At 43.4% G+C, this 144179-nt stretch overlaps 1 protein-coding gene across 1 annotated transcript; it reads left to right on the forward strand.

Annotated features, from left to right (window-relative positions):
* The first annotated feature begins 7094 nt into the window (after positions 1-7094).
* On the forward strand, positions 7095-70662 carry TACR3 (tachykinin receptor 3). The gene is made up of 5 exons (XM_074991985.1): positions 7095-7570; positions 37389-37577; positions 38580-38730; positions 68738-68934; positions 70347-70662. Exons 1-5 carry the CDS (start codon positions 7095-7097, stop codon positions 70660-70662), a joined length of 1329 nt encoding a protein of 442 aa, XP_074848086.1.
* Positions 70663-144179: the final 73517 nt, after the last annotated feature.

Here is a 144179-nt window from a genome sequence, read left to right on the forward strand (position 1 = left end):
AAGTTACTTTCTCATCCCACTGCCCCACACAAATTGAAGACCCATTTTTTAATATATGTTGTCATTGGAATTCCCATCAGGGAACATTTAAAATAGATAAAGTTGTATAGCAAGCAATCTGCACTGCTTATGGTCTTACTCACTAACTTCATTGGACTTTGGCCATATTTTGCACTCATTTGCTCTCAGTAAAAATAGATGTAAATAACGACAACAATGTACAAAGAAGGAAAGAATCAGGCACAGCTGTGAATGATGCTATGAACATAATAATGATTATTGGTTCTTAATTCTGTGTTGATTCTTAATTCTGCCAACCTGATGCAACTCTGCTCATGAACATATCTTAAGAATTAATTTAGGACTCAGTTCCACTTCTATTGGGAAAGGCACTTCCTAGGTAAATGCTTGCATACTTCATGCTATTTGCTATCCAGCATCACAACTGTGTTCTTATATATATTATTAATAGGTTTGACAGATGTGTAACGTCTGAAGCAGAGACTGATCCTTTTGTGGAGCCTGTTCTACCTGCAAAAGAGGCATGGGACCTGCTGGGTGGTCATGTAGTTCAAAGAGCAATTAAGAAGGATAAGGTCATTACAGAGTAGATATACAATTTCTTTGTGGAATATTAGAGGACTACTTCCAACAAATGCATTTGCCCAATTCTCCCCAAAGGGAAATGGTGGGGAAATTTTATCAAATACCTTCTACCTTATGCCCCTCTAAAATACCATCTTCTGAAATAGAGAAAAGACTGAAAATAAGCAGCAGAAAATTGAACAGTTGTAAACTAGTTGAACTGGGATTATGTGTTAAGGCTGACTTCAGGCCCCTAAAATGCCATCATTCTGCCAACAACAAACAAATTCTTCTTTATGATGCCTCGGCTATTATTCCCCTGAACTCTCCACATCATGTCACATAAATAAATAACGTATTTTACATTGACAAGGACATGAAACAAACTTGAACTTCTTAAGCTCCAGATACAGCCAACTGCCAGATTAATTCATATGTCCTACATTATTTTTATCAAAAAGTGGAATATTAATAGTTTACAGGGGGAGATATTGGCAGCTTCTTGAGACTGCAGTTTTATCTGTCCAATTGAAAGCACCGAAGCAGATTTAATGTCCTGGGACAATTTCCATTCCCAATTACGCTCAGGAAAAGCACATTAAAATCAATGAGCTTGTAGCATGTGCTAAATTACAGAATCCCAAGGCTATGACCATTCTGTGCTGAGGATTTTATTTCATGCACAAAATAGTGTCACATATTTAAAATATTATCCAATAAATGTAAATAAATCTGTTGCAGAAACCCAGGTTTTAGCCCACACTGCAATGTCCACACAGCTATTTTTAGCATGATAGCATGAGTCCTATGATCACAAATCGTGAACGCAGGCTCCGAGACTCACAACCCCAGGCTGTCACATGCTGTGCAGATGTACCTTCTTGTAGTAGGGCTTGATCCAAAGTCCACTGAAGTCAGAGGAATGATTCCCACAGGGAAAGATTTCAGCTGGCTTTGGATTAAGCTCACGATGCTGATCTATTTTTGAGAACTCTGAATGAAAATCCTAGTCATTTGAAATGTATTACATTGAGTAAACACCTAAGCTAGAAAGACAGAGGTGTTGCTCGAAGTCTACGTTTATCACAATGGATTTAGTAAACAGCACTGTGATGTAAAGTAGGAATGTCTCTCTCAAACTCTTTGCTGCGTTTGTTCCTTTATCTGTGGCATCAATCCTACATATCTATTATGAAGACTTAGGATGGAAGCATGCTATAGGCAAGTACTAAAATTAATAGAGTATACAAAAGTATCAACACATTTTCATATCAAAACCCTGCTATCATAGTATTTCCTGCATCATATTAAGACTGTCAACTTGAGCCACATCCAAAAATATTGCCAGTTTTGATCTCATTTGTATAGACATATTATAAAACCAACAGAAATGAGTATAGTTAAGCATCATTTTTACAACATCATGCCCTTCCTCACTGGACACTGAGCAAACATTGCTGCTGCCGGACAACACTCAGTAGTATTCTGTGGTGAAGCACAAATCCGGCCATTTTCTGTGCCATTGTACAGGAACCCTTCCAGAAAAACTAGCCAGCTGCTTCATAAATTAGAAGGGATATAGGTGGAAATGGGGAGAGGGAGCACACAGGGAACTTATACCTCTGTGAGACAAAGAAGGGTTGCAGGAAATAAGGCACATCTGGAACCAGATGATCTGTTGCTACATGTTCCCTTGGTCCACTCTGTGCTGCGGAGCCCAGGTACTGGGGCTGGTGCGGCTATTCTGGCCATTAGATAAAGTATCATCTGCAGAGAAGCTATGCTGCTGCTCTGAGGCTTGGACAGAATGATTCCTGTCACTCTCCCTCTTCTGGCCCCCTCTCATGCAGATGCTCCCACATACACCCTTGTGGAGTTCCCTTCTCCCCAACAACATCCTGCGAAGTTACTAAGGCTTGGCACAGAGAAGAGAATTTCAACGTAGGTGGACAAAACCCAGGCCTCAGCACCCAAACAGTTTTCCAGCTGCTTTACAAGAACAGCTCCAGAAATAAAAGCAATTGAAGTATTTGGTCATAACGCGTGCAGGCAGCCAGGCTTATGACAACAGTGTAATGCACACAAGCTGCCAGAACAAATCGGACAGTGCTGAACATTTCTGAGGGACGGCAATTCTTCCACTGTAAATATCTGAATGATAGACTGATAAACAGTGAATTCAAAGTAGTCAAGAAGAAACCCAGTAGAGGAAGACTTCTGAAGGATCCAACAGCCACCAAAAAGTTCATTCCTTGAAGCCGTACTCTGCAGCCCACCCAGTGAGTCAGATGAAAGAAGAGAATGAAATTGTAAAACTGGGTCCACATTAGAGAATGAAATCACAAACAACTGATCGGGTGGGAGATCCCCAAAGTAAATAGCAATAGTGGAGTTTATCCACCGCACATAGCTATGCTGTCTCGGAATACATCCATATGGTTGCAGTCTACCATTTTTCCTAGTACAGGTCTCTGTAGCAGTTATTTGTGAGAGATTTTGCAAGGACTTTTGTGGTGCCCAGCATGAACGTGAAGGATGAAATCAAACTCCCAGTACTCCCAAAACACCAGCATAACTTGTAAGACTTTTTCACAAAATGGAGGTAAGGATGAATGCTGAAGTTTCCACTGTATGCTCATTATGGAAGGTTTCTGCTGGAGCTTTAAGCTACAAGATGTATACAATAGCTATAATGAAGTGCTGAAGGATGTTCCAGCAGCATATGAAAAAATATAATCACGATCCATCTCAATGTTTCTTTCCCATTCACAAATGCATAGGAAGCCTTGGGAATATGAAAGCTTAAGTATATTTCAATTTGTGAAAAAATGAAATGTTTGCTTAAAATAAAAGTAACAAATCAAAGAGTGTATAAGGAATGCATGATCAGCGAATCCCACCGTCTTAATTAATTGTCCTGCTAGTTGGGGCCAAGCACTCAGTCCTTATTCATTATCCTGATTAAATCTAGTGGTCGTCAAGTGAGGGTTAGGAAACAGCTTTACTCACCTGTCTGCTTCAGTCCATTGAAGGCAACAGCACCAGTTCTGCTCCACTCTCTTGCTGGTTCCATAGGGTCACGCTCACTTCCCTCAGGATTCTAAAGCTCTGGCTGTGTGAAACTCCAAGCACAGAAGGATGTAAGACAGTACCCCTAGCATTTCAAGCAGACTCTCTCAGTAAATCCCCAAAGCAATCCTAAATCCCAAGCCCATGCATACTTGATCTGGCTACCAAGCTCAGACCCTTGCTGTCCAGATTAGAGTGGTCCACTTCCCTCATTGGACAGACATTCTCTTAGTCGTCTCCCTTTTCAGGTATCTGCCGACACACCACAAATATGTCAGCTTTGGGATGTGGGGAAAGAGGAAAGTCCAAACTGTCCTATATGGATAACTGTATGGAACTCCTGAGGAATATGTAAATTATAACGGTCAGCAGTCACAGATTGCCTCAGCTTTCCCATTTGTCCAGAGGGGGCTCCAGCAGAAAGTGTATAGGAGTCAACACATAGCCGGCAGAACACTTCCTGAGTTCAAAGACCTGTGGCTCCCACACGGTGCAACTGAAGCTTATGGTGACCCTAGCCTTGATGGTGCGCATGATGCTTAACATATATAGAAGACATCAAGTAACCTGTCCTGTTGAATTTAAAGTTTAAGGATTCAGTTTACCAATGGCACTTTTTGTATAGCATGAGACTGGGGCTAGCTCTGCACTGACTACCCAAACTGGGGGTAGTAGCACCTTGTGGAGAGTAATCTCTATAGGGCCACTTCACTCCCTTCCAAACTGGTGGCTGGGCAGCCATGAAGGAGTCTGGTTTGGCCCATCCGCAAGCACCAGTTGGTACAGTTGAACCAATGTGACGGAGGAATTAATCTGTTCAGTAAACAGGAATGTGGTTGAATTCTTCCCTGTGAGAGCAAAGAGGGAACCAGAAAACAGATGTGTACCCTGAGTCATAATCCGGTTTCCAATTTGCTTCTGGAACCACGCTCTTCTCCTTCTTCGGGGCTTGTGGCAAAGCCACACTGAGCCCATTATTCTTTAATATTAACATGAGTCAGGACAACAGAATTTGGGTATGCAGAAACAGATTGCAAGAGGCCTTGAAAAGGAAAGACTGTAGGTATCCAAATTACAGATATATGACAAAAATCACAAAAAACAGACCAAAGAATTTAAAGACAGTGCACTTGAATTAGGCCTTTTTACTCAACCATTTACACCACTAACTCTCAATACAGTGAAAACTGCAAAAATTGTCACAGCTGGTCAATTCTGCACTCCTTAATTACTGAAATCAGCACCTGAACACTCCTGAAACAGAGTCAGACTCTCACAGGGCTTGTCTTTACTGCCACATTGACTTGGACTAGCCAGGCTCCCATTCACGAACATAAATCTACCCCATGAGTGCACTGGTACTTTCAACCTGAGATAGCCTATCTCTCACGGGGGAAGAGGCGTAAACTTTGGTAATAGTCGCATACAGGCAGCCCTCACATTTGCAATGAGGACACAAGATGAATCACTCCCGTGCTGATTGTCCTTCAGTGATTTCCTACAATTCCCAACAGATGCCCAAAAGATCAAATAAATTGTCCCCCAGTGCATTGGCAAAGAATCAGAGTTGCTCAATTAACTGCAGTGCACTGAGTAAATACATCAGCCAGGAGACGGCACAAAATAACACTTCAACTCTGAGAGCCTAAAGAAAATATATTCTGATAGCAAGTATTCATTCTTAACTGTTACAGTATAGACTAGACTGGCACCAAAATGCACCCACTGCCTGCAGAGTACAATGCCTCCCATAATTGGTGTTCAATAGATATCAGAGTTTCTTGCAATCAACATCTGTACAAATCATAATCACTGTGCCAACTGCAGTTTAAGAATGAAGAAATGTGGTTTTAGAAATTACATCAGGTTATAAACCCATATAAGTTACCTTGTCCAGGTTAGAAATTAACATTGATCAATGAACATAACTATATTGATTGCTCAAAATAATAAATTGTTGCAAGAAATTCAGGTAAACTAAAAATGTTTACATCTGCCCAATGAATTCAGAGAAAGTAGATTTTGTACAAAATAAAAAAAAATGATGAACCTGGACTACTGGATCTTTTTTTGGTACAAAGAAATTGAAAGCCTGCTGATTTCCCCAGGTTTAGGAAAGTCTTACTTTACTGTCAATTCTCCACAAAGAGCTATATCATCTGATCAATGGAAATCAAGAGCTGCTGAATAAACTGGTGACTTTATTAAAACAAGAGAAGTCCTGTGGCACCTTATACACTAGCAGATTTTTTGGAGCATAAGCTTTTGTGGGCAAAGACCCACTTCGTCAGACGCATCTGATGCCTCTGATGCATCTAATGAAGTGGGTCTTTGTCCACAAAAGCTTATGCTCCAAAAATCAATTAGTCTATAAGGTGCCATAGGACTTCTCGTTGTTTTTCCAGACACAGACTAACACGGCTACCCCTCTGATACTGGTGGTGTTATAAGATTCAGAGATTATTCTATAAGGAAAGACTAATTACTTTAAATGTTTCCTGACAGAGTCAGTTATTACATATCAAGTGCAAATAGAAAGCAGCAAGATTTGTCATTCATTTATCTCATGACAAATGGCAGTCCTTTAGATCTGTAGCAACAGCAGGAATAAGCAGCGTGCAGTCAAATGAAAACTCGGTTGAGGAGAAACATAAAAGAGGAGCATAAGAAGAGAGTCCTAATAAACTGCTCTAAAGAATGTGTTAATACAAATCAGGGCTATATCTGATGGCCCACAATACTGCCAGCTGGATGGGCTGCTGCCCTTTACAGAATGCCCAGTGTGTTTCATAGGAAGTTCGGACAGGACGCAGAATGGAAGTGACAAATGTTGGGTTTTTATTAGCATCTGAGACGTGGAGAGTTCAACAGATTCCAATAACACAGAACCCCGCAAAGCTGAGGAAAGGAGTCTTAAAAACAGGAGGCATGAGCATGAAAGGGTAAAGAGGGAGGTGAAGCCGGGAGTGGGGGAGGAGAGAGAGAGGATTCATTCTCCTTGTGCCTTTTTTCAAAGCTACTGAGAGTGCATGCTGCTCACAGTGAATGAAAGCTGGGCAGAGGAGGAGGGAGGACCAAGAGAAAAAAGTGTCCTCGCCCCACTCCCTTTATGACGCCGGGGAACACACAATCCTATGAAAGGTGCCTCAGCTCCTGATCCCCGTCTCCTTAGCAAAGCGGAGTGAGAGCTGGCTGCACAGAAAGGGAAGGGGACAGCGTTTACTACTCACAAGCAGCAGCTCTCCTTGTCCACCTTGTGTCGCATCCTTCATGGTTCAAGCAGCATAACTGCAGGTGGCTCAAACCTGCTCTGATAACCTCTCTTGCTGCCACTAAGCTGTTCTTATTTTGTTGATCAACTTTCTTTCTTTTTATTTTCCTGGGGAGGGGAAGCAGCGGGAGAGACTTTCCTATTGCTGGGACGAGGGGGGACACTCAGGATGACTTCTATACCTTCACCCAGCTGGAGGGCGAATGAGAGCATCGGCTGGAACGCAAGCTTTGCTGGATCAGGAGGCAACTGGGGGCAGCCTCTGGAAGCTCAGGCTGGTAATGTTTCCTCCCCTATAGCTCCCTCGACAGCCAACTTCTCCAACCAATTTGTGCAGCCCTCCTGGCGCATTGCCCTGTGGTCTCTGGCTTATGGCGGGGTGGTGACCGTGGCTGTCTTTGGCAACCTGATTGTCATCTGGATCATCTTGGCTCACAAGCATATGAGGACAGTGACTAACTATTTCCTGGTAAACCTGGCCTTTTCGGATGCCTCCATGGCTGCTTTCAACACCCTCATCAACTTCATCTATGCCCTGCACAGCGAGTGGTACTTCGGGGAGGCATACTGCCGCTTCCACAACTTCTTCCCCATCACGGCGGTCTTCGCCAGCATCTACTCCATGACGGCAATTGCTGTGGACAGGTGAGTGAAGGGGAGGAGTGGGAGGGAGGAGATAGAACCTCTCTACTGAAAAGTTCCTGTGTGAGAAAGCCAAATAGGTGAGGGGATGAGTGATGAACGCTGAGCGGGCTGTGAAGACAAACCATGGCGGCCCTTCTGCCTGTGTGAGAGATCAGCCGTGAATCTTCACAGTATCTTTTCCAGATCCCTTCCTCATGCTCATTTTAACTCCTTTTCCCTTCTGTCTGATATACCTCTCAGTCTCTCTCCTCATCATCTTTTCCCTCCTCTCCTTTAGTCTCTCTTTTTCACTTGCTTTTCCTGTGTGACGACTTCAGCAGCCGGCCTCTGCTCCCGTCCTTTCAGCTTCAGTTGTACTGCACCTGCTCTGCTCTGTGCCCAAGAAGATGCTCTGCCCACACAGTCCATGCCATTGTGTTGGACAATCTATACTCCTGAGGTGATTAGGAGAAGCATTTCAAATTTCCCTCTTTATATTTCTGTAGTGGCAGTCACTGAGAAGGATTCATCCCTGCAAAGCATCTGCTTCTTCTTTGCTTCCTCAGCAGAGAAATAGCAACTTCAAACTCGGCTGGCAGTAACTCTCCCAAAAGAAAACTGCTTTTTGCTTTGCCCTTCCTGATCTGAGCTAATGAAGCTATTCACGTTGCTGTTTCTCTGTGCCAGTAGGTGTGGCTACAGGAGGTATGATGTTTTTAATCAAGCATATGATTTCCTGCTGAACAGTCAGCCCAAGAAAGGCTATAATCATGCAAGATAACAGGACAGGAACAAAGCTTCACCCTGTTCCTATTGACAAGAGAGAGAGAGAGATGACCGCCAAAATGCTCGCAAAAATGTTTCACTAGAAAGACCGTGCAAGAGGATGGGAACAGCCTGTGGCTCTCCCTTAGGAAGCACTCCTGTTTGTTTCTGAAGTGCACTTATAATTATTTCAATACCAGAGAATACGTAAGCTATTTGCTCCCATAATTAGCTAGAAAATACAAAACTTTGGGGTGATAATTTTTTTAAAATGTTCAGTCAATCATATGAAGATTTAAAAACTTTGTATAAATGAGTGCAAAGACAGCAGCAATATTCTTTGTACAGAGCAGGGCATAATATTTCCTTGTGAATTGCACCAAACTGTAAGTCTGAAGGCTGACTTCTCAGCCACATGCACTCTTGCTCAGTACAGCTGACAGAGCAGAGAGAAGAGTGGTTCTAAGCCAGCTTTGTACTTCCTCTGCTCCTGGGGCCAAAGGGGGCTCTTCTGCCAGCCCATTATTGTAAGAGCACGCTGCTCTGGCTTTGCTCTTGCTGTCAACTCACTTTACCTTCAGCTCCAACCCACACCCCTCTGCTGAAGGGGAGAGAGAACATACAGAATAAAGCCAGTTATGTCCACCCACTAATGTAATGTCCTCAGATTGCAACGCATCTTTAGTGGTTACCGGGGATCTGGCCCTAAGATTTCATTCATATCTAGCCTGATGCCTTGTGTGCTTTTAGAGAAAAAATTGAGATCTTCCATTACACCACTTATTGCTAATTATCCTAAGAGACTGGAATCAAAGACGAAGGTGTCAGGGGGTACAAAGTCCCCAGGGAGGCAAGATTGGGGTGTCTCTGAACTAAGCTAAGAGCCATTTCTCCCACTCCCTGTGCTCCACCTGATGGATCTAAAACTTGCCTGAAATGTTTGGCTTGGTTTTAACAGGTTGAAAGGCACATAAGTGTTGGAAATTCATTAAGTGCCATTATTCCTTCTGATTTATTTATGAGAACAAGGACTGGGCTCGGAGAGCTGGACATGGCCTGTCATCAGAAAACATCTCCCTCCCCCATAGACGACTGCGCCCAGAGAGAAAAGCACATGCACACGATCTACCCACGGAGGGGGTCACAATCAATTGTGCAATGGGTCTTTTTCTTGCTAGGAGATAAACAAATACACAGCTCCCTTCAGTATTTATCTCCCCGCTTCTTAATCGCAAGCAAGAGAACAGCAGCCACTGCTGCTTTCTTTTATACTGAAACATCTGGGCCAGACCCCCAAATGCACATGCTCTGTATCTTTTGACCCTTCCCCACCCACTTCTACAGTACGTCCCTGCAAATTCATAAAGAAACAGTTTGGCTGGGAACCCCAAGGAAGATCCAAGGCCCAGCCCCTCAGGAACCTCATGGGACACATATTCATCATAGGACACTGTTCTCAAAGATGCCACTTCTTGGAGAAGAGGCAAAATGTTGGGTTCCTGGCTGCTTTCATTAAAGATCTCATGTCATATTTATATTGCTTCTGGTATCCTGGTCAAGTTTTAACTCCAATCTAGATTACTCCAACTTTATCAACTGGACATATTTCATTTGTCACTTCCTGTCTTAAACTGATGTCTAACTGCTGTTAAATGAGTGTGACATTCCACAGCACAGACACGTTCATTTTAGAAGTGGGCCAAGTGATCGGTTTGTCATGCTTACTTCACAGAGGTGCTATGAATCTTAGTTCATTGCTGTCTGTTACATGCTGGATGTCCCCACAACAAAGGCACTATCAAAATGCAAAGGTTACTTTACTATCATTTTATTTATAAATCACTTCTATGTAGTCTGCTGGGGCACTTAGGAAACAACACCAAATTAAAATACAATATAATTAGCATGTCCAGAAAACAATGTTAAGAAAAAATAGTTAAAAACCATGCACACACAGAAACAAATTTAAAACACTGGGGGGAATGCTACCAAAGGACTGGCATTAAACAAACAGCTCCTCTTGTGCAGATGTGTAAGTCCCACACTACAAGAAGCTTTTAAAATCAAGGTTCTCAGACTCAAAAAATGGATAGCTGTTAGCAAGTTTTATTGACTGTGTATATTAGCATTCACACTGTGCTGGTTATTCTTCACTGCCCCAGGTGCTGTCAACTGTCAAGAAGGGCATTGATCAAAATCTCAAGTGATGTGGATTTCCTTCCAGATTCTAGGACTCTCCTTCTAGGACTCTCTGCTGCGTGACAGGTCAAGTTCCTGAAGGGATATGGTTTGTCCACTCTGTGCGCAGTCTGAAGTGACTGGATCCACACAGGCCTTTCCAGAGTAAGGTGGACTCGTCTGTGAAGCTGATAGTCTATTGCAGTAAGAAGTGCTGAGGGATGTAGACAGTTGAGGTTAATGAAATTATTCACAGTCTAAATTAATTCACTGTGTAAATTTAGCTGCCACTCTAACAGAGAAGTAAAATATCTAGTTTTCTTCCACAGCCACTCTGTGGGCTTGTAAGAATGCTTCGTATTGAAGTCTGATTTTTTTGATGTTTTCCAATATCAGTTTTCATTTCTATTTGCCCTTTTTCAGGTTCCTTGGGGAAAAATTCAGAAATACCAAGAGTAAAGCTTTATGAGGAGGCTTTGATACCAAGCCTAGCAAACAATTGTCATACTTCTACTCTTTGGGTCCAATTCAATTGCTGACACATTTTCCTTTTCCACCAGCCGTCATAACTGTTTCATAGTACAAAAAAAAGAAAAAAGAAACATTGAACGTGTTAAAATGCAGTGCTTCAGTCATGCACGAATATGTGTGTTATAATTAACTTCCACTCAGATGATTATCAGTATGAAATTCACATTTTAATTCAAATTAAAAATTGATCTTATCCCAACATCCTGATAAGATTTCCATAAGAGGTTTTCCCCAGAATGTACTTTTTTCTGACAAGGCAAAACAAGGCCTCCAGAGAAATAAATACACAAGATTTAAAATAAGCATCTTAGCATGCATTCTGAATTTCCTAGTCTGGAGATTCGGGTATCTACTCCAAATTTCACTCACATGATCATTCATCTCGCCACAGGATCACCTCCTCATGGGCAGGGGTGGCATAGCAGCTCTCTCCCCAGGTGGTGGCATCCCCGCTGCAGTTGTCCCTTTGCCACAGTCACCTCTCCCCAAAAGTAAGCTCTGTGGCCAAGGCAGGATTTAATCCACCCTTGGTGGGGTTACCAAATCCAGCAGTCCAGAGGCTATCTCCAGACAGTGTCCAGTCCCAGCTCCAGGTACAATGCCACTATACAAGTGGCTAGAAGAGGAAGCCAGCTCCCTCATTACACTGCGCGCTCCCCCAGGGAACCTATAACCAGCAATCCAAATCCTTAGTCCTCATCCCTGTTTCTATGCTCCTTCCTGACAAGCCTCCCGCTCTCCTTTTACCTCAGGAGCTTACTCAACTTCCCATGGCTATTTTACCTCTCCTACATTCTTACCAGGCTGCTTATTCCAGAATGGGCACTCAGGACTTCCTCTCCCCATAAACTTCCTTGTCACTGAACCACACTCATCTCAGGACTAGCGTCTCCTTCCTTGGCAATCCCCTCTCTTTTTTTGCTTCCCAGTTTTTGCACTGCATCCCACTCCTTCCATAGCTGGCCTTCATTCTCAATTAACTCTGCCCCTCCTTCTCTCAGGTTAAGCAGTATAACCTTATTGGCCTCTCATGCCCTTGTTAACCTTATTAGGGTTAGCATGGGATGCACACCCATTCACCCTAGGACTATACTCTTTCATGTGGAGTCAGGCAGTTGTAACTAGAGCTATGTGAAATACTTGTGCTGAGCCTCAAACTAGACACAGCCTGTAACTATAAAGGAGTAAAGGCAGTGAACCTCGTTCCCTGAATTACACTCCCTTGCTGCCACTCCCTGTAACTAGCCACCTAACCTATTTCTTAAGACCTTTAGAATGCTGTAGGGCTTAATACAAAGAAACAGCAGGAATCTTTTTGCTGATTTCGAAAGGTGCTTTTGGTGCAAGGGTTCAGCCTAGGATAGAAAGGGGCATTTTGTCAGAGCTTCAAATAAACCTGCAGGGGTGATTTGTGTTCAAGCAGCAAGAACCACACTCCAGGGTACAGTAGATGCCAGTAACCTCTTTGCAAAGCAAAATGTACGGGGATCCAACTGTCCTAATTACCACTGCTTTCTTAAACGAAGAGGAAACAATAAATCCAATCTATTTTCTACAATACAAAAATTACTGATCTACTCCATTCATTTTAACACAAGAAACTCTTAAAAGTGCAGCTCTGTGCCTGTGTCTTGTGTTCTTTGTATTCAAGTCAATATTTTCTTTTTCCTCTAGTGATCCACCCTTCCCTTGCTAAGCAAAATTATCTAAACACTGTTTTTGAACACATTAATATTCCATATTTCACTGCCTTTGTTTATGACCTAATTGCACAGTGTTAGAGCTCTTTTTCGCTCTATGCTTAGTGTTGCTCTTGGAAACTGGAAATCTTGTTTCTTTCCAGTAAATCCAAACTCCCCTTTGGATCAGGCCCATCCTGCAGCCTTCATTTAAGCAAAACTGCTATTACCTTCCTTAGAGAGACAAGGTGAGCGAGATAATATCGTCTGCTGGGCTAATTTCTGTTGGTGAGCAAGGCAAACTTTCAAGCTACCCAGGCACCTCAACTGGGTGGTTTCTGAAATATCGTCCTCCCAAACAATGCGTTCATGATAACTGATTGCTCTGGGGGAAAACACATTCAAAAATCCTTAATTTCATATTTTTTATATTTTAAGATTAATCATCTTGATCTCTGCAGCCCAAAAGCCCACTATTTTCAGTGGTGGTTCCTTTGCTAGTTATGTTTGGAAATATCCATGCAAGAGTTTACTCCTGAAGTGAATACATGATTGATTTTATATGGAACTTTAATGCAATATGTTTCTTTCCATGTGCAATCATTTTTATCCTTGCTAAAAAAAAAGGTACAGGTTGAACCTCTCTAATTTGGAACTCTCTTCTCTAGCAACATCTGTTATCTGGCATGATTTTAGTTAGCTGGGTGACCACTTATCATGGGTGTTGCAAAGTTCCCCGTGGTCCTATAACGTTTGTTTCCAGCCACCAGTCCTGGCTCTCCATGGTCTGTGTTGTTATTTAGCTGCAACTTACCCTCAAATGTCTTCTAACAGCTGAGTAAGCAGTGGAACTGTTGGTAATGATGCTAGATAATATTGAACTTCCATGGTCCAGTAAATTTTCTCATCCAGCACCGGTCAGGTTCTAAGGGTGCTGGATGAGAGAGCTTCAACCTGTAGTATCTTAATACGCATATCCTGGCCAGATGAGCTAATACAGTGCATACTAAAATGAGTCATTTATTGTAGCAGCATCATAGCCAGAAATTAGTGAATTAGTCCTGGAACCATAGATACTAAAATCTTCTCGGAGTCCAGACTTGAAAAAGGGGTAGCTGCATACCTACCCCCAAAAAAATTAATCTACTGAAAGTGAAATTCTTTATATCAGGAATGTTTTGCATTTGGTGAGTTGTGCTCTCTCCAGTGACAGCAATAATGTATAAAGAGGGTTTCTCAGGGGTTCTCAGTCCCTTATCTTCATTTTCCTGACTGATAACACTGGATTCATCACACGGGCCCAACATGTAACATGACCAACCTGTTGCCACATTAGCACATACAAAGCATTCAGTTTCAGTTTTTATCTTAAGTCTAATTACAGGATATTACACACATATATTTCCATGTTTTACTCACTGTACTTATTTTTTCACTCTATCTGTTCAAAGAGCTCAGACCCGAAATGGAGCCTAAACAAAATAATTGTTTATTCTGAAAGGCAGTCTGCTAACTAACCTGGGATGCAAATTCTATTTGTGATTGTTAGCAATACCTTTCCCCATTCCTCTCATTACACGTACATATTAATTATCCTTTCGCTCATGTCTGCCTGTTTGACTTATTCCTGTGAGCTGGTAAAAGCTGTGCACTTTGGCTATGTCTACACTAGGAAGTTTTGTTGACAGGCCACAGCTGAGTGTTCTGTCTCCTGACTGCAGGGGTGAGCCAGGTATAGGAAAAGGTGTTCTTCCATGTGCAGAAGTTCTGGAGCCACTGCTGGTCATCCCACTGCCCCGTGACCAGTCCCACCAGTCGGAATATGTGCTGTGCCTCCAGATCAGCCTGAGCACCTGGAGGCAGCGAGCAGAGGTGGGCCTGTGTGGCAGCAATGGCATGCTCCTTGAATGTGGTGTCAGGCTTACCCTCCCTGAGGAAGAGGAGGGCAGCCATAATGAGGTACAGCAGATGCTCATGCACCTCTGGGTGGGGCCAGTGCAAGCCTGGGGGCTGCTCTGGCACCATGGCTAGCTGGCCAGCACTGTGCCTCTCTCCAAGCATCGAAGCCCTGCTGTAGCAGCTGTGCTGTCCCACATGTAGGGAGGCAAGTTTCAGCATGGGCAGGGAATGGGGATCAGGGAGGTGGGGGGTCCATTTAAAGCCACGCCTCGCTAAGGCTCCCAGAAGGGATTGCCAGCCATGAGACCATATCTGACAGAGTTCTCGGGACTATTCTGTCAAGAGAGTGGCAGGCAGTTTGGCCTACTCTCTGTCAACAGAGTGGGTCATTTTCTCAATCCGCTTTGCTGTCTGGCCACCACCTGTCAACAGAAGTTTTGTCAGAAGATATCTTCTGACATTAGCTTCAGTCAACAGATCGCTCTAGTGCAGACATAGCCTTTGAAATCTGTACTAGAGAATATCTGAGTACCCAGACAGTTAATTTCCTCAGCTGGGTCAAAGTTAGGTTTCTTGCTCTGAATGTCACTTTAATATATTCCTTTCATAGGACTTTTATCACAGCAACACAAACATTCACATAATAAAAATTTACTTGTACACTGCCATTCCATCTGAATAGCTCTAGCCCAAGGGTCAGCAACCCCTGACATGGAGGCCAAGAGCCGCATGTGAACTGATTTTCATCACGAGACAGGAGCTCAGCCTCCTCCCCCATGAAGCTGGGAGCTTGCTCAAAACCATGCCACCTGTGGAGTAACAAAAGACCAGCTTACACTACCAACTAAACAGTAAAGGTCCTCATCTTGGTGTATTTATTAATGTGGCCGTTGTAAGTAGTACTATATGTGACATTAGAAAGTATCACTGGCACTCAGACCACACATAGAGATCAAAAGGTCAAATTTGAGCCCTGCACCTCAGAAAGATTGCTGACCCCCTGATCTAGCCACTTTGCAAGTATTAAAAGTTTTTGATTGGACCTCCGAGCTTGATTAGTTTGCATTCTTCCCCATAGAGCAATCAAGGCTGTTTTTTTCCAACATGCCCTCTACTTTCGACTGTCTCAGTTTTTCAGTGCGCAATTTGAGATGCACAGGCCTCTGAGACACTGTTGACTATCTACATAACCAATTGACTGAATGGTGGACTGTTGTCTTACGTTAAGTCTACGCTAGCACGCAAGGGTTTGGAAAAAAATACCCCTGACCAAAGTAAGTGACACCAGCAGAAGCACCAGTGTGGTAGCACTACGTCAGCAAAGGACGCTTTCCTGCCAGTCCAGCTACTGCCACTCATCGAGGATGGTTCTCCCTTTGGCATGGAGCAGCTACCTGGGAGACCTTAGAGTGACACGGCCTGTCTGCCATCCCCTGGAGAAGTTGGTCATCTCGTCAGCCTATTAGTTAGAATACTCATTATACATACATTCAAAATTAGCAGCCATTTTTCTAACTGGGACTTAAAGGAACTGCCCAAAGTCACCAAGGAAGTATGTGGCAGTGTCAGAAATACAATGTAGAGCTCACGGATCCCATTTTCTGGTTTAAATAAAAAGACTATCTTTGATTTTTGCGCCTCTCTTTTTTCATTCTTCACATTCCTCCTTCATCCTCTGAATACATTGCACCAGATAGTTAACTCAGATATGTTGGAATAACTTTATTGAAGCCCTTGGAGCTACAGCAATTTACAGCTGCTGAGATCTAGCTGTGTTAACAGGAAAATGACTGAAGGATAATAGCTAATTGTTCCACTTTTAGCTCCTGGTTTCAGTAACTTCTGTTCCACCTCTAGGTCTTACAATTTATAATTTAACACTCATAATTTCTGATGCTCTATCAAATTAAAAACTCCATTAGCCTTCACCCACAAAATTCAGATAAATTGTTATTAGATAATTAGATTGTTTTTTGTCCTCCAATCTTCATTAGCTTTTGACAGAGTATATAATTTACAGGAAGAATAGTTTAGTATTATTAATATATTAGATCTTCTAAAAATAGAAAATATTTCTTTTTTACAAGCCTACACTGCAGTAGGAAAATATTGTCACATATTTTCCCTCTCCCCAAACACAATATGGCTATTTTTCATACATTCTAGCCTTGACTCAGCAGAGGTGAAATACTGATGAACACCTATAGCTATCTAATTTTTCAGTTTTACATAATTTAAATAAGATGTAAGTGGGCTTAATGTTGAAGGGTCTGGTCCAACTTCCAATGTCGCCAATGGAAATTCAATCAACTTTAATGGGAATTGGGTTTCCTGGAATTATTAATGAATTTTAAAATCATTAAGATCAATATGAAAACCACCACTTATTTAACTCTAAATTACTTTCTAGGCCAAGTGGTACTTATAGAATTGGTCTAAACATGACTAAAATGCCTAAATAAAAAGCAATGACTACATCCAAACAATAACAAAACATTTATAAACATTTGCTCAAGGTACTTACCAATAGGCTAAAACCAGGGAATCTTAATTCATATTGCTCAATTTCACTGTGATCAGGTGGGTACTAGCAATGAACTGTTTATAAGTTTCCTTTCTGTACTCTTTAATAAACAAGCAATGTCATTTCCCATTACTGATGTTTGCTAAAAATCAATCTCAGACTACTAATACTACTACTTAACCCTTGTACTCCCAGTGGAGCATAGCTCATCTACAAGTCTTCACTTCACTCTGGCTTGAGACAAAACTTCTTGCTGACTCCAGGAGTGCCCCAGTTTATGTCCTTCAGTCTCAGTAGATCTTCTCCATGTTGTCCAAGGTCTTCCTCTTTTGCATTTTCCTTTTGGGTTCCATTTGAGAGCTTGGTTGGATTATACTGGGTGATGGTTTTCTGAGAGTGTGGCCCAGTAATCCCCACTTTCTTCTCTTGATTTGAACATCAAGTAGTTTTTGTCCTGCTCTGTTTAAATCTGAGACAGTTCACACTTACTTCTAGTCTTAATCCAGATAAGATTTAAAACCTCCTCTCTTCTCAAGGTCTTTTTTCTCCTTTTTCTTGCTTCCCAACCCAACAGTTTTTCTTTTGCATGTGTATTCACATAGGACTGAAAACTAGTGCGTGGGTTGGGAAGGGTTCTGATGGCTAAGTTTAAGTCAGATTCTTTATTTTAATTTAAATTATCTGCAGTTATACTTCTCAGTCATAGGCCATCTTTTTAGAAACCTCCTCTTATCTCATTAGCTACTTTTGAACCAGATATCCTTCCTACGTCATTTCTTCTGGCCTTATAACTTATTATTTACAAAGCCTCCCTTCTATTTGCTAATCAGGGCCTTTCTTCATGACATACATATTCCCTTAACCAACGTTTTAAAAAATCCTAATTATTTAATTTCATAATTAGCCTAAAAGCTGGGATATAAATTACACAATTTTGGTATTCTGCTCCCAGTAAAACCATTCACAGTTGAGTTAGGTTTGCTTTTATGTGATGAGTCTGAAAATAAATAAGTAAATAAATAAATAAATAACCATTTTCCTGGAATAAATTATTCTTATTAGCAATTTGCCAAAGTAGCAAATTTCAGGTCTTAACTACCCCCAAAGTAGTTCAAGGAGTGATACGTTTATACCCATCTCTGCCATACATAGCTAATAAAATGCGAACAACATATTAAGCAGAATGGGATCAGTAGGATCAGAAGGAGGAAGAGTGCTCCTCAGCTCTTTCAGAGCTGGGAAGGCTGATTCTGCTGGACTTCTTCAACAGTATCATGTTGGGGACAGGGAGGGGGGCATTTGTATTTAAAAATAAATCTCTTTAATCCAAGGAATACTCATATTTAAGACTAAGTAAATGCATTACCAGGGACATATTGCAAATCAGAATAACCCAAAATGAAAGTAAATGCCACAAGGGAAAGTGTGGCTCGTTTGTGAAAAAAATTGACATTTTTTCATTACTAGCTTCAATTTTCTCTCATTTTTGAGAATGGCGGGAAAGAGAAAGATCACTTTTTGTATCTGTGAGGAAATCTGCTTTACCTATCAAGGTCCCTGAAAGGTCAAAATTTTGATCCAATTCCAATGTTGCCTACAATTGCATTTTTAAGACTTTTTTGAACTTCTCTTCAATGATTCTGAGAGAAGCAAAGACAGTCTTCTTCCCTGCCACCGTAGTGCCTGCAAAGTATAAGTGAATGGATTTGATTTGTTTAAAGAAGTAAATAGACTGATTATTCCAGCTTTCCCTCATGGGGGCACAGGAAGGCACCTGTGGACATTTCTAGAATCTTTACATATACAACACAGAAACTGAAGCCATAGGCAAGTGGGGTGAACTGTGACAGTCTGTTGCTGAGGTGATATGTCCAGGTAAAACAGGCTTAAGATCACCCTGGTTTAGAAACTGCCGTATTCTCCATGCCACACGACATTACCTATAACCCACAGAGGTACTCCAGCTGCAACCCCTTTAGCACAAAAGAAAGAACTGCCAGTAGAATAGCCCAGGAGGTGCTTAAATACTGACTATTCCACATGAGTCAGAACAACTGGGATTTTCTGATCTTAAGAGCAAGCCCATCTATTTCTTCAGGAACGTGGGGAAGGAGAGAGACACAATAGGGGCTGGTCTGTGTGTAAGGAAAGGGAATATTATTGGGCTTCTAATTTTGTTGGGTTTGAGGATGTGGAAGAGATGCTGTCCTTACTTTTGACTGTATTTTTAAATTTGACAAGTGACCAGTCCCAAGCCAAATCCCACCGAAGCCAGAGGGAGACTTCCTACTGACTCGAGTGGGTATTGGCACAGTGGCCCCACAATACGGACCAGATTTTCAATGGATTTAAATGGTAGCACTCCATTGATATTAATGAAACACTGAACAGATACATCACCTGAAGATTTTACCTGCTTGTTTTTAGGCGAAAATTTGAAAAAATATTTTTTAATGTGTTTTAGCACACACATTTCATATGTTTCCGACCTACTGTAAAATGCTATACACCATTCATGAGTTACATTGGGCAGATTAAATGTTTATATTAGTATGACTCACATGTGACCAAATATAACTCTAAACAACTGTTGCTATAAAAACCTGACACATTTTCACAGTCAAAAAAACAAGCTGCCTTGTATTTGTAACACGTTATTGTACTGTTCTAGCAAGTACTTCTGGAGAGAATGTGCAGTGGAGAAATAGAAGGAGCCTGTGGTCAGTCTCTGTAAAGAAAAGTATGTTGGGGACAAAATTAATCGCAGGGAAGAATTCAAGCTAGAGTCTTTGGCCTGGGGATGGACAATTCAGAATCCATGTTATAATCCCACTTTCCCAAAGCTGTAACTGTAGAAACCATCTTGAGGCAGATGGTTTCTAATGTGGTGGGTGCTCAATGGAAATGTTCACACTGAAGCAGCATTATCCTTTCTTCTACTTTACCGATGGTGAAAAAGGAAGATGGCCCTGCCCTGCCTAGTTTCTGGTCTGTTTGTTTGCTCTTCGAATACATAGAGCTACCAGGCCAGATAACATGATGCTACTGAAGTAGCAAACACCTCTACCATATATCCAGAGGTTCTGTGCATAGAACCTCAGTCTCAAATTATAACATGGTTTTGTGGGTTGAAATCAGATCCTTCAAGCTAGTTAAACATACAGTGTTAAAACTTCAGTTGTTATAACGGATTATCACTTAATCCTCTTACAAGGTATTAGTTATTAAACATTAAAAATTCTGAGACTAGCTGTTTTGCATACAGAAGAGAGCTTTTCCTTTTTAAGAGACTCCATATTGGCACCTATCTCTTTCTCAATTCTACTCCAGACAAACCATTTGAGGCATGTGTATGCAATGAACTCCTGCCAGCTATTGCTGGCTCTGGCCAAACTCACCTCCACAAGCTTTCCAGTTGTACAACGTTACAGGAAATTGGGAAATAGATTTCTAAATTATCACCTATTCCTTACAAACACTTGTTCCTTTTATTTCACAGTATGGTGAAGTGAGGTCCAAAGGAAGGGTCTATGGACCACAGCTACATGCAAATACGTAAAAATCCTCAGCCATGGAAAGTTTCTAGAGGCTATGGATGGTTGCAGAAGAGATATGGTAGTATTAGAAAAATGAAGGAGCTGTAAAGATAGGTATTCATGTTCATCACCTATATAGCTACTGCATTTGCCTGGATATGATTGGTTTTGAGTCAGGGTGGTGAAGGACATGATGTCATTGTCTAAGCATGGCAGTCATTGTCAGGGGGAGCTTCAGAAATAGGCGATGGACATGGCGGAGAAAGTGAGGGCCATAGAAGACGTGGAAGGGCAGTTGAGGAAGAGCTCCTTTTACTGAACAGGTGGTTCCTAGTGTTGCAGGACCACCATGGTTCTGTTGCACAAAGATGATACCACTTATACTAACTAGAGTGCTTCAGGGCAGTACATTTTATACAGCAATCATTATATTATATATATATATATATATATATATGCACACACACACACACCCCTATCTCATAGAGTTGTAAGGGGCATTTAGAGGTCATTAAGTTCATTCTGCTGCTCTTCCCTCACAACAGGGCCTATTCACCATCCCTGACAGATGTGAGTTTTTTTCTTTTATTTGCCCCAAATCCTTAAATGGCCCCCTCGAGAACTGAGCTCATGCCCATGGCTTTAGTAGGCTAATGCTGAAACCACAGAGCTAGCCTTCTCTCCCTAAATCTGGGACGTTTGAGCAGCATCAAGAGAAAAGGCGAAGTGTGGGTAATAGGTCCACAACTATGCAAACCTATTGGCCAAGACCCCTGCGTAAGGTGAGGGTGGAGGTTGCTCCAATATTCAGCAGCATAACAACTAGGTGGAGAGGAAAAGATTCTTTCATATCTACTATGGTATTAATTCTCTATCCCATTTACTTGCAGCTGGTTTGTGGAAATAGGCTTTGGCCCTAATATAGCATTCTTTCAGAGGGATAAGGCTATATCCTTGGGACCTGTTCCCACACCACTGTCAAAATAGCCCAGCCTACTGTCACTTTAGACAATGCAAAATGTGTGTCTAAAACAGCTGAAAACAAATTAAACTGGGAGCCTGGGTCCCCTTGCTGACATCTTTCAAATAGTAAAATGAAATACCAGATGTCTCTGATTCAAAAACTTGTAAAAACACTTTTTTGTTTATTTAAACCAAGTGTCATATGCTCTTTCTCCCATCTGCCAGTAAAGTTTATATGAAGAAAGAAAGAGGCATATAAAAATCTTCTTAAACAATAAATATGGATTGTACTAGGAATCAAATTTTAATTACCTTTCTTCCTAATTGTATGAGTACACAGTATATTATATGAGTACATAGAAGCAGTACTGTGACTTCCATTATATCTTGTATTCAAGTATGTTGTATGTAGAGAAGTTGTGGGGATGGGACATTGTAGTCAGAGATTTGTTGTTGTGGTTGTTTTAAAACTGTCAGAAATATGCATTTAACTCTACTGGGATTTTATAGGAAGAAATTTTCTTCGAGAGTCCTCTAAAGTGACATTTCCAAATAAATGGATTGGGTGGAAGAAGCTGCTCTATCTGAACATGTTATTTTCAAAATTCAGTTAATGAGGTTAGATAAGTATGTAGCAGAGATGATGTAGATGGTGCTTGGTCCTGCCATGAGAGGAGAAGATTAGACTTGTTAACATCCTGAGGTCCCTTCCAGTTCTAGTGTTCTATGATTATCCCTGCCTATGTAACAATTTTATTGTGAGTCTCATGAGAGTTGATGCTTTCTTATAGCCTCTGTCTTAAGATTCGATGATGGGACAAACTCAGACCCGTGGGATACCAAAGTCTAATCCTATTGGGATCAGAGTAGTGGTTGGGTGCAATCCTACAGGGTGGATCCACTAGTCTCGGGAACCGAAGTAATTTGGGGAACAACTGAAAAGAAAACAGGAACAGGCATGGAGGTCATAAGGTTTAAATCAGGGAGCCAGAAGGGGACATCAAGCAAAGAATCCCAGACAGCACTCCCTGGTTAGTGAAGGCGTCAAGGGAGCTGGTGGACACTGCCCAGAGGAACTCTGCCCAGATGCATTAAAGGATAGAGAAGCAAAAGGAGGACCATAGTCGCAGTCTCCACCCTCCACAACTCCCTCCCCACCTCTGCCAGGCTTCTCTTCACTGAAGTCTAATTTAAGATATATTTACTGGCCACTGGGTGACCAGGGCGGGGCTGCTTCAACTCAGTTAAGTCAGGAAGTTAAGAACTCACCAGAAGGTGCAAACTGATCAGAACACCTGCAGCCCATGAGGTACCTGCTAGTTTAAAAAGGTCTCGCTTCAGAGAGGGCAAGAAAGCCAAGTAGTGGGCATGGAGAGGTGTGCTGGGGAAGAATGGAAGACTGAGGCCAGGTACCAGGAAAAAGGAGGAGTTGGTTGAGGAAGTGGCCCGGGGCAAAACTGCGGCTCTGGTGCTGGAGGAATAACTAACTTCTGCCACTGCCAATGGGGATTCTGGGCCAGAGTCTGGAGCAGATGCAGGGTCCAGGTTCCCCACAAGCCTCCCTGCACCACTATGGAGGCCACACCTGAAGGGGGAGTTTGGTACTAAAGAATGGTTCACTCCAGACTGGCCTATGTGAGGATGGCTCAGTAGGTTGGGACCCCTGCCTCTAAAGGGTGAGATGGTATGTTGAGGGACATAGCAAACTTCTGAGGCAAACACTATCTGGCTAGAAGTGCACTACCCCCAGGGCAAAGCTGGAGCTTTTCCACAATGAATATCTCAGGTTTCATTTAAAAGTCAATTTCTAGCTCCAATAGTTGCAGAGAAAAACAAAAATGCGAGTCCAAGTATCAAATGGAAAAAAACCAAAAACAAAAGAAAGCTGAGCATGGGTCAGCCATGTGTCTGTACACTAGCGCAAGTGTCTGTGGTAAAAACTTTGAGATCTGTGGTAATTTAAAAAAAAATGACATAGCACCCCCACCACCACCACCACTCAGATCCAATACTTTTGTGAAGTATCTGTTGCACAGTATGGTTGTATTGACCTCTGATACCAAATGTAATATTTTTAATACAAATCTCATTATTTTGGAGGGCTGGTTATAGTGCTCTCTCCCTCTGAAAACAAATGAAATAAGTTTCTATAGGTGGCATTAGGGTCAGCCAATCTAAGACACAGGACTAAAACTGTGTGTCTTTATTTATATGAACTTTGTGAACTCAGAATATGCCTGTGAACAGAATCATTGATAATTAGCTAGTTTGGGCACAAACAACATCCTTTTTTTTTCTTCCATGTTCTGCACTGAACAAGATTTTTTTCCTTTCTTCTGTTTCACTGAGTGTCATCTGTCTACTTTCTTCCATGTAGTGAAGAAAAGAAAGGTTGCCCCAATGGTCTTTCCAGACACTTAGGCCATTTCTACACATGCCACTTTCTCCAAAAGTGGCATGCTAATAAACGGCCCAGAATATGCTAATGAGGAACAGATGTAAATTCCCAGCACCTCATTAGCATAAGATCACATGATTTGGAGTCCAGAAGAAGCTCTTCTGGACTCCAAAACAGCGTATAGAAGCACGGCCCCTGGGGGATCTTCTGGAAGGAACTCCTCTTTCTGGAGGCTCCTTCTTCAGTAAATTTTCAGGGAGGAGAACTTCCTCCCGGAAGATCCCCCAGGGACCATGCTTCTTCATGCTGTTTTGGAGTCCAAAAGAGCTTCTTCCGGACTCCAAATCATGTGGCCCTATGCTCTCCAAAAGTAGCATGGGTAGAAATGTCCATAGACATTTACAATAATCTTACAATAATCTCTCCTCCCAAATTCCACTAACTGAAGCAGGAAACATCTGACAAGTTCAAATCAAAGGCTGAAGTTCGGTCTAACAGCACTGCAGTCTCCAAGTCCATTTTCTCAGTGATTTCGCTTACAGTATAATGGTAATAATTACAAGTCTTAGTTTGGATTTACCACATATTTCAGTCTAGTCTTGGACTTTCTAGTCTAGTCTGAACTTTCAAAAAAGAGGACACCCCTGAAAGGGAGTGTATCTGTGTCAGTATCTACCAACTTACGTTGTATGAATGTTTTATAGAATATCTAGTATGGTAACCCTAGTCTAGTCCAATACATTTCTGTCTTCTTGGAGCAAGCATGCAGAATAATGGGGCTTTTCTTCCTGAATACTTTTTTCCAGTTCAGTTGAGGTCAAGTACTTCTCAAGGATCTGCCTGCCAGAAACAGATGCTAGGCCACTTTTCTACAGAACACACACGTGTGCGTGATATTTTTGTTTTAAGAAAAGGATATTCTTTCAAATGTGAGCATTTCCAGTCTTCCTGAAGAAATAAAAACACACACACATGCTGTATTTATCTCCTGGTCTATGGTTCATGTATTAAACTTACTTCCGCTTTTGGATCTTTGTGTCTATGCATCTAACATTGTGGGTACTTCCCTCAAAAGTTTATGTCCGAATAAATCTTCTTTGTCTTTAAGGTGCCATAGGACTCCTCATTGTTCATCTGCCATTATACTACATGGTTTCACAAGTGAGGAACCACTCTCTCTGCAGAAAGGGTAAAGGAAAAAATAAGACCCCTGCCCACCAACTCGCAGCATAGTGAATATGTAAATAAGGAAGGAGGCAGAGCCTCATCTCAGCGCAGCAATGGAGCCCGTAGTGAAAAAGGCCCTGTGAGAGAAGTCTGATTTTTGGCAATTCAGGCAGCTGAGACCAAAAAATTGAGCATTTCTAGATGACCTCTGCTTTAACAGAGAAAGCACAAGAATACCAGGTAAATACTCTGGTATTAGCCATGGTTGATGCTCAGGGGCTGATACCACCACGTTACATGACATACAATTGACTAAGTTCCTGTAATTAGTGTTGGACCTGGCAGGACAGGGGTTATGTCATTCAATCATTCATTTTTTGAAAAATTACGTGAGGACTCAAAATTTTTACCATGGACACGTCTGTCCACGTACAGATGTTTTGCTGAACTCTGGGAAAGCTGTTGCTGATACACCTTGCATACCTCAATGGAGGCTCATAATGGCAGCGTATAAAGCCATAGTATGCCCACACCTTGAAAACTGCATGCAACTCTGGGTGCCCAATCTCAAAAAAGGCCTATCAGAATTGGAAAAACTGTAGAGAAATGCAACAGAAATTACGGCAGCTATGGGACAACTTTTATATGAAGAGAGATTAAAAAGACTAGGACAGCTCAACTTAGAAAAGAGAAAACTAATGGAGGAATGTAGCAGAGGTTTATAAAATCCTGAGTGGAAAGGAGACAATAAAGAAGGAAGTGTTATATCACTTCACATAACAAAAGAACCAGGGGGTCACCCAACTGAAATTAATAGGCAGAAGAAACAAAACAAACATTGGAAAGTACTTCACACAACACACAGTCAACCTGTGGAACTAATTGGCCCAGGAATGTCGTGAAGGTCAAAAATATGACTGGGCTCACCAACATGCTCTGCATGTCCCTAAGTTCCAGACTGTCAAAAACTGGGACTGGAAAACAGAGGATGGATCATGAAGTCAATTGCCCTGTTCTGCTAATTCCCTCTGAAGCATCAGACTCCAGTCACTGTCAAAAGTTAGGATTCTGGGCTTGATGGGCCATTGGTCTGATCAAGTGTGATCATTCCTCTGTTCTTTTCTTATGAGGGAAAGTGAAAGAGGCTTTTGATGCCCGTTTCTTAGGCAGAGAGAATATTATATACATAAGGGACAAATTTAGTAGGAGGTGCCAGGCACAAAGGAAAAGTTTCAGACTTTTATTATTGCACTTCATAGTCTTGTTGATCATCCCAAGTATGGAATAGAAGGAGACCAAATAAGAGGCATCAGTTTGTCAGTGCATCTTCAGTTAGACCCATACTTCCATTACATTCACACTAGCTAGTATACAGAAAGCCAGAAGGAAACAGCTTTGTGACTTGCATGCTAACAGTACATAAGAAACAGTTGCTTCAGACAAAATTTGCATGGTAATGAGGAAAAACCCAAATGTGAAAGGAGCAGACAGACCAAATGTACATCATAAGAACAACGCATAATGGGAAAATGAGACCAAAAAAAACTTAATCGGAGGGAAGATTGGGAAAGTTATAGAAGACTTCGCAAGACAGAGCTTGTTGGTAGAAAGGCAGAAAGTAGATGTCCCAAAATGGGACTCATGGCAAGAGCGTGCAGATCATGAAGAATATTGAAATCAACCCAATCAGATAATGAGCCCATACTTCTGGGGACTGTATCCAACTACAGAGAACAACTGGAATCCTTAGGGTGAATATAAATGGTTGAAACCATACATTTAAAACTGATAGGGGGAGGCAGTCCGTTCATTGCCAGAACATATGCTAAACCTTCTCAGGACAGAGATTTGCAAAGGTGAACTAAGATTCTAGGTGGGACTATGTATTTAAAGCACATTCTGCATCAGATGAATGACTCCATCTCCAGTGATTGTGTAGCCACGTAGTGCTATTATGTTCCACGAATGCCACATAGTGCTATTGCTTATGTTCCACGAATGCCTTTATGGGCCTGTGCAGCAATGCTATGTAGTGTTCCCTATGTTTGCAGCCCTTTCCCCGGGGCCTGAGAGGAGCAGAAATCTCCCTTCTCTGAGATCTCAGCCAGACTAGGCTCAGCCCACCTGGTTCTTGTCTTCATCACTTCCTTCCTGGGCCCTTCTTATCAGTCTTAAATTGATAGGCTAATAGGCGCTTTAGCACACCCAGCCTCCTCACCTAATTAGATAATTAACTCTAATTACCTCAGTCAGCCTTCTTCAAGGGGACTAATTGTCAGACTGCAATCTCACTTAAGCTGTGTCTACACGTGCACGCTACTTCGAAGTAGCGGCACTAACTTCGAAATAGCGCCCGTCGCGGCTACACGCGTCGGGCGCTATTTCGAAGTTAACTTCGATGTTAGGCGGTGAGACGTCGAAGTCGCTAACCTCATGAGGGGATCGGAATAGCCCTACTTCGACGTTCAACGTCGAAGTAGGGACCGTGTAGACGATCCGCGTCCCGCAACGTCGAAATTGCTGGGTCCTCCATGGCAGCCATCAGCTGGGGGGTTGAGAGATGCTTTCTCTCCAGCCCCTGCGGGGCTCTATGGTCACCGTGGGCAGCAGCCCTTAGCCCAGGGCTTCTGGCTGCTGCTGCGGCAGCTGGGGATCCATGCTGCAGGCACGGGGTCTGCAACCAGTTGTCGGCTCTGTGGATCTTGTGTTGTTTAGTGCAACTGTGTCTGGAAGGGGCCCTTTAAGGGAGCGGCTTGCTGTTGAGTCCGCCCTGTGACCTTGTCTGCAGCTGTGCCTGGCACCCTTATTTCGATGTGTGCTACTTTGGCGTGTAGACGTTCCCTCGCAGCGCCTATTTCGATGTGGTGCCGCGCAACATTGAAGTTGAACATCGACGTTGCCAGCCCTGGAGGACGTGTAGACGTTATTCATCGAAATAGCCTATTTCGATGTTGCTACGTCAAAATAAGCTGTTTCGATGTTGGCTTCACGTGTAGACGTAGCCTTACTGTCACATGCTAGCAACATTACATTGACTTTTGGGAAACTGGAGAAAGGATGGAAAGTTCTTCAACAAGTCATATATAATATGAAGTTAGATAACTCCTCTGCTGGGATTATCACCAGCATAAGAACTACAACTAGCAGAGAAAGTGGAATGCATTTCTAGCAAAAAGCAAGCTACACAGGAGATGTATTCCTATATCTTCACAGGGCTCAAAATGCAGTCAAGGGAATACAAAATAAAACTGCTGCCATCAGCAACTCTCTTTGCTTTTATAGCCCCATTGCACATTCCTATATACCCTTGCTGGGCAATGTCAAAAGAAGAATTAGAGAGTGGAGGGCATGGGGTTATTTCCCAGATAGAAGAGCCCACTGACTGGTGTTCAGGGATGGTTGTTGATCAAAACTCGCAATAAAATCCAGATTTGTGTAGACCTGGCAAAAGTTAGTAAAGACTGTACAGAGAAACACACATACTTATCGGAGCTGACCAAACATTAGCTCAGTCATCAGAAGCCAAAGCCTTCTCAAGGTTAGACGTTACAGCACACGTCTAGCACATCTCGTTTGCTAAAGAACCTATACCGTTAGCTACATTCATTATCACCATTTTGGAAGCACTGTTTCATAGTACATATGGCATATCTTCAGAACAGAGGAAAAGCACTACCTGATCTGAGACCAAGGCATTATTGACACTTAACAAACACTCTCAGTTCCTACCTCGTAGAGACTCCAAAGAGGACTTCTCCAGTAAAATCAGGTTAATCTTCAATATTTTTGAACACAAGAAAGAGAAGATCTGGGTCCACAAAAACTTGATCAGGGAGTGAACACCATGTACACAGAACATCATGTATAAACTCAGCAGAAGTGAGACCAGACTCTGGAAGACGGATCAAATCTCCTCCAAAACCTGATCTACAAAGTATTGCTCAGGACTATCTAAAAAAGGAGAACTGATAAGGGGACCTAATCATGTAAATAAGTTTAAAGAATCTGTAGTATATTTAGAACTGTTGTGTATATACATAACTTTATAATTATATTTTAATCTTTTATTATAAATGAAGATGAGGGGTGTTTAAAGATTTCTTGACACTCCAGAATTACCCAAGAGGATCAGGATGTGTCACAGCAGAGAACTTAATAAACACAGGAATTCCAACATCCTCTAGTTGCTGTTTAAAACCTAGCTTTTTTGTGTTTAAGTCCCCCCACCACTCCAGGTACTCATCATCTTTGAAACACAGGCTGCTTGTAATTTGTACTATGCAACTTGTCTGACACATTCACCTTATTTTAGGACTTCACATGGAAGATCCTTGACTGCAGTGGTTTTAATTACTTCCACCCAGAAGTAGGATTCTTGCCCCTTTATCTTTGATTTTCCTAATTACCAGCCAGGTCAAAATACAAATGCAGTGGACAATATTGGGTAACTAATAACAGCTTTGAGAAAAGCAAGCATGTGTATAGTGAAGTACTGTACCAGAAGACCCTCTCTTTACGCTGCTCTCTCAATGGGACGGCCAACCAGAAGCACAACAAATAGAGCTGCCTGGTGACCCAGAAGCCCTGTCTGTCGACAGAGGGTCCCTAGAGCCTCCACACATCTTTTTGTTGACAGATTCTGTCAAGAGAGGTGCTCTGCCTCATGGGGAGAGACAGAAGGCTGTTGACAAAAGTGCCCCATTCTGTTGACAGTATGTCGACAAAATGTGTTTTTAGTGTGGACTCTGCAAGTTTTGTTGACAAGACTCTTTAGTGTAGACATAGCTTTAATGATTCCTGAGGAGTCAAAGGCTATGTCTACATTACAGAGTTATTTTGAAAAAAGATATTTTGAGGCAGCTGTTCTGCAATATTTCTAAATACACACAAAATGTATTTTGAAATAGCACTCAGCTATTCCGAAATAGCATGTCCGGACACATAAGCCATGTCTACACACAACCTCCCTTTTGGAGGGGGTATGTAAATCCACAGGATCGAAATTACAGATGAGGTGGGGATTTAAATATCCTGTTAATCATTTACATATTCCTACAAGCTGTGGCCTTAAAAGTGGATTTAATTCAAAATGAAAAAAATTAGGAGGAAGGGTGCTTTCAAAAGTGGTTTTCTTTCAAAGGAACCCCATGTACATGGCTATTTTGACTTTCAACTTTCTGAAGGGGAGCTCCAGAGAGGATGGTGAGAAACTGTTCTCAGGGGTGTCAGATAGCAGAACAAGGAGCAATGATCTGAAGTTACAGAAGGAGAGGAGTAGGTTCAATATTAGGAAAAATTACTTCACAAGTAGGGTGGTGAAGTACTGGAATGCATTGCCTAGAGAGGTGGTGGATTCTCCATCTCTGGAGGTTTTTAAGTCCCAGCTTAACAAGGTCCTAGTTGGGGTTAATCCTGCTTGAAGCAGGGGGCTGGACTAGATGACCTCCGGAGGTCCCTTCCAGCCATATAATCCTATGATTCTTCCAGAATCGAGATCCCACGCAACTATGCAAATGAGGTGTGAGATATTTAAATCTGCACCTAATTTTCATTTCCAATTGGCTGCATTTGCATGCTCCTTCTGAAAGGGAGGAGCAGTGTAGCCACCACCCTCCTGAAATGAGGTTTACCAATTTCAGAATAATGCACCCACTATTTCATTTCCAAATAATATGTGTGTAGTGTAGATAACAGCAAAATTATTTCAAAATAAGGGCTGTTATTTCAAAATGGCCGTGTCTACACTAGCACAAATCTTTGAAATGGCCATGCAAATGGCCATTTCAAAAATTACTAATGAGGAGCTGAAATGCATATTCAGCACCTCATTAGCATGCCACTGGCCACGGCTCTTCGAAATTGCCGCATTTCGCTCCCGTGCAGCTCGTCCAGATTGGGGTCCTTTTCGAAAGGACCCTGCCAACTTCGAAGTCCCCTTATTCCTATCAGCAGAACAAGGGGATTTCGAAGTTGGTGGGGTCCTTTCGAAAAGGACCCGCATCTGGGCAAGCCACGTGGGAGCAAAAAGAGGCAATTTTGAAGAGCTGTGGCTGGCGGCATGCTGATGAGGCACTGAATATACATTTCAGCACCTCATTAGTAATCTTCAAAATGGCCATTTGCATGGCCATTGCAAAGATTTGAGCTAGTGTAGACATACCAAATAACTCTGTGGTGTAGACATAGCCAAGCAGATTTTCCTGATTTAGGGGACTAACAAACAAATACAATTCAGTAAATCCTGGACCTTGGCTGGACCAACTGATCTGATCTGAAGAAAACAATATTTGTCTCTCTTTACCAGAGCAGATAAGATCAGTCCTGAAGAAAATGGAGGCCAAAGTGTCTGAAAACAATTACATTACAGCTTTTTATTCTGAGACCTGATCCAACTGATAAAATCAGTGAAATGACTCCTATTGAATTAATAGGCACTGGGACAGGCCCCATGACGATGACTGGGACAGGCCCAATGACATCAAGATTACCATCCTATACCTAGGATAATTTTCAGAAGGCTTCTGATTATTCAATACAGTCATAACAATCCAAGTAGCAAAGTTTAATGATGAAAGTTAAATATTAACTGCTGCTGAAAGGTTCTTAAAAGCAGATAGTTATATTCGAAACTCACTTCAGGGGATGAATAATTCACAGGTCATTCTTGTAGATGCTGGCAACTGAATTTTTTGAATACACATATTTACTTGTCATTGATTATTAGGTGTATTTAGCTATATCCTTTCTAATGTATGGACATCCTATCTTGTAATTACCTTCCATGTGTTGATTGGTATTTATGCTGGATGGGATAATAACAGTTGTTACCATGGTTGTCACGATGAACAAGCATAGAGGTTAATTTTTTTCACTAAATCTTTCTGGTTGATTTGCATTTTTGATTCACAGACATATACATCCCATTTATTTTTGTTGAAACAGTCATCTGCGGCTTGGCTTTTCAGACACACAGCGTATCGGTTTATTCCCACCACTACCAAAATCTTTCTGAGGTCCAAATGACACCAGTGAGAACTTTTTGCCTTTGGCCTCAGTGGAAGCAAGATTGGACACTTTGTGGCTCTAATCCTATACTCACTACGTATCAACTGGACTGTTGCTTGGTGCTCTATGGAAGTAAATTGGCCTCTGTGGGGGCACAGCACTACTCATGCAGCACCAAGGCTTAGACGTGTGTGACGGCATTACATTCTGTCGCCTGATTGCAGCTTTGACACACAGTAAGAATCCTCCTGTTGTTGATAAGTGACATACTTCTTCCCGTAGGTCAAAATGTCAGAGCTCTTTACAGAGTTTGCAGGCTTCACACGCACATCCGCCCCAGATCTGCAGGTGTGTGGTTCATATCTTTTGCAGTGCTAGACACTACTGCAAATTTATAACTGTCTGATTCATTGGTGCACTGAGCACCTGCTACTCTCACTGACTTCAGTGCGATTTGCTAGCACTCAGTAAATCTGAAAACTGGGTTGGGACAATACAGAGGGTGGAAAGAGAGAACGAAAGAAAGAAAGAAAGAAAGAAAGAAAGGTGAGTAGGCAGATGTTCAGGTTGTTCACTGGAGGAGCGAGTGGGTATAGAATGCCATAATAAATCCCTATCGTAAATTTGCTGCTGATTTAGTGTGATGGGTTGGATGACAGAAGTCTTCTTGCTGATCAGAACAATGATGTATGCCTTCGTGCCCTCTGGGACTCCCCACCGTCCTCTCTTGCTGGGACAGAAGCTCTTGTCTTTCCCAGACAAGGCAAAGAGTTGAGGTTACTCCCCACCTGCAGAGCAACACAGATGTTGAACCAGTTCAGCTCTGGGAGGGCTCATCTACAAGGGTTTAGCACCCAGGAAACCAACCCCCATATAAATCCCTCTTAGCCTGTGTAAAAGTTTACACAGAGAAAGCTCATAAAAATGTCCACCCCTTTTATCAACAAAAGAGGGATATTCACAGTGGTTGCTCCCCTCATGTAACAATTATTTACATTGGGCTTGATAATAAATAGAAGTGGTACATTAAGTATAAAAGGTAGGATTTAAGTGGTTGCAAGTGAAAACCATCCAACCACATTAAGTTACAAAGTTAAAATAAACAAAAATGTCAACTGATGCTAATACACTAAGAAACTTGGTTCATGAGAATTCTTACCCCAATATTCTCTCAGGCAATGTTTTGGTCAGAGCTGATCTTTATTCTGGCTTGAGTTTAAAGGGTTGTTTTTGGTTTTTTATTTTCCCAGAGTTCTTTTGTTGCTATGTTTCTTTATATGTATCCTTTTAACCTGGGCAAAGAGTTCCAAAGGCCAGCTTCAGACAATAACTGATTGTTTTCCATTCCTTAAATAGCCTCCCTCCTCCCCCACCGCCCCAGGGCAAGAACCCTTTGTTTAGCATGCTCCAACCCCATGAGAAAATACCAGGTTCAAGATGAATTCCAGTAACAGGTGGCATGGGACCAACCACAGTTTGGGCTTTCAGGAAGAATAAAAACTTACAGGGCTCATTGTTTTGACTACTGAGCCATTAAGATACTAAAGCATCCCTGGTGGCTCTCATTAACACATTTATTAGAGTCATACACTGTATTTCTAACTTCACATACAAGAATTTCACGCACCAAAATAGGATATACAGATTCAGTAGATTGTAACTTTAAAATTGACACGTTACATGAGGCATTGTGCATAAACCATCTTCAAGTTATGTATATTCATATTCATAACCCAATTTTCATACAGCATGGAGGGGCATGGTATTTAGTATTTCACTATATGGCTACGTCTACACGTGCACGCTACATCAAAATAGTCTATTTCAATGAATAACGTCTACACGTCCTCCAGGGCTGGCATCGTCGACGTTCAACTTTGAAGTTGCGCAGCACCACATCGAAATAGGCTCTGCGAGGGAACGTCTACATGTCAAAGTAGCACACATCGAAATAAGGGTGCCAGGAACAGCTGCAGACAGGGTCACAGGGCAGACTCAACAGCAAGCCGCTCCCTTAAAGGGCCCCTCCCAGACACAGTTGCACTAAACAACACAAGATCCACAGAGCCGACAACTGGTTGCAGACCCTGTGCATGCAGCATGGATCCCCAGCTGCCGCAGCAGCAACCAGAAGCCCTGGGCTAAGGGCTGCTGCACACGATGACCATAGAGCCCCGCAGGGGCTGGAGAGAGAGCGTCTCTCAACCCCTCAGCTGATGGCCACCATGGCGGACCCCGCTATTTCGATGGTGCGGGACGCAGATTGTCTACACGTGCCCTACTTCGACGTTCAACTTCGAAGTAGGGTGCTATTCCCATCCCCTCATGGGGTTAGCGACGTCGATGTCTCGCCACCTAATGATGATTTCAACTTCGAAATAGCGCCCAACACGTGTAGCCGTGACAGGCGCTATTTCGAAGTTGGCGCCGCTACTTCGAAGTAGCGTGCACGTGTAGACACGGCCTATGAGTGATAATCCAGTGAAACTTGAACATACATTAATTCTTCCTAAGAGTTCAAAAATAGCTTATCATAAATCATCCAAGTTCATGTTCATATTCATCTAGGTTTTCTTTATCCCTTAAGAGGCAGTGTTTAATATGTTCATAACAGGTACATACTATGTGGAAGTAAGCACGACAATTTAACCTTTTATGTTCTTAGACTCCTTAGCCCTGTCTACACTACAGAGTTTTTTTGACAAAACTGGGGTTTTCTAGACCAAACTCATGGCGCATCGACAGGGGGAGCCTCTGTTACGTGTGGATGTATTCTGTCTACAGTAAATTCTGTCAACAAAACTTTGTTGGGTAGACCCAGCCCTTGTTTGCAACTCAGACAACTGCAGTTGTTGAAAGGGAAAAAGCAACAGTTTAGGAAACAGAATATAGAACATTGGTATAGGGATCAGAGTTGGCCAAAAGTACTGATTTTCAGTTCTGGGACATTTTGAAACTGGGCTTTGTTCTGGTTTGGACTGAAGCAAAAATAAATAAATAAATTTCACATGTACTTGTAAAGTTTCATTTCAGGAACTCTGACACATGGTATTTCTAAAACAAAATATGCTCCCTGAGCTCATGGGAGCTGCTGACTCAAATAGATAAGATTGTCTATTTTAGATAGCTTCTTCTGGAGCTCTAGGCAACCCTACTATGCAGACTGCCCTGTGCCACAGACTCCAGGGCTTCCAGAATCGCAGGGATGCCTGTTTAAGATTCATGCTGTATAGGGAACCCATTGGCTTAGGAATTTCAATTGTTGCAGTAAGGGGGTGGTGGCAAGTTGACCAAAGCCATAGATCTGGATGCATATCCCAGGACTTCCAGGGTCCTGGCTCCATGGCAGGGAGTTTGGAATTCAGGAGGACTCTGGTTCCAGGCTTCCAGTTTCATGACTTTGAAAACTTTAGGAGGTAAACGTGCTTAGTTATTCTGTGACCTATTGTGCTTTTCACAAAAAATAATTTTTTAAAAGACAGTTTTGGTCCAGATCTTGCAATGTGCTAATTAATCATGAAAGCCAACCCTTTGTGAATCAGTCTTTTAATCAAGTGTTGGTAAATGAAGGGTGATCCAGGAAATTAGTGGAGAAAGTGTTAATTTGGAACTCAGTTTAGAGATCAAAGCAGAGCTATGCAGAAACATGTAAAAAGCATGTTAAATACAGACAGATGAGGACCAGAGATCCCGCTTCTAATTTGCTTTTTTTTCCTAACAAGAGAGAAATCAAAAGGCAGAAAGACTAGCTTGATTTTCACTTTTTAATTCACACCTCTGCCCAGAGCTCCTGCTCCTTCCACCATGCCCTTTATCCTGTGTCCTCCTGAAGAGGCTGTAGTCACTGAAATTTGGTAGTTTTCTATGAAGTACCAACATAAATGTGCAGCCAGTACCATAACAGGAGAGCTGGATGGATGCTATTCTGCCTCAAACATCAACAAAATTTTCCAGTCATAGCCACAGATTTCTGTTAGAACCTTCATCTTGTGCATTGTTTGCACAGGGGTGGAAGAAGGAAATAAAGTTCCTCTGGCCATTTTCCCACCTTGCATGCCTAAGCAGGGGTAGTCACAATCTGACCTGGTTTGTACTGCAGATTGCTTGAAATTAAATGCCTGTCTAATAAAATGCATGGGTATGTGTCAGTTTCTCTAGTTACAGAGCTGCTCTTAAATTAGACTGTAGCCATACGCTGGTCTTGGACACCAATGCAACTTTTAAAATTTGGTTGTGAGTTTTAATATTAACAACATATCTGTTGTCTGATGCAAAAAGTTATTGACACCTCCTATCTTAATCATGAGCTAAAAGTGCTTTGTCATACTCCTGCAGGTAGTTCTATGACATCACTGTTGTATTAATGTTGGTGAATATAGAGGTCAAAATGTTAGTGTGACCCAATCACTGTCCAACATTAACCAGTATATTTGGAGTTTGATATAAGGAATCATCAGCCTTATTATCATGGGAGATATACTGTTAACTCCCCTTTTCACCTTTTATGAGAGAGACAGAAACAGTAGGGAGAACAGTTCAAGTATTTGGTACATAAAATATTCATTCTAACAATATTCCTCATTTCCTTTAGCTGGAGAAAAAATCAGAAACAAAAACAAAGCCTTCTTTGCCATTGTTAGACACCCTCCTCCCCGTAGTTACAGAACATACGTCCTTGTAGTCTATGTCTATACTGCAGTTAGATACCCACACTTGACCATGCCAGATGGTTCATGACTGGGGGACTCAGACTATTCAATTGCAGTGTAGACTTTTGGGCTCGGGCTGCAGCCCAAGCCCTGGGACATTCGCACCTCACAGGATCTATAGCCTGGCTTTTGCCCAAGCGCAAACATTTCACTGCAATTAAACAGGTGTTTTGTCCAAGCCTTATGAGTCTGAATCAGTTAGCATGGGTCAGCAATGAATGTTCAACAACAGTGTAGGCACACAGGAAGAGCCTGGAGCAACTTCCATTAAAACAAATGGAAGAAAAATTCCAGCTGACTTTAATGGTAGCTGGGTCAGATCACTGATCATCTGAAACATATAATGTAATACCATTGGATGTTATCCAGACAAGAAAAAAGAAAAGCCATTCTTTTCACTTCTTTGCACAAGCTGGTGTGATACAGGAACACAGTAATCCCTGAAGATGTCTCATGTGAAGGACTTTGGTTTGTTTTTTATACAGATACATGGCCATTATCGATCCCCTGAAGCCAAGACTGTCTGCAACTGTAACTAAGGTGGTCGTTGGGAGTATATGGATTTTGGCTTTCCTGCTTGCGTTTCCCCAGTGCCTCTATTCCAGAACTAGAGTGATGCCTGGAAGAACTCTTTGCTATGTAGCATGGCCAGGTGGCCCAAAACAGCACTTTACGTAAGCATTTTCTCTTGTAAATGCATGCATGGCTATCTCTAAGCTGTAAGAGTGTTTCAATTTTGCAGAGGGATTAGCAAATATAACTTGTAGGCTAGGAAACCAAACCCTGATATTTTAAAGACATAAAACAAGCTTTCTAATATATAAAGCTAATATAAATAAATTATATCTAGAATGCATCTATTTTCTGAATTCTACAAAAATGTTAAAATGTGTTTCATAGTTCGTATCCCCCACTCATGGGATGGTATGAAGAGTTTTTCAGTCATTTCCTCATCTCGTGTAAATTGACATTGCTCTATTGAATCTACTACACCAATTTATGTCAAATAAAGACCTAGCCCTGAATCCACATGAATTAGGGATTGAGTGACAAATGTGTATGGAAGAAGATTGTCTTTCATATGCCTTCTCAAGACCAAATTAAAATTCTGTGTTTACTCTTCAGTACCATTTTGCAGAACTGCCACCAAGCTATAACTTTTGTTATATAGGATTTTGAGGCAACCCCATACATTGTTGTTTGAATGAGGAAGCCTATACTCTGATCTGAATAGCTGAAGATGCCAATGTTTCAACTATTTTGATTTAAAAGTTGTTTATGCATATTTTATTGTGCAATATTTAAGCCTACCCAGAAAACTGGTCATACTGACACTATGTTACAGTGCTGTAACTCCACTGACAATGAGTTACTCCTCATTAACAACAGTAGAGATCAGAATCAGAACTATATGTTTTGATAATGATTTCAGATCTTAAACCATTTTCTGTCTCCTCTTAGTGCAGTTTACTTACGACCTCCGTGACAAACAGTAAAAGAATAAACAAATAATGCTTGGCCAAATCCACAGCTGGTAGAAATGGGCATCCATTTACTCTGTCTGAGATTCTAACCCCTTAGAAAGAAAAAGCGTCTTGTGTACTTCTTACACTTTCAAAAAAAAAAAACCTAGTTCCTTTCAAATCATTTATCAGCTCAGTGCTTTTTCATTGCAGGTATCACGTCATTGTGATCGTATTAGTATATTGTTTTCCACTGCTTGTCATGGGTATCACTTATACCATAGTTGGAATTACCCTTTGGGGAGGAGAGATTCCAGGTGACACATCTGACAAATACCATGAGCATCTCAAAGCTAAGAGAAAGGTACCGTTCCATTAAACCTTGCTAAGTAAATTTGTATTGATTTTTTTGCTGCTGAAATCACTAGCAATTATGTTGTAAAGTATTGGAAGTGTTTTATTCCAAACAGAATGGCAGTTGTGACAGTTGCTAAAGGATTCTCAATTAAAACTACAATTAATTTTGGCAGGGTGGTGGGGTTTTTTTCAGTTTAGTTGTTGTTCAGACAGATGGAGTAAATGTTTGGAATTTACCTCTTCACTCCAATTCTAAGGGCCTGAGCAACATTGACCAAGGAATATAATTGTGTCCATGAGATCTGGTAGCTGAAGAGCTGCCGCATTACAGAATTAAAGTAATATTTCTGGAACTTTCTCTGTTCTCTGAACAATAAGGCCACATCTAGATGGCTCATTAGCACAGAGCTGCTGCCAGAAGTGCTATGCTAATCACAGTTCACGAAATTGCAAAAGGAGGACTACTTGCAAACTCGCGCGGCTAATTAGCATAGCAGTGTGAGATTTTGCTCTCAACAGAGCAGGGAGGTGGCAGGATAGAGCCCTTGTGGACATGCCTCTGCTGGCTTAAGCCTCTTCTTCAGCCAGTCCCTTATGCAACATGGTCCCTGTTCTGCCAGCACCTCCCTCTGGCGAGAGTGAAATCTTGCACAGCTATGCTACTTAGCCATGCATGTTTGCAAATGGTCCTCCATTTGCAATTTCATGAAATGTCATTAGCATAGCACTGACAGCAGCAGAACTGCGCTAATGGGTTGTCTAGATGTGGCCCAAGTCCTCAATGCCTTGATTCAAAGTCAACTGAAGTCAATGGGAATATTTCTACTGACTTAATAAACTTGGGGTCTGGCCTACTTCTGTACATAAATAAGAGCTGATTCACCTATTAAGTAATGAATGCTATACATTAGAAATTAGCACCTTTTACAGTGAGAATCAACAAACTGGTCCTTTCAATTTTTGATGTATTTCATTAGTTGTAACTATCAGTCTAATTAATATTTCAGTTTTTAGCTCATTAATGAACCTTTACACTGACAATTCACTCAGAAGTCTTGCAGCTGGTCACATGGTTCTGATTGTATTGTTTCTGCTTCCGAAGTGGAAGACAGAACTTTTTAAGTGTGATGGTAACAAGATAAATCAGCCCTTATGTCATTCATTTTCAGATAAATAATTACCTGTGCTTAAAGTCTTTAAAGTGGACAAATTTTCAAATCTGGGGCCCAAAAATGGAATGCTAGCTTGCTTTGAGGAGCACATATTCAATTTATCTGACTGAAGTCATCCCAACATTATACAAACATTTGTGAATAATGAACATAATCCTATAAGCCATAACAAACTGAATGGAACACTTTGTGAAATACTCGTGTGTATCAGATATTCCAACTCTCCCACCAGCTCTCCATCACAATGAAAAATTCACATAGAAGGATAGCAATACATTCTGCTTGCTAACAGTGCTGCAGTGTTGTGTCTTACACAGCTGTGATCCTGGAATATAAAAAGTATGTTAAGGTAAATAACTATCAGCCCTAATTAAATTAATGAATACTTGCTGGCCATCTACCTATAAAATTCTAGCGTGCTATCGCTCCACAATAAGAGGGAAAAAAGTCTTCCAAAGTCCTGATGCAGTATGCATTAAACCATATTCCTTCGTACGTCCATTGTTTCAACACCGTACAAAAGAACATAGAAGAGGTTCTCCTGGACAATACAAATAATCACACCCTTAGAATAGAGCATGATGTAGGAATGGAAAGGTCATGGCTACCAAAAGTGTTTCTGAGCCCAGAAATCACTCTTCACATTCAGGCATGGGTAGCACAGCCATGTTTCGGGGGGGCAAATGCAATATCTTCTATGTATAGGTTGCAGTCAGTTTCACTCACCCAAGTCCTGAATCAAAACAAAAAGCAGTCAAGTAGCACTTTAAAGACTAGCAAAATAATTTATTAGGTGAGCTTTCGTGGGACAGACCCACTTCTTCAGACCATAGCTATACCAGAACAGACTCAACATTTAAGACACAGAGAACAAAAAACAGAAATCAAGGACAAATCAGAAAAAAAAAATCAAGGAGAGCAAATCAGAGAGTGGAGGGGTGGGGGAGGAAGGTCCCCCAACTCAAACCACTGCAACGTATTATTAAAGACCTACAACCTATCCTTGATCAGGATGCCACACTCCAGAAGGCCCTGGGTGACAGGCCTGTTCTCTCCTACAGACAACCTCCCAACCTCATGAGGATCCTCACAAACAGCCACAGTCTATACCCCAGGAATACCAGTCCTGGAACCTTTCCCTGCAACCAAGCCCGCTGCCAGCTTTGTCCACATATCTTCTCTGGAAATACCATCACTGGACCTAACCGGGTTACTCATAGAATCACAGGCATCTTCTCATGCTCCTCTTCTAACATCATATATGCCATCATGTGCCAACAATGCCCAGATGCTTTGTATATTGGACAGACTTCTAACTCCCTTAGACAAAGGGTTAATGGGCACAAAACAGACATCAAAACACTCCAGATCCACAAACCAGTTATTCGACATTTTAATGGAATGGGGCATTCTGTCAATGACCTAAAGGTATGTGTGTTACTGAAAAAAACTTTCGCACCACTATTCAAAGAGAAGCAGCCAAGCTGGCTTTTATATTCAAATTCAGCACACTAATGCGTGGTTTGAACTGGGATGTGAACTTTCTGAGTCACTACAGGGGCTTGTCTGCATACTTGGCTTAATCTAATTCTTGACCTTCCTCCCCCACCTCTCCACGCTCTGATTTGCTCACCTTGATTTTTTTTTTCTGATTTGTCCTCCTCGATTACTGTTTTTGGTTCTCTGTGCCTTAAATATTGAGTCCATTCTGGTATAGCTATGATCTGAAGAAGTGGGTCTGTCCCACGAAAGCTCACCTAATAAACTATTTTGCTAGTCTTTAAAGTGCTACTTGACTGCTTTTTGCTTTGAGTATATAGACTAGCACGGCTCCCTCTCTGTTTCTCAGACAGCTAGCAGAGGAGAAGCAAGTGCACAGAAAGCACAATAAGGGCTTGCCAGACACCCACTACCTCTGCAAGAGATGCAGCAAGGACTGCCGCTATCATGTGGGTCTTCATAGTCACCATAGACACTGTAAATGAAGTCCTCAATTGAAACTTTAAAGGGCGCGATCCATAGTCTATGCAGACTGAAGGATGCCTACTAGGCTACCACCTGCAAGTTGGATCCATGTGATTAATAGCTAGTAAAACTCAGTGGGGAAAACATTGGAAATGACATTAAACAGCCTTTTTCTGGAAGGCAAGGCACCAGCAGCTCTTAGGCTACATCTACACTACCAGATAAATTTGATTTTATTAAATTCAATTTTATAAGTCTGGGTTTTATAAATTCGATTTTGAGTATCCTTTCATCTCACAAAGTCCACACAAAGTCAAGTTAGTGCTGCTGCACTAGAGTGGCCAAACATTGACTGTTGCAGCCGTGCACTGTGGGAACCTATCCCACAGTTTTCTCAGCCCCACAGTCGGTGCCCTCCCTCTGGACCCTCCTGCACCTCTGCTGCTGGCAGCATTCATCCTGCTGCCTGGTTCCCAGGTCCCCACAGGTTGCAGAAACCAGGAAATTGACCAGTGCTGCTGCACCTGGCTCACAGGAGCTGGGACCCAGGTGCTGCTCTGGTCAGTTTCCTGGCTCCTGAGAGTGGCAGGGAGCTGGGAGCTAGATGCAGCAGTGCTGTGAGTTTCCCAGCTCCATGCCACTTGGAGGAGCTGGAAAACTGACCAGGTACAACAACTCCAGTCAGCCTCTGGAGGCTAATGAATTCACCTCAAAGACATGGAGATTCCACACCAGCCAAACTTGATGCTACACCCACCGGCCGTGTCTACACAAGCCCCAAACTTCGAAATGGCCATGCAAATGGCCATTTCGAAGTTTACTAATGAAGCGCTGAAATGCATATTCAGCGCTTCATTAGCATGTGGGTAGCCACGGCACTTCGAAATTGATGCACTTCACCGCCGCACGGCTCATCCCGACGGGGCTCCTTTTCGAAAGGACCCCGCCTGCTTCGAAGTCCCCTTATTCTCATCAGCTCATGGGAATAAGGGGACTTCGGAGCAGGCGGGGTCCTTTCAAAAAGGAGCACCGTTGGGACGAGACATTCGGCGAAGCACATCAATTTCGAAGTGCCGCGACCGCCCACATGCTAATGAAGCGCTGAATATGCATTTCAGCGCTTCATTAGTAAACTTCGAAACGGCCATTTGCATGGCCATTTTGAAGTTTGGGGCTCGTGTAGATGTAGCCTCCCAGTTGCAACTTTATTATGATATTGATATTAGCGCTCCCTAAACTGAGCATTATTACAGTGAAGACAGTAACTTGGCATAATCGAGCTAACCACTTTAAATTTGAATTTATATCATCGTGTAGATGTTGCTTTAAAGAAGCAGTCATTCAGGTCTGCTCAAGAAACCGTCTTTTAACAGACTTTCTTACTAGTCATTGCTCAGCTCTCTTCTCGTTTGAAGAGATTATTTGAAATGAATTTTAAACCAAGTGAAAACTGACATGCAATCCGTGAGGAAATCTGGAAAATGTACTTAATTGTGTTTTTTTCCCCAGTAGCTAAATGCTTTAGATTCTTTTCAAGCAAAATTAAAGGTTTCCACAGTTCTCTATTTAGGTCTTTAATAGGGTATTCAGCTAGCAAATTAATCTGTCATCACAATATCACCCATCCAATAAAAAAATAAATAAATAACCTTGCCTGTATTTGTAACAGGGACATTATTACAGAACCCTACAGTGATATCTCTTCACTGGGCATTTATCTTGCTCATTACCTGCACCTCCTCAGTAGGTCACAAAACGTAGCAGTGAATGAAGCCCAGGATTTGACAGTGAAGTTAAACTGAGAAATGACTGTGTGACAAATGCAGTTTGCAAAAGGGAGTTTGGAAGGAAACATTAAGTGCAAGCTGCTGAGTGAGGAGAGCCAAACCTTCCTACTTGCACAAAGAAATTCAGCACATTGGATAGTAGTGGCTAAAATAAATCAAGAATGTGTGAGGAAAGCTAGGGCTGTGAAGAGAATAACGGCCTTTTTCTTTTTTTTTTTTTTTTTGCTAATAGTCTACTAAATTCATTAAGACCATAACCGTTTAGGACTTTAAATATATACAAGATATTAGAAATGGCTACTTTAACATGATGGTAAGCCCCTGTTTTCCTCATGCCTCTTCACATTCTCTCTCTGCCTGAAGTGAGCGCGTACTGGAATTCATGCATTGCAAATGTACAATGAGAGGATTCATAGTGCATGAAGCGTACAACAACTGCATCAGCAGTGTTAGTCGTGGAGCCCTTGGATAGCTCTTCAGTTACACTTTTGCAATCTCACATATGATTTGTGAAGCGACTGGTATTTGGAAACTCAAAAAGGCAAATTGATAGACCAGGTTCCAAGTTAGGTTCTCCTTTGTTCTTCCTGCAAACCTTAATTAAAAGCTACCATTCTGCCTTTATTCAAATGGAGAGAATTTTGGCTAGTTACTTAACACATGGAGGGCCTGCAATGATTACATTTTATTATGAAGGAGCAGTGCTTTTTCTGTGATGGTACTTGCCCAGTACTAAGTACAAGCACCTTGGCAGCCCCAGCCACGGGATTGGCTGTGGGGGGAGTAGCAGGCAGCCGGCTTAGTACCAGCTCCTCTTTTTTCACAAAAAAAAAAGGCATTGCAAAGGGGTAAATATACAACAGCACTGGGGGGTTGACGTTTGCAGTGAGGTGCAGCTAAAGGGTACAGATTGTTGGGAATGCTGGTTAATGCTAGTAGTTGATGAACAGCACATGTAAGACATAAGTTGGTAAGCAACTTCGCAGTTGAGTGTCTACACACACCCTACTTCGAAGTTAACTTCAAAGAAAGGGAAAGTGTGTGTAGACTCTCTGCTGGCTACTTCGAAGTAGTGCCTAACTTCAAAGTTAACTTCAAAGTTCATTCCTAGCATAAACACAGCCATAAAGAAGGCATTGGAAGTTTGCAAAGAAAGTGGCTAAGACCTAACAAACAAATTAAATTATCAACAGCTTTGAAGACATTCCCATTTTGTCTGTCTATACTTATCTCCCACATCGTCACATTCTTCTCAAATTAACATTGAGATCTTGAGGGAGGAGCACCTTACAACTTGAGATGAGTAAAACCATTTCTGATGTTTTGGAGGGCCCCAGTCTTGCAGCATTTCAAAAGCTTGGGACAATATGGCAGAAGTTTAGAGAGTATCAGTTTCCCAGGTAGTGGGGCTACAGTTACACTACAACAATCTGTCAATAGAAGTCACTGTCGGACAAGATTTCCTGACAAAACTTCTGTTGATAGAGTGTGGCCACACACAAAAGCCGATTGGAAGAGTGCTCTGGTTTGTCAACAGAGCAGTCGGACTGCCCAGCTGCTCTCTCAACAAAACAGGCACTCAGAAGCACAGCAGACAAGGCTGCACATTGTTCTTGATGCCTATCTGTTGAGAGAAGGCCCCGCACAGAGTATCAATACCGCGTTTGTGTCAACAGAATCCGCCAACAATAGTGTTATGCTTCATGACTGAGAGGCAGAACGCTGCCAGTGAAAATGCTGAGTTTTGTTGACAAACTGTCCACAAAACTCATTTAGTGTATGGAGGTTCCGCCAGTTTTGTCGGCAAAACTAGGGTTTTGTCAGCAAAACTCGCTAGTGTAACCATAGCCAGAGAGAAGAGGATCTGCCACGCATAGGATGCCCTAGCTCAGGGCCAGATTAACCTGTAGACCAGTGATCTTGGTTCCCACCCCAGCTGCAGTAGCACCTCCACCAATTTGTGCTCAAAGCTTGAACTCAGTCATGTCCTGATATTCAGAAATTATTTTTGTCTTAGATTTCCCCCACTTTCCATTTCTGAGTCTCTCAGCTTTCTGTTTCAGCCAGGACTAGGCGGAAAGGATAAAAGTATTCCAACAGAGGCTATTGTTGCATCACTGCTGGTCAAGCCAAGACCAGAATTTAGTGGAAATGGAGTGAGAGATTTTTTGCTAACTTACACAAGTCTGCAGGATACAGCTGGACACACATTTGAACTTGCATGTGTCCCATCTGTTTCATTGATCTACCTCTTTGAGGTTTACCCAACACCAGTCTGAGCTTTAGAACAAGACCAAGATGGAGGCTGCTTCCACACTATCATTCTCCCGTAGGAGGTGCCATGGTAATGAGGCAATTGGAGCAAGGCTAATGAGGTGGCTGATGTGCATATTGAGTGCCTCATTAGCATAATGGTGGCTGCATGAATGTCAAAGTGCAAACTTCGAATTGCAGATTGATAGTGAAGATGGCAGCAGGTTCAAAATAAATGCCCCACTTCGACATTCCCTTACTCCCACAGAACTAGATCAAAGTAAGGGAATGTTGAAGTGGAGCACTTATTTCAAAGCTGCCCCCATCTTCACTGTCAATCTGCAATTCGAAGTCTGCACTTCAAAATCCGTGCAGCTGTCTTTATGCTAGTGTGGTGCTGAATATGCATGTTAGTGCCTCTTTAGCCTGCTTCATATTGCCTCATCACCACGACACCTCCAATAGGAGAGTGATAGTGTAGAAGAAACCTGAGAATCAGCAGATACTTTTCCTTCTTATTAAACCTTTGCCATGAGACCTGACTTGTGTTTCTGTGCTTCGGTCTCATTCTATAACCATATTCACAATGAAACAATTTCCATGGCCAATTTTCTATAGATGGGAAGCTTTCAATAATAAATACGGGAAACTCTTCAGTGTCAGTGTCACAATCCCCCTGACATTTTTAATGCACATTCATCCCTAGCTTTTCAACCACTCTGTTTTATTTGGTCATCAATTCCAATTCCCTTTATAAATTTACAGAGGCTGTAAAAAGGGATTATCCAATGTACATTTTAAAGATCAAAATACAGATAGAAAGTAATAGCTTCCCATCATTTCTCAAAGAATAGATGAAAGCAATACATTTCTGGTATAACATTTTTGTGACAAAGATTGTTTTGATAAAATAGGAGTTTTGGATCAACGATTAGACCATGAATAGAAAGTTCTATATTTCAACCCTATTCATTTTTAATCTTTCCTCTAACTTTACCTTTGCCAGTTAATTTTATGCTAATCATATTCCACTGTGTATGTCTTTTTTATGACTCCAACATTTGCTTCTGCACCCTCACATCAACTTCCTTCTTCATTGCAATATGTATAAAAGCTACACATGGCCTGTCCCAGGTCCAATCAGCCTGGAAGTACAGGTAGAGTTTCCTACTATGTCATACGGTTCGTCTCCCTTACATCAGGGATTGATGCTGGAGCAATTGATCCACTGCCCCTTTATTTATTGCATCTTCTTACACACAATAAGTCAATCTCCAAGTGTTCTCCTGTCAATGATGGTACCCCACCAGGATTAGAAGAGTAGCCAGCATTGGTGGGAGAGCAGTCATCTCCAATCTTACGACACACAGGAAGCCACAGTAAGTGTGTTGACTTCAGCTATGCTATTTGCTGAAATCACATAGATTAGATTGACTGTGGGGGATTGGTATAGACAAGACCATAGAATCCCAGGAAGTAAATTGGTAAGCAGACAGGTGCCATAGTGTCAATTATGTGAACAAATTTGGAAAGCTAGATACTAAAATAGTGATTCCAAGAGGAAGGATGCATAACCAGTGAGATGAGACACCTCTATTTAATTGGTTAATTTAATTGGCACTATGCATGAGATAATGATGACCAGAGAGATATCTCAGATCTTCTTCTTTAGATGTAAAACATTTCAAATAGCTTGTTGATTGTTTGGATGTAACAAAGTCAAGATTTGGATCTCTGATGTGAATTTGAGAAGCAACTCTCTGTGGGAAGCAAATGCAAAAAGAGCACAGAATTACATGTGTCTGAGGCAGGGTTACAATCTAATGTGAAAGTTCAAAAATTTGCACAGAATAAAAGGGTGACAAGTTGCTCTTGGTAAACAAAAACTTTTATTTTTTTCAGGTGAACCTCTAAAGGGTCAACACAATCTTAGATTAAGACACCCCAAATCAACACTTTACAGTAATGTGCTGAAAACAATATTTAATATAAATTTTACAAAATATCAATAAAGCACAGGAAAAAATAGCCATTTCTCCACACTCCACATGTAGACAGACAAGCAGAACTCTGCTGGGCTCCTCACATGTAGAACTGAGCCCTCTCTCCATCACAGGTAGAATATTAAGATTGTGATCCTTAACAAATTAATGAATGAGATGGTATTTCCAAATCAGGAACTAGTGTTGGCTTGTCTCTGGCAGTCCTCACAACCCCTACAGGAAAAAGATGTTGTCCAGATTATCAGAACATGCAGACAGCTGAAATAATGCCATGTCCAGGCACCATATCTACAGCCGCAGGCTTGTGTATATGGCATTATTGCTCCTCAGTCCGGAAGCCTCAGGACATGACCAGTCCTGAATCAGGGGGGGTTTCTGGACCACAGAAGTCAATTCCAGCCACTCTCTTGTGGGCCTCTGGATTTTGCTCCTGTCTGTCAGTTTCTGCTCCTGGCTGCCAGCCCCCGGCCCCTCAGCCTGGCCTCCAGCTTCCAGCCCTCCAGCCCAGCCCCTGAGCTCCAGCTCTGGCTGTCAGGCTCTGTTCCTGGCTACCAACCCAAACCCTTGCCACTACCAGCCTGTTCCCATCCACCAGGCTCTGCTGCCAGACCAGAGAGATGGGCCACCAGCCCCCAGTCTGGGACTCCACTCCCAGCTGCCAGCCAGCTCTCTGGTCTGACAACAACTGTGATCCTGATGCCCCAGAGTATCCATGGGGTCCCTGATGATGCTTCACCATCCATGTTACTGGACCAGAGAGCCCCAGATTAGAGAGGTCCAACCTGTATGCACCCACTCCATCCTGCATGAAATACAGAAGAATACTAAAGAAGTGGTGGTGTTGTGGTCTGACATTAGACAGTAGTCTCAATAGGTTTCATACGCTTGAGCTCTCATACATTTTACTTCAGGGTCTCATCACTGGTAACCTTAAATAATGTTGTCTTTCATGCTCTCACAGTGTGTTATCAGAAGAGGACCCTTTACCTTCATCCAGCTACTGTTCCTGTGCTCCAAATAATTGACATACTATTTAAATTAGATTGCAGACATTCTCAGTACATTTTTCTTCTGAAAGCTTTAGATCCTACCTTCAGTTAATAGCCATTCCATACACCATTCATGTTTTTCTGTCGGTGTTTCTCAACACTGACTTAGAACCCTGACTTAGAACTGACTGTAACCCAAGTTTTTTTTATAAAGTACCCTGTTTCAAAAATAATTTGAAGTACCCCCAGACTTTGCTTGCTTACCCCTAAGGGTACGTGTACCACCAGTTGAGAAACATGGTCCTAACATAATCTGAGGTCTTGAAACGAGTGCCATTTAACCATTCCAGATTACTGTACCCTTTTCAGGAATGAGATTTGTTTTGCATACCACCAAGTTACACCTCATTTAAAAACTACTTACTTACAAAAACTTGCAAAAAATATCACAGAAGACTACCACTGAAAACTTGCTGACTTTCTGCCATTTTATTATCAAATAAATGCATTGGAATAGAAATATTCTTCTTACATTTCAGCATAAGGCATATGAAGCAGTAGAAACAAGTCACTTTCTGAATGAACTTTTAGACAGTACTGACTTTACTGGTGTTTGTTTTTGTTGTATTTTTTATGTAGACTGTTGTAAAACTAGGCAAATATCTAGACGAGCTGATGAACGCCGGAAGACCTCAGTGTACCCCCAAGAGTACACAGCTCCTTGGTTGAGAAACACTGGGCTAAGTGCATCGGAGATTAAAAATTACCTTCTTTTTGGAAGTACAGGTTGATCCTCTCTAGTCTGGCACTCTCTCACCCAGCAGCACCCATAATCCAGCATGATTTTAGTTCACCAGATGACCACTTATCATGGGTGTGGCCATATTTCGTGCAGTCCCATAAAGTTTATTTGCAGCCACCAGTCCTGGCTTTCAATGTTCTGGACTGTTATCTAGCTCTAATTTACCCCTAAATGTCTTCTAAGAGCTCAGTAAGTAGTGGAAGTGTTGGTAAGGCTGCTAGAAAATGTTGAGCTCCCGTGGTCTGGCAAATTCTCTCATTCAGCACCCATCAGGACCCAAGGGTGCTGGAATAGAAAAGTTTAACCTGTGCATTAAATTATGTTTTTATGGCACATCATTACCAAGTTTCATAACCCAAGTGACTGTCACCTGCCTTGACCTGTGTTTTTCTTTTTTATCTGCTACTACAGTACTGTAACCCAGATGTTCTTTCTGGAACTACTAGCCTCAAAAGTTACGTGCAGTGTTGTTGTAACCATGTTTTCCCCTGAATATTAGAGACCGAAGGTGGGTGAGATTGTATCTTTTATTGCACCAGCTCCAATTGGTGAGAAAGACAAGTTTCAAAGCCATGATCCTCTGCATTTGCCACTTTTTCGTTAAACATAAAGCAAGATACTCCTCAGGGAGCAGTTAAATCACTTTTGGAGCTTTGTTCTCCTGTGCTTCGTCTCAGACAGACACAAGCCCTTTTTTATTCAGGAAAGGGCATTAAAAATGTTTTCTCTAAATAAAAGCTTGTTTATCTGTAAGGTAATTCCTAATCTTTATAGGAAAAGATAAGAGATGCGTCCGCTACTAAAATATGTCAAGGACAGAGAATGGTCTCGAGGGTGCCGGATGAAGTAGAATGTGTTCAGATTTGTTGACAGAGAGCATATCTCAGAACATGAAATTATTTAGCCAGTTCATGAAGCCACCAATTATGTCCATCAGAATTAATTATGAGATGAATTACACCATTAAACTTCAATGCTTGGTTTGCTAAATGCAAACAAGCAGGAGATGTGGCTAGGGTAATGAAGCTATATGAATGGACTTTGGACTTAATGAAAATTAATTTCAGATTTAAGGTAAATGAAATTAGCGTCGAGGATGGATGAACACAAAAGCCATGGAGTAAGTCAACACATTCAGTCCTTTTGAACTGCCCTTTTAAACCATTATCAACACTAGAGAGACATAGGTAATTAAATTGGCAGGATAGCCCCATTGTAGGCAATGATGTAGCATATTCTCCATGATCAAGCTACACCTAGTGCAGACTGCTTGCAGTTTTCTGCCCAAAATAGGCTCTCATTGACATTAAAAACAAGAAAATAATAAACACAAATACAGTATCGAGGTATATAACTTTATTGAGGCATTTTTTGGGATACCATTAACTTGAACTTTATTAAGGTTCCATGAATAATTTTAGTACCCATAACGATTCCATGGTCCACAGCCTACAATGACAGAACCAGTCAGGTTTCTACTCTGAGAAAATTCTTATAAAGTGTTTCAAATAACTTATTAAATCCTTTCCATGATCTTGTATATAAAGTTTAAATGGACTGTTTAGTCACTGAAAAAACAGCTCACTGTCATGCATCATAGTTTGGATTTTATTGTTTCACTCTTCAAGCACTCATGAATCGCCCTGGTCAAAAATTGAGACATGAAAGAATGAAAAATAATTTCCTTAAAATGTGTTAAAAGAAACCAAAACTAGTTACCCATACCAAAATATTCTAGGCTGACCATACAAGTTTTGATTTTTTTAAAATGGGATTACTCCTTTCAGGCATCATTTGCCTTTTCCTAATATATCTGTCCATTGGTCCGGAAGATTTTTTGGTGGTTAATTTTAGAATTTATTAAATAACTATTGGAGGGGTCAGCAACCAAAAGAGCAAGAAGAGCTATATTTTTCTGAATTCAGTTAAAAACTCAATAATTCAAGAATCACAATACATGTGAATACGAGACTGTCCTGAATAAATAATGTCAAGCCATACTATTTTTAACCCCTATTTTAAGAACAGCACACACACATATCCCACAATGCACTCTATTAAAGAGGCAGTTATCCAATGTTGAAGATCACATATTATTTCCTATTTAGATAGGAGCTGTTCATTGTTGGTCTTTTAGGTGTTCACCAAAATATCAAAAATAATTGGGAGGATTTTTTACTTTGCAATTATAGTGTCAGGAACAACAATAGTCCTTAAAGAGCCACATGTGGCTCTGGAGCCACAGGTTGCAGACCCTTGAACTATGGCCTTCCTGCAGCAGATGTAAATGAAGTAAGGTTTGCTGGTCCTTTCCTTTCTGGTGTGATATTAAGGTTTCTTTCAGCCAACCATTTCAGACAGTCTTCCCTGGCACTGCCTTCAGTGGCTAGTAGGAGAACCCAGGCTTACCATGTACTCTGGCGTCCAATCCAAGGACCTATTAGTCGGCAACCAAGGTCTATTCCCTACTGAATCTTGCTACCTTTCTCTGAGCATCTTCTACACTTTCCAACTCTCTCCTTCCAGGGAGAAACCAGAGGCTGCCTGCCTCTGTAGTTCTACACCTTCTTCTCCCAGAGATGGACAAAAGCCCCATCCATGTAGCTCTTCCCCTACCTCCTTCCAATTTTCTCCCTTTATAATCCCAGCTCAGGTTGGTCCTTCTCAGTTGAGCTCCCCCCTCCAATCAAGGTATTGCCTAATCACCAGAGTCCCAGCAGCTGTGGCCCATTGATTTAAATAGTCTTCTTCTCACTCCACATTAACCCTTTCCAGACAAGTGCCTGATCACCCCATCACAACCTCATCACCTTAGAAACATAATTGGCAGAGAAAGAGGGGGAAAGCAGGGTGCTGAAATGACTGTTATACTGTTTCCACAGTAGCCAGCAAAGCTGAGCAGGCACAACCGATACTCAATACACTCTATTAAAAGTTGTGACAATGGTCATTCCCAAAGGCCATGTCTATACTAGAGTGATCTTTCAAAAGATGATCTTCTGGTAGATTTTCTTTTGAATGAGCCTGTCCAAGCACAAAAAAAGCAGATCAAAAGATCAATCCACTCTTTTGATAGAGAACGTACGCACAGCCCCAACTCTCTCAAAAGAAAGGGGCAGGGATCAAAAAATCCATCACCGTGAGGACTGCTTTTTTTTTAAAAAAAAGGGCCCACAGAGCATCTGCACGTGATTTTTTTCTGAAAGAAGCTTTCAAAAGTAGGTGCTCCTTATAATCCAGCAGCGGAAGAGGGCTTCTGAAAGAAGGGACACATTCTTTTCATTTCATATAGAAAGAGCGCATTTTGTGTGTTGGCTCTCCATGTGATCTTTCAAAAAAGGGCTGGATTTTCTGAAAGAACTTGCTAGTGTAGACGTGGCCGAAGTGTCCTCAGAAGTGCTGTTCCCCAGTTTGGATACAATTCTACTGTACTTAACAAAATGGATACTCTTGTACAGTCCCTTTCTAACTGAGAAGTCAAGCACTTAAAATATGGAAAGTAAAACCTGAACAACATTGCCATTAATTTACTTCTAATTCAATTTAGATGAAATAATCAACACATGTTTCATAAGTGTGGTTTTTTGGTTTTGTTTTTCTTTTTTGTCTCTGAGGTAATAACATCTTCAGCCTTTTGAAGAAAGATGCTACTACCTTCTGAAATGCATGATTATAATGGAAATAAAATAATAGGTCTAACAACTGCTTTGCAAGCTGAATTGAGCCATGTATTTTGAAAAAAAGTGCTGTTAAGAGACTAGTACCATCTTTATGTTCAGGCAACACAGTTTTGTTCACATCAAAGGGTTAAAAAATAAGTGGCTCTTCTATTCAATGTTTAGCACTTTCCCCCCAGGACACTTTCATATAATGAATGTTAAAGAAATGTGATAATCATCTTACATGGTCTCTTATTATACAGATTTACTGGGAAAAGGGCTTACTTATAAAGGCAAGCATTTAACTGAACTTGTGAATATATGAAGAAGACCTTTAAGGTCACTCCCCAGTCATAGCACGTGCTGGTCTCCAAGGATACTAAGCTATGCAAGCTACTTTAAATTTTAAGGGAGTACTTCTCATTTTTAGAGGTCACATGTTGAGATCCCCATTTCTAGAGCTGAAATGTGCTTTCTGCCTTTCCTGTATGCCCTAAATAAATAAATCACTCAGTCTGTTCATACTTATTTCCATTTGTGCCCATCACACATGAAATTCCCGCCTGTGCTAACAGCCAGACTAAGGCTCATGCACCATTTTTAGTTTCCACTGTAGTTCTATGCTAAGAACGTAAGAGAAGAACAAGCCTTGTGCTGGCCAATTACACAGGCATAAATTTCAACCTAGTAAAGTACAAAATTTAGAATCACAATAGTAAGTCAAAACCAGAAAAGAAAAGTTGTGATCAAGATCACTTTAATAGCATAGGCCTGAATTATGGTTTTTACAGCTGTAGCACATTGCAGGAAATAATAAAGCACCTCCTGCTCCCTCTTGGTGGAAGGAAGACGGATTAGGAGCCTATCATGGGTGCTGTGGAAACTGGCTGAACAGTGAATAAACTGTTGACCCCATCTTGCTACAATGTTTTAGTAGTGGAATTGGAGCTTGCATAGACACACCCAAGCTAGCTTTTATCTAGCTGGCTCCGGTACTGAAACAGTGAATCTGCACAGACTTATGTGTGGCCTGCAGAAGATTCTTGATTGACTAGCATGTGCTGAAGCCCATGCTGTCACAGTGTCACTGCTTTGGTACCTAAGCTAGCTAGAATAACCCTGGTTTGGTATGTATACAGAACTGTGATCACAGCATCTGATTGCAGAGTAGAAATACACTTAGACATGAGCCCTCTGACCTAACATGCACTATCAGCAATGCTAGAGTTCACTCCGATTCTCCCTTGTCCAAATAGCAAAATTATGGCGGGTGCAGTAGAGAAAAATGGAGTCCTTGTGCTTTCTCCCACCTGTAGGACGCAGGTGCTGAGCCATTCAAAACTTGGTACTTATAGAATCACAGAATCATAGAGTTAGAAGAGACCTCAGGAGAGCACCAAGTCCAACCCCCTGCTCAAAGCAGGAAGAATCCCAACTAAACAATCCCAGTCAGGGCTTTGTCAAACAGGGACTTAACAAGCTCTAGGGACAGATCATACTTATGTATGATTAGATAAATGCTATAAGATCATCTTCCTCTATTTTCTTCTGCTACCTTATGAAAATGAAGGCTCTGCCCCTTCGTAGAGTTCCTTGATCTTCTAAAGCTGAGCAATTTTGTTGCATTAAGCCCATCTTCCAGGTCACGAATACTGCACTCTCCTCCAAAATGACTCCTCTGAAAGCCTCTGCATTTCTTCCACCACTGCTCTAATGATTTCTCATTTAATTTCAGCCAACAACCTATTCAAGTGTAATTTTTTTCCTCGAGAACAGCAACCTTTTGCCATCTGTGAAATAGCAAGTATAAATTATGTGAGCTGGGTAAAAAGTGATTTCCTCTTCGGTGATGCAGAAGAATGTTTTGGCCTCTTGCTTCCAGTTACTTTATCTGTTGAACTTTCTATCTAAAGTACTTGAAAGAGGCCTCTACATTCACTTTCACACTATGCATCACTTTCAGCACATTGGCTTAGAGAGAGACTCATGTGACCCAAAATCCAGGGTTAAATAGGAAAGTTAATGGAAGATAACTATTACATTCTTAATGTAAAAGGCACGCAAGTCTAACGGATCTAGATGGAGATGCAGCCACCTTAGTGCAGAATCACTCAGTTCCCACTTAAGCCTTTTGAAAACAGGAAAAGCTCTGAATGCACTACATTCCTGCACTGGCAGGGGATGAACTAGATTTCCTAAGAAACATTTCACGTCTCTAGTTTCTGATTCCTTCTTTCTTTTTTTTACTCCATACCACACCAGGCGCCCCATTTGGAGTTCCTCCTTCTCCCTCCTTATACTGTGGATTAACCCAGGTTTGTGACAGTTAAGCAAAATCCAACCGCAAATTATGAAGACTGGAGGAAATTCCACATTCATTTTGTACTTGACAGAACTGCAGAGAAACTGGATAATTTTCTTTCCACAAAACTCAAAGCTGCCACCACAAAGGAACAAGCAACAACTGTGAAATGTGGTATAACAATGCCCGCAATCAAATCTATTTCTAAAAAAGGTCAGAATGGCTTTAATTTCGTAAGCAAAGGTCAGAGTTTATAGGAGATGGTGGCAAATTTAGGAAGCTAAGAAACAGAGGCGTTGCATAGCTGAAAGTGAAACCAGTCAGCATGAAGTCCCTATCTTTTCTAATGCTTCCTATTTAAATAACAAAACAAGATTGTGAACTTTTATTTTTGGATTATGCAAATAGAATGCAGAAGCAGATATTTTTTTTAAATTGCCAGAAAGTGGTTCATAAACCAGAAGAACAAAATAACTTATGAAGTGCTGAAATTGTCACCTGTCTCATCTGATTGAAAGACTATCTGTGCCTTCAAACCACATGATTCTTTACTGTTCCCATCCTGTGTGCACTATTATCTCGCAAGTATTGTTGGTATAGACTGAAAAGGTAACAAAATCACTAGGTTTGTGAAAATGATGTAAAAAGCTTCCATGTTTATAGGAATATAGGCCCACACTAATTTAGAGCAATTTGTAGATTTTAAACTGAGTTTAGATTTTCACATGGCTGATGGGCCCAAAGCATATGTCCAAAAGAATGAGATCATAAGACAGAGGCTTTTTGTTTTTTGTTTTTCGTGATTATGAAAATACCTGTACACGAAAGCCCCAGCTTATGAATGGGCTGTGTTCCAAATGTTTGTTTATAAGACAATTGTTTAGAACCCTGATAGACATAAGGATAGTTATGTTGCCAGGCTAGCCCACAAAAAGCCTATTTAATCCATAATATAGCTGAAATACTCTATAGTTGCAATGAAAAATAGTAGAAATGGGTTTTTTATTTAACCTTGAATGCTGGCGCTTGAGGAAAGACAGGTTTAATTAGAGGAGGGAGAGTTCAGAAGGGGACTTCTGGGCATCCCCCAGCCTCCTCCATGGTCTCTGCACTGGCTCCTGTGGCCACCCCCATCCTCAACCACCCCCCACCAGGCTGTACTCAACTCCCTGTTCACCGGGCGGCAGAGAGTGTTGGGAATGTAGCCTAGAGGACTCAAAATTGAAAGATTTTTAGGTGTTGATATTTCATCAACATGTTGAAAATTTTCAGCAGAAATGTTTGACAACAGAGGAAAAAATAATTTTCATTGACATTTTGCAAAAATTTGGGAAGAAGGGTGCTTTCGGAATCAAGGCACCCTTTTGAAGGAACCCGGCTACATGGGGTATTTTGAAATCAGCACTTTCAAAGGTCCATGGGGCCACCATTATGCAAATGAGGTGCTGAATATCAGCACCTCCTTTTGTATTTTCAGACCTCCATAACTTACATGCCCCTTCCAGAAGGGCGAAGTAGTGTAGCCACTGCTTATTACAAAATAGCACCCAGCTATTTTAAAATGCATTTTGTGCATAGCTGTGCTATTTCAAAATAAGATATTTCTAAATGGATGTTTTGAAATATCTCATTTCCAAATACCTCTCTAGTGTAGCTGTAGCCTACAAGTCCAGTAGTAGGCATCCTTCAGTCTGCATAGACTATGGATCACGCCCTTTATAGTTTCAATTGAGGACTTCATTTACAGCGTCTACTGTGACTATGAAGACCCACACAAGAGTGACAGTCCTTGCTGCATCTCTTGCAGATGTGGTGGGTGTCTGGCAAGTCCTTAGTGTGCTTTCTGTGCGCTCACTTCTCCTCTGCTAGCCGTCTGATCCTCATCTAGCCCTTCTGAAGGTCCTTGTGTAACCCCTGCCTCCATCTGCTGCGGTCGTCTGCTAGCTCTTCCCAGTTGTCCAGCTCGATGTCTACCTCTCTGTGGTCTCTCTTGCAGACAACTTTGTAGCACAACTGGGGGCGTCTGGGAGGTCTTTTGCCAGAGGCTAGCTCACCATACAGGATGTCTTTTGGAATCCTTCCATCATTCATCCTGTGGACGTGGCCAAGCCAGCGGAGCCGACGCTGCCTGAGGAGGGTGTGCATGGTTGGGATTCTAGCTTGCTCGAGGACAGCGGTGTTGGTCACTCTGTCCTTGCATGATATTCCAAGGATGCACCTGAGGCAGCGCAAGTGGAAGACGTTCAGCCTCTTTTCCTGGCGGGCATACAGGGTCCAAGTCTCACTGCCATAAAGGAGGGTGCTGAGGATGCAGGCTCTGTAGACTTGCATTTTGGTGTGAGTGTACAGCTTGTTGTTATTCCACACTCTCTTGCTGAGTCTGGACAGAGATGTGGCCGCTTTTCCGATCCTTCTATTTAGCTCGGTGTCCAACGACAGGGTGTCGGTGATGGTGGACGCGAGGTAAAAGAACTCATGGATGACCTCTAACGTATAGTTGTCAATGCTGATTGATGGGGATTCAGCAACATCCTGACCGAGTATGTTTGTCTTCTTTAGGCTGATGGTAAGCCCAAAGTCCTTGCACGCTTTGGAGAACTGATGCAGCAGTTTTTGAAGCTGGTCTTCTGCGTGAGACACTACAGCAGCATCATCTGCGAACAGCATGTCTCTGATGAGGACTTCCCGCTCCGTAGACTTAGCTTTCAGCCTTGCAAGATTAAAGAGCTTCCCATCAGATCTTGTGTGCAGCAAGATGCCCTCTGTTGAAGATCCAAAGGCATGCTTCAGGAGGAGTGCGAAGAAGATCCCAAACAATGTCAGAGCAAGCACGCATCCTTGTTTGACGCCGCTCCTGATTCTGAAAGCATCCGATAATGCGCAGTCATATTGGATTGTTCCTCTCATGTCTATGTGGAATGACTGGATCATCTTGAGTAACCGTGGGGGACAGCCTATCTTGTGGAGCAGTTTGAACAGGCCATACCTGCTGACCAGGTCAAAGGCCTTGGTCAGGTCGATGAAGGCTATGTAGAGTGGCTTCTTCTGCTCCCTGTACTTCTCCTGCAGCTGCCTTAGAGAGAAGACCATGTCAACGGTAGACCTCTCTGCACGGAATCCACACTGAGATTCAGGGTACACTCTCTCTGCAATCTTCTGGAGTCTGCCAAGGATGATGCGAGCGAACAGTTTACCAGTGACGCTTAGGAGGGAGATTCCACGGTAGTTGTTGCAGTCACTTCTGTCTCCTTTGTTCTTATACAACATTACAATGTTAGCGTCGTGCATATCCTGTGGAACCTCACCCTCTTTCCAGCACAGGCATAGTAGCTCATGTAGGGGTTCCAGGAGTGTGTCCATGGCACCCTTGATTACCTCTGGTGGTATACCATTCTGGCCAGGGGCCTTTCCTGCTGCAATGCTGTCGATGGCTCTCTTCAGTTCATCCACAGTCGGTTCTTGATCCAGTTCATCCATTACTGGTAGGAGCTCGACAGCATCGAGGGCTGCATCAACCACAACGTTCTCACGTGAGTACAGCTTGGAGTAGTGCTCAACCCAGCGCTCCATCTGTTTGGCTTTGTCAGCGATGACTTCACCAGATTTGGATTTCAGAGGTGCCATCTTGTTCTGGGTGGGTCCTAATGCCTTCTTCATACTCTCGTACATTCCTCTGAGATTACCAAAGTCAGCACAGGTCTGGATGCTGCTGCATAGCTGGAGCCAGTGGTTGTTGGCACAGCACCTGGCTGTCTGCTGTACTGTTCTTCTGGCTGCTCTAAGTGCTTGCTGGGTACTCTGGTTCGGCGAGTGTTTGTACTCTAGGAGTGCAGCGCGCTTCTTTTCAATGACTGGAATCATCTCATCGGAGTTAGCTTTGAACCAGTTGTTTGTGTTTCTAGCTCTTCTTCCAAACACTGACAAGGCCGTGTTGTAAACTGTATCCCTCAGATGTTGCCATTTGGATGTCACATCGGCGCCCCCAGGGCCACTGCGCAGATTTTCCTGGAGGGTCTCTCTGAACTTTTCAGCTTTCTCCGAGTTTGCCGTCTTTCTGGTGTCAATGCGGGGCCTTCCAGCAGGTTTAGAGCGGTACAGCTTCTTGGGTCTCAGCTTGAGCTTGGAGCAAACTAGCGAGTGATCTGTATCACAGTCAGCACTATGACAGCTGCGTGTCAGAAGGACATTTTTGAGATTATTATGCCTAGTGATGACCACGTCTAGATGATGCCAGTGCTTCGAGCGTGGGTGTCTCCACGACACTCTGTGCTGTGGCTTCATTTGGAAGAATGTGTTTGTGATGCACAGATTGTGGTACGTGCACAGTTCAAGGAGATGCTGTCCATTGTCATTCATTTTTCCCACACCGAAGTGTCCTAAACAGGAAGGCCATGAGGCCCAATCAGCTCCAACTCTTGCATTGAAGTCACTCAAGATGTACAGTTGTTCACGAGCAGGTATTTGCGCTACAGCAGCATTAAGCACGCCATAGAACTTGTGTTTTACTTCTGGTGTGACGTATAGGGTTGGAGCATAAGCGCTGATCAGGTGGACGGGATCGGCGCAAGTTTGAAGCGTGATCCGAAGAAGTCTTTCTGATCCACCCATGACTAATTCCACCATTTGTAGAAGGGTGTTTCTGACAGCAAAGCCAACACCATGCTCTCTGGGTTCTTCTTGGGCTTTACCCTGCCAGAAAAAGGTGTAGTCCTTTTCCTTTAGAAATCCCAAATCTGTGAGTCGCGTCTCTTGCAGTGCAGTGATATCAACTCGGAGGCTCTTCAGTTCCTCGTTGATGACAGCGGTCTTTCGGGTGTCACTGATGGCCTGAAGATCTTCAGTCAAGCTGGTCAGCATGGTCCGCACATTCCAGCAAGCAAACTTAAATTGCTGATGTGTCTCATTTCTTGTTGATTTTCTTATTGGTTTGCCTGGTGCCCAAATTTCAGTCACTTGTCAGGTTCAGGAACCTTAAGCCTCACGCACCCAGCGAGGCAGGTGAACTTTGGTGGGACAGTACCCTATTGGCTGGGGGCTGCCCAGCTTGAGGTGGGCGGTGACTGTCCAGTGAGATGCGAGGATCTCTCCCACTGTCGAAGGCAACCCCAGGCGCTCCTTCTCTACGCCAATCGAGCAAGGGCTTATAACTGGTATCTGTTGCCTCCCGTGTTGATGCAACGCTGTTCAGTGACGCCGGAGTACCTCTTCAGGCGCGAGCCTGGACACTTATTATGGAGACTCTGGGCTGCCCAGACACCAGTGTCCCCCTCTTGGCTTTACTGATATAGTCTGAAGGAGAGGATAACCTCCACGTCTGGTACCAGCTCAGCTGCAGGAGTTGCCGGGACAGTGCCAGAAGTTGACACCGAACCGCCTTCGGACTCCACTCCGGATTTTCTGTCAGGTTTACTCCCTTAGCCTTTCTCCTTCCCAGGATGACCCACAAGGCAGTGGGGTGTGGAGAATGTGGTTAAGGATCCCACTACTTCATACCTCCCTGTCACCATGAGTCACCATAGCTCCCTGTGGAGCAATGACCTAATATCCCCGGAACCCTCCTCCCCACCTTTCACACCCCCCCCAGCTACCATCACCATAGGACCCTCCCCAACCCACTACCCCCATCTGCTCCCATGTCCACCCTCCTCACTGCACTGGCCCCTCTCCCCCCAGCTGCTCTCAGTGCCCCCAGGTCCACCTTCCCCCATCGCTCTTCAGGCTCTTCTCTTCAGAGACTCCTTTTCCTGATAGTGCTGCCTTGCAGGGCACAGGTGGAACACCATACCTGAAAAGGACAACAAACACGGGGCTCCTCCCTCGGTGAACTCCCAGAGGCAAACTCCCTTCCCTGTTAGCTGCTGCCCCTGTTCGCTGCTCACAGTGTGAGCAGCAAACAAGTCCAGTATGACTATGGAAAAAATTTGCTTCAATAATTTCTCCTCTACAACAATGCTTGTGTAATATTTCCATACGCTGAATTCAACACAGAGACAGCAACAGGTTTGTAAGCTGACCCCACATTCAACTGGCTTATTTCTACTTATTCAGGAGACCTTCAAATGATCTTTTAAATTGGCAACTTCTGTAGAGTGCCTTGTACTTACTCGTCCTTTATGTACTTACACATTTAGCTGCCTTTGTAACAGTTTAAGTGTTAGAAACAGAAAGGCGACCTTCTCAGGAAACTGTGGGGCTAACACATTTTTGTGATGCCAGGACTGGTAACTTGTAATGTCACTGTTGTAGCTCCAGGGTATGAAAATCACGATGTGCAGCCAGTTTAAACCAAATACAATATTGAAAGATTCTGCTGCTTCAGTTCCTCAAGCACTGTATAGGTGGATGGTTTGCATATAGACTGACCTGACTTTTTAGAAGGTAAAGAATTGTGGTCTGGTTTTCTTTAGCTGCCTTCCCTTTTCCACCTATTTTCTCCCCCACTGGTAAATTAACATCTGTAGAGCCCTGCAAATCCACAGATAGTCACAAGTATCAGCAGCCACTGATGGATATGGATGCAAATAGTCACAGCTCATTTCTGCAGAGAGGGACACAAATACAAATTTTGTACAACTCTGCAAATTGGCAGATATCTGTTTTTTATCCATGGGTAGCCACATCCTTGGATATGAATGTGGCTATCCGTAGCTCAATTTTGCATATATTCATGAAAATACAAATTTTGCGTCTGCACAGAGCTCTAATTATATGAATTCATAGTTCCGTGCAGGTATAAAAATGTGGCCGCAGAACTAGAGACCAAGTACACACCCATCTGAAAATCAGGGGTTTACATACTAAAATGTGATGAAAGTATGCACCAAGACTTCTAGCAGTACAGTTTATAACTGCAGGAGTAATTTCATCACAAATGAACACCTGGAAAGTATGTCCAAAAGACTGAAATACAACCTAATCCAAATCACGGTGTGTTTCAACACTGTATTTCTGGCTTTGTTTCAGATGTGTGCAACAAATTTGCCTGGCAAATTCTACTCATGAAAGATCACAATGTATTATTATATGTTCAGAAAAGTAGAGGCAGAGATCCATATTCAGGAAATGGATGGATACTCTCTCTTTCTCTGTACAGTGTGTGTATCTATATCTATATCTATCTGTCTGGATAGACAGATATCCCAAGCAAATGGTGGAAACAGATACTTATGGATGCAGAGTGCTGTTAATGTGGACAGTATGTGATATACATAGACAAATACACGTTAGCTGCGTCTACACGTGCACGCTACTTCGAAATAGCGCCAGTCACGGCTACACGTGTTGGGCGCTATTTCAAAGTCAACATCGACGTTAGGCAGCGAGACGTCAAAGTCGCTAACCCCATGAGGGGATGGGAATAGCGCCCTACTTTGACGTTCAACGTCGAAGTAGGGAACGTGTAGTCGTTGCGCGTCCCACAACATCAAAATTGCGGGGTCCTCCATGGCGGCCATCAGCTGAGGGGTTGAGAGACGCTCTCTCCAGCCCCTGAGCTCGATGGTGGCCGCGTGGAGCGGCTCCTTTAAGCTGCCCTCCCCCTTCCTTCCTGTGCAGGAAGCTGAGAGAACGTGAAGGTGGCAGCCTAGACACACGGCCAGCCTGCACATCTCTGAGTGCCACAGACACCCACCCCAGCTGCGATGGCCACACACCAGCCCCCCAAGCGCCCCCAGGTGACCACCCCTCAAGGGGAGCCAAGGCTCACAGCCCAGCAGCCAGGCGGGGAAGCGGCAGCGGGGCCCCTCCTGGACGGAGGCTGAGCTTCAGGACCTGCTGGGGCTCTGGAGCGAGGAGGAGGTGCTCCAGGTAATGGGGAGCAAGAGGTGGAACACAGATGCGTTCGCTCAGCTGGCCGAGGGCCTGGCTGCCCAGGGTCACCCTGCCCGCACTCCGGATCATGTCCGGAGTAAAATGAAGGAGCTGCAGCAGGGTTACACCCAGGCCCGGGATGCGGCCGGCCAATCTGGGGCCACCCCCATCACTTGCCTCTTTTACAGGGAGCTCAGGGACATCCTGGGCCCCCGGCACACCTCCTCCCCTCCAGCCACTCTTGACATCTTGGCCGAGGAGCCCCAGCAGGCCCCTGAGGCGGAGTCCGCCCCAGAGGCAAGCCCCGCACCACGGGGGCCCCCCCAGGAGCCCACCCCAGGGGCACCGGAGGAGGAGGAGGAGGAGGAGAGGGACTCCTCCTCGAGTGACGCCGGCCTCCAGATCATACTCCCATCCAGGAGCTCCAGCCGGGCGTCCGCCCCCCCCGGGTGTCCCCCGACCGTGGGAGTGGACCGTCAGGTATGTACCCCCCCCGGTGCACACCTCCCAGGGTTGAGGGCCGGGGGTAATAGATATGACCAGGGCCCTCCACATGCCCAGATGACCATGGCCCCAAGGACAGCAGTGGCAAGTCCCTCAGAAGAGTGCATCAGCCCCTGCCCCCCGCCCAGCACGACAGTGCCATGCCCCATCCCCAGGGCTGGGGGGAGCGGAACCTCTAGGGTCCCCCGGGGGGAGGGGGTGGGACACCCAGCAGCAGCAGCAGCAGCATGTGATGGAGTGGGGGGAGTGCAAATGCGAGACTCAGGCTACATATGAGAAACAAGAAGCAGAATAGCTCCCAGTGGCTAAGGATGATCTTGGGGCTACAACTGGCAGGTTACACCTCTGCCCTGAACAAAGAGGAGGGAGGAGCCAAGCTGGGTTTGAATCAAGGGTGGCAGTTAGAGGCTAGGGGAAGGGAGAGCTAGAAGGCAGCCAGCCTGAGGAGGGGGACAGCTACACCCCAGAGGGGCACCCCTTGGGGTCTTCTCCCCAGGACGGGTTGGAAGGACTGTCTCTGACTGCTGTACTGTTGCTTCTGTGAGAAACTGGGCATCTGTTGCCTAATAAACCTCCTGTTGTACCTGCTGAGTGAGCGTCACTCCTGCCAGCGGATGGGGTGCAGTGCAGGGGGACCCCTGAACCCCATCACAGCAGCATCTCCTGGGGACGGGGACGGGGAACCTGCAGCAGAGGGGTCGGGGGACAAGGACCACGGCTCAGGGCACACACTAATGGCTGTCTCCACTCTTCTTCCCCTCCTCCTGTGTTCCGCAGCTGCACCATTGGAAGGACTGGAGAGCGCCAGCGAGGCGTCAGTGGTCCTGGACAGCCCTCTGGGGCCATCACTCCAGGCCAGCCCCTCGGCGGAGGACTGACCAGCGCCACGGCGGGGAAGACGGCGGACTGAGCACCACCAGCCAACGGCGACAGACCCCCAGCTGCTGGCCCTCCACCATCAGCTGCTGGAGGTCGCCGAGCAGCGGCTGCGGGTGGAGGAACGCCACCTCCAGCTGCAGGAGCAGGCGCTGGCCTGGCGCCAGGAGGCATGGGGGGCCTACATGGGGACCCTCAACTGTATCACGGACTCCCTGGCCCCCCATGCCGTGCCGGCCGCCGCAGCACCCGCCCTGCCTGCTCCACCTGCTGCTCCACCCACTACTTCAGCCGTTGCGCCGTCCACCGTCACACCGCCACCCGCCACCAAGGGCCATTCCGCTGAGGGGGACCTGGGGCCAGCTGACACTCGCCGGCCGTATATCCCAGTCCGCCCGTCCCCCAGCCAGCCCCAGCCAGGGCTGAGTCCGAGGCAGGGATCCTTGCTGCCCACTCCCAGCACTGGACTTTAGGGGTGTCGGGCCCAGGACGTGCCCCCCCCTTTGTATATATTCCCCCCAGGTTTAAGTTAGTTTGTTGTAAATAGCTTGTATATTTGACCCCTGTTACAATGCTGATCCTTACCCCCCCATATAAATAGTTCTCCCCTTCCTTGTCTTCCCCTTTCATGTTATCCCTATTTTTATAATGTATATACATTTCTAAGTTAGATTTCCCCTGTACATAGTTAGTTAGTCTTGTTGATAATAATAATAAGAGTTCTAAAGATATTTGAGTTGACAAACAACTGTCTGCTTTTATTTTTACAAGAAAGGTTCGGGGGGGGCTCTTGGGTGCGCTGTGGTGTGGGCGTAGGGGCAGGGAGTGTTGTGGAGGATGGGGGGGGCAGTGGGGGCCTGCCAGTGTTCACCCTGCGGCCTCATCGAACTGGGCCCGCAGGTCCTCCCGGACCCGGGTCCCTTCGGTGTCCACCTGGCAACTAGGGGCAGCAGGTGGCTGCACATCGGCCCTGCTGGCCTCCACAGCCCAGCCCTGAAAGAAAGCCTACCCCTTGCTCTCCACCAGGTTGTGGAGGGCGCTGCACGTGCCCACAATCTGGGGGATGTTGGTGGGGCCCGCATCAAGGCGGGTGAGGAGACACCTCCAGCGCCCTTTGAGGCGGCCAAATGTGCGCTCCACCACCTGGCGCGCGTGGTTCAGGTGCTGGTTGAAGCATTCCTGGCTGGCAGACAGATGGCCCGTGTAAGGGTGCATGAGCCAGGGCTGGAGGGGGTATGCCGCATCTGCGATGACGCAGAGGGGCATGGTGGTGTCCCCCACAGGGATCTCCCACTGGAGGATGTAGGTCCCCGTCTCCAGCCAGCGGCACAGGCCCAAGTTCCGAAAAACCCGGGCGTCGTGGGTGCTGCCAGGCCAGCCCACATAAATGTCCAGGAAACGGCCCCGGCTTTCCAGCAAGGCCTGGAGGACCACTGAGTGGTAGCCCCTGTTTAGGTAGCATCCTCCACTGTGCTCCGGGGCGCGGATGTGGATGTGAGTCCCATCCAGAGCCCTGAAGCAATTGGGGAAGCCCAGGGTGGCAAAGCCCGCGATGGCAGCATCTGGGTCCCCAAGCCTCATGAGCCTGTGGATGAGCAGGGCATTGATGGCGCGGACGACTTGCAGGGGAAGCACATGGGAGAGCACCAATGAGGGGTGTGCAGGGTGTGTGTGGCCCTTCCCTGCCAGGGCCCCCCTCCCCTCCCCTCCTGTCCCCTGCCAGGGCCCCCTTCCACCCCCCCAGCCACAGCTGCCTCCCCCTCCCCCCGTGGGTCCTCTTACCTCCATGAGGACAGCCCCGACGGTGGCCTTGCCGACACCAAACTGCTGGCCCACAGATCGATAGCTGTCTGGAGTGGCCAGCTTCCAGACAGCGATGCCAACCCATTTCTCCACACTGAGGGCACGCCACATGGTGGTGTCCTGGTGCCTCAGTGCAGGGGTGAGCCACTGGCAGAGCTCCAGAAATGTCTGCCGGCTCATCTGAAAGTTCTGGAGCCAGCAGTCGTCGTCCCACTCTCCGAGCACCAGCCGCTCCCGCCAGTCGGTGCTCGTGGGGTAGCTCCACAGGTGGTGGCGTGTGTGGCGGGGGGGGGGGCGACAGGGTGCTGCAGGGTTGGGGGCTGCATCCTCCTCCCCTGCAGGCAGCTCCTCCTCTGTGGCAAGGAGGTGCTCAGCTGCCTCCTGCATGGCATCGAGCAGGGCGAGCACTGCTCCTGCAGGGGCAGCTGGGTGGACCTCTGACTGATGCTGCTGCTGCTGCTGCTGCTGCTGCTGCTGCTGCTGCTGCTGGGGGTCCATGACTGCGTCACTCAAGGTGTGCGTGCCTATGGCTCTGCAGACCACGTGCTGTGCAGGCTGAGTGTGCCTGGGAGGGGCCCTTTAAGGGAGCAGCTAGCTGTTGCCCCGGAAGCGCTAGTCCACCCTGTGACCCTATCTGCAGCTGTTCCTGGCACCCTTATTTCAATGTGTGCTACTTTAGCGTGTAGACATTCCCTCGCAGCACCTATTTCGATGTGGTGCTGCACAACGTCGACGTTGAACGTTGACGTTGCCAGCCCTGGAGGATGTGTAGACGTTATTCATTGAAATAGCCTATTTCGATGTTGCTACATCAAAATAAGCTACTTCGATGTACTGTTCACGTGTAGACGTAGCCGTTGTGCGTGCAACTGAGGGTGACTGTGTATCGTGTAGACTAAGTGATCTGAACTTCTAAAATCTTTTATACAACTGTTCCACATCGTAGATAGCCCAGTGAATTGGGTAGCAAAATGTAATGAAAAGTAATTTGAGTGTGAAAAGCATGACCATGTGTTCGTGTAGTTGAAGACTATACAAGTTGAACAGGTTTAGACGAAGTGTTGAAAAAATCAGCGTGAGATAGAGACTTGACAGGGCTTAAAGTCCGGTGAAGTTGAAGCAACCTGAAACAGGGGCTTGATCACTGGAAGAGACAGGTAACTTTACTCAGAGATGGCGTTGCAATACCAGTTCTGCTTGTCATATACATCCACAGAGACAGCCAACAGACTTCCAGTGTAAGCCTAGTCAGGCTAGTTTTCATTTTACAAGCACAAAATAAAATCTAGCATGCTTATTGCTGACATTTTGTGATGAGAATGACTGGCCTAGCAATTTCTGTAGCTGATGAGGGCAAGATGGCAGCTAGAAATACTCTTCTTTAAGACTTACTTCATCTGCCTTGCTTGACTTTCTCTCCATGCCTTTCATACTGACCAAAGCTTCTCTTTATTTGTCTTTTATTGCGATTTGGGGGCTGTGATGCCACGCAAAGCCAGGGAAGATGTAGACGATGAACAAATTGTCCAACAACTGGGTGTACACCCTCTGAAACTACATTAAGGAAGGAGGTTGATGCTGGTGGGCATTCTTGGCTGGTCACTGCTCACTCAAGTCCTATTTACTAGCAAGGGCCTAGTGATATAATTATTTAGCTGCTGGAGAGGCGGCTTATCTCTATTATAGACTTTGGAGCAATAAAAACCACGCAGGGGTGGCTACCTGGAAAATATGGTAACCTTATTCTGTGGTTAATGACCTAGGAAAATGGTAATATTGAAAAAATCCAGACAGTGTCAATTTTTGGTGCAATGTTCAATGCAGATAATGTTATAAGAGTCCCTCATACTATTACAGAAGAGTATGCTGTTCTCCAGAGAAAAATGGAAATAGAAAAGATTCAAATTCAAAACAAAAGATGCTGTAAAAAGGTGCATCTCTGCTTCAACTTCCTTGACTTTAATAGGGAGACTACCAAGAGGAGGTCCCAGGGGGGCTGCCTACAATGGTACTGTGGTGTGGACAGCTTTGTGCTCAGTCAAAAACATAATAGCATATTATAAGATGGCCTTGTTACTTCCTTCTTTCAGATAGTAAAAATGATGATTGTCGTTGTATTGACATTTGCAATCTGCTGGCTGCCCTACCACATATATTTCATAGTTACTGGGATCTACCAACACTTAAATCGGTGGAAATACATTCAGCAAATCTATCTAGCAAGCTTTTGGCTGGCCATGAGCTCCACAATGTATAATCCCATTATCTACTGCTGCCTGAATAAGAGGTAAGTGAAAACTATGAAGTGATGGGGGGAAGTGAGTTTAGCCAGAATATAATGATTTGCATGTGAAAAAAGAGTTAATTTTCACTTCAATAGTAAAGATTCCCAATGAAAGAAAAAAACATGTATCCTGTGATTAGCACCCACCCTCCTTCAAATTAGTACTCCATGCTAATGTTGTTCTCCCAGGCTACGTCTACACTTGCATTCCTCTTTTGAAATGAGGGAAATCAAATAAGGGAAATCAAAAATGCAAATGAAGTGCTGATTTACATATCTGATGCTTCATTTGAATAATCTCTTTTCAAAAGAGATTCTTTCGAAAGAAAAAAAGCAGTGTAGATGGGGCATTTTCAAAAATAAACCCTGTCTTCGAAAGAACCCTCCTTCCTGAAACAAAATAGGAAGTTCCACTTGTCAGGCTTGAAAAACCAAGCCCTAATTGTTTAAAATGCCCCAAATGTAAAGTTACTGTTGCTGGTGTATGTGCAATCTATAAGTATGCTAATTAATCATTGCTCCAAAAATAGCATGACTTTATGGGGTAGGCAGTCAGGATGCAATTTAAAATAAAGCTTTCATTGTAGTGTTATTGATTGTATCATAACATTTCCATTATATGTCAGTCTGAATCAGATGATAAAATGAATGTTCATAGCCTTTTAACTTAGTACTAACGTATGTGGAGTTTGAGATTCTGAAAAAAGTTACACATAATTCTAAGTTCTTATTTTCATGGGGACTGCATTTGCAATTGCCTTCTTTGGGATTTGTGAATGCTAATCATTTTGAACAATCTAGTCATGATTATTTAAGGCTTGTCTGGATCAGATTGCAGGATCAGGGGCTAAATAATTACGATTCAGAATACGTGCCTTTACCTCTCCACAGATGATGCTGCCCCTACCTTCACATATCTGCCCCTTTTTCAGTCTTTCCATGAGCAGCACTGGAATAAAGCCACCAAGAGCTTGAGAAATAAACTGGCCGGGGAGGCAGCCCCCTCTTCTACTACCCATCCAACCAGGCTGCCAGACACAGGAGCTGAACCAGCCACAAACATGCTGAGCCAAGGCAGGGACCAGAAGGAGCAGACAGCTGGTACCTCATCAACCAGCCTGTCTTGCAGGCCGCAGCCTTGCCACACAGAGGCAGCAACCCAAAGCAACCACACTCCACATGAGAAGTGGTGGTTCTGTCCCATCCTTTCTGGTCCCTGCCTAGACCCAGCTACCAGGGACAGGGAACAAATGTGGCCAGTAGGGAGGTGCAGTAGGAGAAGTTCAGAGCCCCTCTCCCTTCCCTCTAGGAAGCTGAGCAGAAATGTAGGTGGAAATGCACTTGACCCTGCACTTCTTCCCTCCCTCAGTGCCCCACATTGCCTGTGCAGCTTCACCCAGTGTCTTTCTTCTCAGATTCCGAGCTGGTTTCAAGAGAGCATTCCGCTGGTGCCCATTTATCCAGATGTCCAGCTATGATGAGCTGGAGCTCAAGGCAGCCAGGTTTCATCCCACCCGACAAAGCAGTGTGTACACTGTCTCCAGAATGGAGCCCAGCACAACAGTGGTGTATGACTCCAGTGAGGGAGATCATTCCAAGTCCACCCATAAGAAAACACCTGCTTCGCGGGACACAAGCTTCAACGGCTGTTCACCCAGGAATTCCAAAACCACCTCCACTACCTCAAGTTTTATCAACTCCCCCTATACGTCAGCAGCTGAGTATTCCTAAGGCCCTGGGTAAATTTTTGATGTGTGTGAAAAGGGCATATTATATACGAAACAGACAGTGCTGTTCTACCATAGAACCAATATACAAGCTCTGGGATGGCAGGTAAAATTTAGTCAATGAACCCTGGTTGTAAATACCATTTAACTTACTGGCCCTGCTTACATTTGTGATTTGGGGCTGGGGGAGCGGGGCAGGGGGAGGAACTCTAAGATATCTGTTTTGTTCACATGAGTATGAAAACACAATGACATGTACATAGAAATGTTTGTAAGGGTTATTTAAAACGAACACATGAAACTCTTGCTTCTGCTTGAGGATCAAATGCTGACCTATAGCTGACTTGCTCATTTTAAGTTTCACTGACTAATATGTAACCAGGCAGCTCCAATCTAGCCACAATTCAACTGTACTAGATTTTTATATTATTTATTAATTCTACAGGTTAAAAATCCTTTTGCATCAAGCCCTCCTAAGTTCCAAATCCAGGTCACTGTTGTACAAACACAGAGCCCAGTCCTGCTTGCCTTACTCATGTGAGTGGTCCTACTCAAGTCAGCGTGAAGGTATAACACTGACAGACCCGGGTTGCTGGCACCAGGAAGAGAGCCTGCAAGTATAGGGTCTAAAGCCCTGCACTCTACCACATGAGCTAAAGGCCAGCTAGCTCTCAGCCAAGGCTGTAGAGCAGAGACTTCACTCACTCCAGATGAGGTCTCAGTGCCTCTGGGTACTACAAATGGAACTGAGCCCGATGGAGAGGCCAAACTGTCCACCGCTTAACTCCCATTTAAGATTATCTCAGACCTTTAAATTAGGGCTTCAGTGGTTCATAGGACTCAGTCTGACTCCTGCACATGTAGCAATACCACCCTGTATGAGCAAATTAGGATGGTTTTGCCCTACAGTTGGAATGTCTTTCAGTAGGGCTACAAGCTCAGAGACAAGGTCATGAAACATAGAGAAAGCTGTGTTAGTCTGTATACTATCAAAACAAAAAAGCAATCAAGTAGAACTTTAAAGACTAACAAAAAAATTTATTAGGTGAACTTTCATGGGACAGACCCACTTCTTCAGATGATAGCCACACCAAACAGACTCAGTATGTAAGGCACAGAGAACCAAAAAGAGTAGTAATCAAGGTTGACAGATCAGAAAAAAAATTATCAAGGTGAGCAAATCAGAAAGTAGAGGGGCCGGGCGGGGGGAGTCAAGAATTAACTTAAGCCAAGTTTGCAAAAGAGCCCCTATAATGACCCAGAAAATTTGGATCCTGGTTCAAACCACATGTTTATTGTGTCGAATTTAAATATAAAAGAGAGTTCAGCAGCCTCTCTTTCCAAAGTAGTGTGAAAATTCCTCTTCAATAAGACGCAGACTCTTAAGTCATTAACAGCATGGCCCACTCCATTAAAATGTCGGCTGACCGGTTTGTGGATCAGGAGTGTTTTTATGTCTGTTTTGTGCCCATTAACTCTTTGTCTAAGAGATTTTGAAGTCTGTCCAATATACAAAGCATCTGGGCATTGTTGGCACATGATGGCATATATGATGTTACTTGAGGAACATGAGTATGTGCCCATGATTCTGTGACTAACCTGGGTAGGTCCAGTGATGGTAACCCCAGAATAGATATGTGGACAAAGCTGGCAGCAGGCTTTGTTGCAAGGAAAAGTCCCAGGACTGGTGTTCCTGCGATATAGACTGTGGCTGTTGGTGAGAATCCTCATAAGGTTGGGAGGTTGTCTGTAGGAGAGAACAGGCCTGTCACCTAGGGCCTTCTGGAGTGTGGCATCCTGATTAAGGATAGGTTGTAGGTCTTCCCCCCTCCCCCTGCCTCTTTACTCTCTGATTTGCTCACCTTGATAACATTTTTTCAGATTTGTCAACCTTGATCACTATTTTTGGTCCTCTGTGCCTTAAATATTGAGTCTGTTCTGGTATGACTATGGTCTGAAGAAGTGGCTCTGTCCCACAAAAGCTCACCTAATAAATTATTTTGTTAGTCTTTAAAGTGCTACTTGACTGCTTTTTTGTTTTGGTCATAAAACATAGTCTTGTACCACCAAATCTTTGTTTAACATGGATCAGTGTTTTCCTGCTGAATAACGAAGAGCTGCTTCCTGAGTAATATATTTCTAAAATAATGTGGACAGACATAAAAAATTACATAGCTACAATTGTATTCATTTTGACTGTCACCCAACTTGTATTCATAATTAAATTCAAACAAGTGAACCTGATGGTCAAATACCTACGAAAGAGTGATTATGATAAACACTGTTCGCTTTCTCTGTCCCCAGATACAAATTCAGTTTTGGTTTTCGTTGAATTCCACACCTTAAAGGGTAAATTTTTCAGTGCAGGTTAAGATATGGCCAATCTCTCTCTCAAGCAGCTTTTTCTTGAAAAACTTTGGACTGAAATATTGTGAGGTTTTGACTCAAGAAAAAAAAAAGAACTCATGAGATCCCATCATCATGCCTCTTTTCCATCTTTTTGTGGTAAAAACAGTTCATGGGATTTTGGCACAACAGACTCCAGACCCATAACTTGAACTCCATCCCTTTATTTTGAACTGTAGGTTTTGGTACTGACACCACTACTTGGGTATGACTCTGTTAGAATCATGTTCCCAGTGCAAAGTCATTTGCAAGATGTATGTGCTGTTTATGGAATATAAAAAAATTATCCATCATCAAGATCTCCATAGTGCTTCAGAGAACAGCAGTGCTGTTCAATTAACTCTGAGGGCTTACTTTGGAATCTTAACTGGAGCACTGTTTCTGTATCTACAAAACAGAATAAATCATTCATTTAAATGCCTAAGTACCTGGTAGCATAAAATTTGTGGGTACAATCTAACCTGAGCTTTCTACAGGGAGCTGCAACTACTTGCACTTGCAAATTTTATATGTCAAAACCATGTCTAAGTATTTAGAAATTTGTCCTCGTAGGCCATAGTTTTCCCAATATACATTTCCTCCGCTAATGTGTGTTCCTATGGACATGTAGAGAAACCTTGTGATCCCATTTTTAGAAGCTTTTAGGTAAATATGAAACAAAAATCTAAAATTTTAGTGTCCTATCTCTTCATATTAGATGACAAGTATTTGTTTTAAAATTACCTCTTGTAGTAAAAGCCCAAGGTGTTGAGCACCCCCTTGAGAGCTTCTGCATACTCCTGTTTTCCACTGAAGGCACTGAACCAAATTTTGAAATTGGTTTCCCATTTTTACACTGCCCATACTCAGGCAGATTGCCACTGAAGATTACTAAATCTCATTGTTTGAATCAGAATTTAATAGAAGTTTCAGGATTTTGCCCCACATGGGTTGAGGGCATTCAGCAGGATTTAAAAGACATTCTGAACTTTGGAGGTGAGACCATAAATTTGTCAATCCTGCACCTTTAATGTCTCAGTCCTATTGCTGATAGACAGCAAGGGAAATTTCTAAGATTTCTGATGCGTAGACAGGGTGGATGAGATAATAGCATTTGATGAAATAATTAGAAAATCCAGCATTATCACTGTTTAAGCTAGGCTACCGAAAGGCTTAACCATGAAATACCCCTTTGTGGCTACAGTATCAGATTTTTCCCCTTTTCCTTTAACAAGAACTATTGTATAGTTCAGAAGTATTAGTGTGTGATGGACTTTAGAGCCATATCCACTTAATTCACATTAGGTGTTAACTGGAACAACAAACAAATCTTTTCTATAATATATATATATTATACAGTATATATATTATACAGTATCTTTTCTATAATATATATAGAAATATGGTTAAAATACTTATCATATGACTGTTTAGTCTTTATGCACATTAAAAACAAGTGCATAAAGGCTAAGTGTATTTTGTGAGATAGATTTCTGATTAAAAATAGGTATTGTCCTACCTTATAGCAAAGCAGAATACAGTAATTCAGGCCAATGACAGAATAGACATTACATTTCAGAAAACTTTGGGGTTTGTTTATGTACATGGATATGGGTACTTTATCAGAAAGCTTATTCTTATTTTCAATATTTTTATTTGTAAAGTATGGCATAGAACTTTTAAAATATATTATTTGTTTTCAATAGTGTAATTATATGAGAAAATGCAGAAGTCAGTAAAAGTCTACAGTTAATGTCTTTTTAAAAGCAGCTTAAATTATAATGGAACCATCAGCTTCTTAAAAGATTACATTATATTATATTTAATTAAAATTAAAATATTGCTACTTGCTATAAAGAGAATCAGTAGCCACAAAGATATTTTTGAGGTGTATTTTTGGGATTTCCTGAGATGAGTATAGTGTAGCTCACTCTTCTGGTACCTAAGGGAGAAATCCTAGCTCTAGTGAAATCAATGAAAGCTTTAACACTGATTTCAACAGAGTCAGGATTTCTCCCAAGGATTTTTAGCTGAAAAACACAATTAAACACAATTAAAGAAGAAAACAATCAAAGTAGAAAGGTTGGTATGCATTGTTGTAATGATTGCTTTCACTTAAAACAGATTAAAACCTATTTCTGAACACGACTATGAACACCAATAGTTGTGCCATTTTTCCTAGTTTTTCCTAGGATAAAAAAGAGATAATTGCTGTAGTGGATACAAATAACCACCAAGATATCACTTAAGAATAGAGAACTAAATTCTGATCTCAGTTATATCACTGAGGTTTAGGATAATCACACTAACCACAGTGGCATTATTCAGGATTTAAATTGGAATAACTGACATAAGAATCTGACTCAAAGGTTCTTTAGGAGCAAAATATGCCACAGCTGTTTGATACATGCTTGACATCTGTCAGTTATTCACATACCCTGGAAATTCAGGATTTAAAACATAAAATTAATTTCCAAAATGCATCTAATTCTCTCACAGTCTCTCTTTAAATGAAAACAATATTGCTATGAAATTTGAAGGAGTTTGATGGATGGTCTCTGGAAGAGATCTTTTACCAAATCTCAGAATTGCCGCAGCTCTGCATATTTGTCAACTTTCCAGACCCACTGCAATGTTTACTTCTTTCTGCAGGCATTAGGGGAGAAGGGGAGCTGATGTGTGGCTTTACTGAACATAAGAGATTAGTTCAGGGTATTTTATGGCCATAGTTAAAATTTGTGCAATGAATGTTACTATTTGCAAAATGTCTAGGACATGGGAGCTGACTTTATAAAAATCTCAGTAAGTGTGAGTGGCTTGATCTGGCAGTGCTGCAACTAAGTTTAAAAGAAATAATATTTCAAGATACATGAAAATATGCACATTACAATGACAGTTTATTTTCATGAATTTGTAACCCATTTGTCAAAACATCAGCTAAAACCTTTTGTGACAGATGAGAAATTAGGTAACTTGAATACAAAATGGAGAATGATTGCCTTGGAAGGAATACTGCAGACATGTAACATCTTTTCAATTACCCTCAATAACTCCATTCCAAAGATGAATACAGAAATCAGCTAAAGAAACATTTTTTTGACATTAGACAATTATAAAAATACAGTTATTTGCAAATCCAGTGTCAATGACCTGATCCAGTGCCCTTTGCAGGCAAAGAAAAAGTCCCATTGATTTCTGGACCAGACTCATGCATGCTGAGTGCCTATATTTTTGAACCACGGGCTCTGTTTTTCAGTAAAATATTTATAATTCTTTAAAAACTCTCTCATAGTTCAGTGTATGTAATGCGATGCACATAAAATGTCTGTTTACATCTTTGCTTCAAATATCCAGGTTTTAAATGCACACAAGTATGAAGATATATTAACATATTCTGCTGGGAGAGTTCAGACAGTCTACAAAAAGCTAAGCATAGTAACTTTGCGGTTGTATATTGTGTGGGTGTATTGTAGAATCTTGCCAGTTGTTCCTGTACAATTTCCGTTTAAGAAATTTATGCACAGAAAATTTATAGTCCTTGAATAAACTGTCTTTTTTAAGTGTGGCTATTACAAAAGAGGCATTGTATTGATAAAAATCAGTATATTAATATACATTGTATTCCTTAAGCCATGTGACTCTGAGCTTTTTTTGGTTTTCCACTCTCTTACTTCAAGCTTTAAAAAAAAAAAGACATATGTAGAATTATAGAAGTAGCTTGTCACAATCCAATGTCAGAAATGTGCTAGGTTTCCTTTTACTCTATGTATACTTTTCAAATGCTGATGATAGTGCCAACAATACAAACACTTCAGAAGACAGGCAATGTGATAAATAAGCCTTGTGGACACAGGGAAGCAGTAGATGTGGTATAACCTGACTTTAATAAAGCTTTGGATACTACCTCAAATAATCTTCTAATAAACAAGCTGAGGAAATATAGCCAGATGAACCAACTACAAGGAGTTGCACTACTAGTTGGAAAACCATACTCATTTCCATAATGATAGAGTTGTTATCTATGGTTCACAAGCAAGCTGATAAGGCATATTGAATGGGGTCACACAAGGATCCAGTTCTATTCAATATTTTCATAAATGAGTTGGAAAATAGCATAGAAAGTACACCAAAATATGCTGCAGATGATACCAAGGTGGGAGGGGTTGCAAGCTCTTAGGATGACAGGATTAGAATTTAAAAGCATCATGAAAAACTGGAGAAATGATCTGGAATAAACAGGATAAAATTCAATAAAGAAGAGATTTAAAGTACTCCACTTAGGAAGGACTAATCTATTGTACAAGTACAGGATGGCATACAACTACCTTTGAGAGAATACTGCAGAAAAAGAATGTGGCATTACAGTGAATCACAAACTAAATGAGTCACAAAATAAAACTGTTGCAGAAAAAGAGACTATCAGTCTGGGATGCATTAGCAAGACACAAGAAATAATTCTTCCACTCTACTCACAGTGACAATGCCTTAAATGGAGCACTGTGTACATTTCTGTGCATCATACTTTGGGAAAGACGTGGACACATTGAACAAAGTCCAGAGGAGAACAATAAAAATTATTAAAAGTCTAGAAAACATGACCTACAGGAAAAGTTGGAAAAAATGGTCTGCTTAGTCTGGCATAGAGAACACTAAAAGGGTCATAATAAGTCATTAAGTACATACACATTTGTTATAAAGAGTAGGACAATAAATATGTCTCCTTACTCAATGAGGACAGGAGAAAAAGTAAAGGACTTTAATTGAAACAAGTGAGTCTGAGGTTAGATGTTAAGAAATATTTCCTTTCAGGGTAGTTAAATACTGGAACAAATTACTTAGGGAGGTTGTGGAATCTCCTTCATGGGAGATTTTAAAGAGCAGGTTAAACAAGCGCCTGGCAGAGTGGATCTAGATAATATTGAGGGGGGCTGAACTAGATGATCAACTGAGATTCCTTCCACTTCCACATTTCTGTGATTCTATTAATGGAAGCAGTGTTAAGTAACTAGTTAATTTTGAGGCTGACTATTATATGCTTCTCATGGTTAGGAAAGGTATGGACTGAAGACCTTGTTGCTCTGTAGATGCCCATGTTAGGAACATTACCCATAAATGCCATAAAGTTTGAGTGTGCTCTTGTTGAATGTCCTTGATTTTGTAGTAATGGTAATACAGATAGTGATCTACTTGGAAAGTTGTTACCTTGTTATAAAGTGCACTCTCGTTTGTTCCATGCAGGTAATAAACAACTGGAAAGAGATCCAACAGGTCTTTGTTCTTACCAGATTAAAAACTAGTGCGCAGTGAACATCCAAAGCAAGGAGCTTTTGGATATCTTTATGCTCATGGGGTTCTGAAAAAAAGGCTGTTTTTTAGATAGGTTAGCTGACGTGGACATCAGATACTTCTTTGAAGAGAAACTTATAGTGCACATTGTCCTTATTTAAAAAAAAAGTATATGTAAGATCTCTAACTAAAGTATGTAGAGAAATGCAAGCCAACTCTTCTCCACCATCTTCTGATTCAGGGCTTTGTGAAGCTGGTTCAGCTTTTTGTCTGTCTCCATATGGGATTAGCCTCCAGCCACCTTCCCTGGACCACTTCCTACTCCAATCCATATCCCATTCAGCTGCTGCCCATCTCTGGGGAACATCACTTTCTGGGCTTCCAGTCCTTATCCCAACCACTTGGTATTGTAGCTCAGTTGCTCACCAGTTCACTGTAGGTTCATCTCTGATCATCCCTGAATGCTACCAAGGTATGTCATCTTCCCCACCTTGCCAGTCCCAGACTGATGGGTATTATTAAGGGTTAAAAGCGAAAGAAAGCAGGAGGGTGGGCGACTAAACCACATTTTTAGATTTATTCACCACTGTATAAAAGCAAGAGCTGATGCCCGAGTCCTCCAGCTAGGTAGCATTAATAAGAGCATATGGTTATTCCAAATCCCATAGAACACGGTAATCTTGAACGAGTGTAAAAGAAAATGAGCCTGGGGCTGAAAGACCAGAAGGAGAAACAAATGGTGAAGGGCTGGAAGGAAGTCAAGGGAAAAGAGCAAGTAAGAAAGATGCATGAAAGAGATGAAGAAGCACAGAAGTAAGGGGACAGGACAGGGATTCAAAGCCCTATTCTATAAGAATACCCAGCCCAGTAGCAGGATGCAGAAGAGGTAAGAAGATCTGCTGCTGCATGGATGCTCCAGACCATTTCTGAGGTTAGCATTTCGCCACAAGGTCAAAATGAAAAATTTCACAAATACCAAACATTTCTGGGTTTTTCCCAAAAGATTTTGAATTTTTTTCTAAAAAAATGAAATTATTTTTAACTTTTTATTAAATCTCTTTTTCAATACACAGACTAATAACAAACAAGTGTATCTGATGTGTTGGCATTGTTATGTTATATGGTAGATTCCTTTCTCTGTTCCTAGTACACATATATTTAGCACTTGACCCGGCTACTTAAAAAGGGTTGTGGCTCCATGTTATCATCCAGCCAATCCTCAAACAGCTGTCAGGGAGCAGATATCCACCTGATGCTCTGCTGCACAGTTGAGCCACAGCCCCATCCAAATGTAAGGTCCATGTCTAAAGGATCTAGACAATGAGCCATGACATCTCCCTTCAGAAAGTGAAGGAGAGAACCAACATTTGGAACCAATTGTGTTTTCTTCCTTGAGGTGTCTGAAAGAGTGCCAAAAATCTCCAGTGTAATTCAGCTGAAGCGTTTGCCTCATTACCTCAATGGAGAGAGAAAAAGCCATCATCTGCACAAGTGGTGTCCTAACAAATGCAAGATTAAAATCCCAGTAAGAGTTGTTTTAGTCACACAGTTATGTGTCTCCTTCTTCTAAGAACATGAGTTAAAAACGTGAGTTAAAAAACAATAACTCAGAGGAAAGTAAATACATATTAGTAGGTATTTTTAGATATGCTCTGGTGGAAAGTACTCTGTACTTAAATTTAATCATAACAGTGAGAGGACATATTAAGAAAAGAGGATCATGGAGCAGTGCTGCTTTTTTCCTGAAGCTTCTTACCCCAAGGTTCTGTTACAAATGATTTTTTTTTATTCAGGCAAATTAAACACCTTCTCAAGGCTAGATTTGGGTTGATGTTAGTCAGCCCATGCAGTAACTAGAAGCAATTGTTGATTAGGTGAAACGTAGGAATAATTATGTGGGACATACTTTGACACGGAGACTCTTGGCTCTGTCAAGCAATAGAGGGAGTGATTGATTACACAGCTAGACTTGTAGCAAAAGAAAAGCTCTGGTTGGCACAGGCCTGAGTTTTCATTGGCAGGTTTTGAACAAATATTTTTCAACAACAATGAAAAAAGTTTCTGCTAAATTGTATGCCAACTACTACCCATTTTCTCTCACTGGAAGTATGAACACAGCTTGTCCAGTACAAATACGCAAGACCTCTGCCTTCCACCACTTGTGCAGTCATGTGGGACCCTCTTAGATTCGTATTCAGCCTGTGTTCACTGGGTTTGAGCTGCTGACTAGTGTCTCCACTCCCTGCTGTAAGCACAACAGCTGTCTGGACTCCAGGGTGTGGCTCTCCCTGCCAGAATGAGAAGTCCTGATCAGCTGCCCCCACTCCAGTCCCCACTGGGAGTATGAAGGCCAGAAATTCTGTTAGGCTACTGGGTTCCCAGGGGAGAACCTCATGGAGCTGACCCGCCCTGGTTCTCAATCCCACACAATGCCCCTCTTCAGTTGGTGGAAGTGCTTTTGGTGAGGACATGCACCAAGAACAGATGGAGGGTAATGTGGACATCAGTCACCACAGTAATTATCACAAGGGCTGTAAGTCAACCTGACATAGGTCAGTTTAAGATTGTAGTGTAGGTATAGCCTGAGTTGAACATTCAGCCACTGGATTTTGTTATGTCTTTGTATGCTAGATTATAAAGCTCTCTAGTACCAGATATAAATCCTGCCACCTTCCTTCCGGCTTTATTCAAGCAAAACTCCCACTGACACCATTGCATTTCAAATTCAAACAAGTGGTTGCAGAAAACAGTTCCCATTATGACTCAGCAGGTACCATCCACCTGCAAATTATTGCTCACCTTCAGCTGTCAAAACTGTAAAGGTCATTTTTTGTCTGTGCCTTGCCCTTTAAGCTAGAAATCAAATTTCCACCTCATCATTAATTTCCCTTGATGGGATAATAAAACTAATTAGTTTCCATAGCAATAATTTTGCATCTTTAAAATTATTAACTTCAGTTTTTATATCATCCGTGGATGATAAAATGCTGCTCTTTGAGCTAAGCCACTGGTAACTTTAGTCTCACTGGTTTACTTTTTCCTTTAAGTGTTATGCAATAAACATTTCATATCCAGTAGCTCTGGGACTGGGAGATTGCCAGATATTCAAATATTCAGGGTAACAGAGAGGTATACCTAGCAATGCAAAACACTAAATAAAAACAAGATTAGATATTAAGAAACAAAACAAAAATGTAGGCAGAGTACTTTATTTACCAGCAACAGTAGTACTGTACACTGAAAAATTACACTGTATTTGCTGTATTTATTTGTGTTTACTTTCACTATACTGTACTTATGGAAAATGTAACTAAAATTTACTTACGGTTGAAGTGCCAGCTATATGAGAGTTCCAGGTGATAGAATTCTGGATATGAAAGAGTTTACTGTGTGCCTTACGTATCAGAGAGATAGCAGAGTTAGTCTGTCTATTCAAAAACAACGAGAAGTCCTGTGGCACCTTATAGACTAACAGATACTTTGGAGCATAAACTTTTGTGGGCAAAGACCCGCTTCATCAGATGCATCTGACTTTTGGGAAGTCTGATGCATCCAAAAGTCAGATGCATCCATCTGGTTTTGGTAAGAAGGGGCTTTTGAAATCAGGGGAGTTGTTTCCAAGGCCCCCTGGCTATATGGGCGGTGTGCATTTCGAAACTGTCAGTTTCGAAGCGTGCAAGGCTGCCATTATGCTAATGAAGCACTGCATATTCATGGAAGAGCTTCATTAACATATTCTGAAGCACCACCTTACCATAGCCCTTAGGCTTGTGCAAATAGATTTTAGGTTCCTCTGATAATTCTGACAATACATTTAGGGTTGCACCAAAACAAACTTTTTCTGAAATTCTTGGCATGTTAAAAAGTGTTTTAAAAGACTTGTTTTGCCTTGAACAAAAGGTTTCTTTTTAGCTATAACACTTAATGTGGTTTTTTTTCAATAAAATTTAGGAGTTTCAAATTTTAAACTGTAAGACCTGCTAGGTAACGTTTACATGTAACCCCAGAGTCACTGAGATCGCTGACAGGAGAGAGCGAAATCTCTGCTCTCAGCTGAAAGTTGTGCTCCAGGACTTCTTGTTTGTGAAGCTAGAGACTAACACAGCTACCTGTCTGAGTCTTTTATGTCATGCAAGAGAGTGCCTGGCTTTAGCCCCTATGATTACAGGTTCATTCCCTTCTAACGTAAACCCAGGCCTGTCAGCTTTACAGCTGGGTGCTCAGCTAGGTGAACTGCTGGAAGGTCTCAAAAGCTTGGGATCCACATCCTCAGCTGAGAAAAGTATGTAACCCCAGATGCACTGAGACCATTGACAAGAAAGGGTGAGGTCTGTGTTCTATTACCTTGACTGAGAGTCAGTGAGCTTTTGGCTCATGCAGTAGTGCATATGGCCTGAGGTGACAGGTTCTATCCCTCCTGTATCTAAAACAACAAGAAGTCTTGTGACACTTTATAGAATAACAGATTTTTTTGGAGTGTAAGCTTTCGTGGTCAAAGACCCACTTCGTCAGATGCATGAGTGGGAGGTACCAGAAGAGGGTTTAAATCCTCCACTCATGCATCTGATGAAGTGGGTGTTTGCCCATGAAAGCTTATGCTCCAAAAATCTGTTAGTCTATAAGGTGCCACAGGACTGCTAGATGTTTTGGAAGATATAGACTAACTTGGCTACCCATCTGATATTAATCCTACACCTAAAAGTCCATTGGCCTTACACGTGGAAAGATTTAGAGGAAACTATGCAGATAATCTTTAAAGATGTTATTTACAGGGTTAGATTTATAGTTCACTATCCAGTTTCAAAGTGCCTTGAGCCTGTTGTTCAATAGATTAAAATGCTCTAGAATCTGGTACAGCCACTTGCAGATACCTATAGGTATACAACTGTGGGGCATGGGACAAAAGTTCCATAAAAGTGGCACTGCATTTTGAATGTCTAGCCATATAAAATTAAGCAAAATTAACTTATGATTTGGACCCATGGTACAGAGGCTCTAGAAGAATTCCACAGAGACTTTAACAATCTACACCCCACCATCAACTTATGCCTCGATTACAACATGCAAGAAATACATTTCCTGGACGCTACAGTACTAATCAAGGATGGCCTGATCAGTATCATACTGTACCGAAAACTTACTAATCACTATACTTATCTACACCCTTCTAGTTTCCATCCTGCACACGTGACTAGATCCATTGTTTACAGTCAAGTTCTTAGGTACAATCGCACTTGCTCTGATCCAACTGACAGAGACCAAAAACTACAAGAACTTTACCAAATATTCATAAACCTGAATTACCCAGCTAGAGAAGTAAAAAAACAAATCACCAGGGCCACACGAATACCCAGAGACCAGCTACTCCAAGATCGGCCCAAAAAAGCCAAGAACAGAACACCACTGGTCATCACCTACAGCCCCCAACTCAGACCACTGCAACGAATTATTGAAGACCTACAACCTATCCTTAATCAGGATGCCACACTCCAGAAGGCCCTAGGTGACAGGCCTGTTCTCTCCTACAGACAACCTCCCAACCTCATGAGGATCCTCACTAACAGCCACAGTCTATGCCCCGGGAATACCAGTCCTGGAACCTTTACCTGCAACCAAGCCCACTGCCAGCTTTGTCCACATATCTTCTCTGGAAATACCATCACTGGACCTAACCAGGTTACTCACAGAATCACGGGCACTTTCTCATGCTCCTCTACTAACATCATATATGCCATCATGTGCCAGCAATGCCCAGATGCTTTGTATATTGGACAGACTTCTAACTCCCTTAGACAAAGGGTCAATGGGCACAAAACAGACATCAAAACACTCCAGATCCACAAACCAGTTAATCAACATTTTAATGGAATAGGGCATTCTGTCAATGACCTAAAGGTATGTGTGTTACTGAAGAAGAATTATCACACTGTTCTGGAAAGGGAAACAGCCGAGCTGGCTTTTATATTCAAATTCAGCACATTAATGCATGGTTTAAACCGGGACGGGAACTTTCTGAGTCACTATAGGGGCTCGTCTGCATACTTGGCTCAATTTAATTCTTGACGTTCCCCCCCACCCCTCCACTCTCTGATTTGCTCACCTTGATTATCTTTTTTCTGATTTGTCCTCCTTGCTTACTGTTTTTGGTTCTCTGTGCCTTAAATATTGAATCCATTCTGGTCTGGCTATGGTCTGAAGAAGTGGGTCTGTCCCACGAAAGCTCACCTAATAAACTATTTTGCTAGTCTTTAAAGTGCTACTTGACTGCTTTTTGTTTTGATAGTGCATAGACTAGCACAGCTTCCTCTCTGTTAATATTCTGCAATTATATTCACTTCAGACAGGCTGCTTTTGGGTGACATAGTTGGCAGTGAACTCATTTTCTAGAATATTTGCAGAAAGTGAATGCAAACATGATGCAAACACAGCCAGAGAACCATTCACTTTGCAATTCTAGTACCCTTCTGATCATAGAAACTTTCAGGGCTGGAGAGCTGCTCTAACAGGAGTTCATAGATGGCATAAACTGGGACAGGCAGCTCGACGTGCCCTGCTTTCCTCTCCAGGGGCTTGTCTACACTAGCTCCCTGCTTCAAAGGGAGCATGGTAAGTAGGGATGTCAGGAGATTATTAATGAAGTGCTGCGCTGCATATGCAGCACTTCATTAAGCTAATTCTCCCCCGTGGCAACTTCGAAGTGTTAAACTTAAAGGGCTTGTCTACATTAGCTCCCTACTTCGAAGGGAGGATGGTAATTAGGGTGTCGGAAGTTTATTAATGAAGTGCTGCAGTACATATGCAGCACTTCATTAAGCAAATTCCCCCCTGCGGCAACTTTGAAGTGTTCAACTTCAAAGTGCCAGCACACGTCTAGCCATGGCTCACCTTCCAGTACTTCAAAGTGACTGGACAACTTTGAACTACACTATGTTCTTATATTATGGGAACAAGTAAGTAACTTTTCTGTATTCACTTTCTCCACACCATTTGTGATTTTATATACCTCTATCATATTGCCCCTCAGTCTCCTCTTTTCTAGACTGAAAATTTCCAGTCTCTCTAGCCTCTCCTCATACGGGACCTGTTCCAAACCCCTAATCATTTTAGTTGCCCTTTTCTGAACCTTTTCTAATGGCAATATATCTTTTTTGAGGTGAGGAGACCACATCTGCACGCAGTACGCAAGATGTGGGTGTACCATAGTTTTATATAGGGGAAATAAGATATTCTTAGTCTTATTTTCTATCCCTTTTTTAATTATTCCTAACATACTATTTGCTTTACTGACTGCCACTGCACACTGTGTGGATGTTTTCAGAGAACTATCCACTATAATTCCAAGATCCCTTTCCTGATCTGTTGTAGCTAAATTTGCCCCCCTCATATTGTATGTATAATTGGAGTTATTTTTCCCAATGTGCATTATCTTACACTTACCCCCATTAAATTTCATCTGCCAAAATAAAAGTCACAGACTCCAGTCCCCTGAACTCACTGCAGGGCCTATCACCATAGGTCACAATTTATTTTTTTAAATCTCTTTGCCCCAAGACCCCTAAATGGCCTCCTCAAGGATTGAGTTCACAACCCTGGGTTCAGTAGGTCAATGCTCAAACCACTGAGCTGTCCCTCACCATTGAGATAAGAGGGCTTTTTCCTGGAAATAACACCTCTAGGTCTGCAAATGATTTTCATTGACCCACCCCCCCACACACACACTTTGAGGTTGAATATGAAAAATGCACAGCTATTATCAGCTTTATTGGCTGCCAAGGAGGGTTCCCATCATGCCCAGGTAGATAGTAGCTGTAGCTGGCACTGGGAGTTCTGTTGCTTTTTTCCCAGGAAAGCACGTGTTTCGGACTGGGGCCCTTTAAATATGTGCACTCCATTCCACAATATTGTGGCTGTGTGAATGCAATTTTTTGACTTTACTTATTTTGACTTTGGGACATCAAAAAAAGTATTATAAAAAAAACATGGAGTGTAGACACAGCCTTATTCCCCTGCTCAGATTGTGATTCAAATTGTGCCGAAGAGCACAGCAATTACCCAACACTTCCTGTGAAGGAAAGTGCAGATAAGGGTGAGAAGTGGTAAAATCCCTCGTCTATCCCCAGCCATACGCACCAGCAGGGAAGTAAGCTACTCCCATGAAGATGAACGACTTACGTCCTTCTAAGGAAGAGAAGTTTGGGGTCCTAAAGTGGTTGAGAATATCTACTGAGGGACAAAAGCATTCTAAACACGATGTCCTGCAAATCCCACATTCATCCCTACTGTTTTGGTAAGATCACCCCAGCATCAGAGTTACCTACTTACCTCCATGCTCGTTTGATCAAAGGAATGTTTCTTTCCTCTTACTGTAATGCTTCAGGAGAAGTGCTCAGTTCAAGTGTCATACCAGATCTTCCACAAAGTTTTAGGTACCTAGACAATTATAGCCTAATTTATAAATTATAGCCCAGTTTTCTAGAGAACCCAAGTATGGTCATGCAAAACATTTCTTTAAAATGGGTGAAAGGAACAGCAACAACAACAACAAAAGAGTAGAAACAATACACAGTAATAAAACTGAAAAGAGACTGGCCTTCATTCTAAAAACAGATGTATTGACTGGCAACATATTTTGTGTCTACTATTGAGTAACCACCTTTTTTTGTTAAGATGACATCAGCTGCAGACTAAGTGCTTCTTAAACCATAAATATGAAGTCCCCTCCATTATTTAAGGGTTTGCTCCCTGTTAAGTACAAAAATAGTGTGAATAAAATGTGTATGTTTCCCTTAACAGCTTTGGCTTTTCCATCTTTCTTACCTCCCTGAACAAGATGTATTGTGGTCCCTCCCTTTCCATCAAAAGAGCTACATGTAGTGGAAGAGACAAATGAGTGGGCCTGGCTGTGGGATGAAGAGACAGAGTCATAAATATAGCAAGTTGCACACAACTTTTAGTTCGTAGCACTGATCTCAGCTTGCCACTTGCTTAGCTGTTGTAGGGGGTTTTCTGTATGTATCTTTGGAGACGTAAGAGTTTGAGGTGAGTCTAAGAGGATAAAATGGTTGTTCCATTGATTTTGACAGGGGGGACTTTCCTGCTTCTGATGGGCAGAATGGGAGGAATGCAACCTGCTTGTTGGAGAAGTCAATTTACGATACTGTAGGAGTCCTGGGACGCCCAGTCCTGGGCCTAGGGTGGGCGGTAACCAAAAGAGGGTTATAACACCGGCCCAGCCCTCAGTTCGGGGTGGGGCAGCAGTTCACCGTTGCAATACAATACAGGCCCAGCCCTCAGTCTAGGGCAAGGCAGCAGTTCACAATAATAATACAGTCCAGGCCCAGCCCTCAGTTCAGGGTGGGGCAGCCGCACCAGGGTTTGAGCACAGGCCCAGCCCTCAGTTCAGGGTGGGGCAGCAGCCCAAGGGTTTGAGCACAGGCCCAGCTCTCAGTTCAGGGCGGGGCAGCAGCACCAGGGTTTGAGCACAGGCCCAGCCCTCAGTTTGGGGCGGGGCAACAGCACGAGGGTTTGAGGACAGGCCCAGCGTGGGCTGACCCTGTCAAGGAGGGGGGGTAGGGGGTCGCAGGCCCTCCCACTCCACTGTGACCCGGCCCGGGGCCCTGGGGGTCGCTCACACACGACCACGGCAGTGGGGATCCAGGCCACAACACACTGCCATGGGTTCGGGAGCGTCGTTCCCTGGGCCACTTCCTACCTCTACCTCCAGTGGGGGAAGGTCCCAGTCCATCTGGTCAGGGGGTCCCGCGGGGTCGGTCTCCTCCAAATCATCCACCTTCGGGGGCTCTGGCCAGTCGCTCATGTCGATGTCATTGGGATAGTTTGGCGGCGGTAGCACGGTGGGCCCGAGGCGATCCTGGACCTGGGGGTTGCAGGGGTCCACCGGGACTCTGGGGCAGGCCGCTCCTGGGGTCTCGGAGTCGCTCACCCTCGCTGGTCTGGCCACGTCCGGGGCTTCCTCCAAGGCGGGGGGTCTCTGTTGGCGTGAGGGTCCTGACAGGTCTGGGAAGTCCGAGTAGTCCCCCTGGGGCATCTGGATCCGGGGTGTTCGGGGCCGCTGGGGGCTTGCTCTTCTGGCCTGGCCAGGCGGTGACAGGCCCTCTGCCCTTGGCGCTGGGGAGCTCATGCAGGCGCCTCCTCCCTGCTCGGAGGCCCGGGTTTTAATGGGTCCCGAGCCCTGCCCTTGGCCCTTCTAGCCCTGGTCCCCTCCCTCTGAGGGGCGGGCCACTGGTGTTCTGGCTCCGGGCCCATCCACCAGGGCCTCTGCACAGCCTCCTCTGCCTCTGAGTCAGCACGAGGCCATACTGACTCACTACAGATACATTAGCAAAGAGAACAGTCAAAACAAACGTTTGTTGATGACATCTCCCAGAGATAGGCTGTGGAGGGAGAAAAGGAGTTCCCTCACTCCTGCCTCAAAGGGCACCTGGAAGGATCCTCACTGAAAGAGGGAAGAGGAGGTGTGGATGACCTTTCATGGCTGGATGTAATATAACAGGCTGACAACACTCCAGTCCCACAGACCCATCTCTTTACTCACCCCCTTGTCAGGTCACTTTACAGTTTCTTGCCTTCCAGACTAATGGAAAGTCCAATAACTAACAGTGTAATGTATTCACAAATCTCTTTGGCCCTGACTTTCCACCCCTCTTTCAGGGCTTATCTTCTTATGGCTCTATGTTGTCCTTATCCATGTTATGATAAGAGGCTTCTTCTCAGGGACACGTTTCACCTTACCAGTGACTACCAAGGAAACTCAGGTCCTTCCTCTCCTCTGGGTTTCAGTTCAGGGACCCCAAAACAGATGGTTAAGATTCCCTACACTGGACTCTGTGCTGCTACTTCTCTGGACTTCTTTCTACTCAACCTGTCTCAGGCCTTGTCCCCCACATACTTTCTACTTTCACCCTTCGTTCGGGGAAGGACTCCCTAGACCCTCCCACACAGTCTCCAAACAGTATCCCAAGCCATGAAATATAAACAAAAACCTTCATGGGTTGCCTTTACAACCCTCCCTGCTCTGTTCCCTAAAGGAGAGTGCTGCTCCAGAGTCTATCACTGGAGTTGCAGTTACTTCACTTTTGTTAAGTTTCTCACCACAGCCTGCTCCATTCCAGGGGCTGCCTCTTGGCCTCCTGCCAGATTTCTCTGTTCAGACGAGAATCTCAGGCCCAATTCTTGGCTTGGACTTCCTCCTTGAGCTGACTACTGTCTCCTCTCCTAGTGCCAGACAGCGCCTACGCAGTTCTTCACCACCTCCACATGCTACACTTCTTTGTCTGTGTACTATTTTGGCACAGCAACCTCAACATGTGAGGCTACAACTGCCACTTCATTCATTTTCAGTCACTTTTTAAAAAAACTATGTTCTTTCACTCAGCCTAGTATCCTTAAGAAAATATGGCAAGGCTTTTATCTTTTTTTTAAAAAAAAAAAAAAAAACTATTCCACTTTCCTGATATTGTCATGACAGGTTGCACCTCCCTGGTCTGACATGGTTGGGACCTGACAAATCCCAAACAAGAATCTGCCTGACCCGGGAGGACCCCTGTATGGAACCCCAAGATCACAACAGGCACCCTGCCTCCCACCTCCCACCCCAGGCTGTTTGCCCAAGTTTCCCATGGTCCTATGAAGTTTGTTTAAAGGCACCAGTCCTGGTTCTCAGTGTTCTTTGCTGTTATTTTGCTCTAATTTGCCCCCACATGTCTTCCAAGAGCCCAGTAAGCAGTGGAAGTGTTGGTAATGTTCAAGGAATTATTGACATCCCATCATCCAGCAAATTCTTTTGTCCAGCATCAGTCAGGTCCCGAGGGTGCCAGATGAGAAAGTTTAAGCCTGTAACAAAAGTAACGTTAAAGCCATGTCTTAAATGGTTGGAAAACTTCTGGCAAGTTGCTATTAATTTATATTATGTTCCCTTTTCTTTTGGGCTCTATATAGGCTCTGCTATTGAAGCAAAATCAGAAAGAAATCTCCTCTGATACGAAACAAGACCCAGAAAGTTTCTCCCTGTAGTTAACATTTTCAGAGAATGGGGCATGTGTGTTGTGACATCTATCTTGGCAGACCAACCCCCTGCAGAAATTATACGGTCTGAATTCTGCACCCGGAACTTCCAGTTACATTTGGGTGGCTCAAAATTCAAGCCAGTCTGCTGCAGCAAGCTGAACATGAACTCCAATCAACTTTAATCCTCTTGGATATTCCTCACCAAAACAATTCCATCCAGAAAAACTAAATACATGGCCTCCTGAATTCAGACAAATTCAGTCCATTAACTTCTGAAGCCTTTGGGGGAATTAAAGACCCAAGCCATCACACTGAATTCTTAAAGTCCCTTCTTCCGAGAAACATAGGCTTTTGTGGTCCTCTGAGTGCATCTCCACTTTCTAGAAATTGCTGACTATAATTATCCAGTGTAGGGTCACTGGACCTGTAGAATTTCAACTATAGTCAAATGTGAACTGTTGAAAAGGCCCCTGTATTGAATACAAATTTGTGATTCAAGGGCCGCGTCTACACGTGCATGCTACTTCAAAGTAGCGGCGCCAACTTCGAAATAGCACCCGTCACGGCTACACGTGTTGGGCGCTATTTCGAAGTTAAAATCGATGTTAGGCGGCGAGATGTCGAAGTCACTAACCCCATGAGGGGATGGGAATAGCGCCCTACTTCGAAGCTGAACGTCGAAGTAGGTCACGTGTAGACAATCCGCGTCCCGCAACATCGAAATAGTGGGGTCCGCCATGGCAGCCATCAGCTGAGGGGTTGAGAGACGCTCTCTCTCCAGCCCCTGCGGGGCTCTATGGTCACCGTGGGCAGCAGCCCTTAGCCCAGGGCTTCTGGCTGCTGCTGCGGCAGCTGGGGATCCATGCTGCATGCACAGGGTCTGCAACCAGTTGTCGGCTCTGTGGATCTTGTGTTGTTTAGTGCAGCTGTGTCTGGGAGGGGCCCTTTAAGGGAGCAGCTTGCTGTTGAGTCCACCCTGTGACCCTGTCTGCAGCTGTTCCTGGCACCCTTATTTCGATGTGTGCTACTTTGGCGTGTAGACGTTCCCTCGCAGCGCCTATTTCAATGTGGTGCTGCCCAACGTCGAAGTTGAACGTCGACGTTGCCAGCCCTGGAGGATGTGTAGATGTTATTCATCGAAATAGACTATTTCGATGTCGCTACATCAAAATAAGCTATTTCGATGTAGCGTGCACGTGTAGACGTAGCCAAGAAGTGCTTAATTTCTGCCAGAGCTTTCCAGGTCTGAGCCCCCTCACTTTTGGCCTTGTTTCTTCCATTGTGGACATAAAAAAGTTGATTTAACCATAGCACCTCTTTTAATACAAATTAAGCACTAGCTACAAATGTAAATGCTCCAGCTAGAGAATCTGGATTTGTTTTATTTTTATTCTATTTTCAGAGGAAGTGATTCTTGATATAAGTACCACAGATGCTTGGAGCCTGTAAGTATGAACCACCTGAGTTCAAGTACTTAGTAAAAATCAGTCCTCATTAACTAAATTATACTTATTAAAAAACTTGGGGTGGTTAACCCAACATCCAGTGCAACCCAATCTGTCTTTCTTGGCCTATTGGCTGCTTTTGACACTTTGAGACATACCCTTCTTCTTCATCCTGTCAGACCAAGGCTTTTATGGCTATATTGTCTACTGTTTCTCTTAACTGTTATTCCATTCCTTCAGTGCCTTGTTTGGTGGGATTCAGATTACTGCGATTTGGCATATTCCCCAAACAGGTCACAAAAGGATAAACGAGCTGGAGAGCTCAATTCAGGCTGCACCAATGGGTGTGTATTTGGGGGCTGGCTTAATTAATAACAAAACACAGCTGGGGAGTTGCTGAGTGGTGAGATAAAACAGGGGATGTTTGGAGCAGCAGGGAGTTTTATACTATGCCCTGGGTCTGGCTGAGCTGGTGGGAGATGGAGGGTTTCCTGATCATAAGTAAGATCACTATGGAAACTGAAGAAGACTCGATTAGAGAGGCACAGTAGACAGAAAGTTGGGGACGAAGAAAGAGTAGAAGCAGATAATGGTATTAGCAGAGAGCAAAGCTGAGAGGAGGAAATAAACTAAAATGATGCAGTTGTAAAATCCCTTGTTAAAGAAATAAAATCAGGTGATACTAACGCTATTCAAGTAGCAGGCTGGGTTTATAAAGCCTTAGGGAATATTGTAGCGCCTGGAGCCCTTCAGTTGACCATAAAAACAAAGAGAACACTATCAGAGTCCCAAAAGCTAAAATGCTAGGGAAACTTAATATAATTTGTCAACAAACAAAGTTTGTGACTGAAATAAAGGGGGTAATATGGGGTGTACCTTTAGAACTGAGCAATGATGAGGTCACCAAAAGCACAGAAGGAGATAAAGTGACTAAACTAATTAGTAAGTGAGGAGAAGAAATCACACTATCACCAGCTGTACTGGTTGCTTTTAAGGAAAGGAGTCTACCTAAGAAAGTAACTGTAGCATTTCAGACAATCATGCCACATCCCTTTTTCCTTGAGTGTTTTAAATGCCAACTGTAGGTGCATATACCAGCTGTTTGTAATGGGAGAACAAGGTGCAGTTAATGTAGGGAAGAGTAAACTGTACAGAAGACAGAGAGGTCAAATGTAATAACCAGGGTGGTAATCCAGGGTCATCTTACAGAGGGCAAGCTAAAGAGATATGAAAGACAATTTGGATGCTGTAAGAAGACAATCTGCTCAGAAAAATATCAGAGTAGCTGCTGTGTTAGTCTGTTTCAACAAAAACAACAAAGTGCCACAGACTCCTTGAAGACTAACAAATGTATTGGAATATACAAATCTGCAAGGTGCTGTGGGATTCCTTGTTGTTGTAGCTCAGAAAAAGGAGAACTGTCAAGGGACTATTCAAAATGAAGTGGCTTAGTTAACACTTCTCCAGTCATAGCCAGCCTAAGTGAGAGGGGAAGGTAGGGGAGGGGGGGAAGGCTTCTGGGCAACAGGTTAAGGTATCTGCTAAAGCAGAGATGGACTTGCTTTTCACTCTGGCCCTGTCTACATATGCCCCTCCTTTTTAGAAAGGGCATGTAAATGGCATGGATTGGAACTGGTTAATGAGGTGCTGATATGAATATTCAGTGCCTCATTAGCATAACAACAGGCAGTTGCGCTTTGAACATGCTACTTTCGAAACTCAAACTGCCTGTGTAGATGCAGGCACTTCATAATAAACCCCAGACTTCAATATTCACTTTTTCCCCAATTCATTTTGGGAATAAGGGAATTTCAAAGTCTGGGGTTTATTTCAAAGCATCTGCATCTACGTGACCAGTTTGCATTTCAAAAGCAGAACTTTCAAAGCATGACTGGCTACTGTTATGCTAATGAGGCATTGAATATTCATATCAGTGCCTCATTAACCAGTTCCAATCCATGTCATCTACATGCCTCTTCTGAAAGGGAAGGGCATGTGTAGACCCAGCCACTAAGGATGCAGAGTGGATCTAAACTACCAAATAAATCCCAGAACATCAAAAGTGTAATTTTGTCAGCCCAGGAGGAATTCTGCAATTTTACTGTGGCTCCAAATGCAACAATTGCAGAATTCCCCCAGGACTATTTTGTCTGCTTCACGACTTGTCTACACTTGAAAAATTACAGGGGCACAGATGAGCTGTGGTAGTACTTCAGTGTAGGCTTTATTTAGGCCAATGGGTAGCAGTTTATCCATCCTGCCAAAAGTCTGGAGCTAATTTGGAGGAAGAATTCTTCCATTAGCCTAGCACTCCCTACGCTGTGATTTTAGGTCAGTTTAATGCCATCACCCAGGAGGTAATTATTTTCCACAGCCCAAATGACATAGTTGAACTGACCTAATTTTTGGTGCAGACCAGGCCTTAATGTTTGGATACCCAACCTGAAGCAAGGTAAAGGGGCCTGATTCTTAATGTTGGGCACCCAAAAACTGAGGTGTCCAAAATTAAATAAATACCATTTTTTCAGTTGTGGAACCCTACCAAATTCATGGCTATGAAAACTGCATTACAGACCATGAAATCTGATTCCCCACACACCGTGAAACCCGCTCTTTTGTGTGCTTTCACTCTACTGGATACGGATTTCACAGGGAGATGGTGTTGCTTGCAACTTCCCTCTCCCCACAACTCCCTTTTTGAGTCAGACCCCTACAATTACAACACCACAACATATTAGATTTAAATAGCTAAAGTCATTAAATTTATTTTTAAAATCCCGTGAGAGTGAAATTAACCAAAATGGACTGTAAATTTGGTAGGGCCCTAGTCACTTGCAATCCTTATCAAGTGTGCTCTTAATGCACGACAGATATGTCCTAAGAAATTATTTTGTCACCTCATAGTTCACTAGTAAACAGGATACAGAATATGCATCTCTTTTAGAAGGTAGAGTTTTCTCTAAAACTTTCCCCTCAAGCTAGTTGAACAGATTTGGAAAATTGCTGGAAGACTAAAAAATGCTGTTGCTGTGCAGTGAGGAGGCAGAGAAAGATTACAGCATGCTTGAGAGAGAGAATAGTGCTCAATATGGCAAAAATGGTGCCTCACATCCCCAGAAGGGAACAAGTACTCGCTGCTGGTTTTCATTGCTGAGCATGAATTTTCAATATCTCTGAACAAGCAGCTGGTATTGTGGTAAATGTCCTGTTTGAGGATTTTATTTATGGTAGTATTGTACCAAGGGCATAACTTCAAAGAGATTTTTGTCTGACTCAAAATAACTACAACCAACTACCCCTTACCATGCACAATCAGATGAACTTGTACAGAAGTAGAACAGGAGTTTATTTTCCATGCTATCCGTGATACGTAAGCCCTCACCCTATGTCAGTCCACTGGGGAGCTGAACAGTCTTTCCAGCAGCTACATATTTGGCACACCAATAGATCACTACCACTTCCAGTTAAACTGGCTCCTCACGTGCATCCCTCCTCATTGCCACCAAAAAATGTCTGGAAAATAAATTCCTGTAAATAAATATATCTGATCTGCAAATCTACTTCACAGGCCCACCAGACACCAGAACTTTAGCCTCCTGAGAGTTTATCGCTAATTAATTAATTGAACCAGCGAGCCTCACAGATATCTGATGGGCTGATTCTGCAGAGTTGGTTTTATCTCCTGCACACTGCTACTTGTAGATGCTGGCACTAGAGATGCTGCAACACCTTCAGGCTTGAAGTAATTTCCATCATACGCAGGTTTTACAGTTTGGTTCAAAGTCTCTCAGCACCTACGCTGTACAAATTGCTCCAGCACCCCTGTTCCTACTACTCCCTAAGCTCAATTCACCACAAACACAAGCCTAGAGAGGAAAAATCTGGAGGAACAGTAGCTATTCTACTGCCTTTCGAGTCTCAAACACAGGAAAAATGCATTCAATTCAAAATCCTTAGAATGAATCCACTTAATCTGTAAATCCAAAAATAAGGATAACTCGAGCATCCTGTGAACTTTTGACACCAAAGATTTCCTAGAGGAGCTGATAGAGATAGTGTCTGAAGTTTAGACAACTTACATTTTTAGGCAACTCCAGAAGCCACTCAAGTGATGCTGCTAATACCATATAGTCCAAAACTGTCTTCTGTGTTTCTCATAAAGTAATTTGCTGACTCAGACATTCTGCTACCCAGTCTATGGACTGGATCCTCTGGCTGAAAATTGGACAGAAGAAAAAAACTTTACCTCCAAAAATAACTCTCATTATTTCAAAACTACAACCATGATCTGCCCCTGAAAACTGTTGGACTCTGACAAACTTCATAATTTACATATAGAAAACTCTTCCAAACTAAGAGGGTAAAGAGTAGAAGAATTAGTGGTGCAGTGTAACCATATCCTGACTCCTGCTATAGACACCTGTGACTGACAATAGGCTTAGATACAATGAATTTCTAAAAAACTAATGAAAAGGAGACAAAGAAAATCTACCTCTCCGCTGTCTCAGAGTCTGTGTCCAGACTGCCAAGAACTGTAGGCAACAGATATGCAAACTGTGCAATGTATTTGCATATCTTTTGCCAACAGTTCTGTCAAGAGAGGCTTTTCTCACATTTGCCCCATTCATATGGGGTCTAATGTCAGAAAAAAAGCCTGTCAAGACATCCCTTCTTCCTCATGGAACAAGGTGTACAGGATGTTGACAGAGTGCTCCTGACTGGCAGATCTTTGCCAACAGATCTGCAGTCTGGACACATGCTCTGTCAACAACTTTTCTGTTGACTGAAGCCTTCAGTTCAGGCATAGCCAGAGATAGCAGAGTTGTATCTGGCAGAACATCTAGCCTATAAGTCATTTTTGCCTCCATTTAACTCAAGAACCCAGCACTACTCACTGCAAAGAATTACCATCTTCACAGAGATGGTCACCAACATTTAGGGTGACAGTCATCTCCAAGAAGCCAAGAGTGGCACAATCAACCCTGTACTTCTTAGTGTGATCTAGGAATCAAGCAAAACTAAAGAATGTTGGTTTTTGTCTTCAGCTCCCTGAAACAAATCCCTTCACCAAGAGGAGCTTTTTGCCTTATGCTGTTTGGTTTAAATCCCCACTGCTGCACTTTATAACAATATTTCCTCAATTGTAACCACCTTGTCAGACCTCCCCCAACATTATGCACTCAATTCACCAATTTTCTTTCATGTAACCTGATGGGGAAATCACCCACGCTTGCTTCACAGTTTTGAGTCTTTCACACAGCTGTTAGAAGTGGCATTTCTTAGTTCTATGCTAACAGGTCACTGACTAGCTGACAACTTTGGATCTGTTTTTAATAGAAAGTGCAGTATCTGATGTAGTGCATAAACACAGATGACCTAATTCCTTCTCCAGTTCAAGGTAACAGCCTTTCAAACACAAGTCTAAAAAGCTGTATTTAAAAGCAGTTGGAAAAGTCGTACCCGAATGAATGCCATTTATTCATTATATTCTTTAAACGGGATTTTTATTAGTTTACAAAAACTTTGTTTGTTACCATAGAGTTGTTGCATTTGCAATACTGAGCACTGAAGACAGGCCTGAGCTATTAAACTTTACGTTTAAAATTACACATCCTATACTGTGTGGCAAGGGTCAGCAAACTTTCTGAGGCAGAGTGCCAAAATTTGACCCTTTGAATTCTCGTTATGATCCAAGCGCTGGTGATACTTTTTAAAATCACCAATAGTCCTACTTACAACAGCTTCATTAATAAATAAATTAAGATGCAGCGCATTACCATTTAGCTCATGGTTGGTAGCACTAGCTGGTCTTTGTTAATTCACAAACAGCATGGCTTCAAGCAAGCTCCCAGCTGCTTAGAGGAGGAGGGGAGGGGCTGAGCTCCCACCTTGCATGCCAGTGAAAATTGGCTCACGTGCCACTTTTGGCATGCATGCTGGAGGTTGCTGACCCCTGCTGTATAGCGTCTTCCGTAGCATAAGATCTACCTTCCTTTAACGTCACCCTAATGTCACCTAATGTCCCTGATGTCACCACAGCCAATCTGACGTCTGGCTTCTGTAACTTTGTTCTCACCCACAATTATTGCCGATTTGGGGACAATTACACCTCCAGATTAGTGGAACTGCTGTGGGCACCCACATGGCCCCACAATATACTAATATATTTATGGCTGACCTGGAACAATGATTCCTCAGCTCTCGCCCTTTTTACCCCTCCTCTACTTAAGATACATTGAGGACATCTTTATGGTTTGGACCCATGGTACAGAGACTCTAGAAGAATTCCACAGAGACTTTAACAATCTGCACCCCATCATCAACTTATACCTCGATTACTCCATGCAAGAGAGACATTTCCCGGACACTACAGTATGAATCAATGGTGGCCTGATCAGTACCGCACTCTACCGGAAACCCTCTGACCACTATACTTACCTACATTCTTCTAGCTTCCATCCTGCTCACACAACCAGATCCATCCAGTCAAGCCCTTAGGTACAATCACATTTGCTCTGATCCTTCTGACAGAGACTGAAAACTACAAGATCTTTACCAAATTTATAAACCTATATTACCCACCAGAAGGAATAAAAAAACAAATTGACAGGGTCAGATGAGTACCCAGAGACCAGCCACTCCAAGATAGGCCCAAAAAAGCAAAGAACAGAACACCACTGGTCATTACCTACATCCCCCAGCTCAAACCACTGCAACTCATTATTAAAGACCCATAACCTATCCTTAATCAGGAGCCACACTCCAGAAGGCCCTAGGTGACAGGCCTGTTCTCTCCTACAGACAACCTCCCGACCTTATGAGGATTCTCACCAACAACCGCAGACTATACCACAGGAATACCAATCCTGGAACTGTTCGTTGCAACAAGGCCCATTGCCAACTTTGTCCACATATCTATTCTGCGGATACCATCACTGGACTTAGCCAGGTTATTCACAGAATCACAGGCACATTCTCATGTTACTCAGCTAACATCATATATGCCATCATGTGCCAACAATGTCCACACGGTTTGTATAGTGGACAGACTTCAAACTCTTTTAGACAAAGAATTAATAGGCATAAAACAGACATAAAAACACTCCTGATTCACAGACCTGTCAGCCAGCACTTTAATGGAGTGGGCCATTTTGTTAATGACCCGAAAGTCTGTGTTTTACTGAAAAGGAACTTTAACAGCCATTTGGAAAGAGAGGCTGTGAACTCTATTTTATATTCAAATTCAACAAATTAATGCGTGGTTAGAACGGGATGGCAGTTTTCTAGCTCATTATAAGGATTCTTTTACATACTTTGCTTTATCTAATTCTTGACTCCCCTCCCACTTGTGTCCCTCTGCTCTCTGATTTGCTCACCTTGATTATTTTTTTTCTGATTTGTCAACCTTGATTACTAATTTTGGTTCTCTGTGCCTTAAATATTGAGTCTGTTCTGGTATGGCTATGATCTGAAGCAGTGGGTCTGTCCCACGAAAGCTCATTGCCTAATAAATTACTTTTTTAGTCTTTAAAGGGCTACTGGACTGCTTTTTTTGGTTTGAGACCTTCCTTTGAGGGCCAGTTGACACAGAAGTTACACTGGCATAACTTGTCTCCCCAGGGTTTGGAAGAATTCTTCTGTCAACCTCACTACCTAGCTAAGGGTGCCCAAATACCTTTCCCTTTGCCCTCAAACAACAAAAGGTTCACTGCAGCAAGTACTAGGTCTCCTGCCAACAAATCAAACTCAGTTCATAGAGGGTGGAAAGTTTTTGGTCGGCAAAAGTGCCAACAAATCATGTTTATACCACCTGACTTTTAGCGACGTGGCTTTGGGTACTGAGTGGTGTCACTAAAAGCTGTGTAGTGTAGACATACCCCAAAAATAGCTGTATGGACAATTTAGGTTAGCTGGAGCTCAGGCTCTAGAGCCAAACCACTGTGTTCAGAGCTATCTTTGGGGTTCCATAGTGAGTCCCAGAAGCAATGTCAACCTAACCTTCCTCCTAGAGAAGGTACCTACAATGACTCAACAACTTACACATAGTTTCATTTTTAATATAAAGTACCACAAAGTTATTAAAACTGAATCACTATGGTTCAATTTAATTCAGTAACACTTATCTTTATTGCATAAGGGTTGTTCAAGACATTACAGGTGTCACCATACAATTGTCACCATACAATTTATTATTTTCTAGCAAGTCAAGGACTTTGCGTTTGTGAATGTGAAGAGTAGGCTATCTGTGACCATAATAGCTCTTCTTATTCATTCATGTCACAGCTAATTAGATCAGTAATCAAGCAGCTCTTATTAGCTTGCAAAAGATGGACCAAATGTTAGTTCATCTGGCACTCGTTTAGCATGTGGGGTGTGTGTTTATGATTAACATGGCATATTTCAGGATGTCATTGACAGTTCGTGAAATATTATTATTCATGAATCGCATTCTATTAAATTTCAGAACCATTACTGCAGTTTAGTGGCTACCATGTCTGAAAATCTTTTCGTTTTAAATACCCATTTGTTGCCAAATTTGACATGACTTGCAGCCATTGAAGGTCCTGCTTGAGCTCACTCATCTCATTAAGGCTACGTCTACACATGAAGCCAACATCGAAATAAGGGTGCCAGGCACAGCTGCAGACAGGGTCACAGGGCGGACTCAACAGCAAGCCGCTCCCTTAAAGGGCCCCTCCCAGACACAGTTGCACTAAACAACACAAGATACACAGAGCTGACAACTGGTTGCAGACCCTGTGCCTGCAGCATGGATCCCCAGCTGCCGCAGCAGCAGCCAGAAGCCCTGGGCTAAGGGCTGCTGCACACGGTGACCATAGAGCCCCGCAGGGGCTGGAGAGAGAGCATCTCTCAACCCCCCAGCTGATGGCCGCCATGGAGGACCCGGCAATTTCGACGTTGCGGGACGCGGATTGTCTACACGGTCCCTACTTCGACGTTGAACGTCGAAGTAGGGCGCTATTCCGATCCCCTCATGAGGTTAGCGACTTCGACGTCTCGCCGCCTAACGTCGAAGTTAACTTCGAAATAGCGCCCAACGCGTGTAGCCGCAACGGGCGCTATTTCGAAGTTAGTGCCACTACTTCGAAGTAGCGTGCACGTGTAGACACAGCTTAACTGGGAAGACGGGGACTATAGGAAACATACATTCACCCAAATAATAACCCAGCATATAAAAATCTGAGTGTGGGAGTGCCCTTATGATGAAATCATGAAACTCACCATAAATCATTTGAGCCCTACCTATATAACTGCAGTCTGCATATTGAGATCAAAGTGTGTGAAGTGACACAGCATGTCATGTGGGCCATAAGAAAATATTAATAGTTGTGAGTTATAAACATTTCAAATTGTACATTACATTGATTACCCTGTGCTTACAGACAGTAAAATCACAGCCAGAGGAGGAATTCACACCAAGAACGGGCTTTGGCATTTTGTTGAATGGCTCTGACACAATAATTTAATGCTAAAGTGAAAGAAAACACGTTCTTTGACCATGGGGGAGGGCTTAGTGATCTAAGCCCCTAAGCTTTTCAAACAGCTAGAATAAAATACCAAGCTGTCTCTTTGATCTGACTTCCATAGGTTTTCCTTTTATCCTAGCTATGCTTTTTTCTACTTTCACCCATTACATGTCTCGAAACAGATTATTGGATGGGGGAGGGTGTCTAAGCTCTCTCCTGCTGGAGGGTTAAGAGCTTGGGGTACCCACAGAGAACCATCCCAAGTGTGTGTTCCTGAGTTAAAGGAGTTTTTTTTCTCACTTAGGTGGCAGCATCCTCCAGGATCAGGGAATCTGTGTCCCTGGGGAGGTTCTTACAGCAAAGCCTTTTAAAGGCAAGGTGTTTTAAGTTTTTGTGTGACCTCACTTTCTGCACTCACTTTCTGCACTTGGAGTGTGGAGTGGGGAACAGCCCAGACAGGGTGGCAGTGGTGGGATTCAGTTTAGAGGTTACAGGGGAAAGAATCAAGTCATTACCAAAGCCACTGAAAAAAGGTAGTCCACACCAAATTTCAAAATAACCATAACCTGATCACATCTAACTACACATTTCCTTTCTACTTACACAATTTCCAAACAGAAGATAAAAAATATGAAGGACAGTATACATAAAGGGAACAGAATGAAGATCCACAGTTTATGTGGACAAAAATCTTTAACTTCCATCAGATATTCTTCCTCTATTAGAAAAATGTGTTGTCTACTTATAATTCTGTATCTTCTTCTCAAGTCCTGGTCCAAAGCCAGAGATAAAGTTTTCTATTTACTTTCAGGGATTGGGATCAATCCCATAGAAATGCTATTCTGTTTGGCTACGGCTATGCTAGAAGCATCTGTCGACAGACGTTTGTCGGAAGAGATTTTCTGACAAAATGTCTGTCAACAGAGTGCGGCCGTACGCTAAAACAGATAGAAAGAGCAATCTGCTCTGTTGACAGAGTGGCCGGACCGCTTGACTGCTCTCTCGACAAAACAGCCAACCAGAAGCACAGCAGACAGGGCTGCCCAGTGTCCTGGAAGCCCTGTCTGTTGACAGAAGGCCCCTCAGAGTGTCCACTCAGCTTTTGTCGACAGATTCTGTCTACAAGGGCACTCTTCCTCATCTGGGAGAGGCAGAAGGTTGTCTGCAGAAGTGCCAAGTTTTGTTGACAGACTGTCGACAAAAAGCATTTTGTGTGTAGATGTGAAACAAGTTTTGTCAACAAACCTTACTAGTGTGGCCATGGCCTGTGTGTGGAAAAATAGATAGCAATATTCCAAGGTCAAAGAATACGTCTTTCTAGTTTTTGCAAAAGACCAGTTTAAATTATACACACTGTTGTCTTGAAGGAAAAGACTCAGACTATGTAGCCACTGTTATGTACTCAGCTAAATTGAGTTTAAATTTTCAAGAGACTAAATCTTTTTGCAAAGTACGATCATAAGAAGATCTTTTAATCGTTCAGAAGAAAAGGAAGCAAAATTCACCCTCACTAGCTTTAACTTTTTGAAAAAAAATCCAAAAAGTAATTCCCATTCACAGATTTAAAACAGAAACATTATGCATTCATGTCATTTATCTGGTAGAAAATCTGCTATACCACTGTAAAAATCAAAACAAAAGATTAAATGTTGACTAATCCCCAAAAAGGACAAAAATTTTAAATTTGTAACCTTTCTGTTTCACAAATCCAGTAGAAAACATACTGAGTTTGCCAGCCTTGAAGAATTTCTTAGCATATGTCTAACTGAAGTGTATGATCCATTGGAAATGGAAGAGGAGACTGTACAGACAGCTCAACTGTATTGCTAAACCAAAACGTTTACAAGAAACATTTGTAAATAGAAAAAAGATCAGTCTTTTGCCAATCTCTATTCCCGCCATACCAAGAGCTGCTGAGTGATAACACCAGCATGAGTAAACAGAGCATATGACTACAGTAGCTTCTGCAAGGCGTAATCTATTAGACCATACCTCCTCTTTTCTATCCTGGTTGATACTAACGCTTTATGATCATGCTTGAGCTTTTGATATTAAACCATGAATTTTGTCACGAACGTGGATGATAGGCAGGAGTATCATTATTTATTTGCATTATATTGAGTTCAATGGAAACGAATTTATTCGGTTTATCATACGTATTATCCTTCCACCTCAACATCAGAGGACATGTGACAGGATGCTCAGGGACTGAAGAAATCTGTCATGTGTAAGTCAATAGATTATATCATGCTTGCTCTGTAACTCTGCATTTTTTTATGAGTAAAATATCACAAAAACTCAATGAGACTAAGTGGAAACTAAGAAAGGAAAACAATGATAAAACTTATAAGAAATTATGAGAAAAAGAGAGATGGATGAAAAGGGAAATGTACACAAATAGAAATCATATATCCCAGTAGGAAGCATTCGTATATTGGAAGATAGATGAACTACATGTCTTAGTTGGTGTTTTCCTTCCCTAGTCTGTAGCTCTTACAAATCTACTCCTAAATAACAAGCAGTCCTGTGACACCTAAGAGACTCATACATCTAATAGGTCACAAGTTTTCATCAGACGGATGGCTTTACCAACGAAAGCGCAATACCTAATGTGTGAGTCTCTAAGGTGCCACAGGACTTTTTGTTACTTTTGAAGCTTACAGACTAACAGAAGAATCACTAAATCCCTTCCTTTATGGTTATAAAAGTGTGGAGTCAGTTAATTTTGAAAAAGAAAGCAATAATTTTTCCAATTTTAATCTTACACTATGCATCCAGTGCTAAAAATAGTTTTAGCTAATACAATTGAATTTCTCTCAAAGTAATTGGAATTTCAGCAAATGTTAGAAGTCAAAAAATGAAAGCTTTTAGGAAAGCAGATATTAATATTCTGGTGGAATTCCCTTGTTAAATCAGTCATTTTAATTTAAAATAAATTTGTTCTCTCTAAAGTAGCATCTAGAATATTTTAGAAAATCCCATATTCTTTCTATTGAGCTAACTAATGTACAGTCATCTCACCCATAGCTCTGTCACATGTTTTTATTCTTTTATTGAATTAATATTTTTTTTAAAAATGAAAGGCATGTGACAATACTACTAAGGCAGGATTGTTCTCCAGGATTGCTTTCATTACCTTAACTGTCAACTTCAGCATGAAAAGTTGAAGAGGATAAGGTATTCTCACTGAATGCTCTGGAGGGAGGGCAGAGGGAAAGAACATCCAACTGGAGTGGTTGGAACTGATCCCATGGCTGGGACCCTTCTCCCAGATGGTGTTGTGGTATTCTTTCACACTGGCTTTGCAATGAATGGGAGAACCACACAGAGACTTCTCTGCTGGTGTGAAGGCTGAGGATCTCTCAAGATATCTGGATAAATTTAAGTGTTGTGGTGGGGAGGAGCTGGTAGTCATTATACAGTAGGTACCAATGGCATAGTGAAGGATAGGAGAGAGATCCTGGAGACCAAATATAGGCTGATAGGTACGAGATTGAAGTCCCGAACCTCCATGGTAGTATTCTTTGCCATGCTTCCAGTTCCATGCACAAGACCAGTTAGGCTGAACTACAGGGTCTCAGTGAGTGGGTGAGATGATGGTGTAGGGAGGATGGGTTTAGATTTATTAGGAAATGGGAAAGGTGGGGAGCCCATAAAGGAAGGATGGACTCCACTGTAACCAAAATGGAACTAGATTGCTGGCACCTAGTACTTAAAAGATCAGAGAGCACTTTTTAAAATAAGAGCTGGGGGGAAAGATGACAGGTGTGAAAGAGCACATGGTTTGGGCAGAGATATCCCTAAGGGAAGGCTCCATTGATGGAGATACTCTGTATGCTAGCAAGGACGAAAGGATGGAAAATGATAAAACGCAGACAGGGTCAGATCAGAAACAAACAAATGAAAAAGAGCCCCATTCAATTACATCATGCAATGCAGACGGCTAAAATGTGACACATGCTAGAAGTCTGAATAATAAGATGGGTGAAGTAAAGTGCTTCATATTCAATGAAGATATTGATATATCAGGCATCACGGAAACTTGGTGGAACAAGGATAATTGGTGGGACCTAGTAATTCCATGTTACAAAGTATATAGGAAGGACAAAACAGGTCATGCGGGTGGGGGAGTGGTACTATGAATAATTGTTACCTAGAACAGTGCTCAGCAACATTTATCACCGCATGGCTCACTCAATATATATAATCCAACCAACCACCCCTCCTCCAGAGCCAGGCACCCAATCGCTCTAACTCGATGCCAGCAACTCACCAGAGCTGCTGCCACTGTAGCTGCCACTCTAGAGCCACCACCACACGCATCTCTCAGCAAGCAGCTCTGAGGCATACTGAGTGCTGCTTCATGGCACACCAGTGTGCCACAATACACTGGTTATGCAGCACTGACCTGGAAGAGGGTGAATTTCATGAGCTAATACACTGTAGATTTCTACGCAGCATGAGATGGCTCTATCTAGGATTCAGCTCCCAGAGCGGCTATAAACATGAGTGCTGACAAAAGGTATCCTACCGTGCTGCTTACAGACCGTGTCTGCAGACTTGGGGGAGTGTCCTTTTGTCTATGTTGCAGCAGGAGAGCCTGTTTGGCTGAGCAAGACAGGGTTACATGGTGCCCATGCTAACAAGGAAAGTAGGCTCAGTGGTGTCTCAGCACATCAGGTAACAGTCCGCCAGGCTGTCCTGGCCTATCACAAATAAAACTGGAACCTTTCAGATAAAAAGAGATGACTAAGGTGGCAATATGACAGAGTTCTAAAAAACTGACTGGTGTAGAGGAAGTAGATAAGGAAGTGCTATTTACTTCTTCTCATAACACAAGAACTAGGGGGTCACCCAATGAAATTAATAAGCAGTAGGTTTAAAACAAAGGTCAACCTGTGGAACTCCTTGCCAGAGAATGTTGTGAAGGCTGAGACTATAAAAGTGTTCAAAAAAGAACTAGATAAATTCATGGTGTAAATGGCTAGTAACCAGGGTGGGTGGCAGAGGTATCCCTAGCCTCTGTTTGCCAGAAACTGGCAATGAGCAACCAGCAATGGATCACTTGATGATTGCCTCTTCTGTTCATTCCCTCTGGGGCACCTAGAACTAGCCACTGTTGGAAGATGGGACACTGGGCCAGATGGACCTTGGGTCTGTTTTTCGTTTTTCTGGAATATCTAATCAGAAGCGGAATTGCAGTGCTTGTTCCTCTCTGGCCAGTTTGCTTTATGAGCAGATGTAGAGTTTCTTTTTGTGTCTATCCAAAATAAAAGTGGGGAGGAGAGTGAAGAGAGACAAAACTTCTCTCCTACTACCCAAATCTTTCAACAGCTATAACCAGGTAGCAGCCACTAAGGTAATCAATTCTTCTTTGATACCTTGTAAGCAGTTAGTGGATATTTCCCAATTTGCTTCTGATTACAAAGCCACGGTCCACACCTCAGCTTTTAATATTTTGGCCAGCAGTAAAAACATGATTTGCAAAGTCCTTGCTTTGCTATGAACATGCATGCTATGGAAGTTATTCTCCCCTGCAGAAAAATAGTCAGAACGCACAAATAATACAGTGTTAAATAAGAAGGAGGAGGCCTGACATCAGGGATGGGCAAAGGAGGCAACTGCTCTGTGGTCTGACCATTCAAAATGACCCCAGGATTCTGGCTGCTGCTGCCATCTTGTGGAAACAGTGACAGCTGGAGCTTCAGGCCCTTTAAATCCCTGCAGGAGCCTTGAGCAGCACACTTCGGACAGCTCTGAGAACTGGCTGGGAGCAGGGTGTGGCGCAGTCTGGCGAGTGCTGAGGGCTGTGTTGGCCTCAGCCCGGCCTCATTCACCCAAGGCTCTGCCCCTTCTGGGTGTGTGGATCCAGGTCCCCCACCCCCACTGCCAAGTGGCCCAGCAATTCTTCTGGCCCCCTTGTGAAGGAATGCTGATACTATTCCAAAAGCACAATTCATCTAACACACACCAGACCCCATGCTGAAACCAATGTCAAGATAACACTGTTTAAAGGAGAAAATTGGAGGGCCAGTTATTCTGCTTCAGCTGATTGAGAATTGCAGGCATTGATGAAACTGAATACAGTAGCCTGAGATAATGGCTGATAGCACTTAACCCTGAAGGACGAAAAAAATGTCATAGCATTATCTTCTGTGATCAGTGAACAATTTGAAAAAATCATGAATCTTTCACCTGATGTTTTGCCCATTCCTAGAACCAAGCTCAGAATAAATTTTCCTAGCGTTTGTGGAATGTTCACTTATTGCCACATCTCTCCCATTGTTCTTCATTTACATACATGTCTATCACCTTGAAGAGGCAGCGGGGAAGATTTTGCAGAGCCAAGGTCCAAAATGACTTTCTATTACAGAGATTAAAGAGTGGATTGTAGTTGATTGGGGGCCCTGAAAAGCTGTGATAGACAGAACTGTCAAGATTCGCTGACCACACATTTCATTGAAAATAGATAGGTGCCTGATACCCTGCCTTGGATTATCAGAACCTACACGGAAAAAACATTTATCAGAGGAGAAATGTCTTTAATTAAAGACTGAAGCAGAACAAGATCCTATGTATGGAGCTAAAGCCAGACAGATTCAGATTAGAAATAAAGTAAAGATTTTTAACTGTTATAACAGAATAACTTTCCTAGGGACATGGTGCATTCTTCAACGTAATTATTTTTAAATCTAGAGGGTATTTGCACATCTATGTTGTAGCTGACCTGGAAGATCTGATTCAATGAAAGAGTTACTGGGTAAAATTCTATGGGCTGATTTCCTCAACCACATCATCCCTCTATCTACTGATGACCCCTTTTCTGTCTCATCAAGCGCAAACTACTTGTTTTCACTTTTATCAAGAGATCAACCCCCACTTTCACTCCACTAAGGATGCAATATCCCGTTCTTCCATGCTGCCCTTTCTTCCTTGGAGGAGTTTCCAAAAAGCCACTCCATTGTCCTTTTTCAAACCTCTCCTTAAAAGAAACTCATCTCTGTTCTGAGGCCAACAAAAACTTGACAAGGGTTAAGCAGCCGGCTTGCTGTGATCACATTTTTTCATGCTGACTCTTACCATGCCCTCGCTTTTTGTTGTGCTTCCGCATCTGTTTTTACTCATTTGTTTCCTATTGTCCAACACTTCAGCTGTCTCCACATTGGATATGGGAGTTGACCTCAGATTTGCAATTTTAGCTATGCCAGTTACATAGCTAAAAATCAATGTATCTGCGCTCAGCTAACTTGTCTGACTCAACAAGAGAAGGCCAGTGGGAGAGTTTCTCCCTTTGACCTTCCTTACTCCTCACCTCTCACGAGGAGAACAGGGTTCAATTCTGAGCCTTGAGAACTCAATTTTCTGCATGCATGAACTCCCACCCAAAAGATCGGCCCTGAGTGGCTCTATGGCTGCATGTAAAGTAGACAGACTGTGCATACCCCTAACATGGGTATGAACAGCAGTGGAAACCATGAGACACTGCTTAGGCATTCAGAGTACAGGTCCACCAGAATCTCCACACCTACCAGTGCCTCCCCCATCTACAATGCTATTTTTAGCAGCGTACTCTCCCACTGTCAGAGCCTTTTTCTACTCTGGGGGAAGGCTCCAACCGGAGGGAGACAGTAGGGACAAGTTTCAGCATCTCATTGCTGCATCCCCCAGCCAGATCCTTTCACTGTTGCATGTGGACATACATACCATACATGCAACATGTGATAAGCACACTTTTAGGAGAAGGTACTATTATCTGCACAGTTCTCAGCTCAGTAGGACCCTGGCCTCTAGATACTGCCATAGTACAGATAAATATTACTAATAATTCATTTTAACACTGAACCCTGTGCAGGTCTTTCCTCATGAGTCTGGCTATCATTAACCTCTTCATAGTAACCCATCTGATTTCTTCTCCTTTCTTTTATTATTCACAAGGCTGTTTACTCCTCTGCATCTAGGTGATACTAAAAAAAATAGAAATTGGCATTAAGTTCAATCTATGGTATCACCCTCACACAGCATCTTTATGTCTTGTCAAATAGAAATATTGACCATGATACTCTCAGTGGTACAAAAATGATATACAGAGGTATCCTGCCCTGGCTACCCAGTTTCAAGCTTGTGCGAGTCAGCCAGACAGGAAAAGAACCACCGAATTATTATTAATAGCTATTATAATAAATATCTAGGGCCAGATCCTTCACTACTGTAAAGTAAGGCAAATAGATTGAAGTAAATAGAGCTATACTGATTTACACAGTAGGCCTGTGGAACTCCTTGCCAGAGGAGGTTTTGAAGACCAAGATTTTAACAGGGTTCAAAAAAGAACTAGATAAATTCACACAGGTTAAGTCTATCAATGGCTAAGAGCCAGGATGGGTAGGGATGGTGTCCCTAGCCTCTGTTTGTCAAAGGATGGAAATGGATATCAGGAGAGGGATTGCTTTGGTGATTACCTGTCCCGTTCACTCCTTGTGGAGCATCAGGCATTAACCTCTGTCAGAAGACAGGATACTGGGATAGACGGACCTTTGGTCTCACCCAGTGTGGCCATTTGTATGTTCTTATGTTCTTATTATGAACAGAAGTAGGTATATGGGACAGGCTAGCAAGAAGGATGGTCTAGCAGATGAGGCATTCCACTAAGCCTCAAGAGACCTATTTCAGTTTCTGGCTCAACACAAACTTATTGTAGACATGTAAGCAAATTTCACTTATACTGTACCTTAAATTCTCTTTTGTAAAACATAAATAATAGGTCCCTACCTCATCACATTTTAAGCTACTCAGGTGAAAACAATGGGAACCAGGATTTTACACATACTTTTCAATAGGACTATCCCTCGTTAAGTTATGCACATGCTTTATTGCTTTTCTGGACTGGGGACACTGTACCCTGCACCTAAGTTAACTCTAGCCTCTCAAATAGTGGATATTTTAAAATGTCTCCCAAGGGTAAAGTTTGAGCAAAGTGATGGCGGAAGGCACTGCTCACTGAGCAGGAGGAGAATATAGGATTTGTGCTAATATTTTAAAAGCTGTATCTTTCAACCTAGATGGGTCATGATAGAGAAATTGGAGTAGGTTGCCACTGTTCCTGTCTGTTTTATTAATAGGCTGACCATAAATCAACTCACAAAGGAAATGAATGCCTCACTCCAACAAGAAAGTCACTGAGTCAAATATTATGAATTAATTTTTAAAATGGGTAGATACTTGTAGGAACATGAACATCCATAATTATGCAAGCAATGATAATAGAGATAATCAAATCTTTGTGCTGCAGGACATAAATCAATTACCATATTTGTCCATGGGAATCAGGAATACTATATGAGTTGTGGAGTTTTTACCTTTCGTATGCCTATTTTAGAGAGGCTATCACACTAGGGCTACGTCTACACGTGCAGCCAACATCGAAATAGCTTATTTCGATGTTGCGACATCGAAATAGTCTATTTCGATGAATAACGTCTACACGTCCTCCAGGGCCGGCAACGTCGATGTTCAACTTCGACGTTGCTCAGCCCAACATCGAAATAGGTGCAGCGAGGGAACGTCTACACGTCAAAGTAGCACACATCGAAATAGGGATGCCAGGCACAGCTGCAGACAGGGTCAACGGGCGGACTAGCGCTTCCGGGGCAACAGCTAGCCGCTCCCTTAAAGGGCCCCTCCCACATACACTCAGCCTGCACAGCACGCAGTCTGAGGAGCCATATACGCACACAGACCCCAAGCACCGCAGTCATGGACCCCCAGCAGCAGCAGCAGCAGCAGCAGCAGCAGCTAGAGGTCCACCCAGCCCTCCCGGCAGGAGCAGGGCTTGCCCTGGCTCATGCCATGTTGGGGGCAGCTGAGCACCTTCTTGCCCCAGGGGAGGAGATGCCCCCAGGGCAGCAGGGCTCAGCCCCTACCCCTGCAGCACCCCGCTCCACCCCCCGCCTCACACGCCGGCGGCTGTGGAGCTACCCCACCAGCACCGACTGGTGGGAGCGGCTGGTGCTTGGGGAGTGGGACGACGACCACTGGCTCCGGAACTTCAGGATGACCCGCCAGACATTCCTGGAGCTCTCCCAGTGGCTCACCCCCGCACTCAGGCACCGGGACACTGCCATGCGGCGTGCCCTCCCTGTGGAGAAACGGGTCGGCATCGCTGTCTGGAAGCTGGCCGCTCCGGACAGCTACCGATCCGTGGGGCAGCAGTTTGGTGTCGGAAAGGCCACCGTCGGGGCTGTCTTCATGGAGGTAAGAGAACCCACAGGGGGAGGCCAGGCCAGGGCAGGGGGGCCAGAGCAGGGCAGGGCAGGGCAGGATAGGGCAGGGGGGCCAGGGCAGACCAGGGTAGGGGGGCCAGAGCAGGGCAGAGCAGGGCAGGGCAGGCCAGGGCAGGCCAGAGCAGGGGGGCCAGAGCAGGGCAGGGCAGGGCAGGGCTGGGCAGGGCAGAGCAGGGCAGGGGGGCCAGAGCAGGGCAGGGCAGGGCCACGCACACCCTGCTCACCCCTCATTGGGCCTGTCCCATGTGCTTTCTCTGCAGGTCGTGCGTGCCATCAACTCCATGCTCCTGCATAGGCTCGTGAGGCTGGGGGACCCACAGGCCACTGTCGCCGCCTTTGCCACCCTGGGCTTCCCCAACTGCTTCGGGGCTCTGGATGGGACTCACATCCCCATCCGCGCCCCGGACCACAGTGGCAGCCGATACCTCAATCGGAAGGGCTACCATTCAGTCGTCCTGCAGGCCTTGGTGGACAGCCGGGGACGGTTCCAGGACATTTACGTGGGCTGGCCTGGCAGCACCCACGACGCCCGGGTTTTCCGCAACTCGGGCCTGTGCCGCCGGCTGGAGGCGGGGACCTACATCCCCCAGCGGGAGATCCCTCTGGGGGACGCCACCATGCCCTTCTGCATCCTCACGGATGCGGCCTACCCCCTCCGGCCGTGGCTCATGCGCCCCTACACGGGCCACCTCTCCGCCAGCCAGGAGCGCTTCAACGAGCGCCTGAACCGTGCGCGCCAGGTGGTGGAGCGCTCATTTGGCCGCCTCAAGGGACGCTGGCGATGTCTCCTGACCCACCTGGATGCCAGCCCCAACAACATCCCCCAGATTGTGGGTGCCTGCTGCACCCTGCACAACCTCGTGGAGAGCAAGGGGGAGAGCTTTCTTCAGGGCTGGGCCGCGGAGGCCGCCAGGGCACACATGCAGCCACCTGATGCCCCCAGTCGGCAGGTGGACCCAGAGGGGACCCGGGTCCGGGAGGCCCTGCGGGCCCACTTCGAGCAACAGGCCGCGGGGTGAACTCTGGCCAGGCCCCCTACTGCCCGCCCCTTCCTCCCCCACACTCCTGCCCCAACGCCCACACCATGGAGCACCCCACCGCCCCCCCGCCCCACTTGTCCAGGAGAAATGACAGCACGAACTTGTGGGTGAACGTAAATGTTTTTTTTGTCTTAACGAATTTTTTTTTTTTTTGGTAAATAAATAAATATGTGAAACGGAAACCAAAAAGGAGGGACAAACGTTCAACAAAAGCAAGATGTGCACAAATAAAACAATATACAACAACAAAGCAGAGAACTGTGCGCCATCAACAAAAAAGAAAAGCAGGGAGGAGAACGGGGCGAACTATTTACAGAGGGGGGACGGGGCAAACAGGGGCACCAAAATAAAGCAGTCCAATAAAAGTCTGTCCAACAAGGGGGGGGGCCACGTCCCGGGCCCCTCGCCCCTACAGCCCAGCACTGGGCGTGCCCGGCCGGGAGCTCCGCTGGGCCTGCAGTCTGGTCCGCAGCTGGGTGGGAGTGGGCTCCACCAGAAGGTAGCGGCGCCAGCGAGTCTCGGGTAGCTCCAGGGGTCCCTCGGCGTGGTGGCCCTCGCGGGGAGGTGGTGGGGCGACGGCGGACGGCCCGGCGACGGCTGGAGCAGCTGGTGGTGGGGCTGCAGGAGCGGGCATGGTGGGCGGTGGCTCGGCCGGCGCGGCATGGGGGGCCAGATAGTCAACCAGCCGGTTGATGGTCTCCATATAGGCCCCCCATGCCTCCCTGCGCCAGGCCAGCGCCTGCTCCTGCAGCCGGAGGTGCTGCTCCGACACCTCCAGCTGCCGGCGGAGGATGGCCAGCAGCTGGGGGTCCGTGGCCGCCGCCGGTAGCAGGCGCGGGGTCTGCCGTCTGGCCCTCCGCGGGGCCGGTGGTTCCTCGGCCGAGGGGCTGCCCTGGAGCAAGGGTCCCGGAGGGCTCTCCGGGACAACCGAGGCCTTGCCGGCGCTCTCTTCCGGTCCTTCGGATGGTGCAGGTGCAGGTGCAGGACACAGGAGAGGAGGGGGGAAAGAAGAATGGAGACAGGCGTTAGTGTGGGCCCCGAGCCGTGGCCTTTGTCCCCCCCGCCCTGTGCTGCAGGTTCCCCATCCCCATCCCCGGAAGATGCTGCTGTGATGGATGGGGTTCAGGGGTCCCCCTGCCCTGCACCCCGTCCCCTGGTGGGAGCGACTCTCACTTCACCCCGCAGGGTCTGAGAGCAGGAGAGCTTTCTTAGGCCACAGATGGCCAGTTTCTGGCAGGAGTGACAGCACCAGCTGTCGGAAGAGACAGTCCTTCCAACCCGTCGTGGGGAGAAGACCCCAAGGGGGGCCCCTCTGGGATGCAGCTTTCCCCCTCCTCTGGCTGGCTGCCTACCAGCTCTCCCTTCCCCTAGCCTCTACCTGTGGCCCCCGCCCTCGCCCCCCAATTCCAAGCCAGCTCGGCTCCTCCCTCCTGTTTGCTCAGGGCAGAGGTGTCACCTGCCAGCTGTAGCGCCAGGATCCTCCTTTGGCCCTGGGAGCTCCTCGGCTCTGGTGGCTCATATGTAGCCTGAGTCTCCCTTTGGCACTCCCCCCACTCCATCACATGCTGCTGCTGCGGGGTGTCCCACCCCCTCCGCCCGGGGGCCCCTCGAGGTTCCGCTCCCCCCTGGCCCGGGGATGGGGCATGGCACTGTCATGCAGGGTGGCGGGGGGCAGGGGCTGATGGCTGCAGTGCTGTGAGGGCCATGGCCCTAGTGTCCTTGGGGCCATGGCCATGTGAGCATGTGGGGGGCCCTGGACACATCTCTGTTCCCTCCACCCCTCAAGCCCAGGGGTGTCCACCAGAGAGGGGTACCTACCTGTGGGTCCGCTCCCATGGTCCGGAGATCCCCGGGGGTCGGAGGCCCTGCTGCTGCTCCGGGATGGCAGGAGGAGGATCTGCAGGCTGGATTCTGCGGAGGAGGAGCCCCCCTCCTCCTCCTCCTCCTCCTCCTGCTGTGATGTCCCAGGGATGGTCTCCGGGGGGGGCCCCCGGGGTGCGGGTCTTGCCTCCGGGGCGGAGTCCGTCTGCAGGGCCTGCTGGGGCTCGTCAGCCAAGGTGTCAAGGGTGGCCGGAAGGGAGGAGGTGTGCCGGGAGCCCAGGATGTCCCTGAGCTCCCTGTAAAAGAGGCAAGTGACGGGGGCGGCCCCAGATCGGCTGGCCGCATCCCGGGCCCGGGCATAACCCTGCCGCAGCTCCTTGACCTTACTGCGAACGTGGTCAGGAGTGCGGGCAGGGTGACCCCAGGCAGCCAGGCCGTCGGCCAGCCGAGTGAACGCATCTGCGTTCCGCCTCTTGCTCCCCATTACCTGGAGCACCTCCTCCTCGCTCCAGAGCCCCAGCAGGTCCCGCATCTCGGCCTCCGTCCAAGAGGGGCCCCGCTGCCGCTTCCCAGACTGCGTGGCCCTCTGGCTGCCCTGGCTGGTCTGGCTGCCCTTGGGGGGGGTCCCCTGGGGGTGCTGGGGGGGCTGCTGGGCAGCCATGGCCGGTGTCAGGGGCTGAGGGCTGTGCAGGCTCGCTGCGGGTGCAGGCAGGAGCCTGCACATTGCCTCAGCCTCCTGCAGTCAGGGCGGGGGAGGGGACCTTTAAGGGGCCGCTCCACGCGGCCACCAGTGAGCTGAGGGGCTGGAGAGAGCGTCTCTCAACCCCCCAGCTGATGGCCGCCATGGAGGACCCGCCAATTTCGACATTGCGGGACGCGGATCATCTACACTGTCCCTACTTCGACGTTGAACGTCGAAGTAGGGCGCTATTCCTATCTCCTCATGAGGTTAGCGACTTCGACGTCTCGCCGCCTAACGTCGAAGTTAACTTCGAAATAGCGCCCGACGCGTGTAGACGTGACGGGCGCTATTTTGAAGTTGGTGCCGCTACTTCGAAGTAGCGTGCACGTGTAGACGCAGCCTAGGCCAATAATTTTAATCCACTATCTCAGTTTCTATGTTACTATGCATAAAATCAGGAAGAATTTTTGCAAATAAACACTACTTCTTAATTTTGTAGTCATTCTGAATTAGTTCTTTCTGCAGGTCATTTTTAAACTTCTATTCCGCATGAGCCCACAGTAAATCTGAGGTTTTGGGATTACAATATTCATTATTAAAGATGAATGTTATCTGTAAGAAATTAAATTGGACCAGATCCAAGAATGAAACATGAAAATATTTATTGTTTTCAAGCACTTCCACAGGAAATGATTGCCTATTTGTGAAGTGACTGTTCAGAATTTTTTCTTTATATTTATTTTTCATTTGTGGCCCAGAGGAAATGAATTGCATTGAATGCTTTAATAAGATTTGCTTTGCTTTCTGCCTTCACCTTTGAGCAAGAGAGATTAGCATTTGGAACTTTCTCTGTTCTCTATCTGGTTACTTTTTCTTAGCACATTTGCTCAATATGGACATTTGGGTATACTTTTCATTTTAATCATGCATTACAAACAAATTTGGAGCAGTGGGAGCCTGTCTGCTGTTTGTTTATAACTCTAACTACATAATATCTCTCTTCTCCTACCATGCCTCCGATCTCCATTTGCCACTTCTGTGTATTAGATTTGTTGTTAATCATTTGTTGTTAAACTCCCAATATTGCAATATAAATATCACCGTGGGTACAAAATACCCATTTCTAAACAATAGTAAATCCTCCAGAGTACATACCCAAAAGATCCAGAGTTTTGGTGACTAAAAAGAATGCCTTGAAGTTTGCAGTCATATCATACATTCTGCAATAAATAGTAACAGAGAGAAAGGCGTGCTAGTCTATATACTATCAAAACAAAAAAGCAGTCAGGTAGCACTTTAAAGACTAACAAAATAATTTATTAGGTGAGCTTTCGTGGGACAGACCCACTTCTTCCGACCATAGCCACGCTAGAACAGACTCAATATTTAAGGCACAGAGAACCAAAAACAGTAATCAAGGTGAACAAATCAGAAAAAAAATTATCAAGGTGAGCAAATCAGAGAGTAGAGGGGCTGGGGGGGGAGTCAAGAATTAGATTAAGCCAAGTATGCAAACGAGCCCCTATAGTGACCCAGAAAATTCCCATCCCGGTTCAAACCTCAAACCACATGTTAATGTGTCGAAGCCTTACTATTATACAGTCTACAGTGGAGAAATGTTATTCTGGCAGGAAGAAGTTATAACTGTTGCATTGTTCCCTGAACCCCTAAGAAATTAGGCTTAGTTTGCTTCCTGCATGGGAAAAAGTACTTCAGACGTGCCTGCTGGACCATTGCTCTCTCATTGTTTTGTACTTCTTACTATCCAGTGGTGGTGTCTAGTAACTGTGTCATCACATTCAGTGTTGTGACTGTACATAGAGAAGTATCCTGTCTTTCTCTCAGTTTACTGGCATAGGTATTTTGAAAATTTAGCCCTTCCTGTTTTAGGGTCTGCATAGAGGGACGCAGAAGAGGATTGCCTTTGTGACCACAATCTCAAGAACCGTATCAAAGCCAGGAAGAGCTCCATTTCCAATGTGCTGGAGAAAGCTTAACTCCTCACTTGGGGAATTAGACAGCTGGGGTAATATCCTAACTCAACGTATGTCAATGGAAAAACTCTAAGTGGCTTCAGGGGTGTCAAGATGCCACCAAAATGTAGAAGAGGATCAGTGCCTAAAAAATAGTAAAGAAAAAAATATTAGTCCATCGCTTCCATGCCAGGCACTGTGATAGCATAGCTCCAGCAGTATTTATACACAAGTACATATTGATCATGATCATGATCAGTACCAGGGGGTAGCCATCTTAGTCTGCATCCGCAAAAACAACAAGAAGTCCCGTGGCACCTTATAGATTAACAGATGGTATTTAGAGAGAAGGAAATAGGAAGGAAGATCAATGTAGATGCCCTTCAAAATACATGCAGCCGCTATGGCGATGAATATGCACATTAGCGCCTCATTAGCCTGCTTCAATTTGCTCATTACCATGCCACCTCCAATGGGAGACTGAGAGTGTAGAAGCAGTCTAAGCAGGTTGGGCTCTAGGAATTCTAAGAGTGTCAATGCATTGTCAAACTCAAGGATTGGTGTCAGCCTACCTATATACTTGCTGCCTTGGGGATACTTTTGAAGAACTGTTCTAGGATCATCCACTGCTTCCTATAGTTCCTGGCTTGCTGTCTTCAACCAAAAGAATAATCTCTGTGCAAAAGCTCTGGGTCCTATTCCATCTGCCTATTTTGCTGACATAAATTCATCATCATTTCTCTGATGACAGACCCATTTTATCTGTGATGGCTGCCTTGACTATTTAGTCCCGGGCATGTTTTTCTTGTAAAGATTCACAGTATGCCTGGGCTTCACCTCTCAAATAGAAAGTCACTCACCAAGCCCACAATGCCTTATCCCAGCCAGAACATACAGTTGCTCTCTCAACAGGCCAGAGAAAGACTGCAGGGCCATCAGTAGGAGTCATTTGCACAGTCTGATTCCCTGAGTTCTATTGCCATCGCCAGCTGCAGGATTCATGAGACTCTACAAATGTCGGAAGCTGGGCTGCCATCTGCTCCTTAAAAAATCCCTGAAGAGTCTTTTCTGCTGCTCTGCTCACTCCACTGACCTAGGTTATTGCCCCCCTTGCCATGACTGTTGAAAGAGCCGCCAGGACTGTTGCCACTCCTTTTGCTGGTTTTTCAGGGGTCTTCCATTTCTCCTGGGTCACTCATGGTAGCATTGATTCCTTCTTTGGCATCTCACATAAATGAAGGATCCTGAACAAACCCGCAACAATGCCACAGGGTGTTCCTCTAAGAGTCCTTTCAGCCCTTAAGTATAACCATACCATTTCATGTGTTGCCACCAATTTTGTTGTTCCAGTTGCAACTTTCCAGCTTACAATTTTGTTCCAATTGCAAGCCCCAGACAACTGCCCCACACAACTGCCCGATTTGCTTCTCCAGAAGGAAACAGAGGAGGCAGCAGTTTACTGTGAAGATCAAAGTTCCTGCTCTTCCAGCATCTCCTTCCTCTCAATTTATATGCTCCTTCTAGCTGATGTGATGGCTTCCCTTTCTAAATGTCCCCTCGGCTGTTAATCTTCTCCGTTGTTTGACCTTGCAAGTAGGTCTCAGTTAACCAAATTAGGGGGGATTTGAGTGACAAGATGCGATGATTTAGCTCCTAACTCAGCACACACAGTCAGATACCTTCCAGAGAAGGCAAATATTATGAAAGAGAAGAGAAAATTGAGCATGAAAGAAGAATCATGGACATGTCAATAGAGATGAGGATGAGATGAGTAATCTATATATCCAGAGGACAGAAAGCTGAGGCCTCTTATTACAGTCTTCAAAAACTTAGCTCTTCATGTTTGAGTATCTGTTTTACAGGAACATCTCTAAAACCATGGAAAATGTCATTTACCTTCATATCCCAGTGAGTCTTTTAATTACCAAGACAAACAGCCTTACAAATAGCCTTTTTTCTTAGCTGACATCTCTCATTACTTTGAACCTACAATTAAAATTATCATCTTCTGTGTGTTGGCACCTTTCTCTCAAGTTACGTTCTTTATCTTTGATGGAGATGTGAAAGACAAAGTGCTTCTAAAATGTCTATGTGCTATACTCAAAGTGTGTGAATGGAATTTTCTAAATTATTTTTATTGAAGTAGCTACAGTGGGCACAGGAGGAGGAAAGAGGTCATTATGGTCATGAGAGACTGTAAATAAACCTCTGCAACTAGGAAACATCCATGACACTGCATGCTTCTAACTTCTGTTTCAGCTTGAGGCAAAGTACTTTTCAGATTACTCACAGTTTGCCGTCACCAGCTTACATAAAAATGTCATGTAAAATACATTTCAGCATAGGCAGCCACTAAAGCATACCTAGTATTTGAAATTATTGGTACAGTTTCTGAGAGTGAAACAGGTACGAATGAATCACCAGTAACAATAGACATTAAAATATTGTTGGCTGAACTCTATTTTAAGTGTACTGAGCAGCGTACACGTTAAGTAGATGTTCTTAGAATAAACTAGGAGTAAGATTTTGGAATTTACTTGTACATCAAAGATAACACCCTCCTGCACTTCTGGGACTTTTCTTTTGGTATCAATGAGACAATGTCTTTCCACATTGCTTCTCTCTTTTTCCCCCTTACTTTTCTTCTTTCTTTATGCAGTGATGGTGCCATTCTTTAGGACAGATGGTTTCCAGCATCAACATAGCTGCAAAACATTACCCTAACCTGACAGCTATAGATGGGGGATCAGTCCTGCAACTGTACCATGTGCATGAATACATTAATTTCAGTGTAATTATTCATATGAGTAAAGATTAACCATCTGAATAAGCACTTGCAGAATTGGCCCCTAAACTGAGATCCAGGGCTCTGGGATTTTTAATTTGCCAGGAATGATTCTGCCTGCCACACTTAGAAGCAGGAGGGTCTCTTCAACAGCAGAATTCTAGGACAGAGGATTTTTCATTTTGAATTTGTTTGCTTTAATTTTTAGATGTTCCCAAATTCCATGCATATTTGGGCACATGCACAATTTTTAAAATTATTTTTAACACAAAATTTAGCTGGGCTATAGTAGTAGTATCTCCTCTAGAAATTATTTAGTTGCTAGTATAAATATACCTGTGGCATCCTTGTCAAACTTAATTTCACGTGGAACAACTGAATATAGCAGGTGGCTAATGAGGGGCAAATAACAGTGTGTTCTGAATGATACACATCAACAGTTGTGTTTGGGATTAATGAAACGTCTCCGTGCCTATAACCTTCAATGGAATGATACAGTAGGGGGCATGACATTTCCCTCTGACCCTCACAGAGAATCCCTGCACCACCCATCTTAGCCTTATATCTGAGAAACTACTCAGAGAATGAATGTTTTGTTTAGTCTAATGCTCTTAGCTTGGTTTAGGGCTATTGCAAGGTAAGATTTGCTTCAAGTTTTGACACCTCATGTTTTGGCCACCTAAACACTCCAACTACAATTCCAAACACAGGTCTGTTGCTCGAATGTTCTATCGCATACAGAAGCATGTCTTTTATATATAGAGAGAGAGAAAGAGAGAGAGAGAGAATTACTAATATGAGCTCTCTTGCATAATAAAACAACTCTGTTTGCACAAGGAGATAGGCGCAAAACAAAGCTTTCACGCTGCACTATTTCTTTTCTTATTGACCAAAGATGTTTATATTATAGTCTGAGTACCTAAAAATATTTATGTGATTATTAAAGCATCTCTGTGTTTATTAAAAAAATGCTCACACTTACTTGAAAGATTCATGCCTTCAATTTAGGAAAGAGTCAAAAAGAAACTGTTTTTGCCTGTGCCAGTAATTTAGACTATGACAGCAGAACTTCAGATACAGATAAGCTAAAGATTTTAACCAGCTTTGTTATTAATGTAAAAAAATGTAAAGCATGATTATTAGAGTACAGTATCAAAGCACATAACTTCTGTGTTAGAATTACACAAAGGTGTGAAATCAAATTCTTTTGATGAATGAATTGTGTAAATATTAGCACATATCAAATGTATTCCTCCTTTTCTAATGCATCAGAATCATTTTAAGACTCCTACACCTGCTCCCATACCTACCATTTCTATTTTCTCTTTATCTTTTTGAGTTTCTTACTCATAGTTGGATTTATGCAGGAAGTGTTGATGTGCAAAGGTATTCAGAATGTAAGAGAGGGGATCATCTATTTGCAACTCTTGATTAGGCTACTGAGTGATGCGAGAAAAGATGTCTGAATCTTTGTTCATGGTTTATTTCGTTGGGTATCCTTGTTTTGGCCAAATTTATTATTGTTGAAGAACTATATGTGTGTGTCAGCAACGAAGGGTCCTGTGGCACCTTATAGACTAACAGAAAAGTTTTGAGCATGAGCTTTCATGAGCACAGACTCACTTTATCATATGCTGCAAGTCTGTGCTCACAAAAGCTCATGCTCAAAACTTTTCTGTTAGTCCATAAGGTGCCACAGGACCCTTTGTTGCTGTTTCAGATCCAGACTAACACGGCTACCCCTCCGATACTATATATGTGTGTGTGTTTGTGTGTATTTATGAGATTACATGTATGGTCAATAAAAGTAGTGTTAATGCAGCTGAACAGTCTCAAAATGTAATTGTAAATGGGGCACATCAACTGAGTAAGTGTAAGATTTTGATCATGCTTTATTTAATATTTTTACCAGTGCCCTAGAATGAAACCTAAAATCATCATTGATAAACTTTGCAGATGCCACAAAGATTGGCGAGTAATAAATAAAGAGGAGGACATACCAGTGATTTGAAGTGCTTGATAAGCTGGGTGCAAGTAAATAATATGTATTTTAATATAACTAAAAATATATATCCAAAATATACATCTGAAAACAAAGCATGTTGGCCATAGTTACAGGATGAGGGGTTCTATCCTGGGAAGCAGTGACTGTGGAAAAATATGGCTAGAAGCTGACACTAGACAAATTCACGCTGGAAATAAGGTGTAAATTTTTAACAGTAACTGTAACTAACCATTGAAACAATGTACCAAGAGTCATGGTGAATTGGCCATCATCAGCAACTTTTCTAAGGCTGTGTCTACACTACCACCTTTCTTTCAAAGGAAGCATGGTAATTAGGGTTTTGGGAGTTTACTAATGAAGTGCTGCCATGCATAGGCAGCACTTCATTAAGTAAATTCCCCCACGTGGCAACTCCAAAGTTTTAAACTTTGAAGTACCAGCGCACGTCTAGCCGCAGCTCACCCACCGGTACTTCAAAGTGCCGGGGCAACTTCGAAGTCCCCCCCTCCTCGAGTAAGGGGGCACTCATTAGTAAACTCCCAACACCTTAATTACCATCCTTCCTTCGAAGGAACGTGGTAGTGTAGACAAACCCTAAACAATTTGCAGCAGAAATTATTTGGGGGAAGTTATAAGAACAGTGTTGCACAGGAGGTCAGGCTAGGCAATCACAACGATTCTTGAATGAGCCTATTAACTTAATTGTCCAAAATAGTTAACTGAATTTTTTCCAAAGGTAAAAAAGTTTTAACATGTTTAACCAAAGGTGAAGGTCCGTGATGATTCAGATTAAATAAACACAGTTCACTCATCTAATTTAAATATCCAGGGGTTTGGTTAAAACTAACAGAACATATTTAACTAAGTGAACATGAAGGAGCACCATGACATTTCATAACTTACTTATTTTTAACGGAACTGAATTTAAACTTGCCCAAAGTTCAGGGTATTCGGTTTGGGCCCATCTTCCTTTTTAAAATATTTACACATGTGCTTCGACCATGAAAGGTGAGTAGATACCAGTAGTATTTTCTTACTTAGTGGATCTATTCCATATCCACATTGGTTATTATATCTGCTTACTTAGGGAATAAAGCCAATGGGTACATCTTCACTAAGTGGAAGATCGCCACTGCTGCAATTGTCCAGAATTTAATTTAGCGCATCTGGGACATGCTAAATTGAGCTCACAGATCACCCCTGTCAAGCACGTTACGCCTCATGAGGGGTAAGGGAAGTTAATGGGAAAGTTTTACCCATCAACCTTCCACAACAGGGCCACACCAGAAATTCGACTTAAGGTACATTGAATCCATCTACAAAATTCTCATGGCTGGAGTTGCATATCATAGGTTGAATTCATTTTGTAGTATAGACCTGCCCCATTATTCACTCTAATTATGCCCTAAAGAACCAATGCATAAAAGCAGGAAATAACTTAGATTATATTCTTCTTGAGAAACATTAAATGTCAATCTGCTACATATACAGAACCCTACTGAAGAAAATGAGACTATACAAATATCAGCCAAGGCATAGAAGGAAGGAAATGGGGATGTAGTGATATTACTGAGGGACTTATTTGCCCTGCCCTGCCCAACTTTTCTCACTGGTGATGAAGCGCAGCGTGACTAGCCATAATTATTGGCATTGACATAAACCACACTCTGAAAGTCGTCCAGATTAACCTTAAATAATTATGCCATCAGTTCTAGTGGTAAGGGTCTGAGAGCTTCACTTCATTATGCCATGATTCTTGTTGGTCTATGTAAAAGTGATAATAAAAGAAAAAGATAGTCACAGTAGGGAAAGTGCCTTAGACACTTTGAAGTTTGAAATTAAAACCACCAGTCAATGTATCAGTGTGCGATCTAAAAAATATGAACTTCTAACTGCAAGGTGACCATCCTTCCCGTATTAGGCGGGACAGTTCCATATTTAGGGAGCCTAAAAGGCGTCCTGACTTATCTTTTAAATGGGACCAATTGTCCCATATTTGCCCCACCTTCATCCCAGTGACCTTTCCCCGTGCTGGACAGAGACATGCAGGGATCTTTTTCTGGCCACCACCATTTTAAAATGTAGCTCACCACCTGCCGCACAACCTGCCACACAACTAGGATGCCATTGCCAGCCCCAGCCTTGCTCAGGTGCCTGGCTGGGCTGGGGATGGAGCTGGGGGGACAGGAAAGTGGGGGCTGGATTGAGGGAGCTGGGGCCCTCACAGTGCTGCAGGGCTGGGACCATTGCTGGAGCCCCCTCCGCACCCAGTCCCTATCATGGGGCTGGGGTGGAGCCAGAGCTGTACTTCAGCTGGACCCCTGCACAGTGCAGGGGCAGAGCCCCCTCAACCCCTACCACATCACGGGGCCATGGCTGTATGGTGTGGGGCCGATGCCCCCTGGACCTTCTGCAGGGCTGGAGCCTTACTCCCAGAGTCCCACCACTGGGCTGGGGTGGAGCTGGGGCCGGAGCCCTACCAGGGCAGCCCCTGCTGCGACCTGGGGCCAGAGCTCTGCATGGAACAAGGGTGAAGCCACCCACCCCCACCCTCACCCCATCACAGGGCCAGGGATGGAGCCTTGTACTGTGTGGGACTAAGGACCCCCCAGACATCCAGCAGGGTCAGAGCCCACACACACACACACACTGGAGCCCAGTGTGGTGTGGGGCTAGGGCCAGGGCCCCTCTGGAGTCCACAGCACTGAGCCCTGAAGAACCTGCTGCAGGCTTGTTTCTCTCCCCAGCCCCAGTGGGTTGGGGGTGTGTGAGTGGGAGGGGTCTGGCTCAGAGGAAGGACACATGAATGGGGTGGAGTTTGGGCATTTGGGTGGGAGGTAAAGGGCAGCAGTGGATGGGGGCCTCAGAAGTAGGCTGGAGGTGAGAGATCTGGGTGGGAAGAAGTGTGCACCCCACCCCCAGGGTGTCCAGTATGTAGCTTAGGGGAATATGGTCACCCTATCAAACAGCCATCAGAGCTCTCATCTTGTGATTTTCTTTGTGAGCTGTTATAGCAAGTTATAGAAATTTCATTTAATTAACATCAGCGTTTGAAGGACTCCTTTTGACAGTACTTTTCAGTACTCTGATTATTTGAGTACTGGTCAGGGAAGGATCACTGACAAAAGTGAAAAATTCATGAAACCACAGCTTGCCCCTGACTTACTGAAAGTATCTGTGACGAGACGTGAATCTGTGGATTCCCAAGGCTCCTGAAGCAGAAAAACTGTACTTAGTGAGCATCTGCTTCTTGTAGTGCTGGAATTTCCTGCTGCCTCCGGTGGCCAGGAGCTGCAAAGTTCTCTCACCACCCACAGCTGCAGGTGACCCCCTGTCAGCAGCAGCCAAGAGCATTGAGGGTTTCCCACCAGTCACAGCAGCCCACAGGGAGCCCTTCAGCCAGCAGTGGTTTAGAGCTTCAGGGGCCAAAAGATGGTAGGGATACCCTGCAGCTTCCTGCCCCCATGAGTAGTGGAGGCTCCTGCAGCTCCTGACCACTACAGGCTGAAGTCATGGATTCCCTGACATTTGCAGCCTCTGTGACTAACACTTAGTCTTAATGATCACTTACGAAATTAGAGTTGTTTTGCAATTCTTGCAAATTCAAAACTCCCTTCAACTTTGTAACTCCATCTGTACCACCCAGAGTTCACATAATTAATGTTTTACAACATATACTGCTGGGGCTAGATACTTTTCTAGTATACATTGGTCCGTCTGCATTGAAATTAATGGAGTTATGTTGCTTTGTAGCAACTGAGGATCTGCTGCAGATACCGTAAGTAGTCTTAATTTCTTTTCTTTTATCTTCCTGTCTTTGATCTAAATTAGATTCTGGAGCAAATATATTTCTGCCCTGTCCCTTCAATGATTCCCATTCCCACGCCCCATATGCCCAGCTTCCAAACTTGGTGGAAATTTAGAGCCAAATCCAAATTTCAATGAAGCAAGGCCTAGTTTAATGGGCGTGAAACAAAAACCCAATGCAAAATGCTAATTGAACTGTGGGAAAGCTTGGATCTGAATTCTGAAATGTGGATTCATTGTTAATAAAGGGAATATATTATGGCATAAGGAAATTTTCCATGAAAATATTAACGTTATTTTGCTGCTCCTATTATTTTCACTTTACCTCTTGTAAATTTTCTAGTTCACATTTAAAGCATCATGTTATACATGAATTCAGTTGACATTTCCCTTGACACTGCAAGTTGAAGAACTGTTATGTGAAAGAAAGGGTATAAAAATACATCTATAAACCCTTCAGTTAATGCAAAGTTATTTTGTATTAGGTTATTTTTGTTTGGTTATTTTAACTCTCATTAATATTAATATCTTTAGAAAATATTCTACTTTCAAAATTTAGGTGCTGGAATAATGGTGTGGAGAGGTAGAAAGCATATCATTATTAGGGAGGGATGGATGGATGAATGGATGGATGAACTAGTGTTAGAGAAAGATGAACATTCCAGAAAACTTTTGTTGAAACCACAGAAGTTCCGTGGCTTAATCCTGAGCAAAGTTCAGCATAGTTCAGGTTTAAGTCTCGATCTTTATTCTAAACCTTTGTAAGTCTTCCTTTTGCAACAAGGTTAGAAGGGTGGTGTATTGTTAAAAGGGGCCTTACCCCAGCCTAAATTATCTCAATGGTATAAGAAACAATCCGTCTCTTGCTGTCCTTAGCGTTACCTAGAGAAACTAACTCTTGGTTTCTCTTTCACTCTCCATCCCCTCCTGCTCTGGGCAGAGTAATTCTAGTCAAACATTAGCTTCTCTTCCCCCATGCCTTCCAGGAGTCCCACTTGTTGGCCCTAGGATGCAAGGGCTTCCAGTCCCTTATATCTCCACACTTACTGTGACGCCTCACCCTATATTCTTCATAATGATACTGTTATATGATTATAACATAATTTTATGATGGATTTTATGCAAGATAAGCCATGTGAGATGCCATTGGAAGGTTATGATTTGCTGAATGATTATCCTATTTTGATTGTATGTATCATTCCTCTGAAGTGAGGAATATTGACTATGTATCTGTCTTTCACATGCTGTTACGCCTGAGGAATGCTCACTTCACAGGATGCTTTCAGCCTAGATAACTGAGTGGGAAAGTCCCTATTCAAGACAATGAGCCCCTACGGAAAGAAATAGGGCTTAGGAGAAACTTTTTTCCCATGTGGGGAACCAGATAATGCTACAGACAGCCTCTGGGTAATGGCTGCTATGACTCTAGATGCCATGTGTTGAGACTATATGTGTCTGGACTCCATCTTGGGATGTCAGTAGTTTTCCACAGACTGCTATAAGAAGCAACCTTTGGGAATGAACGGTTCCTGTCACATGCAAAAGCTATGTAAGATAAGAAAAGGAGTGACATCATCTGTAGTTCTTGGTTCCTCACACAAGATTCCTGCAAACACTTGAGAAAGAAAAGACTGAACTGTGAGAAGTGCTTTACCCAAGCTAAAGGGATTTTTAGCCCGTGAAAGGAACACCTAGGGAGGGCAGGCTGTAAGCAAGCAGAGCTATCCTCTAAAGACTCTGCAGCCTGCTTGTACCATCTCTCAGGCTGACACACTTCTATCCATAACCAATGTATTTATTATTCAGTTGTGGATTTGTTTATTTGCTAGGTAATCTGCTTTGGTCGGTGTACTATCACTTATCATTGCTTAAAATCTATCTTTTGTAGTTAATAAACTTGGTTTTGCTTTATCTAAACCATTTTGTGGGATTACAACTTGGGGCAAAAGGCTATTGCATACTTCTTGTCACATTAAGGGAAAGGGTGAACTCTATGGCTGTGTCTACCCTAGCAAATCCTTCCAGAAAATAGTCCCTCTTCCAAAAGAACATGTGGCACATCCACACATAAAATGCATTCTTTCAATCCAAAATCAAAAGAACACAGCTCTTCTTCCAGAAGCCATCTTCCGCTTCTGGATCAGGGAAAAGTCGTCCTCATGGTGCCGGATTTTTTGATCGCTGGCCTGTTCTTCTGAAAGAGCAGGAGCTGTGTGGTTGCTCTCATTCAAAAGAGCAGACTACTCGTTCGATCCACTTTTTGGTGTGTCGCCACAATCTTCCAGAAGACAATCTTTGAGAAGAGACCTTTCGGAACATCACTGTAGTGTAAACACAGCCTATGATTTTTACACTGTACAGTGCCCTATGTAGTGCAAGGTGGTATAATTTTGGGTTTATACTCCAACTGTGGTGCATGCCTCAGTAGCTAAGCACTCTGGCTGAAACCTTTCCTCACAGGGGGCTGATCAGAGCACCTGTATGTAATTGCAGCTGCGTGTGTATAACTGTATGTATGCTAGTGAATGTGTAGTCTGGAGCCAAGAGGGCTTTGCAGCTTAGCGCATCACTACTGTGTAAATGGGAGCCCATAATGGTTGGTTGGAGGGTGCAGTGATTCCCCAGTTCCAGCTGGCACCCAAGGGGCAACCTGTCACATTTCTGTTCAGCCCAGCTGGATCTATTACACTGAGAAGGCCATCACAATTGACCTCTCTGAGATTGCTGGGCAGCACCAATGGGACCCAGTGAACTTGACCTCTCCATGACGGTAGCAAGAGCTGGGAGTTCCACATATATAAACCTGGGGAATGCTTCCAATTAACACTGCTCACAATCTCCATCCATTTGATCTGGTTTCCTTCCACTATTTCTCATGATCCCAGCATTCCATGAATCTTGTTCTTTCTACAAGTGACAGGAAGTAAAAAAAACTATCAGCCACCTGGCAAGAAGAATTTAAATTCAGTAAAAGAGGGAGGAAAGGCCATAATGATGTATTTTGCAGCTACTGAAATTGTGACAGTGATGTTTCAATTCATGGTAAAAATAATGCCATACATCACTCTGAAACTGCCAAAAATAAATCAGACGCAACAGATGTCACAAAATGTTCAAAGCTTTTCCCAAAATTCATGTGCCTTGACAACAGAGTTACTGGAGCAGAACTCCTCAAAAACATTTCATGCTGTTAAGCTCTACCACTCTGATTGAAATGTGGATCACACGGTAAAAGTTAAGGAAAATATTTTCAGGGATTCTGAAACTGCAGAAAGTGTATTCTGTGAAAAATGAAAATCAAAAGCACTTTGTGAAAATGAGCTAGCCCCCTATTCTGTTTCCAAACATAGAGATTGTCCTAAAGAGAACAACATTTATTATTCAATAGCTACTGATGCCTCCAACAAACATTTCATGAGATTTCCATTTATGTTAAAATATTTCAAACATTTTGGAGTAGGGGACTTCGAAGTTACCACGGTGGGAATTTGCTTAATGAAGTGCTGCTGATGCACAGCAGCACTTCATTAGTAATTTTGGGAGTACAGGACATTCTTTTACAAGGGCGGAGATTTCTCTTCTGGGATGGCTGTGTGGGCATCAAATCCATCAGTGCCATCTGGGGTGATTTCCTGAGGCCCCCTTATTGACAGTTGGCCTGTTAGCCTTTTATCTGTACTTTCTGTTTCTCAGGGTCACGATGAGCCAGCACATCTGGGCCTCTGTGGGAGACATCAAAGACTGTGCTGTCAGCACAGCTGTTCCGTGCCCTGTGTGCTTGCAAGGCACCTCAGGAGGGGCAGCAAGCTGGCTTGTAAGGGGGAGACCTTTGTCTGCCTACATGTGACTACAGCTGATATCCAACCTAGACAAGAAATTAGAATGCAGAATAAATGACAAATGTTACAGTTCAATTGCAAACTCCATACCAAAAAATCTCAGTGAAAAAGAATGAAGTGTGAAAAAGATTTTCTCCTTTTTTTTATCAGCAAGATTAAACAAAACAGATATCACCTACTGAATATAATATGCATGAAAAACTTCCTGTCTTATCATTGACAATATAATGGTCTTTTGAAGAGTATATACAAGCTGTTGAGGCATACAAAATTGATACATTTATAGACATGGAAAGGTTAGATGAAGAATTTTGTAAAATAAAAGAAGCAATTTCATCTCCTGAATTGCAGGTGTTGAAGAGAAACACCAAGATTTTCAAGACAATAAATCCAACTGGAAGCAGAAACTTCTAGAATTTGGAAAAATTAGGTTCTCACATATTTTCTGTTTAATGTAGCAACGCATAAACTGTAATGTCAGAATGTTTTCAAAAATGAATTCCTAGTGGTGAGACGAAAGAAATTGACCTGGATTGGCCCAGTAAAAGCCAAACTACAGATTACCTGCAATTTCAAAAATGATTAGTGCAAAGACGTGATTCTAGAATTCATCAGCAACAGGGTGGTAGGTGGGGGAAAAATACAGGATGCAAAAAACACTTTAAGGTTTGTACATAGTAGAAAATATTTAGTTAAGTTTTGACCTAATTTTTAGAAAGTGTAACAGCAGCCTGTCCTCATTTTTCAATTACCTGCGATGAGTTTCCTCCCCAGACAAGATAAAATAAGCCATTTAGCTTTAGGCTGTACGTGGGGGAAATGTAGAGCATGCTAGGGCCTAATTGTATGAAGAAGTCCAGCTGGAGGAGTAGCAGGTGGGATCTATAACACGAAGGAGTTGGTAGACTCAAGGGAGGAGGGTTATAAGGAAGAGACCTGCAGTCAAGGGGCAGGAACCTGTAAGGACAGAATAGGAAGCAGTCTAAGGAAGTAGTCTTAGAGGCTAGGAGAGTAAAAGCCCACAAATACTGGATTAAGAGTCCCTGGGCTGGGACCCAGCATAGAAAGTGAGCCTGGGTTCCCTTACAAATCACTGCTGCAGTGACAAATTAGGGATAGTCCATTTGAGGATGACAGGAAGCAGTCTTTGACAACCTCCCAAAAAGGAAAAACTAAAATGTGACTTATCCAGAAGGCTAAAGAGGAAACCACTGTGGCTTCTTGTGCATGCGAGGCAATGGAACAGGTGAGGGGTGGACCCAGATTATTTGTTTCTTTTCAGTGTTTACAGTGGGAAGACAAAAGATGTTGCATTAAGGGATATTCATTTAGGAAAAGGTCATGATATTGCATCTCCTGAAGTGGTGGGAGGTTGTGGTCTTCTTTTTTGTCTTCCCCGGAGTTCATAGTGTTCAAAATTGTCTCTACACATGCCCCTTTAGGAGAGGGCATGTTAATGAGGCAGTTTGGAAGATGCTAATGAGGCACTGACATGAATATGCAATGCCTCATTAGCATAATTGCAGCCACACACATTTTGAAAGTGCCACTTTTGGAACACAAGCCACCCATGGAGATGGGGCTATTCGAAAGGACCCCCTTGACTTCGAAAGCCCCTTTTCGTAAAACCAAATGTGTAGACACAGAACGGCATCAAACTTCCCTTCAGGTATGAATTCACAAACTCTGCTCCTCTACCAGTTCATTCTAATTACTAACCAGTGAATGCATTGCTCTCTCACTTTGCTACTCATTTTTCAGTGGCTGCTGAGGTTTGCACTCCTTGGTAAAGCACCCTTCAAAAGCCACTGACATGGAGGTACTATCAGGTCTTAGGAGGTTTATTCATATTCAGAGAACTTATTCTCTTGTTGCTAGGAGATTGATAGGAAGCTTTTTCCTCCCAGTCATAGAATAAACAGAAGCAGAAAAGCAGGGTGCCAAAGCCAGAACCTGTAGTGTACGCTTACCAACCCCCTTTGTGCTGCTTATCTTTAATTCTGTGATGTTGTTTTTTTCAAAGGTAACCAATGCAATGAGAAATTATGGGTGAGGTTTTTTAAAACCCTTAGCATTGGCCTAATTCTGTTCTGTTCTGTTCCCACTCAGATCAATATGAGGTATGCCATTGACTATAATGAAAGCAAAAATCAACAAACTTTGAGCGTGTATGAAAATCTCACTCTGTGATGCTGGACAGAGGTGCTATGTTGGTTGTGGGAGTGCTTACATTTTATTTAACCTTTGGTGTACATTAAGGAGCTCATAAATTACCCTGTACCGTCAAGTTGGTATATCAGTTGATGGATTCAGGCCCTTTCACACAGCTTTGAAGTATAATACACACGTGAGAAAGATACTGAGTAGTTAGTGCCTCACATACATTTCAGTCCAATGTGCTTGATGATGTTTAATGCTATAGCTGAGCATAGTGATTCTTGTGCAAACACATCTAATTGCTATGTAGTAAAGGCCTCTGCAAGATGCTGGTAGAATCTGGAATGGAGAAAGATAAATGAACCAAGGTTAGAACAGTCCTGAAGGCTTCTAGTAGAAAACTTAAAGAATTTACAGAGATCAACAACAGGGTGTAGAGGATATTTATATTTTTGCTGACATGCAGGGCTATGTAGGAATTGTGATAAGCCAGCCAGGGTATTCAGCAAAGACACCTGTGAAGACATGCAGGGCTTAACAATGAAATGGGTGCAGAACACTTTGGCATTTTATTGGTTTGTCTAATCTGAGAAAGATTTTAATACCAGAATTGGGACAAACAGGCATTGAAAACTTGTGAAACTGAACACGAAATCTAATTAAATGGAATTTAAAAATTTGGAGTCCATTGTATTAAAATGCAGTCATGTATGTGTTATAGAGAGATTGTATGTATCTTCTCTAGGAGGATGCTAATGAAATTCTGCCAGTTACAGGCCCTTGGAGAAGCCATCCCTTGGAGAAGTTCACATATACCAGGTCAGACTGGGTTCCCCATGGATCAAGAAACAAAGAAAGGATTTTTGGGTAAATAGATTGGTTTAAAACAGGCACAGGGTTTTTGTTCTGATCCTGCAAACAGCCAGGATGTCCAGTATCTGGTGAGCTCCAGTCTTGAAGGAAGGTTAGGAGGAATGACATCAACCAGAGCCCTCAGAAAGATGGGAAGCTGGTCTCTAGTAAGCTTAATACCATGGTTTTAGGGGGGTTGTTGCTATGTTAATGTTTTTTCTGTAATGCTTTTTACCTTAAAAATAAAATATGCACTGCTTAGCTGCCCATGATAAGTTACCAATGTACTTTCTCTGAGATGAGACAGCCTGTTTAGGCAGATTGTCTTTTTCTTAGGAATAGCACACTGCAGGCAGGGAACTTCTCAGCCTGGAAATACCCTGGTCAAGAGGGAGAGAGATGCATGTCTCCACCCAAAAGAGACAAAGGCTTTAGACTCAAAAGTCTGAGAGCTTGCAACCTTGCTGAACAACTGAGGGGGAATATGGGTGTAATAATCCCGATCTCTGACAGTTATGGTGGCAATTCTTGTGGGATCTGTCACTGTGAATTGCACAAGGGCCGACAGTAATGAAAGCATATATCATAGAAGGGAAAACATACACAAAAGTCTCAATAGTCTTCTCTGGAAAACAATGGGGAAAAATGGAGCGGGCAAATGCATTATGAACAGCTGAAGTATAATCACATCATTAAGCTATTCAGAGAAAACCAGCTCCTGTCAAAGATTGGGACATGCACAGTTGTATCGCTGGGTTGGAGCAGAAATCAGTAGCCAGGAATAGGAGCCCAGGATCTGAACTGGAGTCAGAGGCCAGATGCCAAAGCCAAGGGTCAGAGCCGAAGTCAGAAACTGGAGCTGAAGGTCAGAGCTTGGTTAATAAAGTGAGGCAAGGCCAGGTGTCCAAAGCAGGAGCAGGCCTGTCTCCAACACAATGGCAGGGAAGAAAGCAAGACTGGAATAAGGCATGAGCTAGGCTGGGAACAAGGAGAAGCTACTATCACTGCAGACCAGCTGCACTTGGTAGGTTGCCTAGAGACTGGTTTTACTGCAGGTTCTGATTCCTGGCAGGTCAACACTGAGAAGTCAACAAAGACACAGCTAATTGTTATGCTGCATTCTAATAACCAGTTGAGAAATGGTGATCAAGGGAACCTGCAGCCTGTCTGCAGAGGGTTCAGCAGGCAGAGAGAATCTTGGAACAAAGCTCCGGGAAAGAAACAGAGACGAGGCTGACAGACAGCTATATGTTCTGTACAGACTAAATATATCATGGCAACAGAGTTGTAGTCAGCCCAACAGTTAGCACAAGAGGGGCTGCAGCTGGAGAGGGACAAAACCCAGGCCAGGAGCAAACCCAAGCCAGGAGCAAAAGAGAGCAGTTGCAGCAATAGGGGTGAATCATGGAGGAGAATGCAATTTGACATGCTATTGATTTCCCATTTAAATATGGCATCAGCCTCCTCCTCCATTTGCTGCATGTCTATCAAAACAATATTCAAAGAAATTAGCTTCGCCCTTCTTCTTTCTGCATCTTTTTTTATCCCAGTTCATTTATTCACTTCTAAAATTAGATCGTGAACTGACTGAAACAAGAAATGCATCGTCATCTTTGTTGCATCAAGTACCTAGCACATTTTGGGACATAGTAAAAATAAAAATCTCTGCAGACATATTTGCCTTTAAAGAATTCGCAGCAGCTAAGCAACAAAATGTTGAGGAGATTTTTGTCATCTCTGTGGAAGAATTCTTAAGAGAAATGGCCTTTTTTGTTAATGAAGTTAAATCTCAGAAGTTCTAGAGATTTATTGTGTCTTTCTTTCCCCACTTTAGACCCATATGAACAAAGAAAAGAAAAAAGAAAGGATCAATCCATCTCCCACCTAAAAAGGTAAAATCTACTAAGCCTCTAAAGCTGCGTCTACACGTGCATGCTACTTCGAAGTAGCGGCACCAACTTCGACGTTAGGCGGCGAGACGTCGAAGTCGCTAACCTCATGAGGAGATAGGAATAGCGCCCTACTTCGATGTTCAACGTCGAAGTAGGGACCGTGTAGACGATCCGCGTCCCGCAATGTCGAAATTGCCGGGTCCTCCATGGCGGCCATCAGCTGGGGGGTTGAGAGATGCTCTCTCTCCAGCCCCTGCGGGGCTCTATGGTCACCGTGGGCAGCAGCCCTTAGCCCAGGGCTTCTGGCTGCTTCTGCGGCAGCTGGGGATCTATGCTGCAGGCACAGGGTCTGCAACCAGTTGTCAGCTCTGTGTATCTTGTGTTGTTTAGTGCAACTGTGTCTGGGAGGGGCCCTTTAAGGGAGCGGCTGGCTGTTGAGTCCGCCCTGTGACCCTGTCTGCAGCTGTGCCTGGCATCCCTATTTCGATGTGTGCTACTTTGACGTGTAGACGTTCCCTCGCTGCGCCTATTTCGATGTTGGGCTGAGCAACGTCAAAGTTGAACATCGACGTTGCTGGCCCTGAAGGACGTGTAGACGTTATTCATCGAAATAGACTATTTCGATGTCGCAACATCGAAATAAGCTATTTCGATGTTGGCTGCACGTGTAGACGTAGCCTAAGACTTTCAGTAAAGCTTCTATTTGCCTAGACTAGGAAGAAAAAAACTATTTATTAAATGCCCTCACACACATACACAATGGGGTGGAATGGAATGGAGGAAAATTAGTACAATATTTCTTGTCAAGTAAAAAGAAAAAAATATTAATTATTATTGAAATGCGATCATGCACAGTTAAGCAGAAGGAATCTTTTAAATCTCTGCTAGGACTGTGCCTACTCTGGGATCTCTGCATGGCACCAGGCATGCAGTTGTATGGTAACACTCCTATTGTCGAGAACAACAAGAAGTCCTGTGACATCTTATAGAGGAACACATATTTTGGAGCGCAAGCTTTTGTGGACAAAGACCCGCTTCCTCAGATGCATCTCATGAAGTGGGTCTTTGCCCATGAAAGCTTATGCTCCAACATATCTCTTCGTCTATAAGGTGCCACAGGACTTCTTGTTGTTCTCAAAGATACAGACTAACACGACTTTCTCTCTGATACCTACCCCTATAGTCCACATTCAAATCACTGAAACTGGGGCATCTGAGGGCATGTAGATGTCATAGTAAATAAGGCTCTGTTTAGACAGTGCCCCAACCTTGAAATAAGATACACAACATTGTGCTATGCAAATTGCATAGCTTATTTCAAGTAGGTTTTGAAATAGGCTATTTTGGCATATCTAAATGGTACCATATGCCCAAATAAAGCACTATTTCATGGCATCCCTGTATTTCTCATGTCATCAGGTATACAGAGATGCCAGAATAGCACACCCATTATCTTGAAAACTGTTACAAGACAAGGAGCATGTTGCATAGACACTGGCAGCTAGTTCAAGATACCACCTATTGTTGATGAGTTGTGCAATTTGCTACCTAATTTAATTAGAAATTACAGCAGTTTGTATTTCAGGAGGAGGGGCAGATCTCTTTACTCTGGAGACATTCTCCATGTCTGTGTATATGCTCCGCATGTGTATGTGAGCACCCAAATATATTTTAAATACCTTGTTGGATTTTCTTTTTCACTAACACACAAAACTATTGAACATAAACTAAAGTGGCAATTTGTGTCCATAACTAAACAGCTAGCTCTTGTGAGACGCAAAATATATCTAAACAGTGCAATCCTCTTCTGTGTTTTGAGCTCTCACTACCAAAACGAAAAAGTATCAGGGGTTAGTTAGTCTGTATCTTCGAGAACAACAACAAGTCCTGTGGCACCTTATAGATGAACAGATATTTTAGAGCATAAGCTTTCATGGACAAAGACCCACTCTGTCAGAAGCAGACTCATGTTCATCTATAAGATGCCACAGGACTTATTGTTGTTTTAAAGGGAAAAGGGCCTCACAAAGCACTTTCACTTTTCTTTCTGACCTACAGGACACTACTATGGGAGTTTGTGTTGCTGTACATGTAGAACTGTCTTTACAGTATTTATGAGATTGTTGTCAGTTTATATGTCTGGATTGTATGAAATGGTTGCAGCTGTGAAATGATGAACGCTTTTGGAAATGTATAATCTATTTCCATCTGGATTCATTTCTGAAAGAAAATTGTTTTACACAATACTTTTAAGGAATATATTGGTCTCAAAATGACAAGGAGATGAACAGTGTGAAATATCTTTGCTGCCCCTGCAATCTGCAATGTTATCTCTAAGCCCCATTCGTGTAATGGAAGAGAAGGCCATTCCTTTGCTGTTTGACTCTTCCTTGTTGTGGGAATGGAAATTCAATACTCTGTAATTTCTTAACATTATCTTCAGGGCCTGATTAACTCTCCTGTGGACCCACGTCTATTACATTTTGTGGGGCTCTTGGATACAAAACCTTTCCCTAATGTAAAACAAAATGATCACATGTGGGGGAAGGCGCGTATACTTGGGGCTTCCCCGAACCTCTAGGGTGGGACCAAAAATGGAGGATTAAGAATGCAGGTGGGTGCTGCAAGTGGAGACAAAGGGTTGGGGTGCAGAAAAGGGTGAAAGCTCTGGCTGGAGGTATAGGCTCAAGGGTGGGGCTAGGGCTGAGGCATTTGTAGTGCACGAGGGGGCTCAGGGAAGGAGGCTGGGGTGGGCGCGCTGAGCGCTTACCTCAGGCAGCTCCCATCTGATGGCAAAGATTGAGTCAGGCTCCCTGCCTGCCTGCTCTGGCCTTGCACAGCTCCCAGAAGCTGCCATCGTGCCCCTGGTTGCAGCTCCTGGGTGTGTCGGGGGGGGGGTGACAAGTGACTCCAAGTGCTGCCCTCACCTACAGACACCACCCCTACAGCTCCCATTGGCTGCCATTGCTAATGGAGCTGCAGGGGTGGTGCCTACAGGGAAGGACAGCATACAGAGCTTCCCTGATCACCAGCCCTCATAGCTGCAGCTCAGCAGTGGGAAACAGAAGCACTCAGAGCTGCCTTCCTGGCCCCAGGAGGCCACATCCAGGTGTAACGTGGGCCCATGGCATGCAGACAGCCTGCCCGAGCCCTGCCACGTCACTGTACTTTTAGCAGGCCAGAGATCTTTTTGTGGGGCCCTGTTAGCCTGGGGGTCTGGGCTGCACCCCTGACAGCCTCTGTATTAATCCAGCCCTGATCGTTTTGCATTCAAGGCAACCCTCTCCCCCTGCGTAGAAGATAGAAACCTTTTTGCTTGAATCTACTCTGTAAAGGTAAAAATGCTTAGGTTATCTGAAATAATGGCCAAGGCAGGCTTCCAACAGAAGCAACATAATCAAAATTGCTGCATTTCAATAGCTAATGTTGATGACTTTCTTTCTCTTTTTAAAAAAACGCCTTGAGACTATCCCATTTACTGTTATGGTGGGTTTATACTCCATCCCCAGCTAAGCCCTTCCCCAAGGCCTGGAATAGCTCAGTGTCCCCAGTAGCAGTCACAATTTTTAGTAGCAACCAGGCTTTTTACCAAAACATATATATACACACAAAAAAGCTTTTGATAAAGGAGTTTTCTCTAGGGGGTTTGGAACAATTTATTTTCTATATTGCTTTACAATACAGTCTAAAAATGTAATAGAAACCCATGAAAATAAGTATAAAGAATGTCAAGGCACATACTGTACAGATTATAGTCTGGTATATTTTGTAGTATCTGATGTTCCACATATTTGTTTAGATTTGGGAGTTAAAGTATTTCAAGTGCGGACGTCATCTCTTAAGGACTGTTTGGTCCAGAGTCTGCTGTCATGTACAACACTGAAAAATCCAGAATAATTACTCAGAAAGAAGTGAAGTTATTTAAATTCATAGTGATATCAATTGGGTTAGAATCTGGTCCATTTCCTCCAAGTAGGAAAGGAAATTTTAAAAAATGATAACAAAGGGCCGGTGTGACAGTTTACAACTAGCATAGATGATTTTTCATGTTGGAGGAGGACTCAGTGGTTTCTTGAAGAAGATTACGGTAAAGGAGCCCAACCCACTTTAAAAATAGCAATGCTGTGATCTTAATCCAGGTCCTTTAAGTTTTATTAGAACACCAGACTAAGAATACCTGAATGAAACACAAAACTACAGTATGAGGGGATTATTATCATAAATGTTTTACAGAGCTTAGTGCCATACCCAAGGTAGTTAGAGAGACCAGATAGGTGAGGTAATATCTTTTATCAGATCAGCTTCTCCTGGTGAAATCAACAAGTTTTTAAGCTTACACAGACCTCTGAAGAAGAGCTCTATTTAAGCTTAAAAGTTTGTGTCTCACACCAACATAAATTGGTCCAATAAAAGCTATTACCTCACCTTGTCTGTCTGATGTCTTGGGACCAACGTAGTCACAGCAACACTGCATACCCAAGGTAGATTGCACAGTGAGGAAAAGGCAATATTTAAATCCAGGAATACAGTTCCCTGCTCTAATCCCTGAATTGGACTGCCTCCCTGAACAATATAGCTAAAGCTAGATATGCCTTTCTTTCATGTATCAAGTTTTCTATGCAGGAAACAGAGAAGTTAATAGCCAGAAGCTTTCATCTTGTAAAACACCAGCGTTTCATGAGCTTCACAGGAGAAATGCTGCAGCTTTGGTAAACTCTGTAGTAGTGAAATTTTCTTACTGTCCTGGTTGCTGCAGTTAATTAACTGATCTGTGTGTTGCAATTGGAATGAGGCTGTCTAATTAGCCCCCAAAGAGAGATTAAAACTTGCGGCATTACGGGTATTTATCAAGCTAACATCTTTATCTGTGTGGAACTGAAAACAATTAGTCATGGTAGGGTTTTGTAACATTGTCATATTACACATACACTGTTCTCCAGGTGGCCTTTGAATATATTTTTCCTGCCACGCAACTTCTTCAAGTCCAAAATAACAACCACATTGTTTCCATCCTAGTATGCTTTGCATGTGGTATTTGCCAATTCAATCCACCCTTGGTGATCAGTAATTTTTCCCTTCTCATTTAAATATATTCCTGCAAATAGTAGGACTCAAACAGGCTTTCCCTGTTAGGTTGGGAGTGCTAGCAAAAACCAAAGGGTGTTAAAGTATTTGGATGGTTGAATTCATGTCACCTAGACAGCGAAACATCTTTTCAGGGTGTTTGCATGCGTGCATGATTCCATAGGCTTATACCATTCTGGAATATAAGGAAGAAAAAGGTAATTTCTATATCTGCTGAGGAGTGCGGTTAAAACAGACATGTCCTTGGCTAGAACCCTGTCCATTTCTCTTTATGTTAAGACAATGGCTAACGGTTGTTGTTCAGAAAATCATTCAGTTGTAGCTGCTCTATCAGCTATGTCTTACATAGTGGCTAATCCAGCCCAAATGTATGGTTGTTGTGGTTCCAAGTGTGTCGTATAAATCTAAGGTGTCCACCTGCCTGTACCAATTCAATGACTTGATGTTTCTACCCTTGCACTGTTGTGTGGTGTAAAGCTTCTAGTGCACTGGCATTAGTTTTTAATGCTTCCTGTCCCAGTTCCTATGCTTCCCAGTATGGTCCATTTATGAAGGGGGACGTGTTTTTATTGCCAGAAGCCCTACGAAGGGGGTGCTGTATGGTGCACATTCAGGATGGGTGATGGTTAAATTATTCTTTGTCCTGTTAACTACAGTATATGGGGTTCTTATTGTTAGTGTCACATATCATGATACCTCTTGAATAATTGTGTGTAAGGCTTTTCCATAATTACAGGACTGTTTAAAACATTGTGTTGTTCACCCACACTGTAATTTTGTCATCTCTAATGGTCCTTGTGTGAACCAGATTTACAAAAAGGGATTAAAATCTATGAATGTCCCCATAGAGGTTGTTGCCTCAGTCATGAAATCATGATCCTTGCTGGTTATATTAAGCCAGGCTTACAGTGTAATTTTTGCAAAGGGCCCATGCAAGGTATTATTGTGCATAGGTATTTCTTGAATTTTGTTCCATTATGTGAAATTGTAGCATTGTATCCCCCCGTGTGCATGCAATGTCCCTGTGTCCCATAAGTGTGCGTGCGTGCGTGTGTGTGCGTGTGTGTAAATAAATCCCTAACAATAATAGAATCTTGCACATCCCTAATAATAATAGAAATTTGCACTTAGCAGTGTCCTTGAAGGACTCCGTTGATGGGATCAGTCAATGTGCAAGTGACCATCTATTGGAGAGCAGAGATTCATTTGATCATTGGACTCTTGACTGGCAGGTACGTGCTTCAAGTCCATGTTTTCAGTGCCTGGAATAGTTGAGCATGAGCAGATGAGGAGAACGATTTTATCTGTGAAACATGAACCCATTTGAGTTTGCTGACTTTTTCAATGGGGGATTAAAACAATCAACTGTCGAACAAAGCTGGGATTTGAATTTAGCTTTCCTATATTGAATGAGAGTGCTCAGATCACTGGGCTTTGGGGATTCTGGGCTGTAGTTATCCCAGTCTCGCCTGTTTAAAACTATTCTTTGTATAAATTATTAAACTAATTGGAGCAGGAAATGGAATCTGGCTTTCCCAACTCCCAGATGGGAATAAAACCCACAGGCTAGTGAGTCTTTCTCTCACTTTAGCCCAACAACCATTCAATATTTCATATGAAGTGGGAAATGCTCCAGTAGGAGAGACTAATTCCAGAATACCCTACAGCCTAGAATTTAGGGCACTCACATGCACTATTGGAAATCTGTGTTCAAATTCATTCTTCATATCAAGAGCTGCACCACTGTTGCTGTTTAATTTGATAAAGGACTGTGCTAGCTTGCATGCCTAACTCCAGGAGAACGTTCACAACTGAGAATCCTGACTATAGATAGGCATGTAAATCCCTTTGAGATTCAGGGCCTCCATCACACACTTCTCCTCAGAATTTCCTATTGGCTAGCTTAGATGTATAACACGGGGTTATGAATTCCACTACAGGGTATTGCAGACCACCTAAAAGTGAGGCATCATAAGTCCTGAGACTTCCTTGTCAATCTATCCCCAAATGCCTTACACTTCAGAGTTAGGGCCATTATGATCTTAGACAGGTCCTTATTCTTTTAATTTTCAAATCACTTTCCTTCACCTAATTTACATGATAAAAAACCAGAGAAGAAAGTCCTGTAACTCAGCTAATAAAAAGATTTGAGTAATGCTGCCACCTCAAGACTTCTATCACCTTTAATTAATGGAACGGTCAGATTATATCTATCATGTCACCAATCTCGGTAGTCTAGTGACAACTGAACAGAGCCTACAAATATGTGCAAAGAATCAGAGATAGCAGTGAAATATTAAACATCTGTTCTGACTTCTTTGATTTATGCCCTGGAAATATGAAACAAATCTCTGAAATTCCTCCTGATACAGTGGTGTAGCCTCCTGTAGATACCTAGGTTTTAAAAAGGCACTGCGAACCATAACAGCACAAAACCCTACACCAAAGCCCTTCCCCCCAGAGCACAAATGTTAAAAAGTAAGCTGGTTGTTATGTGGTATGTTGCATGCCTCCAGGATGGGTTCAATGGCACTTTTGGTGCCCCCAGCAGAGGGTTCTCCATCCTGTCATTCCTCTGCCACAATGTCAACCCTTCATGATTGTCCTGGAGTAGTAAGGAACTAAAGCTTATTCTTGTATTAAAGATTGCCATTTGATGAAAACTCCAGGGGTATGTCTAACCTAAAGTGGCAACCCTACTGCCCCTAAGCAAGTAAGCCTACTGAGCTAGAAAGCAATGAGAAGATCTATATCCCCAGGGCAGATGCGGGTCATCAGTGTGTCAGAACCAGAAACAGTACAGTTGAACTTACTGGGTTTCAGACCCTCCTTAAAAGGTCTGTCCTCTTCTACTGTGAAGGAAGGGGATTGCTGGTTGGAAGTCAAAATGGGGAGCTCTGGAGTCACAACAGCTGCCTCCTTCATGATGTTTTATAGTATATGGAGTTTACAACTTGTTCAGCTCCTGTGGGCAGAGATATGGCTAGGACTTTTATTCTTTCGGTGAACAAGAAACCTTGTAAATATACTGGAAGCCCCAGGGGAGGGTTTTGATTTGCTTATTCCTGGAACTCTTGTGAACTCTCACTTTTGCTGCAGAATCTGCCTCTGCCACAGTCTTCCATTTATTAACTGACTACAAAAACGATAGTTTAAAATGAAAGGATTTCTGGTGCATGGAAAATCTGACTGAGTAAAGTTATCTTTTATCTGAGGAATATATCAAAGGATATGTACTCTGAATGACATAGCATCAAAGGGTCTATATTCTCACTTAGAGATCTGAGCCTTTGGGCACAGCTTAGTGGTCTAAGCAAAGAATTAACAGACCACCTAGAACCACTGCTACCAGTCCCAGAGTGACTCTTTCCTCCTTTGTCATCCTTCTGAGGTAGTGAAAGTAAACACCATCTGTGATCTTTTGAATAAAGTCTTAATAACTGAGACCCAGTGTGCCCTATGATGCTATAAAGGCTCCTATCATGTTTTCAGAAGAGAAGTTTTTTTTTCCTCTGCAATCTCACCCCACATTTCCTATCATGCTGCTATCCTAGGGCACACTTGTTAGCAGCCCTGTACCTCAGCAGTGGCTACAAATTGATGGTGCTGTATGTTTATAGTTTCTGAAGAATTTCCAAATGAACTTACTGTATTGTCAAATACTATCTACAGGATAAATTTGCTCTTTCTAATTTAAGAAATATGTATGTGCTTGCAAGATGTGATCAATGAACTGTCCTCTAAAAATACTCATCTCAGTAACAATCCGAATAATATTAGCAACTCAAAACTGAATTTAGCCACCTGCATAGTAAAACTTATTGCTTAAATTTTGGGACACCTCCTGTTAGACAAGAACTAGTTTTACTGGTATTGTCAGTACAAACTCCATTTCCTTTCCTCGTCCTTGTCACATAAAGTTATATAGGTAAGTCTGTTATAATATCAACATACTAATAAATTATATTATAGTTTATGGAGCAGAACAAATAATGTGAAGACAGACGGGAGGTGAGCAGGGAGGGAAAGAGCTATGAAGAGCTTCAAAAGCAGCAGCAAGCTTACATTTGATGGGATAATACATAGGGAGCCACTGAAGTGATTCACAGCAGAGAATGACATGGTCACATGGACAGGCAAGGGGGATTGTTAGAGTAACTGCATTTTGTATGGAGTGAAGTGAGACAATGTGCATGAATAAAATGACTAAATTGGTGGATTATCTACTGTATAATTAGGCAGTTTGCCTATTTGTCTTTTTGATCAAGAATTCCTCAGAATACAGTTTCCCCTTATCATAACGTAAAGCAAGGTAAGGGTTTGGTTGTGCCAGGAAAATGGGATGTGCCAGAAATAGGTTTGCTTCTCGATAAACCTTACAAAAAAGAGACAAAAAGGAGGAATTTGGAGTAGTGCTCTGTTTTGGTATGGCTAAATCAATGCCTAAGTCTTGAAAACTAAAAGAAAATGTTACTGAAAACCATATTGACTATTGACTGTTTTTGTTAAAACATAGTGAATGGCAAGAGTTTACAGGGATGAAGAAAATATATTCTTGATGTAATTTCCATTCTGAAAAATTTTAATCCCTTTTAATAAAACTCCCAAATAAAAATTAACTTCATAAAAATAACACTGTATTTTTAAACATGCAATCATTTTAATAAAGCAAGGG

The sequence above is a fragment of the Carettochelys insculpta genome, chromosome 4, assembly GCF_033958435.1.
Source record: "Carettochelys insculpta isolate YL-2023 chromosome 4, ASM3395843v1, whole genome shotgun sequence".
NCBI classification, from domain to species: domain Eukaryota; kingdom Metazoa; phylum Chordata; order Testudines; family Carettochelyidae; genus Carettochelys; species Carettochelys insculpta.

Excerpts from the sequence above, each read along its gene's own strand:
- TACR3 (XM_074991985.1), top strand. The coding sequence starts at position 7,095 with ATGACTTCTATACCTTCACCCAGCTGGAGGGCGAATGAGAGCATCGGC. Across the intron at positions 7,571-37,388 it reads ACGGCAATTGCTGTGGACAG|ATACATGGCCATTATCGATC; the intron begins GTGAGTGAAGGG and ends TTTTTTATACAG. Across the intron at positions 38,731-68,737 it reads ATCTCAAAGCTAAGAGAAAG|ATAGTAAAAATGATGATTGT; the intron begins GTACCGTTCCAT and ends TCCTTCTTTCAG.